At 36.6% G+C, this 144,179-nt stretch overlaps 3 protein-coding genes across 30 annotated transcripts in view; 1 reads left to right on the forward strand and 2 right to left on the reverse strand.

The window, feature by feature from the left end:
- Window positions 1-4,868: 4,868 nt before the first annotated feature.
- col18a1a (collagen type XVIII alpha 1 chain a) lies at window positions 4,869-84,646 on the reverse strand. Of its 7 annotated transcripts, none has more exons than XM_026218951.1 (43): window positions 84,462-84,646; window positions 84,290-84,363; window positions 33,498-34,036; window positions 31,529-31,612; window positions 28,698-28,751; window positions 23,783-23,858; window positions 22,214-22,360; window positions 20,978-21,093; window positions 20,378-20,404; window positions 19,499-19,696; window positions 19,149-19,175; window positions 18,856-18,918; window positions 18,649-18,735; window positions 18,502-18,549; window positions 17,578-17,715; window positions 17,314-17,376; window positions 16,690-16,734; window positions 15,651-15,782; window positions 15,499-15,567; window positions 15,390-15,416; window positions 15,193-15,291; window positions 15,055-15,090; window positions 14,862-14,951; window positions 14,752-14,781; window positions 14,585-14,620; window positions 12,528-12,587; window positions 12,363-12,440; window positions 12,045-12,080; window positions 11,874-11,927; window positions 11,703-11,774; window positions 11,556-11,621; window positions 11,388-11,418; window positions 10,347-10,400; window positions 10,127-10,161; window positions 9,913-10,035; window positions 9,674-9,827; window positions 9,510-9,574; window positions 9,294-9,422; window positions 8,557-8,589; window positions 8,154-8,462; window positions 7,870-8,067; window positions 7,295-7,410; window positions 6,771-6,984 (listed from the first exon to the last, which is right to left on the reverse strand). In XM_026218951.1, exons 1-43 carry the CDS (start codon window positions 84,470-84,472, stop codon window positions 6,771-6,773), a joined length of 4,143 nt encoding a protein of 1,380 aa, XP_026074736.1. In that variant the 5' UTR covers window positions 84,473-84,646. The 7 variants fall into 7 exon arrangements, with proteins under 7 accessions (XP_026074731.1, XP_026074736.1, XP_026074735.1 ...); XM_026218950.1 differs by having other exon boundaries at window positions 33,498-34,039; window positions 84,462-84,645; XM_026218946.1 differs by lacking the exons at window positions 84,290-84,363; window positions 84,462-84,646 and adding an exon at window positions 44,556-45,727 and having other exon boundaries at window positions 4,869-6,984; window positions 33,498-34,039.
- A 13,110-nt stretch (window positions 84,647-97,756) lies between these two features.
- Window positions 97,757-130,476, forward strand: obsl1b (obscurin like cytoskeletal adaptor 1b). Of its 20 annotated transcripts, none has more exons than XM_026218925.1 (35): window positions 97,757-98,223; window positions 102,904-104,019; window positions 105,312-105,581; window positions 105,738-105,998; window positions 106,088-106,393; window positions 106,467-106,733; window positions 106,836-107,111; window positions 107,325-107,600; window positions 107,758-108,033; window positions 108,330-108,605; window positions 108,897-108,977; window positions 111,327-111,584; window positions 111,735-111,980; window positions 112,369-112,644; window positions 113,463-113,738; window positions 115,014-115,259; window positions 115,538-115,813; window positions 117,475-117,750; window positions 117,842-118,114; window positions 118,351-118,626; window positions 118,735-119,010; window positions 119,085-119,360; window positions 120,248-120,523; window positions 120,606-120,875; window positions 120,978-121,244; window positions 121,355-121,624; window positions 122,055-122,321; window positions 123,652-123,918; window positions 125,930-126,042; window positions 126,181-126,334; window positions 126,587-126,748; window positions 126,857-126,961; window positions 127,247-127,513; window positions 129,279-129,548; window positions 129,813-130,476. In XM_026218925.1, the coding sequence occupies exons 2-35, from the start codon at window positions 103,005-103,007 to the stop codon at window positions 129,821-129,823; spliced, it is 8,958 nt and encodes a 2,985-aa protein (XP_026074710.1). In that variant the 5' UTR covers window positions 97,757-98,223; window positions 102,904-103,004; the 3' UTR covers window positions 129,824-130,476. The 20 variants fall into 20 exon arrangements, with proteins under 20 accessions (XP_026074710.1, XP_026074711.1, XP_026074712.1 ...); XM_026218926.1 differs by having other exon boundaries at window positions 97,758-98,223; window positions 115,077-115,259; XM_026218927.1 differs by lacking the exon at window positions 108,897-108,977 and having other exon boundaries at window positions 97,758-98,223.
- Window positions 130,477-132,689: 2,213 nt separating this feature from the next.
- The window catches only part of LOC113053699 (carboxy-terminal domain RNA polymerase II polypeptide A small phosphatase 1-like), a 28,453-nt gene continuing 16,963 nt past the window's right edge, over window positions 132,690-144,179 (reverse strand). For 2 of the 3 annotated variants that reach the window (XM_026218958.1, XM_026218959.1), the window contains 5 exons: window positions 140,498-140,599; window positions 138,261-138,317; window positions 136,494-136,586; window positions 134,927-135,112; window positions 132,690-134,747 (listed from right to left, as the gene is read on the reverse strand). In XM_026218958.1, the coding sequence (XP_026074743.1) occupies window positions 134,619-134,747; window positions 134,927-135,112; window positions 136,494-136,586; window positions 138,261-138,317; window positions 140,498-140,599 (567 nt within the window). In that variant the 3' untranslated portion in view covers window positions 132,690-134,618. Of the gene's footprint in view, window positions 134,748-134,926; window positions 135,113-136,493; window positions 136,587-138,260; window positions 138,318-140,497; window positions 140,600-142,221 lie in introns of all 3 variants that reach the window. The other variant, XM_026218957.1, reaches the window with a different exon arrangement.

Consider the following 144,179-nt stretch of genomic DNA (forward strand, 5'->3'; position numbering starts at 1 on the left):
TGGATAGTCGAGGCTATCAACGCCACCTATGAGTCCTCTGGTCTTCACCCACTGTTGGGAGCCAAGGCTCAGTCTACATGGGGTATGTGGCCTCCAAGGCCTTCTTAGCAGGTGCGTCCATGCTGGACATCAGCGACGCTGTGGAGTGGTCCATGCCCTCCATATTTGCAAGGTTTTATGGCCTAGATATGCCAGTTTCTCCAGACGCTTCTGTTTTCTTGTCCTAAGCTGTGCTCTTCGGATACACACTAGAGGAAGAGGAACATCTCTAGGTTACACATGTAACCATGGTTCCTCAAGGGAACAAGACGTTGCATCTCGATGGCATACCCCCGGAACCCCTGCCGGCACTTGCTGGTACTCGCAGCTGATGCCAGCTGTGCGGCATGTGCTTTTTTAGCTTGCTGGTCGCTTACGTCACCCCGTCCATGACGTCAAACTCTTCCATGAGACAGATTACACATGATATTCAGAGTCGCTTAAGCTAAACGCATTCTCCATAGCTTTTTCCACGTAGCGTCTCGTTCCCTCGAGGAACCATGGTTAAATGCGTAACCTAGAGATGTTTTGACAAAAGCAAACATTAGATAAACGCACATATGTTACAGTATGTTTCTACTCTTATCTCAAAAGATGATTCCTACAAATGTCATTCCTAATGATATGACTACTTTAATGCTTTATCTAAAATAAATTTTCATGGTCAGTAAAATATTTATGGATCGTAAATTGTCTCAATTAACACCCACTGGTGCATGAGTGAGGCATATTTTGGACCTTGCTCATAGGTTTAGTAACTTGAAAGTCAGTAGATTGCAATGAATGGGATTTCATTGTTAGTGTAACAAATAAGGCAATATTTTACTCAATACAATTTTGAGTAATAAGGGCTATCATATTTCCAGAGCCATTCTTGTGACGTCTCATTTAAGCTGCATCTCATTGACAGTTTTGGCAAAAATGCAAAGACGAGAGTGCAAGATAGTAAATGAAGCACCAGCATAAACCACCTCCATAAAACCAACAGCGCTCAGCGGCACAGCATCTTCATTTCAGTGACTCACAAAGACAGCATAAACACAGCACGTCTAACAGACATGGCTTTGCCTCCGCTACCAATGTAATTAAAGCCAGCATCTTGTCCCGCTCTCGTATCATTACCGTCTGTACACCATTTGGATGCGCTTTGTTATTACTTACTTGCTGCTAAATATAGACTTCCTGTGCCAGTGCTAGAGATTGCAGTCAGCTGCAGATTGTTCCCCTTGTTTGCAGTCACAAAGGCTTATGTGGATACTATATCACTCGACAGGGGTGCAACAAGCTTTTTTGGATCTGTCACCCCTTTTTGGGGGGGTCAGTATAAAAAGCTGATTACAAAAAATGAAGGCATACATTTAGGAGTACTGTATTGACAGTACTATAAGTAAAAGAATGAGCATTTTTATAGGCTATTATTATTTTATTTGCTAAGAAATTTTACACATTTTAGAACAATAGTAGAGTCAATTAATTTAGTTATTTGTTTGTTTGTTTTTGTTTTGATTTTTGAACTGTGGAAACTAGTTTTCACTTTCTAATCAAGTATTTACCTTTCACTTTTCTGTATAGTTCTATACCTTAGGAAAGGATACTGGAGAAAATGCAATTACACAATGCCCGTACTTATGCATACATACATACAAGTTTGGATTTACGTATTTGAAAACAACACACTTGGACATTTCAATCTTAAAGATACTGAAATTTAACCAACCTGACAATAGAGAGAGGAACCAGCTGCTTCATCACTTATGATCAGGTAACCATATATGTGACCCTGGACCACAAAACCATAAGTCTTAAGTCACTGGGGTATATTTTTAGCAATAGCCAAAATTATCGCAATATCGTAATTTTTAGCAATAGCCAAAATTATTGATTTTTCTTTTATGCCAAAAATCATTAGGATATTAAGTATAAATCAGGTTCCATGAAGATATTTTTTACATTTCCTACCGTAAATATATCACACTTCATTTTTGATTGGTAATTTGCATTGAAGAATTCATTTGGACAACTTCAAACTCAATTTTATTTAGATCTTTTTTGCACCCAGATTCCAGATTTTCAAATGGTTGTATCTTGGCCAAAAATTCATACGATGTATAAATCTCAGTTTCAAATTGACACTTAAGACCGGTTTTGAGGTTCAGGGTTACATATTAATTAATACAAATAATACCAAAACTGACTAACACATAATAATAGATAATACATTAATAGAATAGATTAATAGGGGGGAAAAAAAACTATTCTAAAAAAAATATATTGTTAATGTATATTAAAAGCAATGTAAAGACTGAAGGGAGCGAGAAAAAGTAAAACAATATCCATCATCAACATCGTATTTAACCACCGACAGTTTTATTGTTATTTAATTATTCGTTTACTTTTCTAAATTAATCTGTCCAAATGGTTCTCGAGTCAACATCAATAAATCACACTTACAGACAGTGTTGGGTATAGTTACTTTGGAAAGTAGTTAGTTAGGTTACAACGTTACCATCAATTAAAAGTAATCAGTTATGATACAGCGTTACCTATTCATAAAAGTAACGCGTTAGAGTACTCATGCGTTACCAAAAATTAAAAGCAGTTCGCAGCTGCTCACACATGACAGACACAGCCCCCGGCCCCTTTAAATGCACCTAGAAAACGTGACTCCCGACAATGAATAACGTCAGTCATCCGACTAAATTAACACTGCAGGATAACAATAACAGGAAAGACAGTCAGCAATAGGCTATTCCACATGGCGTTTTATTTATTTATTATCACAGAACATATTATTAATCAAAATTCGCACCTACCCAGCCCGGGTAGCCTAGGCTACTGTATATTATGAGCACCACAAGATAACTCCTGATTTTTCTTTAACTTTAAATAATGCAGTTATCAAAGTACAAGTATGCTTACTTGTAAACACAACCTTAAACAGGCTTGCAGATTTAAATCCATTTAGAAATGATGAACAACCAGCCAGCCAATGATCTAACAGAAATTAACAGCTGCCTGTCAAACAAAAATGATAACAAACCGAATTAAATCCTTCACTGCCACACAGGCAAATGACAAATCGCTTAATAGCCGAACTAATTATTATTAAAGTGTCACTCACAGTCACAAGCCTAAATTCGCTTTAACACAGTCCTCTTACATTTACTCTTCAAAGTAGTGACTAAAACGTAGCGTTAAATTTGAGGTAGAATTTTTGGCGGTCGACAGAAGCTTTTCACCAAAGAAGAGTGTGCATTTTACCGTTATGTTCTTTTCTTTTTCGTTGACAAATTGAAAATTATGTGCGTACTTCCATAAACCAAACGCTGTCCTCTCTGCTATCTTGCCGGGAGTTCGAAAAAAAAAAAAAAAAAAACACACACACACAGGGTCAGGCGCAGGGCACAGACGCATCACAGCCATTGACTTTACGATCACAGAGCTTCGGCTCCGCTGATACATCCGCAGGTGGCACTGTAGACCTAGGACTACTGTCTGACAAAAAGCAGGCTGCAGTCGGGATTTTCCTTTCCTTAAAATAACGGATTACTTTTTTTAAAAAATAACGAAGTTACTGATTACTTACGCACGAAACTAACGCGTTAAGTTACACATTTCAGGAAAAAAGTAATTAGAGTACTCTAACGCGTTACACAACACTGCTTACAGAGAAGTGTATTTTTTTATTTTATTTTTTTTTTACATTGAAATGTGTGTTAAACCGAGGATTATAAAGGTCTCCTGAAGCGAATCTATACATTTTGTAAGAAAAATGTCAAGATTTTAAACTTTATAAACCTTAATCTCTAGCTTCTTACACATGTACACGAGAGAGTCATGTTCCAGCAGATGACGTAGGACAAATGGATATTTTTCTTACAAAACGCATTGATTGTCTTCAGGAGGCCTTTATTAGGCTATTTTCATTTTTGGGCGAACTATCCCAAAGTAAGGAATTTTACTTAAGAATAAAAACTTTGTTGTCTTTTGTTTCAGTGCAGATCACAACAAAAACAACAACAGTTAATCATAAAGACAGTCATCTCGCTGAACTCCTGCAGAGTTCCTGCTGTCATCCTGCACTGTGATGATCCATACTCCGTCTGAACAGCCATAGCATTTTATTCATTTTTTGGCACACCATTTTGCTTAATTTCAATTAATCAACTTTCTAAAATGCCCATGGGTTATATTACAGGCTTGGTCCACCTGCATTGAAATGCTTGCAGAGGACCTTTAAGTCCTGAGATACAGAAGGGCTGCTTCACCAGCTCGCTGTCAGCAGTCTCTGATTTGTGCCTTGAGGCCCTCTCAAGGCCACATCGCTAAATCCTATTGAACAGGCCGTAAAACCCTTCAGGCGGACAGAGAATCAGTGCAGTAGGCACTGAGGAGGGATTGCAATGTCATCAAAGGGGCATACTGTGCAATTTAGAGACATGCATGAATCAGGACTTTGGGGCCCTTTGCCATACAGTAGGTGCACAGAAGACATTTGCCTGAGAGTATGTCAGTGCTTAAACAGCATTTAGCAGAATCGCATAGTTTACACTTCCAACCATTGAGAAGGAAGGGCAATTATGCTGATCAAAGGTGGCTTTTATGTGAACTAGAAGTAAGGATTTCTGTATACCAAAAGTCACTTAATCTCAACCTGACAATGAGTTCTTCGAAATATATTTTTTATGTATATATCACGTCAGTAAATAATGACAAATAACAATTACGGGGTTTTAAAAATCAAATTAGGGAGTAGAAAAATTATTCTTACAAATGAAAACAATGGGTTACAGCCTTTATGAATTTAAAGTCAAAAATACATATTGTACTTGTGGAAGGAAAAATGTATCTTTATTTATTTTTTAAGTAATCAGGCAGTGAACAGTAAACACATTCATGATATGAAATGGCTTGTGCATGGTATCTGATATGTTAATATTGTGCATTAATGGACAACAGAGTATAGACAGATCAGGTTTTAAGGAAATAGATTTTGATACACAAGAACTATTGCCTGAATTATTGTGGCAAACAAAAACTAAATTTATTCAGAGCCTCTAAGACAAGGTACAGCACATACTGCTTTAAAAAAAAAAAAGACAAAAAAAAAAGACAAAAAGCTCACAGGGTTGTACTGAATTCATCAGTAGCACTACAGTGGATTAAGTGTCTGAAATTCTGGATGGATATAAGATCAAAAGATCAAATCAAAACACATCGGTCTCTCCCAAACAACACTGTCAGCAGCTGTTTCATCAGTGAAAAGCACCAAATGCAACCAAAGCCTCTGAAATGTCCAATGAATAAAAGGACATGTAACTACTATTTTTGCATAAAATATTTTTTTACATTAATATTTGTTGCAAAAATCTTGCAGCTTCTTCTCTTGACTTAAAGCTGCGGTAGGGAACTTTTGACGCTCTAGCGGTTAATAAACAGAACTGCTTGCGTCTTGCGGAAGAACATCGTAGCCGGAACTACTCCTCTCTGTTTATGTCTATGAAGAATCACAAAGGTACTGGGTTACTCCGCCGCGGTACCCCCGAAGCAATCTAAAATAGTCTGAATATAAACACTTATTATAGATGCACCCTAGTGATTCAGGACAAGCTAAAAACACGGTTTGGAAAATGGATTCATAGTGTACTCACTTATTATATACATTTTTCTACATTTTGAACACAAACAAAGTTACGGACCGCAGCTCTGATTGGTTGTTTTTTACCGGGAGCGCATGACTTTCTGCAAATGGCAATAGGACCACTGGGAGGAGCCAGAGGAGCTTGATTGTTTCACAGATTATCTGTCTCATATTCTACTGTCAGGACATAATGAAAGGTTTAACAAATATGTAAAAAATATATTTTTACAAAAGTTACCTACTGCAGCTTTAAATCAGTCACTTTGCTTTATCAAAACTTCTGGAATCAACCAGAAGTGTAAAACAATGACACGAAGAAGAATGGCCATATGAAATTTCACATCAATCACAATAGAAACACACAGTGATCCCATAGATGCAACAAAAGTATTTAAAATATATATATATATATATTTTTATGAAAAGTCTTTCAAGGGATAAGCATTTAATTATTCAAATCATATTTTTGCCAACTGTTGAGTTTTTTGAGAACATGACCATTTTTAGCACTTGCACTTTTAACTGTGGAAGTATGTAAAAGTGCTCACTAAAATAGAAAAGTATGGTTTGCAGTTTCAAATCATATTTTAGCTTTCTTTATTGCTAAATAAATATTTTCTCTTTTCGAATCCGAAAACTAAGATGTCAGGTTATTTAACAAACCTTGAATGAAAATGGAAACGGTACAGACAAATAAGTGGAAAAAAATAGCTAAAATTGGTTAAATATACCAATTAACACATCTTCAAAAAAAAACAAAAAAAAAACAGACAACAAACAATTCATATACAAAATTCTATATGGATAAATTTTGAAACACTGCCTTGGTAGGCCTCACTTTTCTGGTTTAACCACCTGAAAAATATGTGCCAATGCCCTGAGAGAGAGCAAACACCTCCACATTCAACCTGCCTCTTTGGCGTTACAGTGAGGGAACAGATGACTCGCAACTTCTCCTTAAGGCAGACTCAGTTCTTTTTTAATATTTTTATAATTTTCGATTTTTTCGTTAGATACAGGATTCTGCTGAAGTGATACTGGGCCTGTATAAACGGTTGTGTTGAGTGTTCAAAGGCTCTTTAGCATGGCTTTATTTCTTGGATTGTGTCATGTAGCTGTTCTCGATACACAGCACGATGTAGGAACTGGAGCAGCTGCTGGAGGTCTGCTGGAGGAGTTGGCCAGCCTGCAGAGACGAGGCCAAGCCTGTCACCGCACGGTCTCCGGCCCTCCACGTCTCACAGTAGTTATCCGTCTGCCTGTGACCCCTGCCATCGGAACCATGCCAGATCATCTTCTCTGGCCTAAAGGATAGAGGGAAAAAAATGAATTTTAGATGGTTTAAGATCAGACTCAAACTGCATTCAAAACCTGGAAGACTTTCCAAAATTGCAAAGTCAAATTGCATTGCCTGACTGTGGGATCAGGATGCACAGCTTTTTAATCCATTCACTGGTAAACTACATTTTGTTTACAAGGTACTATACAGCTACAATTACATAGATTCATCTCTAGCTCAAGTACTCTGAGTACTTATTTTTAATAAGAAAAATGAAAAGTGACAGGACGCTGTTTGAAGGGTTCACAGGATCAGCCAAAGCCACTGGCACTCACCAGGCACTGTCCCGCAGGACATCTCTGCCATCAAATGAGTAGATAGGAGCACTGTCCTTCATCCTGCTCTCTGAGTCGCTGAAGAGAGACTCCCAGCTTCTGAAAAGGACTTGATCCTGCAGAGGAGAATATTAATGCCATGAAAAGACAAGAAACAACCAAGATCACTAAGTGAGTTCACTGGGTAAGTTTAGTCTTGAGGAGAAAATGTTGAGGAATTGACAAAATGATCCAAAAGATCAAATGAATACTCATCTACCAACATAGATCATTTGGCAAGAGTAAATGAATATGAAAAAAGAAAAGAAAAAATAAATAATAATAATAATAATAAAATAAATAAATGGGATGGGAAGTTCCCCAGAAATATATATATATATTTAAATAAAATGATTGATGAAATAAAATAAATGGTAACTGAAATAAAATGAAATATATAAAAAAACATACACTTATTTCAGGGGGTTTCCAAGGCAATATTTCTTATTTTGATTCAGTTTCAATTTATTTTTTTTAAATTAAAAATAGCTACAATAGTATCTAAAAAAAAACAAAAAAAAAACACTGCTACACACCTTGAAGTTAACAATCGGTAACGTCTCTCTGTCAGATCTGCGGACGATACTATAGAGATCTTGAAGTTTGGAAGACAGGAAGGCTCTGAACGTTCCCTTCAGGCCCACGGCCCGAGCCTGCTGGAAGCACAGGAAGTCTGCCCCACGAATGCCTCTCATGTTGCCCACTTGTGGAGAATTCAGGGCGATAAGATGCAACTGTACAGAAAATTAAAATGGTGTCAAAAAAGTAAATTAACACAGGGGTTCTTTGCAAATGTTGTAATGAAGTTGACTGAACTAACCCCTGGTCCAGAAGTGTGGATGTGGCCCTCTGGTTGATTGACAGGAGGGCTAGGGCGGCGGGCTGGAGTGCTGGGGTTCCTCTCAGGTTGAACGGGGTGTCTGTGTGGTTGTATGGGTTCGGTGTAGGGTGGGTATCGTGGATCTGGGTAACGGGAGTCTGGTGGATTGGGGTTTCTATTCTCTGGCTCCCTCCTCGGAAACTCGATCGGCTGGTGCGGTGGAGAAATCTGTTTTGCTCCATTGTCAGCTGTGTGGTCTTGGGAATAGTGAACAACAGGGGGCGGCTGGACCGCTGCCACTTCATTGTCCTGGAGGAAGAGCCAACGAGCTAGTCATACCTTCAGGAATTGATATGCATCCACTATTTAAAGCATAAAAAAGAGCTTTATTCACACTGCTTACCAGCTCTCCGTAGAAGGGGTTATAATCTCCAAGCTGCAAACAAAAGGAAAATAAATAAATAAATAAACCCTTATATTGTAATGTTTTCCTTAAAATGAGTCGATGACAAATAAAAATTCATAAAAATAAAAATCTAGTTTAAATCGCATCCACCATGTTCCTAGAAATATGCATTCATGTTGATTTTCTATGTCTGGAAAAACCTATATATTAACATGGCCATCATTTTGATTTAACCGCTCTAACTATGGCAAGTGGTGTGACCAAAAAAAAAAAAAAAAAGGTGACATTTTATTACACCTGGAGTACTTTTGAGTGTGCTAAAATAACTATTTTCTAAATAAAAAATAAAATAATAATAATAATATTACTTTTCGAAATGTTGTCAAACACATTTTTCATTGATTTTATTTATTTATTTATTATTTTTATAATTATTATAATTATTTTTTTTTTTTTTTTGGTCATATCATGACAAACAGAACAAATCCTACCATGCCATGCCATATTTATGATAATCATTACAATTGCAATACCATTTCCTGTTTTAATGGTTTACTTGTCACATGACAAAAACCTGTTTGTTGGTTATACAACACTAACTTTGATTTGGCAGACTTTTTTATGTAAACATTGTAAAAATTGTTATTAAAGTAATTTTATGTATGAAATGCATTTTTATACTATTTTACAACAAATGAAAAGGTTTAAACAAAATGAGTGTTTAAGCACCATACCATCACTTGTCTGACACCATCCCGAACTCTGAGGTAGAGATCGTTTCTGTCCAAAATGTAAATCAAAGCACCTTCAGACTGTCTGCGTGCCGTAGCCATCATTATGTCATAAGACCTCAGGAAAGTCACCTGCTTAAACATTTAAAAATATGGGCATGATTAAAGTAGAAAGTGTCAGGTATGTAATCATGTACACGCCATGAACGTCCCACTCACTCCAGATCCAGTGCCAGGAACTCCAGGAGGCCCCGGGGGACCTGGAGGTCCGGGAATACTGAGTTCTGAAACAAACACAAATCATACAACGCTGTCTGTTATAGAAGTTCCTCAAAAATATTCTAAAGTAAGTGTGTTAATAATTGTACTTATTTTTTTCTTACGTGGCCTGTAGGCTCCTGGCAATGATGGTGACCCTGGAGGTCCAGGGGGTCCAGGAGGTCCTTGGTTTCCTGGACGACCATCATAACCAACACCAGGTGATCCTGGTGGACCCTGTGGTCCAGGGGGACCTCTGATTGAGTCTCCTTTAGGTCCCTAGAAAATATATCTTATATAAGACCATCTATATATAGTCAACAACTCAATTGGGTTATGTCCAGAAACTGCCAATAATTCTTACAGGAGGTCCAGGGTTTCCTGGTGGTCCCTGTACAGCTCCAAAATGAGGGTCATAAAATCCTCCTCCTGGCTCTCCTTTCTCTCCTTTAAGACCGGGCTCCCCCTGCTCCCCCTTCATCTCATTCTAAGGAAATGGGTGCCATGTTTTGTGTTCTTGAAATCATAATCAAATTGTTTCATCAAAGACTAATTTACATATTTAGTGAATCACATACCTTGAGGGCATAGATATCAATGTTAGAGGAAAAACCTGTGGAAAAAATACTGCATTAATACATTAAATACCACAATACCCTTTACAATGATTTAATAATTATGTCAAGCTACTAAGTCAGGGTACTTCAGCAACTAAATTTACAGAGGCTGGGACAGCCCAGTTATTGCCTCCTGCTATCAGCCCGAGTGTCTAGAAACAGCAACGGTGGTAAATTTTACCTGGCGACCCTGGAACTCCAGGAGAACCCTGGTCTCCTTTCTCTCCTTTCATAGCTTAAGAAAACAATACAACGCATTGTTTAAAGATGTAAAAATTTGCTGAACACATTCTACATATTAAAATCCACACGAAATGCAGTTTTTGATCCATTTCTGTAATGTTAATTGTTTTGAGCAAAACAAGTTATGTACAGGGAAAAAATATAGGTTGGGACTTAATTTTTTCCATTGGGAAGTAGTTGGACCAAGTTTGTTAAATCAGCACTAAAGAAAAACTGTTTAAAGGGGACACTGGATGCCCATTTTCCACAAGTTGGTATGATTCTTTAGGGTATTCATGAAATGTCTGCAACACACTTTGGTTAAAATTTCTCAGTGGTCACAAAAAACACCCCCTTTTTACCTTGTCAAAAACAGCTCTGTTCACAGCGACCCGTTTCGGTCAATGTCTTTTTAAACGATAATTAGCTTACATCAAAAACAAAACTATTCCACTGTGTCCCTCAGTGGCTCTGATGTCAGGAGAAAATAAAGACTCATGTTCACTTTTACATCCAAGTATAAAACACCTGCAGTGCTTTCAAGACATGTCACTACAGCTGCTCGAGCATGGAGAAAATGGCAGACAGCATACAACTGGCTGAGGGCGGGAAAATGCTGATATAGTCCGGTTGTGGGTGGGGCCAAAACTAAACAGCTTGATAATTGAGACTGTTTAGGTTTTTTGAGGATCAAAAAATATTTTTTTTTATCATTGCAGGGCAGTTGTGACCACACACTTCTAAGACACATTTATATGCAAACACCATGTTAAAGTGAATTTTGCACCCGATTTACCCTTTAAGAGGCAGAAGGTTTTTTTTGTCTTTTATTTATTTGTCTTTTTTTATTTTTTTGCACTGTTAAATCATGTACAGTAAGATCACGAAAGTACTTTAACATGTAAACGGAGCACATTTTGATTTCACGTTGACTTTAAGGACCTTGTGACACAATATCTTTTAATTATCTGCTGTGACAGGAATTACTTCAATAACCTACCTGGATACTGTCTCGAATAATCTTCATATCTCTGAAATGGAAAAAGGAGATTGCAAATTATTGCTGTTGCAATCATGATCACTTCAGTTTAACATAGCTAACACACGGAGCTCATTCCGCAATGATTCATGCATAGATTATAGGTTATCTGACTCAAAAAGCACTTACACCAAATCTGTCCAAGGGCACAGCAGGTCCAGGGGGACCAGGGGGTCCTGGGGGACCAGGGGGACCCTTGAAAAGACACAAAAATAAGCAATCCATATCTGAATGAACAAACTTATTTTCAAATTCAAGAGCTTGTGGTGTACTTACTGGGTAGCCATATCCAGAGCCTGACCCTGACTCTCCCTTCTCTCCTTTGTATCCATTTATACCTGGCCGACCCTATAGGCATATAGTGAAATGAAAGTCACAATCAGTAAAATATGCTGTTGTCTGTCAAGGAATATTGTTTGTTGATGAAAGTTTAATTTTCATACTTACGGGTCTGCCTGGCATTCCAAATTCACCTTTCAAACCAGGAGGTCCAGCTGGACCCTGAATAAAATGAGATATGACTTAGATGTTGCTGAGAATGTTCCAAATAGAGGCATGACACTTTTTGTTCCCTTTAACTTTTAACTTAAAAATTGAATTTAAGTAATAAAAACATACAGGAGGTCCGACTGGTCCAGGAAACCCACTCTCACCCTACAGAGAGAAACATTTTTTTTTTTAATTTTGATATATGGTACTAAAAAAATTGTACATCTATTTAATCTTTAGTATTTTCCTCATTTATGAATGTTAGTTAATTCATTAAAAATATGAAGAAACACAAAATATGGGAATTATTTACTGATAGTGTCCAAAAGTCATATTGAACGAAACTGTTTTTCCTGAACACTTCAATATCCAATTAACATTCCATCCAAAAATTAAATTAAATAAAATGCATAAAAATGTATTATATAAAACAAAATAACACAATACCTTTTGGCCTATCACTCCACCAAGGTAAAATGGGTTTCCATCAGGTCCAAGAATAAGTCCAGGTTCTCCTTTCTCACCCTGCAAATGAAATGATGCTACAGCAGTGAATTTCAGGTTTTTAAACACTTCATATCAAGCTTTGTCTGTTGGTTTTGGCTTACAAACCTTAATGCCGTAGCCTGGTGATCCAGGATCTCCTTGGTCACCCTTTGGTCCTACTGGGCCCTGATTGGAAAAGTAGATGGAGTTTAAGATGGATTATAAAACATAATTCCAACTATAAAGTTTAGATTAATTAATTTATAATTGTAAATATATATGTATATGTAATGGATAATTATTTTAATTTCAAATGTAACTATTAACCGAACATTACATGGTTAAAGGGTTAGTTCACCCAAAAATTTAAATTATGTCATTAATGACTCGCCCTCATGTTGTTGCGAACCCGTAAGACCTCCGTCCATCTTCAGAACAGTTGAAGTATACTGTCCATGTCCAGAAAGGTAATAAAAACATCATCAAAGTAGTCCATGTGACATCAGAGGGTCAGTTAGAATCTGTTGAAGCATCGAAAATACATTTTGGACCAAAAATAAAAAAAATTATGACTTTATTCAGCATTGTCTTCTCTTCCGCGTCTGTTGTGAGCAGTGTAGTGATGTCCGGTTCGCGAACGAATCATTTCATTTAACCGGTTCTTCTTAGCGAACCGGTTTAACCAATTCACCAAATCGAACTGAATCGTTTGAAATGGTTCACGTCTCCAATAAGCATAAATCCACAAATGACTTAAGCTGTTAACATTTTTTTACATGGCCGACACTCCCTCTGAGTCAAAATAAACCAATATCCCGGAGTAATTCATTTACTCAAACAGTACACAGACTGAAGCGTCACTGCGGAATCATGAAAGCGGATATAAACAGACCCGGAAGAGAATACAATGCTGAATAAAGTCATAGTTTTTGTTATTGTTGGACCAAAATGTATTTTCAATGCTTCAACAAATTCTAACTGACCCTCTGATGTCACATGGACTACTTTAAAGAGCCACACAGATGGGAAAAATTACCTGTATTACAGTGTATGATGTAGCTGTCCATCAGTGTAAACAATGTGCAAAGTAATTAAACCAAAAAGTACATGATTTATAAAGTTATTGGCTTCTAAAGTAAGGAGTCGACTCTGAATCACTGAAACGAGTCGTTATAGATTTCAAATATTTTGCCCATCTCTATGTACGTCACTAGAACACTTTGCATAATAATCTCCGCCTACTGTCTTGGGAGAAACGGAACTCTGACCTGCCCCACCCCCACTCCGTGAATACTCAACGAAGAGACATGAGAGAGATATCTATAGAAAGCTTGACATGTCTTCTTTAAAACTAAATAAGTGCTGCTAACAGATATTCTGTGATAAAGTAATCCATATGAAAACAACGCAATGTCCGTTTTCACGTCTCCCTTCATTATATCTAATGTGACCACGCCCACGCGCTGAACGCGCTATTCAGATTCAAACTGAAGTGCGCGGCTTGAATACACCCACACAGAAGAAAAAACAGCGAGACTGCCCCAAAAAGATGCTAACGCATTGTTTACCGTGAAGTTGTGTGGGGAACAACCAATCAAAACTGACTATGTCAGTTGACCAATCAGAACACAGTATGCTACCGAAAGGTGGGGTTTAAGGAAACCGTTTGGGGATCTCTGAGAATTGAGGTAATTTTAAAATGATATTTTGACAAAATGAAAATGTTTTTTAACCTTGGATGGATTTAAACCTATCGTACATGACTTATAAACAGTGATAGGAAGCTTAGAATTTTCATCTTACTGGCTCTTTAAACATGTTTTTATTACCTTTCTGGACATGGACAATATACTGTACGTTTTTAATGGAGGGACAGAAAGCTCTCGGAATAAATCTAAAATATCTTAAACTGTGTTCCGAAGATGAACGGAGGTCTTACGGGTTTGGAACGACATGAGGGTGAGCCATTAATGACATCATTTTCATTTTTGGGTGAACTAACCCTTTAAGGGACTTCTGTGATTGGCATCAGGCTTAAGAAACTATTTACCCATGTTAAAAATCACAGTCTCTCCTGCCTTGTGGCATTATTAATTACTTCTAGAATACACAGTATAAATATCTAAGGTTGTTTTAATCAAAAAAGTTGGTTGGGCTAACAAATTAAGTTATGCAGTACTAACTGGGAATCCTGCTTGACCAGGAAGACCAGCCCCACCCTGAAAATCACACAAACGATATATTACTTTTACAAAAAAAACAACAAAAAACAACAAGGTCTGTATTTCAGTCTGTATTAATGCCCTCTGCCATACTAAAAAAAAGACTATCAGAAGTAGAATTTTCATACCTGAGGCCTTGCTCCTCCAGTTTCATCATTCTGTACAGAAAAATGACAAACAACTTAATAAGAATATGGACTATTATAAGCAAAAAATCAATATAAATATGAAGAATTACATTTTCATAATAACGATAAATAATTTGTCCAGGTGGTCCAGGGGGGCCGGGAGGACCTAGAAGTCCAGCTCCATCTCGACCAGGTTCACCCTAAAAAAGATGATCACATTTAACAATGATTAAATAGGTCATTAGTGATTTCACAAGTCCCAGGTATTCCACAAAACCACTTCAAAACCAAAAGTCAACTCACCCGGTCACCTCTGTCTCCCTTGTTGCCCTTTGGTCCCTGTGGGAAAATGCAAAACGCTGATCTCAGACTGAAGTACTTCACATCGGAGGGGCTGTTTAGTAAATTTGCACCTAAGAGTTTTATTAAAATGAAACGCACCTGCGGTCCAGGAAATCCATCCAAACCAGGTTGGCCATCATTTCCCTGAGGTCCCTCACTGCCTTTCTCACCAGGAATTCCTGGGACACCAGGTGTACCCTGAGAAACAAGATATAAATAAAATAGAAAAAGGGTTTGATACGAACATTTTATATTTGGTATAGAAATCTCATTTGAACAAATAAATGAAGTCTTACTTGTGGTCCTGGGACACCAGGAGGTCCCTGAAATTAAATAGGATTGCAGCCAATTAACTTCTAAAGATAAACAAGAGAAAATGAAAGCAGAGCATAAAAACAAACAAACCTGGATTCCTACTGGTCCTCTTACTCCAGGGACTGAACTGAAGTGAACACCAGAACCCTCCATATCATCCTGAACACATACAAAGAACTCAATACTTTTGCATTTTTCCCTACAAGACAGTGAAATATTAAGTATAATTGATTAATACTTACAAAACCAACATGATATCTTGGGCCAGGAGGACCAGGTGGCCCTGGTGGCCCAACAGGTCCCATTGGTCCTGGAAGCCCAGCAAGTCCACCCTCTCCAGGAAGGCCGGGGGAACCAGAAGAACCTTTGGCACCCTTTAAAGTCAAGGAGAAAGATAAATAATTGAACAAGGTTTTCAAGATACCAAGAGCAAAACATTAGTTTGCCATTCAGACAATGAATCTACAAAGCAATGTCACAAAGAGTCCAAACTACCATCAGTAAAATAATATAATGTTACATTTCAGGTATTAGAACTATAGAGTAGAAGGCTGAAATGTCTGTGAAGAAAATCGATTGCAACACTCAAGACCTGCTACCTGCCACCCTGCAGCTTTAGAGGAGAAGGATGAGGCAGAGTAGGAGAGAAGATCATAAAGATAGCTGGGAAAGTAGGAGTTTTGCTACAGAGACAGAAACATAAAAGAACCCTGAGTGGGTTTGACTGTTTCAGAAAAAGCTGTTTTCTGAAGCAGAATTCCACACTGTGTCCTAACTAGATGTGACACAATACATCAACATGATTCTTCCTTTTTTCTTCAACAATGGGCCCTTTTAATAATGAACAACTGTCATTTCCACTACATCTCAAAGTGTGAAATGTGTTTGTAAGCATTCTGTGCTGGAAATGACAGTGATGGAAATTACATTTTAAAGAGACTTGGATTGAAATGACTCCTTTTTATGTATATTTTACAGCATTTTTTTTGTATCATTTGAAAAAAAAAAGAGCTTTATTGGAAAATAAAAGTCTATTATCAAAACATATATCTTATCTTATATATGCTTTATAAACAAGTACACTAACTTTCAATAAAACCTTATTATGGAAAGACTAGTTGGAAGAGTATATCTCTAAATAATTTTCATTAAAAATGGTTTATTGATTCAATCATATATAATTTTCATTTTAATGATAGTTTTTCAAGTCTAGGTAACGTGCAAACTATGCACAAGTGTTTCAGAGGTTTCTCATAAGGTGCACACATTACACAAACTGACCTTCTCTCCCACAGGTCCAGGTAGGCCCAGCTCACCGGCATCACCCTGTGGAGCACAAAATCAGTCTAGTGTCTAAAGATAGCTACTATTACAAGAATTTCAACAGAGCTGAATTATGCAAGTCCATAGCCATTAAAGGACCAGCATAGCTATCTACTGTATGTATGGACCGTGCTCCTACACTTTTTTTGCCAATGGATTGCCATGACTTTTCCATGACCTTTTCAGTCGTTTGTGATTACAGCATAAGAATGTTTTAGAAATCATTTTATAGAGACTGCCAGACTGGATTTATATTTGTATGCCAGACTGTGACGAGAGGTTCCCACCAATGTCCTCTACCGTATGCTATTGCCCACTCACTGAGGCCAGCAATAAATATTTTATCCCTGGAACTTATATTAATACAGGAAGCCCTGATGTCAAGTGAAATATTGGATTTCAAATGTATGCTTAATTTTCAAAGACAAAATAAAGTCATCACACTGGCTTGAAAGCATGTTTACTCTCTACGAGCATTCACAAAAAGCTAAATTTAGATAATTAAATGTAGAGTAACTTTTAAAGGTTTTTCCAGGTTTATAAATCACAACAGGTTTTATTAGAAGAGACTGGACTTCTTACCTTCTCTCCTTTAGGGCCTGCTAAGCCTGGTTTTCCATCAGCCCCTGGTAAACCTGGAAGTCCCTATTAAAAAATAACATCCTTTTATACACGTATTTATTTATTTTTTAATTTTTATGACTTTAACAAGACACAAAATGACAGGGAGAAATAGTGCACACACACATTACCCACATGGCCACGTTTCTGATTAATAACGCTTTATTCCAACACAACATTACCAAACAAATTTTATACACATGGACCATGTCTCCTTAGACATACCGGTTGACCTGGAGCTCCATTTTGCCCAGGAGGACCTGGAGGCCCAAAACCACCAGAGCCTGAAGACCCAGGGCCAGGGGGACCAGGGAGGCCAGGGGGACCAGCAGGACCAGGTAGGCCAGGCAAACCAGGCATTGCCTAAAAACAAATAAAAAGTTACCATATTTCCAGACTATAAGTCACACTTTTTTTCATAGTTTGGCTGGTCCTGCAACTTATAGTCAGGTGCGACTTTTGACATGAACCAGGAGAAATGAACCAAGAGAAAACATTACCGTATACTGCCGCCAGAGGGCACTCTATGCTGCCAGAGATGCTGCTAATTGCTCCTGTAGTCTACACTGAGCAATATAGAGCGCCCTCTCACGGCTGTAGACGGTAATGTTTTCTCTTGGTTCCTGGTTCTTAATAAATGAGACTTATAGCCCGATGCGACTTATATACACATTTTTTTTTCCTAGTCATGACATATTTTTGGACTGATGCGACTTATACTCAGGTGTGACTTATAGTCCGAAAAATACGGTACTAAGAACCGCAAGCTTTTATAAACAGGAAATTTAAGAATTACAAACAAAACTACAAAATTTTGCTTCATTCAGTGTCTGCTACAAGTAATTATAGGAATTTTTAAAATAGATTCAACTTTGGAAACAATTATTTTAATTTGTAATATTTCACAATATTTCAGTTTTTACCGTATTTTTAATCAAATAAATGCAGCCTTGGTGAGCAAAAGAGACTTGTTTCATAGACACAAAAAAACCTTACCAATCCCAAACTTTTAAACATTAGTGTATATGAAGTAAATTGAAGATTATCAGCAATGAATGCCATGTATCATTCCAAAAATGGAGATTTCTAGCTGTTGAGCACTAGATCCGAATGAATCCTATTAGTTAATATAGTGCACATAGGACATACCCGCACACTGTCCAGATCAAATCCAGAACCCTCCATGTCCACAAATGTCTATAAAATGAATACAGAGGAAAGATTATGAAACATTATTTTTTTTTTTTTTTTAAAGGAAAGCAGTCACAAAAACCGTTGATTAATAAATGAACTCACAGGCCTATCAGAGCGAGATGGGGGTCCCGGTGGGCCTGGAAGCCCTGGAGGACCTCGAGGTCCTGGCTGACTTTCACCTCGCTCTCCCTAAAATTAAAACATGAGTACAAAAAGTTGAACTGGCATACTGTAAAAGGCATTCACAATGCATTTCTAAATGGTGCACAGTCATAATAAGCTACGATAATGGACATCAACAATACTTACTTTCTCTCCTTTGGGTCCAGGACTCCCAGGAGTTCCTGGAAAACCTGGAGGTCCAACTTGGCCCTGTTACAAAAACAGACTCTTACGCATTTGCACATGAAACATATGCATGCAAACACAAACGCACGACATTACAACTATATCCAGACTTTTCTTCCCATTTTGTTTAGCATAATCAAACGGTTCCCACCAAATACACAAGCAGGTAGAATTTCAGATTGAAAAAGGAAAAATACGGAAAATGTACTTGACCCAGGTCTATTTTATACAGTTTTATGAAATGCATTACTTACAGCTTTTCCATCTTCACCAGGGTCACCCTATAAAGGAGAGGATAAATTATTAGCTCTGTTCAGATATGACCAATGCATTATGCATAGTCTCAAGGGCAGGAACACAATGTTCCTTTGGGTTTGCAAGGATGCATATCTAACACATAATCCTGTATTAACACCATACTCTCTGCTTGTGATGGGGAACACCATAGGGATCTATTACTGTTCTAACATGTCAGCTGCAAATGCAAGACCACTTATGACACATACAGTTATGGTGAGATGCTGTTTCTTTTAAATGGAAATGCATTGGCTAACAGAAAATAGAGCCAGTAACTGAACCATTCCTTTCAATGTGATCTACTCACCGGCTCCCCTTCAGCTCCAGCAGGGCCAGGCGGTCCTGGTGGTCCAGGTGGTCCTCTTGGTCCTGTCACCTTCTGCATAACGGACCCATCTCCCCTCACTTCTACCTCTGCACTGGGCCCTGGGGGTCCAGGAGGCCCTGGAGGACCAGGAGGGCCACGGTCACCCTTTGATCCAGGATAACCAAAACCAGAACTACCCTGAAACCAAAACGCAGGAAAGATATGAGCATGAGTAAAGACGTTTTAAACCAAGGATGATAACTATAATGATAACAGTACAGTTTTAAAAATCGTTCAAAATGTAAAAGAATAGAGTGCACACTACTAAACGGCAGAGACGAACAATATCAGTGGAATCACTTTCACAATGATTTTTTCCCCCACTTGATTAATGATAAAAACATTGAAAGTCAGTCATAATCCACCCTGCTAAAGACCTCAAGCAATTTAAAGTGGCAGATGACAAAACTTCAGCATGTGTTTATTATAAACCGAATGTTGTCTTGTTTTAATGTGGACACTAATATAGTCATCGTTCTAGTTATTGTTCTTGTTGCGAACAGGCCTGAGAAAAAGCTTCATTAATGTCAATAAACCAATATGCTTAAAAAGAGGAAAATAATATTTACTTCCAAAGGGAGAGTTCACCAAAAATGATGAAACACTAAAAGAGACATTAGGGAGATCATCAGCTGCCTACGCATAATAATTTAAGAACACAATATAATTTGCATTTTACAAGAAAATAAATAATGATATGAGGGTAAATGATAACGGCATTTTAATTTTGGCATGAACTATTCCTTTAATTCACATTTAACTGGTGCAAAATACTGTATGTTGTCACAGTTATGGCAAGGTAGAAGCATCAGAACAAACCTTCAATCCTTTCTCTCCTGCGTCCCCCTGTGAAAACAGACAAAAATGATTGACCTGTCTGCCACTCTCCGCACTCTAACAGATGGCTGAACATTCAAGCTCCCCATCATTGACTTCACACATTACTCTGTATTTGAAGGACATAAAACTTCAATGTAACAATATGACAAAAGAGAAGGGCCCAAAAGAGAATCTCCTATTGTAGCTGAACAATAATTTTATATAAATGAAAGTCATCTTCTAGCAATTAACACTATTGTTTTTGTTAATGTTGTTATATAGCTTAAATGTAGCTGCTCCTATAAAAAAATAGCTCTTAATTCTGCTTGGATGAGCCAACATTCAAAACCATTTACCAAAATACACACACACCTAAGACTGCATATTAATTTAACTGTAGATTAATGTTGCTTCACAACATAAAAAGCCTATAGTTAAATGAGCTATATTATTTTTGGTGTACTTTATAACAAATGACAATAACATCACGTACCATAGATAAATTATTGTAATGGACAGGTTCTCATGGCTTATTACTTTTGCAACCGAGCTGTAGAGATGTAGAGAAACACTCAGAGATGTTCACAGTACTCAACACACCTTCTCTCCTTTAGCACTGCCACCAGATCCAGATCCTGAATCACCCTTCGGCCCCGCAAGACCCCTCTCACCTTTGTCACCCTTCTCTCCTCTGTCTCCTTTCTCTCCTTTTACACCTGTAAATTTGAAAATGTCTGATTAATTTAAAAAATAACCTTTCCTCTTTTATGCTTTACATTTTCGAAAACATATTTAGCTCATATTTCACCCCAAAATCAAAAGAACAAAATAAGAAATTAGATTTTGCATGGGAAGTCTATTTAGCTAGAATTTTTTTTAAAGAGGATTTTTTTTTTTTTACACAGTGACATACTTTTCATTTAAAATATTTTTCAAAATACTGAAATGCAAAATAATTTTGATTAAAGTTACTGTACTGCAAAAAAGGGGCGTTGTAATCAAACTAGCATTCGGTGAACAGCATTCATTTTATGTTGGTGTTAAAAAATGACTATGGTATACAAGAATCCAGTAGAGAATTCTTGGAATAATAAAAAATATGTATATACACTGTAAAAATAAATGGAATCTAACACATTATGAAACTTAGAATTCTACTGCAAAATGTGCTTATTTTTTATGAAAGTAATGACAGAATACAGAAGATCTAAATGGCCCTAAAAATGCTTATAATGTCTTTTTGTGGTGAAATGTGACCTGGATGTTTTTGTGACATTCAGCATACAATACAATAAAACTATATAAATAAATAAAAATACCAAGACAATATCAAGGAAGGTGGGCAGCACTCCACATATTCATGTAAGAATATGCCTACCAGCAGAAGCTTCTATAAGCAGGTCAAGAAGCATTGTTTTAACAAAACAATACAAATACAATATAACAATTATAGCGATTAATGCCATACGTATGCAGCAACACTACTGCATCCTCACAGTCTGCCGCAATCCCTCTTGGGCATCTCTACACATCCTAAAAAGCGTTTTGCCAGCTTTTCATGCAAAGCATGATGTAGAAATTCTGCTGAGAATTTCTATGCAAGAATTCCATGTCCATTTGAGAGATTTTCTCTCACTAGCGACCCACCTGGCCCTGCAGAACCGAGCCTGGACTCCACAGAATACAGTATGCCATCACCAGCTGAGCCTGACGCACTTAGAGAGATTGAAGCTTGTCTAGAATCATCATACAACCCTGAAGTTTGCCTGCTAACATCAATTACGCCAAGCGTTTGTGGAAAGTGACCATATGAGCCAGAAGTTCGTTCAGAATCACCATATGAGCCAGATGTTTGCCAGGAATCACCGTAGGAGATAGAGGTTTTTCGGGAATCCCCATAAGGACCAGATGTTTTTTGAGAACCGCCATATGAGCCAGATGTTTGTCGAGAATCACCGTAGGACCGAGAGGAATCGACTGAGCCTAATGTTTAACAAAACTTACCAATTCAGCTTATTCTGAAGAAAGATCACATTTCAGTAAACCATTGACAAACATATGTAGATGAATGTTTTGATGTGAGGTAGTAAAAATAATAAGTAGCAACTGCTTGTGTCAATAGATTTCAATTACAATACATATTTTTAAAGGCCGTTTTGTCAAAATGAGTTTTTTCTTCAACACTGACCCATAAATCTCCACTTCAGTAGCACTTACACACACCAAACTTGACATTTTTATTCCTGTCTATATTCTGAAGATTTTTACAGAGGGATTTGTTCATATATATTTTCCTTGATTATATACAACATTTTATTCCCTCCAAAATTGTGAAAATATATTGTTTTCTGGCTGTTCAAAGTATTTTCTGAATTATGGAGTGACAAAAAAAAACATAACCAGAATTCCCCCTGTAAAAACATTTGACTCTAATATGTCAAAAAAAGTAAAACAAATTTTTTGAAACTGACTTCATCTAGAGTTCAAATTTTTGTACTAGATATTTATGCAAATTAGCACATATTTCATTAAATAATGCCTCATTTGCATATTTAAACATAACATTTTTGAAAACTTGTAATACAATTTTTTTGCAATAATCAATGTAATCAATAAACTGGGTAAGTAAGGGGATAACTATTATTATTTTTTTATATTTTTTTTTGCCCTATTCACCTGCAGCGTCTACAAATTACATTCAAATAATTTAATTATAATACACTCCATCATAATTACATAAAAAAAAGGCAATGTTGATTTGTATACGTTAAAATTGCAATTATGCCTCAGGCAATGGCAAGAACTGGCATGCACTACAATCCATCTATCAATAACAAAATCTAAATAAATCAACATTTTTTTTTTTTAGAGTACTAATGCAAGTGTAAAAAGACACTGTTCAGTTTGCTTTAAACCAGTAGAGGGCGCCAAATACCACAGTGGCTGCTTCTATAAACACACTGTTTTTATAAAATCAGTCTAGTCTATCACGTCAAAAATGTTTGCAATCTTCTAAATTATTCCAGAATTTATATCTACGTTAGTAAACCTCAGATTACATTTTAAATCTCTCTGTCTAAAACACTAGATTAGACCTGCATCAACTGTTTGATCAGTACAGCTGTGTATGTAGTTCAACAGCAAAACATAGTTGAAAGTGGTCAAGCCGCATTAGTACACTTTTTGAGTAAGGTGGTTGAATAACGAACACATGCTGGTGACCATTCATGCTGTTCTTTGCAGAAGTGTAATCTAGGCATGCAACTCATTTTCTTTCATGAACAAAGGAGAAAAAGAGCCACTTAAGTGAGTAATAAATACTATTGATTGGATGTGCTGTCAGACTAGCTGATGTTTTGCAGTCAGATCAGTACAGACGTGACACTGATCAGAGAGAAAGCTCACCTGTCAGCTGCTTGTCAACATGAGGTCTGCTGGTGACCGGCGGCTGCTGGATCGGCCGAGAGGAGGGAGGTGTCGGCTGCAGATGATAGATATCATTAATATACAAATCAGCATTGTAGTATAATGTACATAGCAGCATGTACACTGATAAAAAATAATTTTTAATGTAAAGTAAAGCAGTAAAAATATCTAAGCATCCTTAAACAAGACAAATTTACAAAACTGTTTAAACATTATTAGATATAATGCCTTGTTTTCAGATCATTTAGTTTGAAAAAGTGTATTTTTCCATGAATATATATAATTTAATATATCTATTTTATAATAATAATAATAATAATTTATTCCTGCGATGTTAAACCTGAATTTTTTTAATTAAAATTCATCTGAATATGCTAAATTAGCGCTCAAGAATAATTTATTTTTTGTAGAAACCATGATACACTTTTTATGGATTGTTTCATGAATAAAAAAAAGTAAAAAAAAAAAAAAAAAAAAAGAACAGCATTTTTTTATATGAAACAAATATTTTTTAACAATGTATTTACAATTTACTTTCAATTCTGTACAATTTAATGCATCTTTGCTGAATAGAAAGGAGTAATTGCTTTCAAAAAGACCCCCAAAGTCTTGATATGTCTTGCAATTTTACTTCTAAAGTAATTTTATCTTGTTATAACATTTTAAAATGTATACTTTTCAAAGTTCAGTACTCTGGGAAATTATGCTTAAAAGCGAAACGTGTGCTCCAAGCAGTGCCGCTGCTAGCCATTTTGGTGCCCTAAGCATAATTCCTTTATGATGCCCCCCACCCCCCCAAAAAAAAAAAAAAAAAACTTTTTATTACCAAACATAACTCAATACCAATAGCAGCATCACAGTATAAAACTTAAGAACACTAAAAAGAGAAAGTAAAATCTTCACAGCTTTGCTGACTTTGTAAACAGTAAACAGAATAGCAAAATAAAATAAAAAAAAATGTGTACAAATTATTTTTTTGTGTGTGCAAATTCAATGTCACTTTGAATAAATTAAATTAAATAATCATCAATAAGTACAAACAAGAATAGTAAGTCTTCTTAAATAAAACAAAGATTTAGAGGACTAAAAGTCACAACTTTACTTACTTTGTAAACACTGTAGGCTATGTAGAACAGCTAAAAACACATTCAAGTAAAGTGCAAAGTCTTCTTAGACCAAATGTTGTCAAAATGAACCAAAGACATACATTTTGAGGAAGCCATAATGCTTATAACCGCGCTATTCGGCATGGGGTTGGGGGGGGGGGGGGGTTCTAGACTAGACTAGAGCAATTATTAAATATCTTTCTTGTTCCCCCTTTTTTGTTACATATACATGGCTAAAATGTGCCTAATATGTCTATAGGCTAATGAAATAATACCGGCATTTAAAAAAAATCATTAGGCTATTTGTGGTGCCCTTCAGCACTTGGTGCCCTACGCACAGTGCGTGATGCCCGTGGTGGTAGCGGCGGCGTTGGCTACAAGTCAGAAAAAGATACAATATGTCCATTTTATTTTTTGTAGCATAGCTTAAAAAACAAACAAAGCACTGTGTATCACTTCTTATGCCTTTCGTAGTTGTTTTTCCGACACAGTTTAAATTAATTTCACTGCTTGTGTGCAAACAATTTAGACCTTTCTGACCTCAAATATTACCATGACCATCTTAAACACTAAACAACATATGATATGGGAAATCAAAGAAGCGTGATGCTGATTGCACAGATATTTGTATACTCACACACCCAATACAGCCAACTGGAAGAGAGATTCAGACATAAATAACAGTTAACAAAGCTCCTTGAAGAAAAGCTGCCAGGGCAGGATGATTGAAGCACACACACACACACAAAGAGGGCCTGACCTTGCACTTTACAAAACATGCACTGCTGAAATACCAGAACACTCTGATCCTCAGATTTCATGCCGGGATTGAGAAAAAGGATTCTTCGGTGAGAGGACATGAAGTGCTCTGATGGCCAGTGTGAGAGGATACTGACAGCATGTATTTTCATATCAAGAGAACGATTGTCTTGGGGACGATCCAGGCCACGGGTCCCAGGGTCTAAAGATAGAGGTCAGGGGTGGCTGTCCGGGTAGACAAGGAGTGACTGCTAAACATCTGCCATCACGGTCACTTCTGCAGAGATGGAAGAATCTCTGCAACTACTTTGACCTTGAAAACATTACACTAGCATATGCAAGAGGAGTTTAGGACATGGAGGAGATAAAAAGGGGCCATTCATAGCCAGCACATGTTGAGCAAATTGGATCTTCACTTGGAAAATACTCGCTCCTTTAGATACGTTTTAGGGCTGGTACAGATCCAGAGGTACTGTGCAAAATGTTGTAAATGTGTAATAGCAAGAAATAATTTCATTTTATTTCGGTGTAAAAATTACTAGATTTGTATTTGTTTTAAATATTATTTCATATATATGTATATGTATGAGAATGTAAAAGAATACAGAATACAATAATACAATTTAAATGCAATTTGCAGGATAAATCCCACATATACAATCATCTCTACGTATGCTTAATGACTGTAAGTGTAGAGAGAAATAAAAAAAATACTAATAATGCTGGAGCACTGAAGACACACTAAAATTATTTTTTTCCACAGATAATTGTAACTTGTGTTTTGTCACAAGACTACTTTTCTCCCTCGAGATATAATCATGAAATCTCATAAAATTAGATTAAAATTAGATACACAAAGAAGGCTCCACATGAGGCAGTCATGCAACCCAGTTTGCAAAACATCATGCCCACCAGGTGCCCTCTCCTCACATGCACTTTCCAACATCCAAGGAGAGCTGGATCGACTGTGAAACAAGCATGGAAAATGTCCCGGGGGGAATGTAACATCCATCAAAATGGATTCCATGGTAAGACAAAAGAAAGTTTACTTTACAGCACTTCAGAATGCCATTTCTCTCTCTGTCAAAGCGTGTTAAAACAAGTGTACTGCAAAAGCAAAAAAAAAAAAAAAAAAACTGTGTAATTTAAAATTACTAGGTTAGAATTAAATTAATAGCTGCATGCTTGGCAGCAGCTGTTTAAAGATGTTAAAACAAATATAATGGCAAAAAATACTTCCAAGTGAAAGTAAAGATGCTTCTAAGAAGCAGCAACCATCACACAAGTACAACTCAGAAAATTAAAATAAAAAAAACAAACTAAAAAAGTAGCTGAAATATTCTTAAAATTACACTTAACTTCAGCAGTGATAAATAAACTTGTCAAAAAAGTAGACACTTATGGAAGATCCTTGGAGTCAACAGAAAACAGCCACCTGGTTTCCTTCTATTGTAATTAGCTCTGACAAGCTCAGACACGGGCCTCGCAAATCCCAGTGATGGGAATAACGGCGTTATAAATAACGGCGTTACTAACGGCATTACTTTTTCCAGTAACGAGTAATCTAATTGATTACTCTTCTCATCTTAATAACGCCGTTACCGTTACTGCCAAAAAATGCGGCGCGTTACTATAACTGATGATGAAGCTGTTTTTTTTTTTTTCATCAGACCAACTAGATCTCTGAGCGAGAGGCAAATACTTTTTTTACTGTTCTTCCTTGGTTAGTGGGCAGAGCACGAGACAAGCGCATAAATGCTGACGATTGGCTGAGGTAGAGTAAAATTTCATTGTAAGCCAATCAGAGGTAGAGTTGGGCGGGTGTTCGAAAGCACGCATAGTAGTGATGGGAATTCGGCTCTTTTGACTCAGCTCACTGAAAAGAGCCGGCTCTTTGGCTCACAAACGGCTCTTTAAATGACTTTGACTATAATATTTCAATTTTTATTACATAATTATTTAATTTATATAGGCTAAATTTGAAAAAATAGAGTTGGCTCTTCAGATATGCGAGCCAGCTCCCGAAGTTCAACTAAAAAAGCCGGCTCCTAGAGTCGGCTCATTCGCGAATCGCGAACGACTCATCAAAAGCTCATTCGCGAACGAGTCGATCCATCATCACTAACGCTCATTCGCGAACGACCCATCATCGGACAGGACAGGACACACAACGAACAACACAAGCCAGTCAGTCAACCAGAGACAGGTATGGCGACGAGCCCAGATAATCCAAAAGTAGCCTTCTCTAAATAGAAGTATATACATTACTTTTTCCTTCAAGAAATTAAAGAAACAATAAAAGGAAATATCAAAAGTTCCCAAAAATCTATCGTGTTATTTGCATTGATCCACTATATAAACATAATATCTACATACATGCCATTTGATTGGAGGCTAGTCTCACTTTGTCCCACAGCAACTTTTTTTTTTAGATGTGTGTACAATGTTTCATGTTTCTGTTAATAATGTATTGTATTAAGTGTCCATTTCATTATAATATTCAGATTTATCATAAATAATTGAACATGCACATGTATTTTAAGTTCCTTTAAAGAGGGGTAGAGGTGGGGTCACGTTTGAGCATTTAAAATGTAATTTTACTTGAAAGTAACGCAATAGTTACTTTCTTAAGTAACTAGTTACTTTAAAAATTTGTAACTGAGTTACTAATTTAGTTACTTTTTGGAAGAAGTAACTAGTAACTGTAACTAATTACTTTTTAAAAGTAACTTGCCCAACACTGGTAGCAAAGGGTTCATTTCAATTTCCACATGGACTATTTCTGGATTAGCAACACAACAGATGGGAAGATGGGCTTTAACATCTGGGATCGATCTGGAGATAATAGCGCTCATCCGGGACTTTCTCCCAGAAGATGAACGAGTGTACAGCGACAGACCTGCCAGAAATCACACGCTGCTGTTCTGGAAACAGCTGGGAATCTCGGGATCATCATGTTTGTTTTGAATGTGGACACTACATGAATCACAACAACTTTGCACATTTTCTGAGGAAAATGATGGTAATACCTGGATTGATGGTCGTCCTTCTCCATCTCCACTTGCTCCGTAATCACCTGATCCCTGTAGATTTTGAAGGAGAACGGAAAAACTACATAAATTTCATCACACTGTTATCTAGTTGGCTGGAGGGCATGTAATACATCATGTGACATACTGGTGGGCATTAAAGCTTTATTCTGTGGAAAACCTAACTGGAGGCGACACATTCTTTTCTAGAAATGAATGGAAGTAAATTCCAAGCACTATCAGCCATAGATGGATAACAATCAGTCGACAGATACTCCAGTTACTCCCTAAAAGTAAAGGTTACTCATCCTTATGTCGTTCCAAACTGATGTTATTTTCATTCTGACATGAAATACAAGTCACATTTATCTATATAGTGCTATACACAATGCAGTTTATTTCAAGGCTGCTTCACTTTTAATAATACAGGAAAATAACATTGTTAATGTTTTAAAATTCATCAACCAACTCCATCTAAGTTTTAACACAGTCTTTATTCAGCTCAGTTTAGTTCAGTGTTTTTTCAATTTAATTCAGTATCTGTGTAAAGATCAACAATTATGCAACTGTTCAATTCAATATTTGATGCTTTTATGCTATTTGTTGTCCTTTTTGGAACTTTAAATACACTTCAGTTGTGTGGAAAAGATCTCAGACATTCAGTCTGCACACATTTCGTGTTTCAAGCAAACACATTGGATGAGTAAATGATGACAACAATTTAATTTTGGGGGGGAAATATTGCTTTGAGGTTCAGATTTCATGTAAATGTAGCTCATTTGGTAGGGCTTTGGTAGGACATTGGTTCAGTTCCCAGGAAACAAAGAACTGCTAAAATATATACCTTAAAATGCACTGTGAGTTGCTTTAGATACCAGCTTCTGCCAAATACGTAAATACAAACGTAAAGTAATGCAGACTGAGATGAGTCACCTGGGGAAGACAGTCTAAATCTGAACACTTGCACAAGGCAAGCTATCCCTTTCACACTGGTCTCATTTCTAAAAGACTACATGACAACTGGCTAAAAATGCACCTTAGTTCAATGCTTTCCTTTTTACAAAGGAAAGCATTGAAGACTTGTTTGAGAATGCAGCTGGATCTTGTTTCATGCAGTGGATCTCCCAGAGCATAATTTCACGATTTTTCACCTCGCTGCATTAGCCAATATTTGGATTAATCACCCATTTTAGAACTGCTTAACTTTTAATAGTGTGTGTAGCTGTAAAACGGACCATTTATGTGCCGATTTCTCATCTCCCACAAAGCTGAGGCATAATAAAGGCATATGTTTTTAGTCCCGTAGATAGAATAAGGGACTTACACTGTTACAATGTTGCATTTTCCTCTTGGTTCGGTTTGAGCATTTCAAATTATATAGGTAAGCAATATCACAAAAGGAAGAGTGCAGTTTTTCCTGAATATCATCACAAATGTCATATTGTTTATTGAACAAATCAAGTTTTTTTTCTGTTTTTTCTTTTTCTTTGTCAATGAACATTTCTAAATTAATACACAGAAGAACTGTATAGACTCACTGAGTAACACTTAGGGCCCTATCATACACCCGGCGCAATGCAATGCAAGGCGCAGCGCAAATGTGCTTGCTAGTTTCAATCCATTAACATTTTCCCGTCCAGCGTCACGTCTTTAATTAGCAAATGCATTTGGCCCATTTGTGCGTCCATGGATGTGCTGGTCTAAAATAGAGGTGTGTTCAGGCGCATTGCTGGCGCATTCCTATTTTAAGGAGCTGAAAACATGTTGGAAAATTTTTTTGCCTGTGGGCGGGTCCACAGTGCACGTTGACTTTGCTTATTACACACAGGGATGCACATCACACAAACATGCCGAATATTACAAACAAAAGGATTACAGTGTAAAATAATATTAGGCCACATAAATATAAAAATTTAATGATGGATAATCATTGGGTGTATTAGAATTAGGCTACCTATTTGCAATTCAGCCTATTACTAGTACTTATAATGTTGAATGTAATGGCTATTGAACAATCGTGCCAATACACACACATATATATTAACTGACTCATCGCGCAGAGCTTTGGTGGATGCCTGCTTGTCCCATAGATGATCGGTTTCTTTGCTTGAGAAGCATTCAGCTTTTCCACCAACAAATTCCACCATGTAAATTGCGATCCGCCCTGACGCGAGCGCATCTCGCTCTTAAAGGGAATGGGAGATGACACTCTGATTGGTTTATTGAACGTTACGCCCATTACTCATTAAGAGAATAGAGACAACCCATTCCAAAAATGCGCCCCGGCGCACAAACCGCTTTTCCGTGGTTAAAATAGCAAAAGTGGATTTGGACACGCACTGAGTGTACCTGCGCTGTGCGCTTTACACTTTGCATTTAGATCGTTAAAATAGCGCCCATAGTATTGTTTCGCTACTGAATCAGTTTAATGAACTGATGATTAATCTACCATTTAAATTAATCATTTAAATGAATGAAATCATTAAGACTTGCCACCACCTAGGCTGATTTTAGTTTCCTATTTAAATGATTAAAAAATAAAATTAATCCAGTTTAAGGGGCCATATATATTACCTCATAGTGAAAGCGTTAATTTCTGTCACTGCTGAGAACCACTGCACAGAATATTAAAAAATATGAAAAGTTCAGGAGGCCTAAACCAGCCAATGTACCAGCATAAAAACAAACTCAGTAAAATATCTAATTATCATTATCAACAAACTCTAAGGCCCAACAATGATTGCAGGGTCCAAATTGAACCAAAAGGCCCCCAACGCTCAAAATGGCCCTTAGATACTCTAATTTGAAAGCTTATGTGCTTTAAGTCTTACCGCATCGAAGTCATCCTCATCTTCTTCACAGTGCCGTTCAGCCGCCCCAGGGTCTTTCAACACTCTTACATCGCCGATAACACCCTAGAACAATCACACACACACACACAGGTCAGTGAGCTTATTTTGATGGCCATAAGAGGTGTGGTGATATACAGTCCATGCTGTAGAGCAGCTGCTCATTACAATCTGAATCCACTGTGCATTATCATGCCATTGCCTTTCACGGCAAAAATGCTGGCAGATAACAATGTGTGCCTGATATCTTACTTTTCAAACACATGGCTATCTGACTCCATGTGAGATTTCCCTTTCATGGTTTGCAGCACAGACGGTGATAACATTCAATACGATCCACCAAGCAACACATTCAGCCAATCACTTAATTAATCTCATGTTGTTCCAAAGCTGTGACTTATTTTCTTCTGTGTAACACAAAAGGAGATGTTTAGCATAACGTTGATGTTGCTCTTTTCCACACAATAAAAATTAATGAGGCCCAAGAGACATCAAGCTCCAGAAGGATAAAAGCACAATAAAAGTAGTCCTACGACTATTTCTGCTCTATAATGACTGTTTCTCACACAAAGCTATTAATGTGTGCAATATACTGTATGGACTACTGCTAGGTTCATGACAACTGATAACCAATCTTTATTATTAGGAACAGCATGAACATCCAAATAGCTCCTTTTGTGGCCTACAAAGAAGCAAAAGAAAATCAAACCCTTTTTGAGCAACATGAGGTTGAGTCACTGATTATAGAAATGTAGGTAAGTTGCTGGTAAGATCTGACATGACTTCCCTTCTCATGTCTCAAGGGCTAAGGTCAAAGGTTTAGGAACAGAATGTAGTGAAGGAAGCTTTATGATGACTTAATTGCCCTTATATTTCACGCTGTGACCTGCTGAGACCCTCTTACATTTCTAACAAGGGGTCAGATTTACAGACCTGATTGCCCCACAGTTATGCACATGGTCTTAATGAGAGGGATGAATTAACAATCATATCTTGCTTAATCAGGTCTGTAATTATGATGGCCATCTCCTCATGATGGAGTTCCCACAGGAAATGGAAGCCACATGAAACAAGGAGCCATACTGAACTGAACAAGATCCATCTGCTTCTGAGTGGCCATTATGAGCTGTGGGAAATGTGAGGCATTTCTGCTGCCTCAGTTGCCTCACTATGGGTATATGACAACATGCTTGAAAGCACTAGCATAACTAGGACACAAGGCAGTGCATTCAATCACATCACTTCACAGACCAGTTAGGCGGCTTTAGTAGCACAGCAGCTGGTGAAAAATCTATTGGCCTATAAAGGCTGTTCTTATTTTATTTTTGTGTGTGTGTGTGTGTGTGTGTGTGTGTGTGTATATAAATTGAATTGCATTTAAGAAATATAAAAGTTATAAGATTTATATATAAAAAAGAAAATAATATAATTATTTAGTGATATATAAATGATATTAAATGTGTGTGTATGCATGTGTGTGTGAGCGCTATTCAATAAATGAAATTTAACAAAATAAATGATGCTAAAATAAACAAACATGCATGGTACATCAAATATATGAATCCATATATGTATTAATATATCATAAAATAAAATAAAATAAAATAAAATAAGATAAAACATGCTGTTCGATCTCATCTGACTGAATTCAGGGGAAGAACAGGGCAGCGGCCGGTTTTCACTGATCTCAGATGGGGGGTCCACTGCTCCCTAGTGGTTTTTTAAAACAATTAACTACTCTGCTCCAACAAGGAAAATACGTGTAGACTATTTTACAACAACAAAATGTTTGTTGTGTTTTATACAGGCCAATTTGAGCAATTAAATCATGCAAGAGTCACTCAACCACAGATCATTTTATTGCACCTTCCCTTTTCTGGGCTAAGCTAGCCTTGGTTTTACTTGTTTTCATTGGAATATCATGATTTGAAATAATGGACTGTGTACATACCAAAAACTTATCAGGGTCTGCTCCACTTGCATGACCAACAAACACTCCAGCCGCGGCATCCAGGTCCATATCATCTGGAGACCGCTCAAAACTCATGACCTGAGGATCTGAGTCACAGTTGAAGTAGAGGGAAACACGCTCATTCAAAACACTGATGGAAAAGCGGGTCCAGGTGTTCACCATGGAAGGCACGGAAAATCTGGCCGCCTCATATGAGCTCTCCGAGTCTGGCTCAGTGTAGTAGAAGATGATATACTGCTTGCCCTTCTCCACCGCTGACAGCTTCACACCAACATACATATAGTTCTGGGTTGGGTCAGTGATTGAGAAGATGACACCAGGCTTGGAGGACGTGGGTTTAATGTTGAAGATAAGGGAGAAGTCACGGAAGAAAGGGTTGGGCAGGTGGGCCGCGGCTGACTGACCCACATTGGAGCTTTGGTCAAACACATAGCCAGGGCTGTTATCATGGTCAAAGACTTTGGAGACGCCATCAGGTGGAGGATCACCAATTAACTGCAACAACGACACTCCACTTTCTTCTGTGGAAAGAAAGAAAAGAATATGAATGGACTTTACAAAGCGCTATACAAAAGTGAATGGTCAGGAATGGGCAGCAGGCTGGGACTAGCACATTATTAGTCTGCTCAAACATGTATTGTAGAGGAAGTGCTCAACACTGACAGCTGTGATGGGAAATCAAGGGGTGAATCTTGACTTTAGGTGTGAAATATTATGAGAAAGCACCACTTTGGCTGTATCTTTAGTGAGCTAAAAGTAATTTCATCCTTTTCAGGAGGAAAATTTGCGAATAAAAAAAAGACAGATTTCTAGAGAATTTCATGTAAATCATGTTTGGGACTTTTTGATATCCTGAAACAATGTTCAGGTACAACACTTTTGATTTAACAAGAACGTTAACATTCATCAACCCTCTTGGTTATTTGTTCCCACCCTTGTCAAAAAATCCTAAAGGATTCCAATAAGAAAACTGTACAGGATTCTAATTGGATTTTCTATCATATTTTGGAACCGTTCCTATAGGATTCTGATAGGAATAGTCTTGTAGGACAAGACATAAATATCCTGTAGGATCATTCCTATAGGATTTTAATGGGATCCAGTTGGGTGACTGTTTATATGGGATTTTTTTTTTTTTATTCTAAAGGTACACTTTTCCATTGTATTTGTTTTATGAACAAATAGTACTTGCAGTTTGCCTAAACTCACCCTGATGTAGACATTGTTCATTGTACGTTGCACGACCTTCAGTAACATTGTAAAAAACATAAGAGGTGATTTGTGCAGCAATACAGCATTAGTGCAAAAATTTCTAAGGGACTGGTAATGAATTGATCACACGCACACACAATATGTAGAACTTGTGCTTCCAATGTAAATTATTCACACTAAACCAGTTCTATACCCAAAGGGAGGAACATATCTATAGTGAGGAGGAACATATAAAGTGTATACAGGAGACCAGAAGTTGAATATAAAAATAACACTTTACTGTAACAACAACAATAATAATAATAATAATAGCAAATACAGTCACATCACAACACAGAACAATAAAACATCAAACAATATGTAGAATATGATATTGTAACTCAGTATAATACACCTCAAAGGGAACTTAAACTGTTCATTTCATTTAATACAGTATTTGTGTGTAATGTAAAAACAGAGAAAAAAAAAACTGAAAAATATTGTATCAAATATATTTCAAAGCAATAATGCTCTGTCACATGAACATATGCACGATTACTTCCTGGTTTTAGATAAGCCAGCTCAGTCATTTCGAGTCGTACTGTGCTTTAAGGGGAGAGCACTTTTCTCAGCTTCTCTACAAAATCTATTCACAATTTGAAAAAAATCTTTGTTAATCTAAGAGGACCAAACGTCCACATTTACCATTTCAGAAATGACAAACGCGAGTGTTAAATATTACGCCGGTAAATCTGCTAAATTTTTCTGGACTCATTGCTTCGATTGACAGTAATAACGGAAGACGCCATCTATTCGCCATCTATTCTCTTGTCATGCGTGTCTTCATGTACACACAAATATCACGGGAGAACTGTATCATGTCAAACTTTTTAACTGGAACATAAAACCTAACCTGCACAGCAGAACATATTAATCCATCAATACAAATAAAGCGGTACACAAAACCGTAAAGCACAATTCAAAACGCTCAAAATGTTGGCAGAACAGGCATTTTGTACTCGATTTTATTATAAATGGCATACATTATTATTTCATTAATAACAGTTGTTAAATTAGCTTTTGCTATGTAAAGTTATAGGCAAACAGCAGATACAGTAACTAGATCAACAACTCAGCAACAGATATACTTTCTTCACCCAAAATGGTTCGTTTGGGATGCAGCTCAGATAAGTATCATTATTTCTTCCTTTTTAGAGTCTTTCAATACATTTTTAACAAGTTTAACAACGTTAATCACTCGATTTCTCAGCTTCCTCACCTGACCGTTACCGTTCAAATTATGCACGCTACAGTGTCACGCGCACTACTACGTTCGGATTTCTTAAAGGGGAAGCGTCACGACAAAACCATTATAGATGTTTGTGTTTCTATGAATTCTTAGTCACATGTAATACATTTTAACTTATTCGGATATTATATCAATTAAAATATTTTCCTTACTGTATTTTGATTTATATATATATATATATATATATATATATATATATATATATATATATATATATATATATATATATATATATATATATATATATATATATATATATATTTGTGTATATGTAGGCTGCATTTTTATGGGTTACAAATACACACACACACACACACACACACACACATACACAGTGCTACTCTAAAAAAGTTAAGTTACTCTTAAAAAGTAATTAACAGAATCAAATAAGATCCTACAGGACAAAGTGAATTTCCATTTAAAAATCACAATGTCCAATACAAATCAATAAAAGATCACATGAAAAAATTAAATCCCATTAAATTAAACACAATATCCAATAAGATTCTAAACATCAAATAAAATCCTACAGGACAAAGTGAAATTCCATTAAAATGAATCAGAATGTCCAATAGGATTCTAAGAATCCAGTACGATCCAATAGAACAAAGTGAAATTCCATTAAAATCAATCAGAATGTCCAATAGGATTTTAAGAATCCAGTAGGATCCAATAGGACAAAGTGAAATTCCATTAAAATCAATCAGAATGTCCAATAGGATTTTAAGAATCCAGTAGGATCCAATAGGACAAAGTGAAATTCCATTAAAATCAATCAGAATGTCCAATAGGATTTTAAGAATCCAGTAGGATCCAATAGGACAAAGTGAAATTCCATTAAAATCAATCAGAATGTCCAATAGGATTTTAAGAATCCAGTAGGATCCAATAGGACAAAGTGAAATTCCAATAGGATTTTTTGACAAGGGCAGTTGATCATCTTGAGAATGAAATGTACTATGCATGTAATACAATGACATCTTTTAAATGTTATAAATAATATGAGAACAATATAAAATATATTGTAGAAGACTCACGAGACAGCAAGTAAAAAAATATTAAAAAAGACTTACTACTTGACTAGAGGGGATATCAAACTGATTTTGGCCTGATACAAGTGAATGCCTGCCAACCTTTACAAATTTAGGCTCCAAAATAAAAGAAAGTTATCCAAATTTGAAGAAACTGATATACAAAATTTATTTCAACTACCTAACTACTAAGTCAATAAAATAAAAACATTACAGGGGACTACATAATGGTGTATATATATATATATATATACACACACATCTCAAACGTAGACTGCTGGGTGAGATCAGGAGACTCACATGTTCAACATCACCAAGCATAGACATATTTAGATAGTTTTGAAAATAAGCTAGACATGGAAACATCACGGGCTCCATGTGCTGACATGTCATGAGGAGGGAAAGGTGTGAGGTTACAGCTGTACAGCTTAAGACCCTTCCTGCATACACAAACACACACACACAGGCACACAGGCACACACACACACACACACACACAAACACCGATTCTGCTTTTATAAATATAGAAAAGTAAGAATATGCCCCAAAAAGTCCCTCCTTTTCTATCATATTGAAGATCATTTTGGTTTGTTAGATAAAACAGCATGAAACGAAAGCCAGAACAAATAAAAAAAAACACACAAAACACTAAATAACATAACAAGTGTTCATTAAACTCACATATAAATGTGTGTTTTCAAAATGTTAATAGAAAGATTAAAGGGTCTTTTGGAAACTTAAAAAGACTACCAAGTACAGCTCATGAGCACATGGTCTTATTTATCAAACAAAGATCAAAGTCCTTAAGGGGCTTGCATATTCAGCATTCAGATGGTGCTTTTGTTAGGAGTTGAAACAAAACTCTTCTTGCCTTTGTTGCACATGAAAGGATTAGAAAAGAAAACACACCTTACTTATGGTTTTAGTGTGATGTGAATTTTCAGCTTGTGAACCTAATCTTAGGTTTGATTTACCTAGACAGAGGAGAACCACTCTTCTGAGTTTCACTATTCAAAGCGTAAACGGTCTTTAGATAATGACAAACTTGCATTCCTGCACATGTTCAGGTGCTGTTGTGTAAACAGTGGGCATGCTTAACCAGTGTTTAATGGCTATTGGCCACTTCAATGAGAAACTAAAGTTTTCAGAGACATGTTGGGCTTGTGAAAATTATTCCAGGGAAACTAGGATCCCTGACTTTTGTTTTTTCAGACAGCAGGCAATAAATTCTAATTCCAGAATCCAGATGTGTCCGGATAGAATGAGACTTACAGAAGCCCCTGAGGCCGTGTGTGTCTGCTCTTGTACATGAATACAACAACCGAGACAATTGACACTAATGACTATCATAAGACTTTCAGATTTTTGCAACTGAAAAGTGCTTCTTTTTCTGACAGCATCATCATTACTTAGTCAAGCCAGATCAAGACTAGGTAGTGCCAGGAAAGACAGAATCAATAGCAGAATTAAGTCAATGGATACAACTGGAATAAAACAGTGTATACAAGGAGAAGGTAAGTATCTGCATTTGATTTTATTTATTGGGATTTCATTGGATTGTTAAAAATGTTTATTTTAATATAAATTTAACAAAAATATACAAATATTAAAGATTAAACCAACACACACTACATTGCAGCTATAGATGCATAAATTGGTCTTATTTACTGAAAAGAAAATATTTGGGGCAAAAACATTTAGCATTCAATGTCAGTTAGTTGATCGGATCTTGTACAAGACAATCTTCAACAATGCATCTTCAATAAACAAGCTACAGGTAGTCCAAAATGCAGTGGCTAGAGTCCTTACCAGGTCAAGAAAATATGATCATATTACCCCAATTTTACAGTCTCTGCACTGGCTACCTCATCATTACTTACCTATAAGGCCCTAAATGGTTTAGCTCCTGCGTACCTAACTAGCCTTATACCACGTTACAATCCATCACGCTCACTAAGGTCACAAAACTTTTGGTAGTTCCTAGGATAGCAAAGTCCACTAAAGGAGGTATAGAGCTTTTTCACATTTTGGCTTCCAAACTCTGGAATAGCCTTCCTGATAATGTTCGGGGTTCAAACACACTCTCTCTGTTTAAATCTAGATTAAAAACGCATCTTTTTTGCCAAGCATACGAATAATGCATCTCTTAAATTGTGAGTGTACTTGTATCTGATCAAATGCACATTCTCATTCTTTAGCTTGGGTTAAACTAATTAATTTTACTTTGTTGGAACAGTAGCTATGCTAATTATGTCTCTGTTTGTCTCTCTCTTTTACCACGGGATGTAGGATACACACAAGCTCCAGTCTGGATCCAGAACACCTGAGAAGAGATGATGCTGACCCCTCAGAGGACCCCAGATAATGCTAACCCTGAATCAGCAAACAGAACTAACAAATACTGCTAAAAGTGCGACTGCATCATATAATAATTGTTGTTAATAATGTTCATCGTCTGGTTGACTACGTCTTGTATAATTTTTTCTGAAAAATCCTGTCATATGCAGTCAAACTGACAGTCACCACTTATAAGCTACTACTAAAAATTGTAGAAACATAATTTTCTGTAAAGTTGCTTTGTAATGATTTTTAGCGTAAAAAGTGCTATACAAATTAACTTGAATTGAACAATAAAAAGACTATAGTTTTAAATGTCTGCTGAGGTTTGTCCATTAACTTCTTTCCATGTCACACTGCTGATGACCTGTAGCCTCTATATGTTCACCAAACAAGTCAACCCTGACATCAATATGCATCAATGTTTTACTACCTCATTGTAATCTGGTAAAGATCTCAAAGGGCCACCAAGTTAGAGTTAAAAAAATAATTTCAATTAAAGTGCCAAACACAAAAACTACTGTAGGTGAAATAATATTTATTACTTAAAACTTTACACATTTAAAGTCACACATCAAAATATGACTTCAGGGGCTAATGAAAAAGGCTTGGGCCCAGATTATAGCTGACAAGAGAGTATACAGGGCATATTTAAATTACGAATGGGCTTATAAAACAGTAAAAAAGATAAATAAAAAAGAATGAAAATTGCCACATGAATCAAACTGAACTTCAACTGAAGTAAGTGTTAAGCCTCTGTTTTAAGGCCATGAATACAAAAAAAGCTCCCTAATTTTCAGATTTCCTTGTTATGAGTTTTGGCTTGATTTTCATAAGTTTGGCACTTCAATCTGTTGCTGCCACAGAGTGCAATTTCTAATCAAGCACTTTAAATAAGTTGTGAGCTGTAATCAGTTTATCCTTAAGCTTTATGAGCCACTTACTGGGCATCCCCTCTAAATCCTGAGAGAAAAAAAAAATAAATAATCAACATAATTCACCAATTTTGCACTTTGAAGCTTGAACATGAAACTTGCGGTTCAACATTTCAAGTCAAACGTCTGCAATCAAATGTTTCAGATGACCTTATTCTACCAAACAGGGCTGCATTAGAGGTCTGCCGACTTGCACCTTTTATGGGACACTAAAGAGTAGTAAGAGATTGGACAGTAATACATGTTAGTGCAATAGGAACACTTAATTTCTTTTGCCAATACAATGGAAGACAGAAATGCTGTATGATTCAATATGACATCAACACTGCCAATTTACCCCAGCAAACCAGTTTAACCTTGGAGGTGCCATAAAGACACAAAGAACATCTCTGCTAAGATTCTCAACACAACAATTCCACATTTTAATTTTTTTCTGAGAGTCAAGTCATCTTGGCAATTGCAGGAATTGCCCTCTCAGTTGATCCATTAAAGAATGAATTGAGCACACTGTCTATTGGCACTCAGAGACTCCACTGTTGTGGAAAAGGTTCATAAAGGGTCTCTGATCCAATGAGAAATCTAGCACAATAACTTCAATTTTCCCAATGAAGCCATTTTTCCCCAAATCTAATAGCTCCATCTACAAGCTTCAGTGGAGTCCAGACACTACATAACCCCATTATGATCTGTGACACTATTTGAAAAGCTTCCAGAACAGTCATGGGAGGATGGGAGTCGAGACTGTACAGGAGATGAATGTGTGTGCGCAGCAGTGAAAGGAAGTAACTTACTAAAAGTAGTGAAATTATTAAAAGTATTAATTTTTTGTACTGTCACAGTAACTCGACTGCTTTAAAAATAATGTTACAGTGGTCCAAGCTAAACTACTGTTAAGAACTTTAGGGTGATTATGATGTTTTTTTTTTTTATTTTGAAATTAGTAATTTTCTTCTTTTATTCATTTATTTCCATAAAATGTATCGGGAATGTATCAGTGACAGGACATGCATTTAATATCTTAAAAAAGATTTTTGTTCCAAACAAAATGCGTCTTTTAAACTTTCTATTCATTAAAGAATCCTAAATAAAATGTGTCATGGTTTCCACCAAAATATGAAGCAATAAAACTGTTGCCAATATTTATTCTAATAAGAAATGTTTAATTAACACAAAATCAGCATATTAGAAGGATGTTCAAATGGTTGTGTGACTAAAGGCTACAGTAATGCCTGCTTAAACTTCAGCTTTGTTATCACAGGAATAAAATGCTATTTAAACTATATTAAAATACAAAACGATCTTACTTTTGAACAGCAATGTACATGAACGCAGTACATCTCTGCTCTTTAATAAGTCGAATTCATTTCAGTGAATCAACTGATGATGTCCCCCCAAAAAAAGAAGAAAAAAAAAAACTTCACTTCGAATCACTTGGCCATAATCCTTGCAAGGTAATATTCTGCAAATTTCAATTTAATATGTTCATGCTAATTTAGACTGCTTTTGTATTTTGCTGCCCCCTAAGAAGCTTTTAATGTAGTTAAAGAGTTTCAAAAGCTTCCCCCAGCAGAAAGGAATTCTGATGAGGAATGCAAATACCTTAAAATAACAGACTAATTAACGAGAAGAACAATCAATTGTAGTTAAAGGAGACTACGGTCTGTTACATATTAGTCCGTCCTTTATACAAGCCCCCAGAGCCTCACAAAAACTAACAATGGCAAGACGCTGATACACTTAATGATCTATTGCACCTGACAATTTCACTTTCCAACACAAGCAGCACACCTGGAATTCACTTTTTAACCTGTGATGAAACAAATGTTGAATCCCTCACATGTACTGGAGCTAACATGAGAACCATGATGCTGATGTTGACCGCTTGTGACTACATCCCCCTACAGTCACAAAACATGGGTAAAGTTGTTACAATAGCATAAATAAATATTGATAAGATTTGTACTACTTGTGCTGGGAGTTAGCCTAACTGTTAACTTAACCTGCAAAGATTATCAGCACATACGTCATTCGGACAAACTGAGTATCATTAGAAAGATTAAAAACTCCAGCTTCGATATATGACCAATGTTTTGATAAAACTTGATTGCAGTGACTCAAATTTCTTAATTTATGTTAGCAGTGCCAAATCATCAATCGTTAATGTATGACATTTTTAACAGAACCACAACCAGTGTTCATATTCAGTCACGTCTGCTGTGGTTTATTTGTGTTCACTTAAATTGTACTGAACAGCATCCATTGGGGCTATAGTACAAAAGTGTGCATACTTGGATAAATATTGATATATTTACATGTTTACTTCATGTTTTTAATAATTGCCATTCATTTTCCATGATTTTATGAGATCTAAAAAACTGTGAAAACCAATCCTGAAAAAAAAAAAAAAGTGATGCAGATTTTTGGTCAAACCGCCCAGCACTATTTTGTACCAAAATTGCATTTATTTGTATATTTGTATTATTCTAATAATAATACAAAAAGTTTGATTTTATTCCACTGTGTCCTTGGATGGTCTCCTAAAACATGATGTCCACTCAAAGATGTCAATATAACAAGCTGTCTGAGAGATGATGCCTTTTTTAGACACTTAAGATAAAGGGCACTTGGCTTTTTTAAATCATACAAAACCATCTGCAGTTCTAGCTATTCATCATGACTCTATTTGCTCATTGTTTATTTCTATATATGTTCATTTGCTTCACAATTCACATGACAGTTTATTCTGTAACCATGTTTGTAGATTTATCACAAAACTACACAAATACCAACGGTATGCTCTCAGGATTTACATGGCAGAGGTTTGCAATCATAAATTCAGCCTGAACATTTGGACTAACAATTCTGTGTTAAATCACTCCTACCAAAAATGTTAACATGAAAGCTGCATTTACTGTGTCTCAGCACAAAGACATGCTAATTAGAAGATAGATGGTTCTGTCCTCCAGCCACTGAGACGATGAACATTTATCTGTCTTCCACAGTCAAGAACAAACTCTGGAATGAGGGGGGAGAGTCATATGAACGGGATTCACTATCAAAAACAACTCAAGATCAAAGTGTTTGCCTCCCAAGCCTATATTCAATGAAAATAGCTCATGTTTCAATACGAAAAACACTTACTGTAGTTGAGGGCAAAGTACAGAAGACTCATTTTGGACCATCTTTATTTAATAAAACCAGATTCCCTCATAAGCAAAACTATTTATGGGATTTTCAGCGTGCCTACTTAAAGCACCAGAATTAATTCTGTTTAACCTGCATTAGTATTTATTTTTAATTCAGAGAAAGGGACTTTCCTCTCTTATAACATACAGTACATGCATGCATGGATAAGTGTAACACATTAACTGTACAGATTAACAATTTGACTGCAATAACTGCATACTCTGGCAAGAAACAGTATGCAATAGAGAAGATCAAATGTGATTCCCTGTATTTATCTATACTTGACAAATACAGTTCAAAGATACCCCACTTCAGTGTAGGTTAAGAAATTACGTGTGGCATTTTTATGGTTAATTGTTTGACAGTCTTACAGATTTATTCTTTTATGTCTCTCACCAAGTCAAACCACATTTATGAAAAGATGACTATCCATGCAACTACACTCCAATCATTAACACCAAGAGGAGTCCCAGTTTAAATCATAACTCCCCCATTCCTCCAACTGCGAAATAAAGTTAAGCTACTTTGTACAAAATAAATTAACAGGACATTTCCAGCCGATTCTTGAATTATTAGATAATAATTTAATCTCATTTCACTCAACAGATCACCTTCACAAAGACAAAGATTTTAGCCAACAAAAAAACTAGGTAATTTACCCAGCTATAAATTAATTTATATTTATCTTCTATTTATCTTAAATTATCTTATATTTAAAATAATTGATTATATAATTGATTATAACATAATAAACCACAACATTACAAGACAATGATTTGAAACACATAAACATGCAAAGACTTGATTTAGTAGTGCCATGCAGTCATCCTTCACTATTCCATGCGGTTTTGAAAAGCGTGCAAAGTGAATGTATTAAAACACATCTCCCCAGAGACTCTGTGTCCTTATAAATATTGAAGACCACACAACATTTACAGACAAACAAAAACCCTTATGAGGACTGGTGAACGACAAACAGACAGACAGGTGGTACAATGCATTTCTCTTTTTTAATAGCAAAAGAGATGGCATTCTAACCGGGCGTTACCTTTCTGGTTACTAACTGACAAGCACCGATACCCATCATGCTTCTCTTCAGGCAGAGAGTGGCACTCCACGGGGAGGCGGCCCTCATCCAGGAGTGTCCAACAACTGTCACGCAGGACCTCGCAGAAACTGTGACAGGGCAGCAGGGGCGGTAGTCCAGGCGGGCCACACCGCGGGGTCAACAGCAGGCAGAAAAACCATTCCAAGCTATGATGGCAGTTTGACCGCAAAAGCCATGCCCACTGGGTCATAATTGCCTGAACTTCCTCCACACTGCTTTGATTGAGAAAATTTGGCACTGCGAAACTCTCCACTCCCATTTTAGTGCAAAACGGCAAACCAGAATCGACTGGCAAGCAGCGTGGGGATTCAATGACTTTTGGCATGCTAGCTACTAAAAACTCACTTTCAATGGTTAGTACATTTTCTGAGACACTGTATTCAGAGGAATACAATGACATGTTATCATAATCATGCTCTGTAGAATTATTCCCATTTGTATCATTATAAGTGCTAACATTTTTATAAGGAACATTCATGCTTTTATTAAATCGACTGTCTGTTGTGTCGTTGATGCTCTGAAGTCCATCCAACTGGTCCTCTTTGGTCTCCAATGTGAGATTTCTTATGTGCAAACTTGCATTTTCAGTAGCAATTCCCAAAACGTTGGTTGTTGTAACATAGCCATCCTGTCTTTCAAATTGCGAAGATCCGGATCCGGATCCAGAAGCAAATTCAGACCATGACCCAGTTATAGATTCTGACTCAATCCCCAACCTAGACCTAGACTCTGATTTCCCCTCGAAATGATCTCCATCATAACTGACCTTTTTCGGGACCTCAGTTACGGAAGCACCTGTACCTGTTGTTCTGGGCGGTTCTGTCCTCGGTGGTGATGTGGGCCTTATGGTTGTCAGGTAGGCCGGTGTCTGTGTGCCCTTCACATTTTCTTTCGAGTCATCAAACCAGAACCAGCCGTGTGTGTGGCATATCCTCAAGCACACCAGAATAAAGAGGCAAAGCCAAAACCTGAGCTTAGACATCACGTTCACTTTCAATCATTCAGCAATTCAAACAGGATCCTGACATGCCCTCAATAGTAATCCACACACAAACTCGTCCCTGGCTCACCGTAAAGTCACCACATTCAGCCCACAAGCCAGGCAGGAAAAGTTTAGAGGAGGAGTAACATATTTAAAAGAGAGCGGGAGGCTGGTCCGTCATTGGCCAAGCTTGGGACCTTTTCCTCCCCCGTAGCTCCATCTCCCTTTGTCCTTGTGAAAGAGTGTCTCTGATGATAGATATTCTTACCAAAAATGGCTGCAAGGCGTCCTTTTGTGTACGCTTCTAAATGCCCTCACTGATGGAATTAAGAGTCGTTTCAACTTACTTTAACAGCTTTTAAAGGGGGAGAGAAATTCCACAGACCCCGTTACACAGAAACAAGCTGCTTAAATAGTCAAAAACACCTCTTAAATGCAGAAATGCATGCTTTAAATTGGTTTGCCATTTGCTGAAGCTCTGATTTAAATACTAGTTGATAAAATAATACTAGATTTGCATTTTCTGAGGGAAATACCATTGCTTGCAAGCTTTGATAAAATAGCATTGAGTTGCTGCATCAGAAACATTTCTCCAGTATTACTGTAACAGTAACAATCAATACCACACACATGCCCATTTAAAAGTTTGAGGTTTGTAAATATTAATAATCAGAAAGTCTGAGCAAAGTCAGTCCATTATGCAAATCACTGTAATTATTATTCTAGAGTTCCTACAAAACCCAAACAGTGCTACCTAGTTAGAACAACTTCCTTAAGATCCTTCTGATGATAAAGTACAAAATGTATTCCTTGTTTAGGAGACACAGGTGTCATAAATCACTTCATAACTATGTCAGTGTAGTCTCCAGCTTTGAACTGGAACAAGCTGTCTAAAAACTCGCTCACCTCCAGTATAGGCTGAAACTAAACCCTATCCATTCAATATAAATCTTGCTCTCTGGCTTAAACTCACCATTAGTTTTACCTGAGCCCACCCCCTTGCTCTACACTTCAACCAGGACACAGTTACAGAGTCATCTAGAGCTTGTGCACTTGTTCAGACAAGCATACGAGAGCTGGTGACAGAGACCCACTAGATGCTAACGGAAATTCTATGAGGACTGTCAAACTATTAATATTTCTTCTGAAGACATTTTAAAAATACAAATTTAGAAAACATGCACACGTGTCATTGCACATTACCATTACTTAGAATTAGAATCTTCTTAAAATGACCATGTGCTTACAATTTCAGGACACACAACAAAGACAGTTTTCAATTGCTGCATTTTGGATGTGTACGATTATGATATATAATATTTAATATCTCTGATATGTTTAAATTAATAAATGCAATAATTTCAAGTACAATTAAGTGCCACTTTTAAAAAATTTACTACAATTTTACATTATATTTACATAATTTAAAACCGTTGTTCCGAACCACGTTCCTGGAGGACCCCCAACACGGCAGGTTTTCCATGTCTCCTTAATCAAACATTCAATCATCAGCTCATTAGTAGAGACTCCAAGACCTGAAATGGGTGTCTCAGACAAAAGGAGAGAGAGATGCAAAATGTGCAGTGTTGGGGGGCCTCCAGGAACGAGGTTGGGAACCACTGATTTAAAAGACCTACTTTTAATAGTGCAAATTACATTTGTTAAAAGTTCAGAAAAGTTATTAAAAACAAACTCAAAATGTCTAAAATCTTAAGTTTTTCTCAACATTTTGATAGTGCACACACCTCACTTTAGAGCTACAGTATGAGTCAAAAGATACAATGAAGCCTTGTGTGATGTTGTGGACAGAACAGACTGAGCACTGGATTTAAGATGAGTTGAGAACAGATTATTACTCTTTAGGGGTTTTGATGTAAACTGGATAAAAAGCTGAAGCAGAGGATTTGTTTCAATGAAGACTCTAGAGCTCTCCTCTAAAAGAGTGAAAGGACACAATGAGCCATGCAGATATTCCAGAATCCTACAACGTCTGCCAAAACCCTTAAGGAACAATGGAGAAGTCAACCCCTCAGAACAATTCATCAGAAGACACAAAATGACTGGGGCTGCCCACAGTGAATGTGGGAATGACATTAACAAATGATGAGCAGCAGTAGGGTGGACAGCTCTTAAAACCCAGCGAACAACACAGTGAATCTCCTGGCATGGACTCAACATAGCATTGAGATTTCAAATGGACACTGCTGGAAGAATTCCCAGTGGCTCTGTGCCAAGACCTAGTGGGAGCTGCCTTGTTGTCTGTTGCCCATGTAGACAACTTTTAAAGGTTACATTAATGAAATTTCCATTTTCCAAAAATGTCCATTATCCACAGTCAATAGTGTTAGCGATGCATGTAGTGCAGCCCATATTTAAGTCACTTTTAAACCATGCAGCTTTCTGTTGAATCTGATCCTAAATTAATGTGTGGGAAAGTTGAAAATCGCGTGAATATCCTAATCATGCTGAATCCTGATTCCCAATGAATTGTCATTCACAAAAAAAATAGCAGAATAATGGTAATGTGTCTGCAAATGGGCCCTCATGCTTGAATTGCAAATAAAATTAAAAAGTATGTTCTATATATACTATAAATGTGTGTAGTATGAATGAGGTCACGTGACCTACAACATCAGTTGGTACCCCTTTCACTGTCACTCACAATTCCACCCCATGGCCTCATGGGATAGTAAATTGTCCATCAGATGCACACTTCAGAATCTCGCCAGAAGTACCAAGTCATCCAGGTACTTATCCGCCAACTGTTTTATGAACGTCCGCCTACTTTTAAAAGTTTTTAGTGCAGATCTCATGATTGGTGAAGGAAATGTTCCAATGAACAAAAAAAACATTACATATTAATTAGCCAAATTCTTTCATTATCCAACTGTTCAGCCAATAAACAAAAAAAGAAAAGAAAAAAGACCTACATGCAGGAAACAAATACAGTAAGGAGGATTGGACTCCATTACTCAAAGCAGGTTTAAAGGAAGTATGTCTTTTTTTTCTCCTGTCTCTTTACACAGGAAGTAAAGGTTAATGAACTGCAAACACAGCTTTTCCTTTACCCACAAGGACACTGAAACACGAGCATCTATGAGAACATGACATCGACACATGCTTCTTATTACCCCGAGTCAAAACATCACGTATATCACCAAAGCAGCTAACAATTCAATAACTGTCTGAAGTCCTGCGGTTAGCGTTTACATAAGGGTTAATGTTAAACCTCATCATTCAGGTCCTACATGGGTGGGAATCTTAGTTTACAATTCTCTGCAGCGACTCCCTCACAGTCGTGACCTTTCTCAGCGCCGTTCAGGGCCAATGTGCTCTCTGCCATCAGCAAAACAGATTTGTTTTTATTTGGTTGATGAAAGCTGCCCTTATCAGGATGTTATTTAACATTAATTGTAAAAGATGTGGCAGCTTTTACTCTTTGCCAGTAAAGAAATAAAAAGGTGCTTGTGCTGTTTTTCTTTTGGGGCATCCCTGATTTTTAATGACTGAACTGAGATATTCTTGGGTGCCAAGTGACCATAATGATTTGGAAAGTTTGCCATCTGAGCTTTGTTTTGAGCAAAAAATTATCAATCATTCACCAATACCACCAAAATAGGTGTCGCATGTTAGTCTGAGGAGTTTGAGGTGCTTGGGATTCACTAGTTCACGCTTACATATAATTAGCTGAGGTATGGTATGCGTATTTGGCGTGCTGTCCGGGGAAGGGCTCCGAGCTCGGGAATTGCCCGAACCTAGAGTACCCCCCCCTTCCCCGTATATTGTAAAGTGAACTTGAAGTGAGGAGATGGGGTGGAGGAGGGATGCTGATAAACCGTCAATGGATAGAGGTAAGTCAGCGATATTTATACTGTGGGATTGATTACTTGATTGTGGTCCACCTGTGATGATTAGGCTAAGTATCTGACGCGCTCCTCCCGAATCTTCATTGATAATTACATTATGCGAGATGAGCGGCCAGAAAGGATGGGTGGCCAAAAACAACACCCAGACCGGTATGCTTTCAGTCACACTCCTCTGCAAACTCCTCCGAGGAAACTGAGCTTTCCTGACATTTCCTGCATTACACTGATGAGAAATCCTGAACATGTAGTATCCTTGGGTGTGTATGAATAAAAATATTAGGGTTTTCTTTTTTTTTGGACGGTTTTCATCAAAATTAAATGGTCTAATAATTTGAAATGAAATCAATAGTAGAAATAGAAGAAAATGACATATTGTACACTACCATTTCGGGTCAGTCCGATTTTTTGTGTTGTTTTGTTTTTTTATATTTTTATTCACCAAGGTCACATCAAATGTAGCAAATAGCAATAAAGGCATATATAATTTGACAAAGCCTTTCATTTTATTACTTTTGAACTTAATATTCACCCAAGAATCATAAAAATATACATCAAAGTTTCCACAAAAAAATATTAAGATTATGTTTTCTACATTAAAAGAAATGTTTATTGAGCACCAAATCAGCATATCAGAATGATTTCTGAAGGATCATGTACACTGAAGACTGGAGTAATGATGCTGAAAATTCAGATTTGCATAACAGGAATAAATTTCACACATTAAAAATATATATTCAAATAGAAAACAGTTATCTTAAGTTGTCATTTTTCACAATATTACTATTTTTACTTTAAAAAAATATATGTAAAAAATAGTGATTTTTTTCTATATGCAATTTCTATGTATTTGTCAAACTATAATAAAAAAAATTACAAAACCATTAAAATATATATATATATATATATATATATATATATATATATATATGACATTATATATATGACATAAGGTTGAAAAATACAGCATAAGGATCTTGTGAATTTGAGCAAAGCTTTCTGTATTTACAGGTGACAGGGAATTTGCTGAGTGCTTGTAATTAACTTGAGCACAGGGATAATAACTGCATCTCATCCTGTTTCCACTGTTCACAGGATTTCTTTTTAAATGCAGTCTGAACCTCTAACTCAGGCTGACATGCCAAAAGCAGAAGTTATGAGATGTGTGCAAACAAGTTGTCCTTGATCCATAATAACACACAAACAGATGTGCCACAGGTTTAATGCATCAGTAAACAAGAGTAGACAGAATAACAAAACCTGATTAAATATATTCATCGGGATTTGGCATTACCTTAGTCAAACAGCACTGATGCAGACTTCCCTACAGGCTTTTTAAGGTCAACTTAAGGCCATTCAAAAACTGTTTGTTCTAAAAGGTTTTATCCAAAAACATGACTAAGAAAGGTCCTAATGAATACCGTTCCACACAGTTGAATGTTTAAAAAGTTTAATGGAAAGGAACCTACAAAGTAAACACTCTCAGTATGATCTTATTTTAGTGTGTTTGACTGATAAGGAACATCAGCTAGTTCTTAATAACGGAAACCATGTAATATAGAAAAATAAAAGGCTTAGATCAGATAAAAAATGAAAGACAAAATACAGATTAGATTAATTTGAGCTTTTAACACCATCTAAAGGGGAAAACCTTTTTATTACATACTGCTGTTTAGAGAAATGTCACTTCCACTTTCTTAAATCATTTCACTCTCAGACTGAATCCATGTGGTCTAGAAGCCCAACTGAGCTCATGTGACCGACTACTTCTAATCGCGAGGCCAGTCCTAAACGGACACCATATTAGACTGTTCACTGGGGAATTTTAAAAGGGTCATATCAGCTGCTAGTCCAACATTTGATGAAATGTCACTTTATAGGTCCATTAAATCCTACACAGGTTCAGATACACTACCTTAAAAATTAATTACACAAAATGTTCACACCAATACATATGTCTCCTTCAGAAAAGATGTATTTTTGTTTTTAAAGTAGTATCTTCTGCTCGTATTAAAAACCACTGAATATAATTTTTCAGGTTTCTTTGATGAATAGAAAGTTCAGAAGATCAGCATTTATCTGAAATATAAATATTTTGTTCCATTATAAATGTCTTTGTCAATTTAAAGCATCCTTGCTAAATAGAAGTACTAATTTCTACAATAATCCACCCCACCCCAATAAAAATTACAAATAAAAAATGATATTGACTCCAAGCTTTTGAATGGTATTGCGTTTGATGTTGCAAAAGCTTTTTATTTCAGAAAAATTCTGATCTCCAAATCTTTATATTCAAAGAATCCTGAAAACGAAATGTACTCAACTGTTTTAAATATTTAAAAAAATATTGATAATAACAATAAAAATAATAATAAATGTTTTTTTTGAGAAGCAATTGAGCATATTAGAATGATTTCTGAAGGATCATGTGACACTGAAGACTGGAGAAAATTCAGCTTTGATCACAAGAATAAATGACATTTTAAAATATATTCAAATAGAAAGCAGTTATTTTAAATCATAAAAATATTGCACAATATTACTCATTTTGCTGTATTTTTGATCAAATAAATGCAGGCTTGGTGAGCAGAAGAGACTTCTTCAAAAAAAAACAAAAAAAAAACAACAACATTAAAAACCCGTTACCATTCAAAAACTTTTGACTGGTAATCTCTCTTAAAATACCTTACTGGGTTAAGATAATCAAAACAGTCCTGAGCTAGATTAAGCTTTGATCGCTGCAAACCAAACTATCATTTTAATCAAATATTTAATAATAATGTTTAATACTGTAAAGCTGCTTAATTTAAGGTATTGCATAAAATGCTAAAGACGTAATGTGAATGCTTTACTGAGCTCGTGCAAACATCCACATCAGTGTAATAAGATTTTTATCTGCTGCTTTCACACTGCTGTGATTTTTGTTGTTGTTGTTGTTGTTGTCGTTGTTTATTTCATTATTGAGAGGAAAGCGCGTGTCATATATTTTCATATCCAAACGCCATTCGGTTTGGCTCGGGAGCGTTTCTCTAAAGCAGCGCTGACAATTTTTTTATTGTCGACATTGTCAATAATGTCGACTAATCGTTTCAGCCCTAAATCAGACCCCTAAAAAAAGTCATAAGTCAAACAACCCTCAAAATGTCCAGTGAACTTTGTATGAATTGTCACTTCTTCTGATCTCTCAGTTCTCCCATATATACATTGTTTCAGAGAACCATATATCTAATGTTATACAGATAAATTATTATTATCTGATATGTACTTATAGGCTCACAAAAGCAGTCGACATTTCAACAAGTCCTTTGTGAAAGAGTTTGACTTGACAGACCAAATTTACATTTTTTTTTTCTTTTGAGTATGACTATGTTAAGAAAAACTTTAAAAAGATAACTCTTTATCCTATCATTCCAAACATGCATGGCTTCTTTCTTGGAACACAGTAAATAGTTTGAAATGCATTTAAAATCAGATTTTTTTTTATTATTATTTATTATGCATATTTTTGGTAATTTTTTGTGTAAAGCACTCTGTATTACCATTGTGTATCAAATGTGCTCTATCATTAATCTTACCTTCATAGAATTTTCACGCTGCTTTTGTCCATTCAAAGAAAAGGAATGGTGACCATGGCTGTGTCAGGTCATATGGGTATAATAAAAAAAAAAAAAAAAACATAAAGTGAAACACACAGGGTGAGAAAATGAGAATATTTTCAGTTTTGGTTGAACTATCCAGGTAAACATACAAAGGAAATGCAAACGCTACCCATTATCTACACACGCTGAAAGATCTTCGATGACCTGCGAGCTCTCTAAGGAGCATATGGCAGAACCATATGATTTGTTTTTACAGCTACAATGGGTTGTCACCCCTTGCACTGGTCTCCATACAGTGAGGTCATGGTGAAAAAACAAACCTATAACCCCCTGATGATATTAAAGCAGCTTGCACAATAAAAACACTTTCAGCCTCAATAAACTAGTTTAGTCCAACAACATGTACCTTGATGCACCTTTCATGCTTCGTGTTTTGTGTGCATGTACTGTACATAAACATTATCTTAGTAGGACAAAAAAAAGACATTCATTTGGGGGATACAGAAGGATACCCCATCTAAGAATTCAAAGACTCCGTGACAATGATCTGGAATGCATGGCATGCCTTCATGACACCAGTAGGCCTTTGTCTGGACCTCTCTGGCTCTCTGTGAGAAGAGAAGTCAGCAGGCGAGCGACAGGAGGGCATTTACATGCTAAACACTGCTTCCTCAGGGAGGGAGCACTAGACTGAGTTTAACTATGGGGGGGGGGAGCTGTTTCAAAAAGTAATGAGTTTAGTTAAAGAGGAATCTCCTGAGAGGAGGGTGGTCCTGACTTCAACTGATCTCCAGTGGCTCCAAGAGTCACTCCTAATCACTCCTAAGCCCCTTTCACACAGCATATTGGACCCGGAAAATTGCCAGAACATTACCTTCTGTGTGAACGCAAAAATGTCCCAGGATTGATCCCGGGTTGGGGAACAAGTAACATTGCCTGGTTCAGTCCTTGAACCAGCTTTTTGTGAACAAAAGCCAGAACTAATGCCTTAAAGGTTGTATTGAACAAAGAATGAAGCATATTTGAAGAGCCTGTTAAAAGTTGTGCGACTGAGTTAATGTTTTTTTTTTTTCATTTTTATTGTGTTTTTTCTTCTTTTGTAATGGCATATTTTTGATAGTTTCTGATTCAGATTACAGATTTTCAAATAGTTGTAACAAGGCCAAATATCGCCCGATCCTAATAAGCATAAATTAATGGAAAGGTTATTTATTCAGCTTTAGGATAATGTATAAATTTCAAACAATTTACAAATATTACAATGGTCACATATTACAATACCGGCTGTTCTGACTCACAGCCTGTAAGTACATTTTCATATTTAAAGGATTTGCCAATGATGATCCAAACACGAGTTTTAAGCTATGTAGAGTAGCTCTTGTTGTTTGTTGTTTCTCCGATCACAAATGCAGACATGGTTTTATGTTTATGCAGCGTGATGCAACGCAACATGTAAAAAGACAGTATAAGTCATTATAATCCATAATTATGTCCCCACTGGATACAACAAATGCCTTGTTTATAATGGGTTTTATTGGTGTTGTCTTGACACGCCATTGTTCTGACTGGGACATGCACGTAACATTTCCATCACACGCTTGAGGCACTCGGCCAATCACGACGCACTGGAAAGCTGGCCAATCAGAGCACACCTTGCTTTTCAGAACAGTGAGCTATGCGTTTCAGAAAGGCGGGGCATAGAGGAGAAACAATAATGTACAGTATGTGGAAAATTGTGTTTTTTTAACCTTAAACCGCATAAACACATTTCATTTCATTAAATACACAAAATAATGTTCATTTTAGCACTATCATATGACCCCTTTAATATATAAAATATATAGTAAAAAATATATATTTAAAAATATGTTTAAATATATTTTAGCAATTAAAGGCAAATTTCTTCTGTGAAATTTGTTGCTTGAAAACTTTGCTTTTTAATATGGCTTGAGGGTCTAAATGCTTCAACACTATATGATAAAACATATTTAGCAACACTATTTTTATGACGACATTTATACCAACAAAGATGATTAGATAGACAGACAGACAGACAGACAGACAGACAGATAGATAAGAACCAATGAATGAATTTCATTAGTAGTTTCAAACTCATTTAGCACAAAATGTGTTGTTTGTTATTTAATGGACAGCATTGACTGCTTTCTTGTAAATCTTTGGAGGTGACAGAGAAAGGGGCCCAGCGAGGTGATACGAGATCAGAAAAAGAAAATAAAAAAAACTGCTTGGAGAGCTGGACAATTCCCTTAACTTTTATAACATTATCTATGGACTTGCTGAAACCAAACCCTTACAGCTCCACCATGGGAAATAAAGGAGTATAATTACAACACTGAACTCTAGGCCAGAAGTTCATGCAAAAAATAACAAGTGTCAGGGATTCCATGAGAGCAGACTTCCTATATAGGTGCTTAAAGGTTTGTAGAATGAGCTCAGCCCATCAACAGTCTATTCCGTCCTGCAGGAGACTGCAGGAGCGTGTCTGGGCAGAAACAAGCGTGAGAGACAGTTGTTTCTCGGTTCTGAGCGGCAGAGAAGTCTAGCAGTGAGAAACTGGACAGGAAGGAGTGGGTTAGGTTTGATGTCTGAAACGGAAAATATCTCTCTGTCAGAGACGTGTCACAGCTCAGCACTGCAGATAAGGAGGGCCTCCACTTGACAAGTATCTTTCAGATTTCATTCAAGACCTGCGCTCTGGATAAACAGATGCAACAGAGACAAGCGCATGAAGGGAGCAGCCCAGAGGGTCTTTATCCTGCTCAGACATGCGCTGCAGTCATTCTCATTCATAAACAAATTATCAAAACGTAGCATCCCCTGGTGATCCTTCATAACACATACTGCAGTCTACATAAGAACAGACCAAATCTGGATGCAACATAAAGCCTAATTAGGGAAAGAATTTCAACTTTTCTAGATATCACAAACTGATACAAATCAGAGCGTCATTACTTAAATGATCGCATTGCTACGTATGGGCCTTGTAAACATAATAGCATACACTTTTTATAGTTGCATAATAATAACATTTGAAAGATGTCTGAGAATGCTTTCCAACTGCCTTAAGGACAAACTTCAATGAACCTTACGCAGTTTTAGCATGAGTGGCTCCCCCTGCTGTAAAACGAGAGCTTTACACAGCATAAGCTGTTGTATAAATGAGATATTTACTTAATTTATAAATATACTACTTTTCATTGTTTCATCATGTTATTTGATAACAGACTGTTTAGCCTGAACATGTTAAAATGAACATACAGTAAATACAAACGTTTTGTTGCTGGTTTATGATTCTAAATGTATACAAGATGATCATATTATAAATGACGACAATACTCATATCATATAAATCACTTTCTCATTGACTTACATTAAAGATGGGGTCCAAACCAAATCTTTTAATCCTGTAAAGAGTGACATACTAATAGTCAGAAAAAATATCAATGTAACATTTTATCAAATCTTATAATAAAATATGCTCTTTGTTGCTTATTATTTTGATGCATCAAGCTTTATGGCTCATACAATATAATATACAAGAATAAGGTGCTAATGCTCAAACAGAAAAAAACACCTCAGTTAAATTTTATTCAGAGGTTTATACTGAGAAAACTGTGTGCAAAAAGTAAGACGAATTTCTTAAAATATTAATAACAACAAAAGTCATTCTCGTCCTTTATAAAAACACTTAAACATTTCAGAGCAAAAAGATATGTTTACCAAGAATTAAAGGTAGATATATTTACAATTAAATATGTTTTCTAAAAAGTATAAAATATCAATCTGTGCTCAACACAATTTTTTTTAGCAAAATTTTAAACGTTGTTAATTTAGAGATCTTAGAAATGTTGGTAACACTTTATTTTTTAAGGTGTCTGTTACATGTACTTATTAATGATTAAATGACATGCAAGTACCCCTAAGGCAAACCCAAATCCTAACCATATAATAAGTACATGTTGTTAATGTTACTCAGTACATATAAGTATAATTACAATGTAACAAAGAAACCTTAAAATAAAGTGTAACCAAAATGATGCAGTAAGCATCCATAGCCAACTACTTTCCAGAACACCTTAGCAACTGAATAGCAAATATGATATATCAAATCCTTCCAGTGCACTAAAACGTTCACTCCTTGAAAAATCCCACAATGCACTGCAAAAACTAGGGAGCATCGATGCTCACTATACTCCCTTACAAGATATTATGTCACATTTCTGATATGCAAAATAAATTACATGAGCAAACTCGCATTTAAGCAAACACACATCGCTAGACATGTAGTGAACACATATTTTTTACATTTATAATTAATATTCGTCTGAAATATGGTAAGGACATGTGACAACAATGTATATAAAGCGCAAACAGCGATTATCAGGGTTCAAGTGCTTTAAGGCATTTAAGCACATCACATATTATTTAGCAAGCCCATAACCACATAAATTAATGATTTAAAAAAAGCATTTTTCGGTAACACTTTAGAATAAGGTTCCATTAGTTAATGTTAGTTAATGCACTGTGAATTACCATGAACTAACAATGAATAACTGTATTTTCATTAACTAACATTAACGAAGATGAATAAATACAGTAATAAATGTATTATTCATTGTTTGTTCATGTTAATTAATACATTAACTAACATTAACTAATGGAACCTTATTCTAAAGTGTTACCCATTTTTCTAACATTTATAAAAGTTATAGCACCACCTGTGGCTCGACCTCCATAAAACATTTGCACGCTTTAGAATCACCTAACGCATATTCTCAAATAGTTTTGTGAAGTTTTTTGTTTAGGCTTTATAGCAGGGGTCGGCAACCTTTTCGGCATGACGTGCCATTTTTTTTTTTTTTTTCTGGTTAACCACTGTGCCACATTTCTGGATATAGCTGTCGGTCATTTAACATTTCTATCTTAAAACAAATTATTAAAAGTTGACTAATATTAAATGATTTGCAGCTTCATCTTACCTCACTCTCTTTAACGGTAAACTGATGCTTCGAGCTCTGCTTCTGTGAACAGTAAACCCCGCCTACTTTGATTTGATTGGCCATCTCAGTCATTTTGAAATTGACGAGCGTTGCTAGACCATTCCCGCGCACATCTGTAGACTAGCACAAGTTAATTCTCAAACTTTAATAGTATTTATAGATCCTAACAGGCTGTGGGACTATGAGAAGTTATTACCTAAAAATGTACGTCAGTATGCAGTTTTCCCTATTGCTTGTGTGCCAGCGATTATCTCTCTGACACGCATGCTGTAGGTTGCCGACACCTGCTTTATAGGCTTTTGGGTATATTTGGAAAGGCCCCTTTTCTAAACCACTTCATTATAGCTTTTTTTTTTATAATTACTGACCTAGGGTCCAGAAAATTGTACAGCAGTGTTTTTTGTTTTTTTTGGAGACTGAGCAAAAAATGCACCTAGGACTGGTTTTCTTACATATTCTCAATTATTTAACAAATTATTTGATTGACAGGAGTGTGTGAAAACCGCGCAATATAAAACCTTTTACGCCCTTGAAAAATGTGACATCGCCTCCAGTGGCTGATTTCTGTCATTTCTCACAGACCTTTAGGGCATTTGTGAATTTGCATTTGCAAAGAAGAAATGTGGCACTTTGGACCAAGACGCTGCATAACAATTTTCATGTTGACTGGACAAATGGTCATGAGTTTATAGCCATTTTTATGGGGGGGGGGGGGGTTTCTCTCTCTCCTATACAGTAGTTCTACCAAGTGGCAAAGCTCCGTGTTGAAACTGTACATAGTCATTTGTCTGGAAATTGAGCAATAACAGTCCTAATGTGGAGTGAGCTACTTACCAGTCACTGGATTCGTGTGCACGATTTACGGATTCATGAGCTCGGGAGCTAGGGAGCAGATTGGGACACACCCTTACTTTAATTCATAATTTTTGGATTTAATAAATTATTATTAAAAAATATTTCTCTACAAGAGGGAACAAACACTCACTGTATGTAAAGCCAAAGTTTTAAATACTGTATGTGGAATGAATAATATTTAAAATAAGAAAGGCAAAAAAAGTAATAAAAACGCCATTTAAAAAAAATACTTTATGCAAACAATTGTTTCATTAAAAAAAAATCGGTTACATGCACCTTTACTGTGAAGTGGAAAATCCTCTTGTTTGACAGATTATAACTGTTTTACGCATTTACATTGTGACAACATACACTCAATGCACTAACACAGCCTGATAAAGCTTTATTGGGTTTTATCTTATGCTGATCAAGCTTGAGGAGAGATCGAGCATGTGTAGCAAAAGCATAAAAACACCCCCTACAGCCAAAACGCACCTGTTCAAACACGCAGGCATACACACACGCTTGGCTGTTAATAAGACTTGTCAGCATCTGATGCTGTGCTTTCATAACACACTGCAGTTCACACAGTTCATACACAAGGGAGAGGACCGAAAAAAAAGGCAAACACAGAGGGGAGTCCCGCATCCACTACTTAAAGTGAAGGAGTGTTGACATTAATGCCTTTTAACTTGTGTATATCAACACACATGGGACCCATATAACATAAGCTTACAATATTGTGCTGATTGCACACACTTCACTTTACTGACTGTATCAGGTTTGTTAGTCTCACGTAGGTAGACTTTACATTTTTAGCATGTTTGGCCCATACTAGCTGTTTAGAGGCGTGCGTACCACTAAAATATCATAAATATCATATATAGTAAATATTTTATAACATTGAGATATTTAAAAATATACATATATAAAATCAGCGAGGATGCATTAAATTGATAAAAGATTTCTATTGAATTCATCATTATATTCAAAGAAAACTAAAAACAGAATAAGAACAAGAAATGTTTCTTGAGCACCAAATCAAGCAATTAATATTAATTACAATATTAACTACAATTATTAATAACATTATTTCATAAAATTATGTTTGTTTGTTTGTTTTTTCAAACTTAAGTTATCATCAAAAAAGTTAATGTTGGACACCCACAAACTTTCAAAAACTACTTTTCTTTTCACATAGACTGATACAAACTTTTGTGTTCTTACTCACAGCAGACAATCAGATTTCATCCAGCAATATTCATCAGATAGTCATAAATACTGGGTGGGCAGGTGAAGCAGAGGCAACAATTTCACTGTTTTTACCCTAGATAAGTAACAGCAACTATCGTATTTTCCACTTTAAATGTTCATGCATCTGGGTGATGTTTTGCTAGATCTCAAAATCACCATGAAGAGCTTTATCTCAAGAAAACAGCTCATGAAAACACAAAGCTGAGATCAAATCTCACGCTCAGGCATTTTCACGATGTAGACCTGAAACTCAGAATCATCAAAATGCAATCACATGTTCTCTATTACAGTTATTGGATGTGTTAGGTTTGCAATCTTTAAAGGAGTTTTGCCATTTTAATTAGCAAAGCAACAATAAACCTCATTTCCCAGAACAGTATTGGCTGAAATGCGAAAAACAAACAGTTTTCTAAAGCGCCATTAGGGTGCGCTGTGGAGTCTAGTGCCGGGGTCCTTTTGGGGGTGCTGAGTGCAGCCTTTCCCACATTGACCTCATTACAGAGGACACCTCAATCAAAGCACTATCATTAGCATGGCTTAAGCTCAGTGCCGTGTGTGTGCATGAGTGACGTGGCTTGTGCAGAGAGTGCAGACGGCCCGCATTGCTGGACATGGGACCCGTCTGGCAGGAACAAGCCTCGTCTCGGTCTTGTCGACAGCCGGGTTGGGCTAATTATTTACCTGTGCTGAGATTTCAGACCTCTGACACGGCTAAGTCAAGGACGAGGTGTGGCCATCCCCGTCCGATGGGTCATATTAACTCAGAGCAAAGGGTGAGGCTCAGATAAAGCAAACATGCCTGAGGAAAGGCTTTGTTGAAGCTGAAACTCACAGATGACTACTCATCCTTCCTAAGTGAGCTCAAGCCAGCACTTGCCTACACAAGTGAACAACAGTGGCACAGATTTGGATCAGGATATTCAAAACTACATATTTTCAAATGCACCCCTAAGAAAGCCAAGCATTAAGTTGGTTCTGGGTTCACCTGATCCTGACCCTGATCAGATTTTGGGGGCGTTTACATAAAACACATTCTTGCACTGAAAATCAGCTGTACAGAGTGCAACAAAATGCAGAATGCTTTTTTTAAAGTCTGACTCTTATTAACCTAGCACAGAAAAACTATACCATGAGTATGCTAGCCCTACCTTTAAAAATATCAAAATTGTTCACAGATGCATTAACGTTAATATTATTATACACTGAACAAAATTCTAATTGCAAAACTTTTGTTTTTCCCTCATTTTTCATGAGCTGAACTCAAAGATCTAAGACTTTTTCTATGCACACAAAAGGCCAATTTCTCTCAAATATTGTTCACAAATCTGTCTAAATCTGTGTTCGTGAGCACTTCTCCTTTGCTAAAATAATCCATCCTCACAGGTGTGGTATATCAAGATGTTGATTAGACAGCATGATTATTGAATACAGTAAAAGGCCACTTGAATTGAATTACGAAATTTTGACGCAGAAAGACTGAATTACTTTTTTTTTGTCAAATGCATTCTAATATATCTTTACTTGCAACTTTGAAAAATAATTCCTTACAGTGTACAATGTAGATAATCTCAAAATGGCCAAATTCTGTCTGACTAATGTCTAAATCTGCCTGTCCAATATAAGAGTTTATTAATATCACAAAAGAAAAGAAATGTTATGAGGTGAAACCCAAACTATTCTTGTGACCAAGCAGTGGCCTCTGTCCTGCCCCGCTTCATTTACAACAATGGCTTCACTGACCTCCACACAGAAACCTGCAACTCTCAGTCTTTAAAATGCCCATCAATCTGTTTCCTGAAAAGAGAGCCCTCTCCTGTCCTAAAGCTCTATAGAAAGGCACCGGGGGATGGGGATGCTTCTTTGATGTTTGTTGGGCAAGGTTTTTAAAATTTTGGATTTTTGAGGCAGAAGACTGCAAAACAGAATTTGTGAAGCTAACAGAAGTAGACAGGCACTAGTATGTAACTTCCTACAAAGCTTATGAGTAATGGCCACTAACTAAAACAATACCCTTACATAATGGAAAAAAGAGAATTGTAAACAAATAAAAAAAGTTTTTGGAACAAACAAGTTATATAACTAACCATATTTCAGCAGTCTGCTGGGGTAACAGGATCATTCATGCAGCGAGAACTATGACAAAACCACTAAAAGGACATAAACAGTCAGTGTGATTCTTATCAGAAGGAAGAAAAAGAACCAGAACAATATTTTCTCACTGTAGAATGTACCGTGGCAGCAGCTGCCATCATCACATCATGGGCAGTGAGGGAAAAAAAAAGTGTTAACTGCAAAAAAAATAATAGTAAATAAATTTATTAAATAAAATTTGAAAAATGCCAACATAGACGGTTGCATGACATGCCATGTTATGAAAGCCATGAAAAAATTGTCTAAATAAAATGTTTTTTACATTTGAATAAATTAAAATAAAGGTAATGTGCAACAAGAATAAACATGGACTTAATTTAAATAGTAACAAAAAAATAGGAGTGAGTAAATTCTTTTAAAGAAATTAATACTTTTATTCAGCAAGGATGGACCAAATTGCTCAAAAGTGACAGCACAAGTATTACAAAAATTGCTACAATTGTTAAAAAAAAAAAGTTTCAAATAAATGCTGAGATTTTGAACTTAACATGTAAAAAAAAGAACCTTAAAAAAAAGAATTAGAATATTAGAATCATCTCTGAAGAATAATGTGACATTAAAGTTAAAAAAGCTAAATAACATTGTTGCAATATTTCACAATATTATACTGTTTTCACTATACATTTTTAATAAATGCATTTTAAGTAGCATTAGAAACATTTAAAACGGTTTTAAAATAAAATTGCATTGGGTTGCTACTTGTTGGCTAATGTACAGTTTTGATCTTGAAGTAAAACCTGTCAAGAAGCACTACTGTAATGGAGGTCCCGGCACACAGTCCCATGCATACTGGTACTGTCAACCCTCTGTCATGCTCACCTCCTCCATGAGGTGGATCACAGGTGAAAGGAAAGGATTAACATCTGGAGAAGAGGCCATAATGGGACACGAGCCACCCAACAACATCTGCACACACGCTTCAGCAGAAGGAAACCTACACAAGCATTCTAATCTGAACACTACTCTTTTCTTTGACGGAAAACACTACATCCGCTGCGTTTATTGGATGCCTCATAATACTGACAGGATGTGTTGTTCTTCTGGGAATTTCATGGAATGGATGTGTTTAACTAAAAATCATCTGTTGACTTTGCATTGACTTCCAGATAAGTAAAGGCTTTAAGAATTAAAGGGTATTTATCTTCGAAAAGCAACTCCGGAGAAGGGCAAGGACCGTCCCAGCATTCTCCAGACATCCCTGGGGTTCGGGAACAAAGCTTCTTCAAAGGACAGCCATCAGGGTGACGGAAAGGTGGAAAATGCTGTCTGCCAGAGGGAGAATAGGTGGGCCCTCCCTGCCCTCCCACCAAACCACTAGAGTGGCTCGCAGTGGCAGATCTTTTCACAGTTGGACAGAACATGTAGAAACCGTGGGGTGTTGTGTCCCTTCCCCCTTCTCACTAAAGCTTAATTCATTTTAACTTAAACATGCCACTGAAATGTATTGCCATGGTATTAGTTTATGGTCATACTGTAACACTAAGAGCAAAAATATTCAATTTGCCAGGCATTTACATTATCCTCAGATATTTAAAACTTGATTTGCAGATGAAGCTTATCAGTGAGATTTTTAAAATCTTGCAAATGGAAATTATTAGGTAAAGGTTTTTTTTTTTTTTTAAGAAAAAGACCCCAATAGTCCTACAACCACCACAAGAGCAGTATCATTTACATATTTAGAAAATAATTATAAAAAACAAGTTTGGATCTGATAAGACATTAAGACTGAATTGTAGAGGCAATTACTACTTCAGTGTCACATGATCCCTCACAAATTATTTTAACATGAAATATTTAGTGCTGTAAAAACATTTCATATCAACGTTAAAACAAAAAACAACAGCAGTTATTTCATTAACAAAACCTGCATTTATTTGAAATTGAAATCTTTTGTAACATCAGAAATGTCTTTACTGTCACTTTTGATCAATTTAATGAATGCTTGCTGAATAAATATATTAATTTCTTTCAAAAACATTCTGACTGACCCCAAATTTTTGAGCAGTAGTGTACATTAAAAAGGATGACAGATGCATTTAGACCTCCCTGACAGTTCACAATACCTTTGATCAAGAGCCAAATGGTAAAATGTAGGATGTTTCCCTTCAATACCAGTATTTCCTTTACCTTAAAACTATCAGTTCCTTTTATAGCAGTGAGTACAAGAAGCTTTTAATCTAGTGGAAAGGAGGCGGCCCAGCAGCAAGCACTTTGTCAATATTTCTCCATCTCCTGTGCTGGTCCCACAGGACCCACATTCCTGCACAAGAGTACAGAATGTAACCTTTTTTATCCAGAGCCTCACTTTAAAACTTAACAGCATGAAGTAAGGACATTGTGTCTGTCTTCTCTTCCATGTCAAACCATTTCCTTTGTGTCACTCAACAAACCCTTATTTAAATGCATCTAAATTTGGTTTAATAGCATCTCGTTTGACATGACCTTGTCATTTTGTTGTACGTCTACCCTCATAATTTGTCTCATTTAACAGTTCTGCTAAAAAATAATTGTGTCCTTGATTTTCTTACTACTTAAAATTCCACATGAAAGAAATGGTAAAAACCTTAAAACTGAAGACAGGAAGAATGTTTTTTTGCACATGAGGAATTAAGGGAGAAGCTACTGATGTGTTAAGACATGACTTTACAAAAGCTGACACTGCCAGAATTGGCCAGAGTTAAAGTTTGGCTCATCAGTTTGTAAGATTTATTTTTCCCCGTTTGATTAATAACAAATCAAGTCCATGTATTTTAGCCAGCTTAGTTTTTGTCTGAATGAAAACAACAAGAAGCAACATATGTTTACACCTACAAATACAGACTGGCAGAGGTAGAAATCTACACGTTTATAAAACTATGACAAACTCTCAAATACTTTGCATGTAAGGTCCACCGTGTTTATATTCTTGAGTACAGCTTTCTATGCACTTTCACTTTAATATTTCTTAACTTCCCATTGAAAGGTCTAAGAAAGAATCATGCTTGGTCATTCCCACTGTAACAGTAGATCCAGCTGTGCATATCTAAAAGAACAAAAAAAACTAACAGGATGTCCTTTAAAAAAAAATAAAAGAAAGAAAAATAAAAGATGGATTAGCCAAACTCACTGCCCTGCCCTGTGGTCACATGACCCTGAACCTCAGCGCTCTATAAGCTCACAATGGCCTGGGGAAATGGCCTGGGTAAACCAACCTTCCCTCAGGACGCAAGAAATGCTTTTCCTCCTCCATACTTCCCTGTATCCGATGTGTGCTGAAGGCATTTCAGAACTTTTTCCCAGATCAAAGGGTTAATGTGTTTACTCATTAGAGCAAGAGTAGGGGGAAAAAGTTTGAAGAACACCCATTATTTTAACCATTTACACACAACATGAGGCTTGAGGTGTCTAAAAGGGAAAGAGCTCATGAGAATAAAATTAACGAGCATGATCAGACAGCCACCAGCTCCGCTCTCCTAAAGAGTCAAAGAGCTGAAAAAACAGAGACAAAGAGGAAATCTGGAGGGTCCACATATAGTCCGCTAACCTGATGTGACAGATACCCATCTATAACCACTTAAAGAGGCTAGACAAAACAAACTAAGCCTATAGTGATGAAAAAAGAAACAAAATTTTGGCAAAGGAGATCCACAAACATCCAATGCCTCTGCCCTTCCTCTATTCCAACTCTGAAGACCCCCGAAGAGAATACTTTCCAACTTAATTATCCCATTGGAGCAAAAGAGCCATGCCAAAAAATAAAAATAAAAAAAAGAGAAAGAAAGTGCAAGAAAAGAGTTCAAATCATATTGAACCTGGGCATTATTTACAGACCAAAGAGACAAAAAAGAAAGGAAAGGGCCAACACACAAAAAGAAAAAGAAACTTTAGATTGATGATCTCAGAAAGGGGAAAAAAACCTTGCATGGCTTTCTAGTTCCTTAGTTTTACTATGGCTCTAAAACTAAAACAATACCATCTGCTAGATTGCTGCCGGCAGACAGATAAAAAGCTATTCCTGTTCGTAGGTTTAGAAAAACTGATTTCCCAGGCTGTTTACCTTGGCATTCACCAGCAGGCCACTCCTACAGTTGAGCGGTCCTATAAAAACTTTGTGTTCAAATTCTTCATTGTGTGGGCCTTAGGCTAAGCTGTTCAAGATTTGGTGGTGTTCTCTTAAGATGAAAAACACACCTTAAAAATAAGTGCTTGAAATGTAATTACCTACACTTTTCAGTAATCAAAATCTTAAGAACAATTACTTCATTAAGTTTTATTGTTGGAATTTGCTAGGTGTTGCTAAGTGGTTTCTATGGTGTTTGCTAGGGATATCGCAGGTGGTTGAGAGAATGTCTGAAATCCCTGTGGTTGCAAGATGATTGCTAGGTGTTCTGAGTGGTTGCTAGGGTGTTGTCAAGCAATCTTTAGGTGTTCCAAGTTGCTAGACAGTTGCTAGGATATTGTGGGTGGTTGCTAGGGAATTGTTAAACTATTGCTAAAATGTTTTCCTAGTAGTTTCCAATCAGCGAACAGGTGGTAACTAGGTAATTGCTAAAGTTTTCAAAGATTTTATTAAGAAGTTGATAGGGTGTTGCTAAGTTGTTTCAATGGTGTTCAAAGAAGTTTCTAGGAGGTCGCAAGTGATTGAGAGAATATTTGAAAGCCAGGTGGTTGCTAGATTATTGCTAGATGTTCTGAGTGGTTGTTAGGGTGTTGCTAAGGTGGTTCAAGTTGCAAGACGGTTGCTAGGGTGTTGTGGGTGGTTGCTTGGGCACTGTTAAACTGTTGCTAAAGTAGTTGCTTGGGAGTTGCTAAGGTTTTCAAAATGCTATTTTCAGAGTTGATAGGATGTTGCTAGGTTGTTTCTATTGTGTTTTAAAAAGTTGCGAGTTGCAAGTGGTTGAGAGAAAGTTTGAAAACCAGGTTGTTGCTTGGGTACTGCTAGGTGTTCTGAGTGATTTCTAATGTGTTGCTAGGTGCACTGGGTGGTTGCTGTTGCTAAGTGGTTTCGAAGTTTTTTTTTTTGTGAAGTTGCTAAAAATTGTAAGGGGTTGGAGTAGACAGAGATAATGATAGGTAGAAATAGATACAACATTTAAAGACAAAAAGAACAACATTAGGACAGGTTAAAGCAGAGTGCCAAGCTTGGTGGATGAAGCAGGTTTTCTCATTTTAAAGCTCACAAAAGTGACTTCATGGGATTCAACCTGATTTCGCATCCTGACTGTGAGCATGCTTTAGAGAGTCAGTCTGGTGCTGAGGTAAGAGAGGGACTCATTGTCCAATGCCACATTCCTGACGATGTGTGCACTTTACTAAGGAGACCCTGTGGGGTGGGCAGTGGCCTCTCATGCTGATCTTTGCTGGAGCTTCAGCCCCTTTACACACCAGCATTTCAGAGCAGTGGTGGGGAGCAGAGATGAATCAGCAGGAATATAAAGCTACTTGTTCAACACCAGAATGGACAGAAATCAGGCCCCTGTATGACAGGCCCCCCACAGAATAGGAGATTTATCAAAGGTAATGGGTATTTTGCTCTCTCGCTCTCTCTCTTTAACCTCTTTGTGTCCTTTTCAAACAATGCATCTTTCATAAAAGGAATAAATAAAACAAAAGAAACAACCGCAGGGTACACAAGAGACAATTTTTAACAGGGACTTTAGAAGCCATAATTTAATTAGAGCACAAAGAAACAGGAAAATGCTTAAACACTCTCACTGCAGTTCAGGCAGGACAGTCGTTTAGATATTTACAGCAACAAAATATTTCTGAAAAGGTTGTTTTGTACACATAATGACAGACACACCACTGTACGAATGTAAATGTGAAATGTATAGGCGTGTAAGTGATTTGAAGATTTTTAATCTCTCAGTATGTTTTATATTTTCTCTGAAATGGCTTAAAAAAAAATTCCAGTCAAAGAATAGCCACTATTGCTAAGTAGAAATTCAAAATGCAAAAAATTGTTTATATGAATCATTTATCAAACAATAAAGAACAGAAAACCTACTTTAAATAACTGCTAAATAGCTAATATGTGAAATGCAAATTGCCAACACTGTTCAATCAGTTTTGAAATGACTCACTGAAATTATTCCAATGTCGTTGTTAGTTTACTGAAGCAGAAACACAAATAAAACATCTAAAATTCTTGCAGGTCTAGACTTACAAATACGCAGCATATTAAAATGCTCAAGTGGATTTTCAAAGAATTTTGGTTATTATACATGCAGCCAATGGAAAATGATATAAAAACTGTTTAACAGTAGCGTGAAATGCAATGTGATCTAAGGTCACAGAATTCAGACACACTGAGATTTGTGTAATCTAGAAATATACAAAGCTGTTTTCTACCCAAGCATGTTTCCCACACAAATTGCATTTGCTCAAGTTTGTTTCTGCTTTGGAGGGTAATTTCAGGTTAAATTATTAACCTGAAAACTTTGGAAAAATATAAACCCAGTCTGAAAAGCATCCCAAAAAAACAGAGCACTGCTCACTTTGAAGTTCTATCCTGCGACAGAAACATGAAAAGCTGTTAGCTCCAAATCCAATTAGATTTATTTCCATCACAAGATAACAGTCTTGGTGATGAGATATACAACACAAGCCAGTGGAGAAAGTTGCCTCTATGTAGTGTAACCATGACCATTGATACATTCTGACTGCTGGCATGTGGTTGAGAATTCGGCTAAATAAGTTCCTCAGTAACTGTCCAAAATTCTGTTTAGCAAAGATCAGATGTATTGGATGATGCTGTGTAACAGAATAGTGCTTTAAGAGAGGGCAGACTGGCGAACAGAATGCATGGCAGGAATGTGGGCAGATACCGCTGTTGGGCTGAGAGGAGCTAAACCTGACAGGATAACAGTTTAGGAGTCTCGCGTTTCCCTTCACTGTCAGGTCAACACGTATCTCCCTCTGGCCCCTAGAGAAAGTTCCACCACAATTTAAAAAAAATTGCCAAATTTTTTTTAAACACTTAATTTTTTTTATTTGATATAAAAATACATGAAATCAGACCTGGAGCAATCTAGAAAAGTAATGGGTTGAAAGTCACATGTCTCATGAGTTTCTATTTCAAATCTGAATAAGATATCATGAAAAATGAGACTCCTGCAAATATTTTTATGAGACTATGTCTAGTTCACAATTCACATCCATTGTGATTTTCATACTGTAGACACATTTTAAGAAGTGAAGTGTATTCCCTAACATTTGCCATCTAATAAAAGATCCCGACAATACTCTGGTAACCAAACAAATATGTGAACAATGTTTTTTTTATGCCAATCGCAGCAAACTGACACTTAAAATGTCTCTAGCAGCTTTCTTTGTTCATTCAAATTATTTGCCTTCTCTTGACCAGAGGTTTCACATAACCATGAATTAATGTCAAACTTAATTCAGTCTGAGGGTCAGGACTTGCATTAATCCTTTACATAATGTCCTAGAAACAGGTACTCACGCCATGGATTTTCAGTGAGGTTACGGAGTTCACAACTATTCCACCATACTTAAAGCGTCTTAAAGGCTCCCAAGCTTATGCTTTCATAATGATGAGAAGTCATATGCCACAGCATATGCAGTTTTAGAAGTATTTGATACTGATTTAACACTGCAAGGCATCCTTTAGCAAATATGTCTTGATTTAATGTATTTCTTAACCCCACTGGCAAGCTGTATTTTCCAAATTGTAGTGTATATTGGAAAAAAATTCCTGTGAATTTATACTTAAAAAAATTGTAAACTATTTGCTAATGGAGTTAGATCAATTAACTATGGTTGGTCCGAATACCATTTTTTGAGCTTCGAAGCTTTGGTAGTAATCAACACCGAATATTCGACGCTTTGGAGGGAGGGGGCTGAACATATTCTTCTCTCTAATAAAGGCAGGAATCTCTGTTTGCATTTATATTATGTCGAGAACCCATTCATCCAATGACTTCACGTGTGGTGGGTGTGTTGCGGCAGACCCAAAGAAGTGCAGTGTCACATTTTGGTGCAATATGGACACATGACAGGTTCAGAATTTATAAACTTTTAATAAACTACAGAACAAAAGTCCTCCCACACAAGTTGAGGTCTTCTGCATTTTTGTCTTCTTTTCCAGATGAACTGAATCATGACATTCATGATGTTCACTCAAGGGCAATTCATAAGCTGCTTTTCCACTATCGGGCCGAATGGTTCTCATTGCTTAACCGTTCCATTCCGTGCCAATCCAGGGTAGTCAGCACGGATACGGTTTCATTTTCCACTGTCATGCTTATAACGGAAGTCTTTGGAATGCAATACAAATGCGTCGGTCATTGCCTTGGTAATATAGGTGTATAAACAGCAATATGGATGATGATCAGATATATCTGTTTTTTTGTAACTCCTTTTTTATCTGATATTTACTTTGTTCAATAATAGAAACAAAAGACAACTCTTGACATGAAAAATGAAAAAAAAAAAAAAAGTGATGAAGGGTATAATATCAATAAGCACAAATGTTTCCTCCACAGACCAAACGGTCTCGGACATTTTTTTCTTTTTTATATTGAACGTAGCATAGTGGTTTACTTGGCTGTTTGATCAAATAGAGTGCTTCCTCTTAGCCAGGCTACAGAGCGGCGACGTCATGCACATGCACTCTAACAGCAAAGCTAAGCACGATTGTCTAACCATGCTGAGAATTCTGGGCCGAGAACGGTTTGTAATTGTGCCGCGCAGTACCAGACTCACGTGGAAATGCAACTGTAACTGTACCTGACAGTCCTTGTAACCATTCAGCTCGATAGTAAAAAAACGGCTATATTCAAGCTCGCATAAAGACCATTTCGCGGGGGATGACAGGTGTTCAAAAAAAACAAAACAAAAAAGGAAGATTATTTGAATCTCAAAATTTTTAATCGAATGCCAACCCACCGAACAAATATTCGAATAAACCAAGATTTTGATCCAGCCCTACAGTTTTAATTTAGAAGTATAAATTTACATGCATCCTTCAAGAACAAAAAATAATTAATGCCTTCTGTGTGTGTGAGCACCATGATCAGAGAATGCTTAACATAAAAATGCAGTTGATGGTACAAATGATACAAAATTTCAAGACTGAGCAAAGGCTGTCGATCAAAACTTTAAGCATGTGATGACATGCTTTTCCCCCGCTGCTCTATGAATATATTGACTCTTATTATATAAAATCCAAGGAAGAGAGGTAACATCAGATTCACGACATGAATAGAGGATATTAGAGCTTTCTTTCAGAAAATAGTAAACTGCCTTGCAAACCTCGATCTACAAAGACAGCTTAAATTGAACCTATTGCAATGCATTGTGTGAATGCATTCTACAGGAAGGATACATTAAAAGCCATCTTTGATTTTTCCCATTAATGGTATTTTAGAAGGCACCATAAACATCTAACAGTACAACACCCATTAACAAACATTATCCACAGCAATGTTCATTCTTCAAGAAACTGTAAAAGGAAATGCATATTTGTTATATGCGAATGAAAAATGTGTGTTTGGTGTGGAACAGATTATAGATAAGTGGAGCTCAGCTGATCCTCTAAGGAGATGCAAACAAACCTGCTATTGTCACTTTCAGAGGACTGTACTTAATACACCTAATCCCTGGCACCTGACAAGGTAAGGCCACACAGCAATGCTCCACAGAATTCTACTGATAAGAACAGGACCGGTTTTAAGCTTTGGCTTCAATGGTGAATTCAACTGAACTGGGCTTAAGTCTTTAACATGAATGTACCTGAACACAAAACCAGTGTCTTCTCTAGAAGCACATGGTCTGTGATTGCAAATTTATGACTTATGACTTATGAAATGATTCTCTCTTTTTTTTTTTTTTCCCAGTAACTATATTGGTTTAGGTTTATAAGACATCACTTTAGCATTTTTTGGGGGGGCACAAAACTGTCATTAGCAAAAATCGCAAAACTAAAATGGTCTTCTAAACCAAGTGTCCATGTAAAACATCTGATTGTTGCTTCTTGGTGATGCTTCATTTTAAGATCTCTAAAGTATGTTAGTGCCTGTTCAAATTCCTGTAAGTAGTCATTTCTAATGAAATAGGGGCCCACAGCTTCACTTTTCTGTAGGCATCCACTGATACATGAACCAGACATCCAGCATTCTTGGCATTCCCCTGTCAATCAGCGAGTAAAACTGATTTGACTTATCACACACAGCATTGTAACGATAGGGACATACATTAACGTCCCATTTTTCCATATGGTGATGTTAACATAACTTGTGATATAGGATAAATAACAAATCGTTTAATCCATCTACAGGTGATCTACATAATGTGGTCTGGAAAAGTCAATAGGTTTAGTCAATAGCATTACCACAGATTTGGGACACAGACAAATGTGTCAAATGTCAAATCCTCCCTTTTGATTTATGATCAAAACAGGAATAAAAATAAGCTATATATATATATATATATATATATATATATATATATATATATATATATATATATATATATATATATATATATATATTTTTTTTTTTTTTTTTTTTTTTTTTTTGGAAGATGAAGAAGTTTAGTCTTTAAATGATTCACTGTCTGTAATTTTTACTTCCAATAATAATCAGGCCGACATGTTAATGCCTTTTAACCTCATTAAAGGTCAAGCCTATTTATTAACAACTTAGAGAAGCTCCCACAGTTTAGATACTGATTTCTTTTGAAAACCGACTTTGGCCCTGTGATCCCTTTACAAGTGGTCAGACAGTCACTGGATGCTTGATTACCAATATCACATACTATGTCAATGTCACTTTCATGTTAATATAGTACAAATTATTTGTCTATTCCAGATTTCAAACTCCATGGTGTGATGGACCACCTAATATGATGTGATGGACCAACATTCATATATTCATATATAAATCAGCATAGAATGATTTCTGAAGGATCATGTAACACTGAAGACTGGAGTAATGACTGCTGAAAATTCAGCTTTGCTAACACATGATGAAATTACATTTTAAAGATTTTACTCTTTTTTACTGTATTTTTGGACAAATTAATGCAGCCTTGGTGAGCATAAAAGACTTATTTCAAAACATGAAATAACTTTTGAATAATGTGTGTACATGCAACATGTGAAGTCATCTTTATTTATATAACACTTTATACAATAGAGATTGTTTCAAAGCAGCTTCACATGTCGAAGCAGGCATTTGTATGAATTATGTATAATGGTGAAATAAAAACACTCCAACATTCGGTTGTGGTCAGAGCATTGCATTCTGATTCTGCTGTCTGTTCATTGCCAGGCTCATGAATCACCAGCAGAGATGTAGATAGCGTTTTGTAATAGGGAGCTGTTTAAACAATACTATGTGGGCCTGGTATACACATGCTTTAATGAAAATAACTTTATGATCTTAGGATCAAAACAGCTTCACTCACTGATACAAAACAAGAGTGAACTAAAAGAGTAGTGCTATGAAATAGAAACACACAAAACAGATTCCCAGTCATGTCAAAACACACACTGACATAATGCCACCTATGCTTTATGGAAAACCCCAGATATTATGCACACCGTACAACTTCAAACAAATTCTTTGAAAGTATGACTCAAAGCTGGCATGAAATTCCACGGCATGGGGAACAAAATTAATCCCATTTGTTCTGTGACTGAGTGTTAAAGAAAGCCAATACTTAAGGATTAGCAGACTGACTGTGACCTTTTTGCTTGTTTGTAAGAATGATTAAGATAAGTCTAAGTCACTGATAAAACAGAACTCCGAAGCGAACATATCTCTAGATGCTCATATGTAACCATAACCTAACCTTCTTAAATTGGCATGGTAATCCTGTGAAATGAAGTTATCAAAGGGGTGACGTGTTGCCTCAAGCAACATCAGAAGCAATTAGCGGCAGGCAGACTGAAAAGAGACCGCCGGTCATTTTTTTTTTTCATGAGACGATTCCAAAGAGGGTCTAAGATTTCTAGCCACCCGACTCAAGATACAAAAGGACAAAGGAATGATAATCGGAGGAAAAATCTCTCTGAGAATTGGAGTGACACTTGCCTCAGGGGAGCATGCAATAACTCTGTAAATAAATTGACATCCTTAAGATCTTAAGATCAGTCAGCACCAGGTACTAACATGGACCTGACCCAGCTCTCTATTCTTACAGGCCTAAACTCAGACTGACCTCATTACTCCAGTCTTCAGTGTCACATGATCCTTCAGAAATCATTTGGTGCCTAAGAAACGTGTTTTGCGGATTAATTTTTTTTGGAAATAGTGAAGAATTTTTTTTTTTTGATTTTTTGATGAATAGAATGTTAGAATGTTAAAAATACAGAGTTTATTTGAAATAGAAACCTTTTATAATATTATAAATGCCTTTACTGACACTTTTGATCAACCGAATGCATTCCTGCTGAATAAAAGTATTAATGAAAAAAATAAAAAATAATAATAATAGTGTATTTCACTTTACAGCCTACAAAATTTTGTTGATATATATTTTGACAAAAACTGCCTGTATATTAGGAATTCATTTTTAAGTTCCATTTTTTATGAACCAGTAACACACAAACCTTAAACATATCACAGTACCGTCATGTTCTGATTATTTCAAGTCGCATATGAAAAACATACAACTTTTAGTTTAGAGAGTAAATGAGACGACAATTTAATATCTACTGGAATTCTCAGAAGTCATGAAATTAGCAAACTGAGCTACAAAAGACAAAACAGACATCAGTTGCATAAAATTCCAGAACACAGGGAAAAGCAGTGCAAAAGATTGTTATAACTACAAGGGACGTAGAAAAAAAATATCTAACACTCCAAATTTGGAGGCTTTGGCTTAAAACCACTGTATTTGGGGTAATGGAAAACTTCAAATATCATGCAACCTGTTATCTAAACTGTAATTTTCAAGCATGCAGAAATGTAGCCAGGGTAACTGGTGCATAAAGGCATTATAAACCTGAAGCACTTCAATGAACTTCAAGTTACTGTACAGCAAAGCAGCTTGGGAAATTTCAGAAAAAAAAAGAAATAAAAAACTAACAAGTGAGTCAATTGTTGACTCGTCCAAAATTATGGCTGCTTGTGTGGATAACTCCATAGATTTCTAAAGGAATGGACCGCCAAATCTTTCACTACTCTAATGTTCTAACTACTCCACAATTGGCTTAATTCCCCTCCTTTTTTGTGAATGTCTCAAAGCATGGCAATGTGCCATCTGGCCTACATTACAGAGAAGAATATGAGGACTTCCTACACTGTTTCAGATCCAGCTCAGTGACAGGACAGTTGCGGTCTCCAAGCATGCGGAGCAAAGTGATGCTTTGGCGTTTGTGCTGATCCAAGCCCATGCAATCAACAAAGTGAAAACTACTACTTGCTTCCAGCCACTGCAGTCTGTTTGGATTTAACAAATTAGATGCATCCTTATGCATCTCAATAAATAGATTCGGCATCTATGGACATGCTTAAAGGGACCGTTATTTTTTTGTTCTGCAGGACACAATTGAAAACATGAATACTATTTTCCATACTCTTCTCTTTTTATTTACAATGAGTACAGAAACTTTCATGAAATAACAATATGAAAGCAATCCAAATGACTCATGTACTATATTTCAAGGCTTGTGAGGTCAAATAATATATACACTACCATTTTTTACAAATAATATATATATAACACATAATATATATATAACACACTTCCTTTAACACATCCCTCCAGTCGTCATATAAATCAACTTCCTTTCAAACTAAACATACATCCAAGCAAATCCCACACACCCCTGACTCACCACTCCTGAAATCAGAGAAGGGGAGAAAATGCTCACAGCACAATATTGGTTCAATATTTGTACATGCCTTAACACGCCTCTAGCTATCAACTTAAAGAAGAGAGCCACACTAGCAGTGAGAACTGAGAGGATCCTTTAATGCCACTTCATGTGAGCTCCTATAGAAAAAGGTGTTGCTATAGAAAACAGGGTTTTGCACCTGCCTCGAGAGGGCCTTTTTCGAGAGTGTCAAGTCTCATTGCATTCTTCCTCTGACAACTAAAGAACATGAATGATACGGTCCCCATATCTGACCTCAACCCCCACTCCCAGAACTCTCAGGAGAGACAGAATTGGGTAAAGGACCTCCTCAAATCTGTGTTTTGTTCTCAAGTCCACTGCTCTCGATGGTAATAACCCCTGCCCAGGGGACAGATGTCTTTCACACCATTGGGGAGAAAGATGTATGTGGGGTGAAACCAGAGAACTGTTCGTGGACTGCAGTTGGTGAAAGAATTAATGAAAGGAGGGAATTCCACACATCATCTTTCAAAAGCTACATCAAGGAAGACTTGACAGTGACCAGCATTAAAAACCTATTTTATAAACAGAAAATCTACAAAAAAAACCCATACCAAGAAAATTCACAAGCATATATGGAGCAGCAATAGATGTTTAAATACTCGGAGCAACTAAAGGTATCAGTTCACTGGCCTTTGCCCTAATAGTCTTGTGTGGTGTACAGTGGTGGTCATTCAAATCCTACTTTCATTCATGAGAATAAAGGCAGTGGTATGGATTTCGTGGGACATCGTATTGGATTTCATGCAGCCCTGCGTTCAGCAGACTGTTACTTGGGACATGTAAACACTTCTTAAGCTGGTGGGAGGATAAAGTGCCAGGTAAGGGGATCGTACTTCTCACACAAGGGCCAAACAATGCTTTTTGTCTGACAACGCTTTTTTTTTATATTTTATTCAACATTTTAAATGTCCTTTGCGACAATGGCTCTTTGATCAAAAGGCTGAAAAAATGTAGAATTGTTTATAAAGCTATAATCCCACAGTCCTGGTGTCCTGGAAAACACACAATCACGTCAGCATGCCATGAAATTCTCACTGAATCACTATCAAAATGATCATCTTGAAAGTTTATTCAATTCATATAACAACTGTTATAGAGAACAATTATTCAAAACAGTATTCATGTGCCAGCTGTCATTTAGAAGACAGAAAATGAACTGTAGACAGAAAAATACAAGACGACTTATTCTTTTCAATTGGCCCTAGGCTTCATTAATTACTAGAGATGTTCCGATACCCTTTTTCTCTTCCCGATACCGATTCCGATACCTGGGCTCAGGGTATCGGCCGATACCGAGTACTGATCCGATACCTGGGTGTATATCTGTATATACAGCTGTATATACTACTAGCCCTGTGTAAATTGCTAGAATTTTTTTATGGTGTGCTTCAGACAGATCCCTCAATAAAACATGAACAAATACATGGTGAACTACTGTATTTATTACAGTATTTTTATTATCTAACATGAATTTGACAGTATTATTTATTTTCTTATGCAAAAAAGAACTTCAAATGCAGCCAAAAATCTAACACCGCAAACTAAAAAAGGTATTTAAGTTTTACAATATAACTGTATAAAAAAACTGCAACAAATAAGTCTAGGAATATAAAAAAAGATCTATTAATCAGATAATCTCTAACAAGTAAAAAACAAGTAAAAAACAAGCAACCATCTAGGCATAATTATTATTATTATAGTGATGTATTATTATTACTGTAGGCTACAACAGTAGCTTTATATATTGTCAATTTACTCATGTAAACCAAACATTTATTTTAATGGGCTGCCATGAAGATCTTTGAGTGTCTGTGTTTATGATATGACAGTATTCTCAAATGAAACGGTAAATTCTCATGAAGTGACAGTTTATGCGTTCGTGTCCTCATGACACACAGCAGAGACTACAAAACAGCGAGCTCTCGCGCATCTGTGCCAGTCACCCACAGAGATGTAGATTTTGCGGGAGTAATATTTAAATAGTATTTTGCAGTTTAATATTCACAGACACTAGTATATATTCGGCTACTGTCTGGAGCCCTGCGTTTTGACTTACACGGAAGCGACTGAACGCAGTTGCCGGTACTGAATATACTCGAGAGTCTGTAACTACCGGTACTACAGAGACATACTGCTAACCACTGATCTATAATATAGTAGCGGCTTCACTGTCTTTTGGCAGTTTAGAATGTGATGAGTGATCCAGTCATATATAGATAAGGGCTGCTAACGCGTTTTCATTTCTTCTTCGCTGCTCTAAACAGGGGTTGCTTGTGGCAACACAGCACAACTTCCTGTGTTTTCAATGCATTTTGAGCAGCGAAGAAGAACCGTGCAGCGGTTAGGCAAAGCTTGCGGTCATAACTAGGTCTTTTTTAAGAAAATGGTATCGGATCGGTATATGGGTTCATGTACTCGCCGATGCCGATGCCAGAATTTGTTGTGGTATCGGAGATATTTCCGATACTAGTATCGGAATCGGAACAACTCTATTAATTACCAGTAATAAATACAATTATAATAATAATATTTTGCATTAATATTTTTGTGGACACCATTTTTCTAGGATACTCTTATGCATAGAAAGTTCAAAAGAATATTGAACAATTTTACAATATAAAACATTTTTTTTAAAATCTAACAATTAATTAAATCCATACTGAATAACAGTACCAATTTAAAAAAAATAAATAAATAAAATAAAAACACTAAACCGTTACATTTTACAAAAGCTACATTAAATAAAGGACATGACATCTCCCAAGCATCATTCCTCCTGGCTTACATGCGACAGGCCAGAAATCTTTCCAACCAGCTTTAGATCCACTTCCTCATCAACACAAACTTCTTCCACAACTGCAAAAGCAAGAAACTGTCAGTAAAACCCAAATAGGAAGTCAATCCATCATCTATTACACAGTATGTGCAATTTATATTAATATTTATAATAATGCAGTTTCACCAAAAGCCAACTTTTCCTATTTGCCTTTAACGCCTTTAAACCACAGGTTCATTTTCGGTGGAATTTGAGAAGTGTACAGAACCCTTTGGCCTGTCATTTGTCAAATAATGCTATAGAGGTAAACTTTTGCCACAATTACAGGTGAAGGAAGTGAAAAAAGTAAGGGTTTCAACCTGGGCAGGAAGGACTTCAGGAGCACTCAGGGGCCTCTCAGTGGTCTATTAGCCATGACGATAGTAGGGTGCAGTCTATAAAGAGCATTACAAATCGTCCTTTCATGACCCAAGAGCTGTAATTATGGTTTTCCTATTGGTTTTTGGCACTAAATTGCTGAAGCTCAGTGTGAGAGCAAGAGGTTCAGAGACCAAGGACAGATGCTACACACAAAAAAATTACAAACAACAGCTGCTAGCGCTTACAGCCTCACCCTGAAAAGAAAGAAGACATGCTACATGATCAAAGCAAAATATCTAGTAGTACGAGCCAGTAGTACATGTCTGCAAATATATTCTAGAATTAAATTGTGGTTTAAAGCTCACTAAATCACCACTTAGAATAGACCTAATTGTCTCAGGAAGATATTATTTAGACAGAGCTGCATTTGTGGCACTGGACAAAAATGAAAGACCTTTCAGCTTTGACCTCATGAATGGCCACAGCGCACACCTGCTTTTATTGAGAGGACACAAATGCACTTGTGGAACAGATGATAGTTCATTGTGCCAAACAAACAAAGAGCAATTCAACTTTGTAGCCCAATAAAGTTAAAGAAACTAGCTTAAATGGTGACCCAGCAAAAAAAAAAACAAAAAAAAAACAACAAGTTGCTAAAAGTAATAGTTCACCAATAGTTAACCACTCACCCTCAGGCCATCCTAGATGTATTTAAGTTTGTTTCTTCATCGTGAGAAATTATGATGTTATTATCAGCTGTCCAAACTCTCATTCTGACGGCACCCATTTACTGCAGAGGATCCATTGGTGAGCAAGTGATGTAATGCGAAAAATCTTCAAATCTGTTCCAACGAAGATACAAACTCATCTACATCTTGGATGGCATGATGGTGAGTAAACACTTATCAAATTTTCATTTTTAGGAGGACTATTCCTTTAAGGTTGTGATTATTTTCTAGGAATGATGTGCATAATAAACAAATTAGGTTCTAAATTAAATACATCAAACAAAACACTAACTTGCATACCTGCTACAAATACTAAACTCCTGATCTCATCTGCCCTAGATCTCGGACATTAATCATGCTATTATAATACACACCCTTTTAACCCCTCTAAACTATTGTGTGGTAATGTAAAAAATGCCAAGCATTAAGGAGAAACATATGTTCTCATTCCTGTCACTGAATGTTAGCAGTACCCTCTGTTCTTGCAGGATTACTGTAAATAGATTACAACACTGTGCTGTAAAACACAGATGTGTCGCAGTCCGTTCCTATTCATCAGTGTGGTCCCCACCCTTTTAGCTGGCATACTAGAGTATCACATCTCCAAAACATGCATCTAGTTAAAGCAAATCTGCAAGAATATTGATAAGACATTGTTTGGCAATTTTTGAGTTCATTGGTCGATAACTGCTTGTCTAATTAACAAACAAAGAGTCATTTTGACCTATACCTTACCTAAACCCTAGATCACCACAATGTTAGATAACTTTGCTGGACTCTGCCAAACAATAAAGTCCCAGTCTGTGTTGCATATGTAGCCCACATAGGTTTCAAATTTAGTGAGACAAAAAGCCACAGGCAGCACAGCAGGCAAACCTTCTACATGAACTTTCAATCTTTGGTATATATTTTGTCATGTGGAGGTTCGTGATATGCCTCATTGCATATAATGTAGGTCACTGCATGGGTCAATTTGTCTAGCTAAACACATTATTATGAAAAATAGCAAATAATTTGCTAGATGATGTGGGAGAGGAAGTATATTCTCTGTGCATTCCAAATATCTGAACATTTTTTGTTTTCTTTTGGATGATAAACAATTTTGTGTTGGGTCACTGCTTGATGTTATAAAATTTGGTCCTGAAGGAAAACCATTTAAGAACCACCGATCTTAAGAGTTTTCCTCTCATAAAATTTTAGATCCTTAATTTGTATTCAAGAAAACCTGAATTCAAATAAATTGCTACTAATAATATCTACCATGAAACCAATTAACTATTAATTTATTATTAATGTTTTGAGAACATAACAAATGCAAAAACACATGCAATGGCTAAAGATAGACAAGTTTGGAATGCCTCATTTCCTTTTTAACAGTGGGGAAAAATTAATTAAGAGCTATTAATCTATTTGGCAACTTTGTAAATCTGTTACCAGATCACAATGCTTCCAGTTTAATGACAAATCCAGACTCTTTGTACTGATGAGGTACATGAAAAGTGCACTAATACACATTCTCACACACATTTTGGCCATCTCTTGATCCCAAGGGCTTCCATTCTCACAAAGTGGGTTAAATACAGCCCATTCAGCTCACAGGATAATGCCGTCTCCACTGTTCCCCTTGAAAAGAAGAGGTGGGTTAAAGAAAAATCCAATTCACATCACTGCATCAACACTTCTCAACCAGAGAAATGGGCCCCCACTAGAGTCTGAGTGGGTTGAAAGACTCAGCTTTAAGTGAATCTATTTATCAACTGGAAAAACTGGATTTCTGAAACCATAGGAGATTGCTGAACCAGGACAGAATCAAGAACATCCCTCTGCACTTTTAGTTTCTTCTAAAAGAATGGTAATGCAAAAGGAAAGTTGCAGTCCACACAAAAAAAAGTCTGTTGATTTTAACTGCCAAGTTTCAGAAAAGAAAAACAAGCACCATTAAAAGCATGCAAATCTGAAAATAATGACGAAACACTTTATTTTAAGGTGTCCTTGTTACATGTACTTACGATTATAATAAAAACGTATTATGCATAATCACATGCAAATAACCCTAAGCCAAACCCTAATTCTAACCATATAGTAGGTGCATGTAGTTAATTATTATTATACTACTAATATATATATATATATATATACTACTTAAATGTATAATTACACTGTAACAAGGACATCTTAAAATAAAGTGTAACCTAATTAATTTCTGGTTGAACTTTTCCTTTAAAAAAGCACTGCCATTCACCTTCAGGAATTCTGGCCACATTTCACACATGGATCACACCCTTTCATCAAACATACCACAAATCATATGTATAAAAAATAAATAAACTCAGGGACTTTTAAGTTGTACTGTGTAGGGTTGCAAAAAGGTGTAACATTTCCAGTCAATTTTGGACATATTCCAGAAATTTTGGACATTTTCAAATTTTTTTTTTTTTTTTTTTTTTTTTTTTTAGTTTTATGTGTGTCATAAAAATGGCACTGCATTCATTTTAAAATATGATTAAACACATATGTTAATGCATGTGGGGTGTACAAAGGACTCAGTAAAACATGTTTAGGTAGTTAACATAAATCTAGCATCAGAATTTTATTTAAAGTCATCATGCCATATCATGTTTAATTCACCCTTTTTAGCCTCATCAACAAATTTCCAACAATAAATTATTCCGTAATGGAAATGCGAAACAAAGATGATGCTATTTTCTGAAGCTAATGTGGAGGGAATGTAAATGCTATGAGATCATCAATCCAACAGATGAGAGATTTATGTAATAAATTAACAAGTTGCGAAGAATCGGCAATCAAAGAGGAATTACCAAAGTCCAAATAAATAATAATAACACACAAAAACAATACAAACTAAAATTCCATCACCTATTGCCAGATTAAAATAAGATAGTAAATATTAATGTTTATAGAGCTATTGTGTAAAATTATTCCATTTTCAAATATTACATCAGGTTTGTAACTTTAAAAAGTTGGTCTAATTAAAGCACTGCACAGAGAACAGGTCATGGAGGTTATTTGATCTCCAAGTATCACAGCACGGAGAAAGCTTTGTTTTGGGTAAAAGTGTATTGTTATATGCAACCACAGAGCTCTCAACAGGACGTTCCTGCCTCCTATTGCTTAGGCATTCATATACAGCAGGTGGGAACCCTTGTTTGCTGTGATTTTTAATGCATAATTTCACTCAGCGATTAAATATCCCAGTTGGGTGTCCTTTTACAGCTGTTCTCCCCCAGCCTGCTGTGCAGCCTCAGGCCACGATCAGTCAAAGAGCGACATAACGATGGTGCAACAAAAGAAAAGTCCACTATGAGGCAAGAAAGAAGTTTGGAGGAAGGTATCTATTTTTTGAGATGAAAAACACAAACATTTTACTGCATCAGTCAAAAATGCAGATGGCACACCCACAAACCTTGATGCAAGTCTGTATATTATCCTTCTTTAATGTAACGACAGCAACAGTGATCTCTGTCAATCAAATATTTATAAAGAGGTTCTCAGTTTCTTAGTTCTCTCGGTTTCAGGCCTGCCACACATGACAGCTGTACTGACCTTTTCTTAATTAAATGGTCTGCAACTTAAGTCATGGCAGAACGGTACACATCAGAAGACACTCCATCACTTCCAGAACCACTGTATGGTTTAGGCAGATCCCACAAATCACTAGGCTAATTCTCACAAAATCACTGAGAAAGACACCGGATGGAGGAAAGCAATATGTAAGCAAACTTTGCCCTAAGGTCTTTGTCTAATAACATAGCACAGAGGAAAATTAAACAGACCTAATTTAAATAAAAAAAACCTGAACCTGTCAAAATATTTTAATAAGGTCAGGAAAAAAACTAGATAGATAGATAGATAGATAGATAGATAGATAGATAGATAATAGTATGTATAGTATGGGTTTAATGAAATAATATTTTAAGTAGCATTTAATTTAATAGAATATATATTTAAATATATTATTTATTTGGGGTGGGATGGCTTCTTCTGGCCCAAGTGTGCAAGCAAAAAAACAATTCCTTACTGTATCAAAAGATGACAGATGGATAGATAGACTCAAAAGCCTCATTAATGCCCAACAGGTAAACTGAACAGAAAAAATACAAATTGGTCCTTCACGCGATATGCTGTTCATTCTGCTATATTTGATCAGTTGCTGTAGCAGATAATAAAGTCTGTATCTCTCGACTTTCCAAAAAGTGCCAGTGGTCCAGCTCGCATCCCGTGTGGGTCTGTACTCACCTCTCCTCTGCGATGCAGCCGGTGACGGAGAGATCAACACGCAGCAGAGGAGCAGCTCAAGAAACGCGACCCACCTGCAACCATGAACCACACATGTTTTTGTTTCTTCCCCTTCCTAAACATATATACTCTCCAAAAAACTTTTTCTCTAAAGTGCCTTTCGCAGTTATACCTTCTTGCCATTTCAGTTTGTAAAACTGATCCTCTCCGATAGCTACATGGGATCCTGGTTGGAAGGTGGCTGAAAGTTCCCCGCTTTAGAGTGAGAAGAGTCCTCGCGCCGGTGCCACAGCTGATGAGAGTGAGCCGGGAGCCGCACTGATGAAGCAGACGCAGCGGGGGGGACGGGAGAAATCCTCCGGGTCCTAAAGCCTATCTGGTCTGAGTGGACAACCCACCTACCTGCACTCGAAGCCCCTGTGACGCCACACGCTCTCTGTGTCAAGTACGGAAGCCCTAAGAGATCATGCAATTTTTCTTTTTTTCTTGTTTAGCATTTATTAATATTAGTCAGTGTTAATTTAAACCTTTACATTATTGAAATATGTATTTGTAAAAAAAATAATAATAATAGTTTATGCACTGTGAACTAACAAGTTCCATAACAGATTAATAAATGCTTTAAGATATTGCTCATTGCTAGTTAATATTAGCTAATGCATTTACTTATGTTAACAAATTGGACTTTATTGTAAAATGTCATTAGCCTAGTTCAACCAATAAGTTTGTTTGCATTATTTGCATTATTTTCCTGTTTTCTTGTGACTTCAACAACTTGTTTTCTTAAGAACTTGACACCTAATTATTATTATTTTGATAAAAAAAAATTCTTGAGGTATCAAAATGCTTTAGTTCCTGATGTAGAAGTACAAAACCTATTTATAATATGGATGACCAAATTGATTAAAATAATGTTTTGTCTTCTTGCTTCCCATAGAACCTTAAAAGGGTTAACCCTAACCCTAACCCATCGGATGAGACATGCACTTTTACAAGTTGTTTGAACTGAAATGTGCGTTGGCAGTGTGTGTACACAACTACCCTATAATGCTAAAAATCCCAAAAATTTTTTTTACATCTATTAAAATCAATACCTTTTTCTCAAATCGAGCCAATTTCAGATGCCTGTCTTTGTGATATCAAAAAACAGGCCCCTCCCACAATAGTTTGATTGACAGTAGCGTTTCAGTACAGACTGGACTGGTGCCTTACCTTAGACCCGCCCTGAGTGAGCTGTCATCAGTCCCCCATTTTTATACCACTGGAGCAGATGTAGAAAAGAATGTCTCCTAAGTGATTGAGGTGTTTTGTTGTTGGATGTAATAATGAACATGGCAGTCATCATTTACTCCATTTACATCTGAGCTGCTGAATACGCAGTGGATTAATTAATAAAACAAGATTCTGAAGGGAATGGGTCCCCCTACTACCTAAATACGTCTATATTCGTGAGAATCATTCATGATCCAGTTTAACCTGCAGAAAAAGTGAGTATATGTTTTTTTAATGAATCTTTGCAAATCGGCCTTTCCTAATAATGTGCTAATTAACAAGTTTCATGATGAATGTGGCTGAAGTAAACAGTCCCTCAGAGAGCGGGCTTGGAAGAGAGGGGCGGGGTCAGCAGAGCTCATTAACATTTAAAGGAAAACGCTACAAAACTTCTTGCTCTAAAAAGAGCTGTTTTTGACAGGGTACAAAAGGTGTTGTTTTACGCTACCATTGAGAAATTTTAAAGAATCATATCATCTTGTGGAAAATGGGCATCCAATGGCCCCTTTAAGTCATGATCTCAAGAAAACAAGACTCAAAAAAGAGATAAACAGAAAAAAAATAGATTCTTCTTCAAAAAAATATATTTTTGCCATTAGAATAGGCAAGTAAATAATGTACAAAATTCAAATTTTGGGGTGAACTAGATTAATAACACTTTATAATAAGGTCCCATTGGTAACATTAATAAATGCATTAGCTTGTATGAACCAACAATGAACAATATATATTTTAAATCATCATTATAAATGTTAGTTAATATAAATATTATTTTTATTGTTTGTTCATGTTAGTTCATGGCGCATTAACTAACGTTAACAAATACCATTTTTGAAATACTTTTTGGAATTAAATTGTTGCAAATTTTGTGTAAATAGATTAAGTAGTAACAAATTTAATTGCTGATCAAATGGCTTAATCTGCACGACTGCGGAAACCTGTGTAAGGAGAAAAATATTTTTTTAATGAAGCTGGATGAGTGTTGTTTTGCCATTTTTATTAGATAGCACTGCTAACCCATTGGCAGACAGATTATTAACAGTAAACCACTGGCATCACTGTTATTAAATGTTAAGAGTGCAATATCTGTGCCACTGCGGCACCAAACAAAAATATTTTTTTTACATACAATTCTCACTCTCATCCGCTGAATAGAATTGTGAATTGTGTTTGCTGACACTAGTGGTGCAAAAGTGAATCGGCACCACCAAACTGATTCACAAAAATAATGGCAACAAATTCAAACAGGTTTCCTAAACATTTCCCTGTCAACCATTGGTCAAGTGGATAGACCTGATGTAAACTCAGACCACTGGTTGAGTTAATGTCACAGGTTGGCTGAAACAGAGCAATGTTTTGATAAACAATAAAACCGTCTCTGCCTGATAAACTAGAATAGCATATTGTATTTTAACATGGAAATAATGACAATCCTACACTACTTTTTTTGTACTGAGAAAGTTTTGAACTGCCATTAAAAAAAGGGGTCAACAAAAAAAGTAACAAATCTGATCCTGCTCTGAATAGGAACAATTTTGAATGTGTACAGAGTTACTTCTATGCTTCCAGCCCTAATTTGTCTTCCAGATGAACTTGTGACCGGCGCTCTTGACAGAAGCATAACCTAGAGTGCAGTGCAACTTGGGGTTACGTGGTGTGCTTGTGCAATGCAAAGGATAAGGTGAAGTCCATTGTGAGCAGAGTGCTTCTCACACATAAAAGTTAATCACTTCTCAAATATGTCTGTCACTCTCTGGTATGCTGTCAGTTAGAATGGACTCATAAAATCAGAATCCAGATAAGATGCATCAAATGAGCACAAGACATGATAATTCCTTGAATTTTTACCGATTGACCACTTTGGGTAAACAAACGTCTAGACACATGTATGAGATTAAACAAAGTCCCTTTTAAGAGTTATCACAAAATATTTCCGGTTTCTTTCAAGTTGAACCCAAACTGCACATTCTTTACAACAACTGCAAGGTAAAACAACCTGTCGCCCAAGCAGATTTATACACTAGTGTGAACTCAATAAGAGTGCATCTTTTGTTTTCCCAATCAGGTCAGCGTTACTGGGAACAGTAGGTCATCCAGAGAGGAAGAGGAACAGACACACACACACACACTCCCACTGATACATGCATTCATACAGCAGTAACATCACCTCATCAAAGCATCTCCAGCATGTTGTCATTACGAGTACTCTGGGAGGATCGCTGATGAGTCTGATGCTAGTTGAGTTCAGTCACTGCCTCTGGAGCTAAAGATGTGATCAGCAGCATGTGTGCTGCTGTTGAAACATGTTCGCAGCCCTGATGAGCTTTGCATTCCTATAAAAGCAAAGAATACATTAAGAACATGGTAGATAAATATATAAAAAGGAAAAATGCTAAATATTTAGTGTTCTATCACCTTAATCATCTCTTTTTTTTCTTCACCAGAACCTAACTTTCTTTTCTTTCGTAAAGGGTAACTCCATCCCAAAATGAAAAAATGTTGTCATTGATCACTTACTCCCATGTCGTTCCAAACACGTAAAAGCTTTGTCCATCTACGGAACATAATTTAAAGCAAAGTAAAATACACTGTCAAGATCCAGAAAAGTATGAAAAGCATTGTCAAAATAGTCCATCTGCCATCAGTGGTTCAACCGCGACATTATTAAGTGATGAGAATACTTATTGTACGCAAATAAAACAAAAATAATGGCTTTATTCAACAATTGTCTCCTCTCTGTCTCAACGCATCACCGTAGCGCTATTTTGGAGAATATCTGGTTACACAATTCTGTATCAGCCACGCCACAAGGATACGTTTTCTATTATTTTATATTTCTATTATTTATCACAAATGTTTTTATTTGAAAGAATACAGCACATCCTGTTTGCCGCTGACATGTGATACATAAACTAGCATTTTTTTAAAAAGAAAAGCCAGAATTGTAAGATAAAATGTTGCAATTACCTTTTTTTTTCTGTAAGAAAATGAAATTATGAATTCTGAGGAAAAACTGAATTAAGAGATGTAAACTTAGAATTGCAAGTAAGAAAGTTTATATCTCGAAATTTGAAAAAAGTCAGAATTGAAACAGGCTTCAATATTTTCATGTGATAACACTTATCAATTGATTTCCTCTGTGGAACATGTGCTTTTATATAATGGAAGTGAAAAGGGGTGGTTGCTGTCAAATTCCAAAGAGATGAGAAGAGAGCCCATATGACTACATTAGCCATAGATTTGTGTGACAAATAGACCAAAATGTATGTCATCATTAACTGAAACCAATGACTTACACTGTAGCTCATATCATATCAAATCATATCATGTTGCCCTAAAGATGCTGGTAAAAGAGCAGCCTTTGAGTTCCACGGTCTTAGACTTTTTCTTTTGATAAAGGCAAGACCATCTGGATCACACAGTGTGTATTCTATAAACTAGAAAGATGCTTACGATCTCAGGAACGTATTAGTAGACTAATTTTATTTCAGGAAGGACTTTAGACCTAGAAAAAAAATATGAATATGTACCAGATTCTTGGCAACCAACAAGGTAAACAGTGCTCAAAGAATGAAGGCCTGTGTTTGAAAAAGGCTGGTAATCTAATCAACAGAGCTAGTAACTTCAGAATTAGACAAATAAACAACTAGATTAGCCTCCACCAGACACAACACATAATGATCCTAGAGCCAAGACATTTTTTCACAATTATCAGTTGTTTCACAGTTCACTAGTTGAGAAGAAAAGTAGTTATTTCCCAGCCTGGGCATTAATGAAAATTTTCATGGGAAACTCTAACAAAAAATGTTTAGTTTACCATAGGTTAGGTGACATAAATGTCAAACACTCTCAACCCTACCATAAACAGAAAAAAAGAACACGTTCTAAACTTCTTGGTTATACACCTGGAGTTGATAAAAGCATGTCTTAGGAAATCAAGTTAAGTTGGTAAATCCCCTGACATAAACATTCTCTCAATTCAATTATAAGTGTTTTTTTTTTTACATTTAACCTTTATTCGTCCTTTTTTATGTTTGTCAAAATCAGACCAAACTACAAACTACTTTCATATGGTTATTGCTGAAGAAACTGGTATACAGAGATGAGAAAAACAAAAATGCAAGACACACAGGCCCACATATGTTTAAAGCTATTTTTTTCTTTATTCAAATAGGACATAAATGTGTTCTAATATTGTGTGTCAAAGAACAAACAAAAAAAATTGTTCATTAACATTCATCTGGTATAGTTATGGAATTTTTTTCTGTCAAGAGTGGATTTCTTACAATTTCACACTATTACTGTATTTTTATAAAAAGAATTCAGAAATGCAGCCATGTTGAGCATAAGAGACTTATTTCAAAAACATAAAAAATTAACTGCCAAGAGAACAATGTACTGTATATAGTCCTTTTTTAAAAAATATTTATTTTTGCCTGTACTATGATATGACAGTAGATAGACAGGAAGCGAAGTTGGAGGGGGGGGGGGGTGCAGAAAAGTTCCCAGGATTTGAACTTAGGATGCCCTAAGATCGACAGCGTTATACGTCAGCCCTCTACCCCATCAGACTATCGGCGCCGACTACAGCCAGCATATTTGATATTTCATATACATTGGGATATTTAAACAAATCAAATAAAAATTTGCTCTAAGTCATGAACCACAAACATTGCCTGATTACAATTTTTCTCAGTCACTTTGGTACAATTCTCAAATCAGAAATGAAATTCTCTGAAAACTACTTGTACCACCTCCACCTCATCTTGTCATTTATACACATCATAAAACCAGTTTGTCTTTCTTTTGAACAAGTTGCGATTGCTCTTGTACATTCATGCAATTGATTACGCACATCTATCTGCGGTTTCCTACATTATCAGTTGCTAACGTCATGTCGCTCAAAATGTATTATATAGTTTTCTGTGAAATAGACTTAGCGGTCAAAACATCTAGTCTTTAGTTCATCGTATAAGTCATTAAATATAAAATGGTTAATCTAGTTGTTATAAACTGCCAAGCACACTTTTTATTTGTATTTTTGCACATTATTATTAGACTTTTTGTCAATTTGGCATGAATTGTGAAAGTGAATATTTACTAATGAAGAGAATGTAGATGATAAACCAATGGTAAACCATTTCTCTGAAATAGCTCAAAGGTTCATCTCATGAGTCTTCAGTTGGAAAGCTTACAGTATACTCTATAGACAGCGGACAACACAAGAGTTACAAATTCTGAAAATGGACTTATTTTCATCTTTGTGCCCATATTTCTTTTTCCTTTTCTATATCACATTCACATTGTAAAGGTTTTTTTTATTGTTATTTTTTGGGTCAGACCCTTAGTAAAAGTGTAACTGGGAATTATATCCAGTCTCTTTCAATAAATATCCTACATCCAGTAATGTGTAAATGTGTACGTTTGAAATGGATATATGGAGATATAAGCATATGGCATACTGTTCAATACAGTAACTGTCATCCAATATGTTGCCATGGTTTACATCAGAACATCCCTCCAGAGTACATACTTCTACTGATAACATGACTAAGCAATTTGACTGTCTTATCCATAAACTATGACACAAGGACTTGTCATTCTGATGGCCCTGACATGTTACAGTTTTTCTCAGTCGCTTTGGTGCATTTTTCAAAACAGAAATGAAACTCTCAAAACTACTTGTACAACCTCCACATCATTTAGTCATTTATACACATCATAAAACCAGTTTCTAATTCTTTTGAACAAGTTGCCAATGCTTTTGTACATTCATGCAATTGATTATGCACATTTATCTCCGGTTTCCTACATTATCAGTTGCTAATGTCATGTTGCTCAAAATGTATTATATAGTTTTCTGTGCATCAGTCTTACCCCACAAAACATCTAGTCTTTAGTTCATCGTATAAGTCATTAAATGCAAAATGGTTAATCTAGTTGTCATAAACTGTCAAGCACACTTTTTATTTTTATTTTTACACATTATTATTAGACTTTTGTCCATTTGGCTTGAATTGTGCAAGTGAATCTTGACTAATGAAGAAAATGTAGATGATAAACCAATGATAAACCATTTCTCTGAAATAGCTCAAAGGTTCATCTCATGAATCTTCAGTAGGAAAGCTTACTGTAGACAGAGGACAACACAAAAGTTACAAATTCTGACAATTTACTTATTTTCATCTTTGTGTCCATATTTCTTTTTCCTTTTCTATATCACAATGACATTGTAAAGGTTGTTGTTGTTGTTTTTTTTGTTTTTGTTTTTTGGTCAGACTATGTAAAAGTGTAACTGGGAATTCTATCCAGTCTCTTTCAGTCAATATCCCACATACAGTAATGTGTAAATGTGTACGTTTGAAATGGATATGGCATACATAAGCATATGGCATATTGTTCAATACAGAGGTTTACATCAGAACATCCCTCCAGAGTAAACTGTTATATTGACAATATGACTAAGCAATTTGACTGTCTTATCCATAAACTATGACACAAGGACTTGTCATTCTGATGGCACTGATATGTTCATTGACACAGATATTTATTTTTGAGAGATGAACTAAGGATTTTGAGCAAGCGACTGGCTTTTGCAGGTAATCCATGGTGTTTTGCTATTTGTACGAGTTGTTTTGAGAATTGCACTTACTGTTTTGCAAATCTCAAGAATGATTCGAGAAATGTACCAAAGCGACTGAGAAAAACTGTAATTGACACAGATATTTATTTTTGAAAGACGAACTAAGGATTTTGAGCAAGAGACTGGCTTTTGCAGGTATTCCATTATGTTTTGCTATTTGTACGAGTTGTTTTGAGAAATGCACTTACTGTTTTGCAAATCTCAAGGATGATTCGAGAAATGTACCAAAGCAACTGAGAAAAACTGTAATTTTCTGAGTAAGGACAAAAGGTCATGAACACTCAATGGAATCTTCCTCATTTGGTTCCAGGTGTTCCTGCTGACTGCCTTGTTCACACATGTAGACCGGCATACCTTCAGCTACCACCCTACACCTCAACTTCTGTGCCTGGAGGCAGGTCCTTAGTGCTGTCCAGGTCAAGGCTGTCAGAATTCCTGACCCCTTCCATTCAGATCATCTTCCATCTGTAAGCGTGGAAGGCATTGGCACGAAGCCTGTGGAAACAAATGGACAAATTAACTATTAAATATACAATCTGCAACAAACAATTTATAGGGAATTCATTTTGCTGTTTTTATCAGACAGACAGCAGACAGACAGACAGACAGACAGACAGATAGACAGATAGATAGATAGATAGATAGATAGATAGATAGATAGATAGATAGATAGATAGATAGATAGATAGATATATAGATAGATAGATAGATAGATAGATAGATAGATAGATAGGGAAAAATAAGTTGATTTTAAATTTCATGGCATCAACACATCTCAAAAATGTTGGGATAAGGCAATGTTTTCCCATTCTTGTCTAATGCAGGCTTCTAGTTGCTCAGCTATCTTAGGCCTTTTATTCGCATCTTCCTCTTTATGATGAGCCAAATGTTTTCTATGGGTGAAAGATCTGGACTGCAGGCTGGCCATTTTATTACTCGGATCCTTCTTAGAGTAGCATTGTATGTGGTGCAGTGCCGTCTAAGTGCCCGAAGATCACGGCATCCAGTATGGTTTTCCGGCCTTGACCCTTATGCACAGAGATTGTTCCAGATTATCTGAATCTTTGGATGATATTATGTACTGTAGATGATGATAACTTCAAACTCTTTGCAATTGTTATCTGAGAAACTCCTTTCCGATATTGCTCCACTATTTTTCGCCGCAGCAGTGGGGGAATTGGTGATCCTCTGCCCATCTTGACTTCTGAGAGACACTGCCACTCTGAGAGGCTCTTTATACCAAATCATGTTGCCAATTGACCTAATAAGTTGCAAATTGGACCTCCAGCTGTTCCTTATATGTACATTTAACTTCTTGGGCCTCTTATTGCTACCTGTCCCAACTTTTTTGGAATGTGCAGCTCTCATGAAATCTAAAATGAGCCAATATTTGGCGTGACATTTCAAAATGTCTCACTTTCAACATTTCATATGTTATCTATATTCTATTGTGAATAAAATATAAGTTTATGAGGTTTGTAAATTCCATTCCTTTTTATTCACAATGTGTACAGTGTCCCAACTTTTTTGAAATCTGGTTTGTAGATGCATATTGAAAAAAAAAGAATAGAAGCAAGACCATTAAAAGACTGACCAAAGGAAGGACTGGCTGATTCTGTCAACTAATGCATAGCTACTGATTCTTTGTCACCACACAGTAATTGCCAAATTGACTGCAAGGCTATCAATTCATTTGCAAACAATCTGGCCTACTTAACCTACAGTACTGTGCATTACAGTTTTTCTCAGTCACTTTGGTGCATTTTTCAAAACAGAAATGAAATTTTCAAAACTACTTGTACAACCTCCACATCATCTAGTCATTAATACACATCATAAAACCAGTTTCTCATTCTTTTGAACAAGTTGCGATTGCTATTGTACATTCATGCAATTGATTACGCACATTTATCTGCGGTTTCCTACATTATCAGTTGCTAATGTCATGTTGCTCAAAATGTATTATACAGTTTTCTGTGCAATAGTCTTACCCCTCAAAACATCTAGTCTTTAGTTCATCGTATAAGTCATTAAATGCAAAATGGTTAATCTAGTTGTCATAAACTGCCAAGCACACTTTTTATTTGTATTTTTACACACTATTATTAGATGTTTTGTCAATTTGGCATGAATTGTGCAAGTGAATCTTGACTTATGAAGAGAATGTAGATGATAAACCAATGATAAACCATTTCTCTGAAATAGCTCAAAGGTTCATCTCATGAATCTTCAGTAGGAAAGCTTATACTGTATAGACAAAGGACAACACAAGAGTTACAAATTCTGAAAATGGAATTATTTTCATCTTTGTTCCCATATTTCCTTTTCTATATCACAATGGCATTGTAAAAGTATTTTTTATTTTTTTATTTTTTTGGTCAGACCACTAGTAAAAGTGTAACTGGGAATTCTATCCAGTCTCTTTCAATCAACATCCCACAAACAGTAATGTGTAAATGTGTAGTTTTGAAATGGATATATGGCATACATAAGCATATGGCATACTGTTCAATACAGTAGTTTACATCAGAACATCCCTCCACTGTTAAATTGACAACATGACTAAGCAATTTGACTGTCTTATCCGTAAACTATGACACAAGGACTTGTCATTCTGATGGCACTGACATGTTCATTGACACAGATATTTATTTTTGAGAGATGAACTAAGGATTTTGAGCAAGAGACTGGCTTTTGCAGGTCATCCATTGTGTTTTGATATTTGTACGAGTTGTTTTGAGAAATGCACTTACTGTTTTGCAAATCTCAAGAATGATTAGAGAAATGTACCAAAGCGACTGAGAAAAACTGTAAAACATTCATCTTTATTCAGACTAAAAGAGACTTAAATGTGAACATGTTTAAACAAATGAATAAATAAGCAGACGCTTCGTAATGACTTGGCTCAGTCAGACACCTTCCAGTCTAAATGTTTCCTGGCAAAAAAAAAAAAATCTAAAACAAGTAGAGACAGGGCACTACAGCCCTTTAGTATCCAGGCAGCATTCTAGACCTTGTGCGAACTTATTCGTATTGCCAGGACAATGCAATTGTCTGATATGTATGCATCAACTGCCTGTTAAGAGGATTCATTTTTGTGATCTTGTGATTTGCAGACATAGTAATATTAAATGACACCTTGGCTCTGCTGTAGATCAGCGATGTCATAAATGAATAGTCCTGCCAGTGAAGTAGATGTAGGAAAACAAATAGTGTAAATGGATGGCTTTGCACCTATGGAAACTAAAAGGTCATGCCAGATATATGTCACTCTGACTTAGTGATACAGAGGTACTCTCCAGTGTCTGAAATGCATGAACCTATTGAAGTGACAGTAAGAGAAACAATAACACCAATAGATCTGCAAAAACAAAATGAGCAAATTTTTTCAATTGCCTGAAAATATCTAAATTTCAGCACGTGCCAAGAACATTCTTTCACACGGTGCTTTGAACGATGTCAAGTCAAACGTGCTCACCTGCGACAGAATGCAGTGAATGGGATTCTTTTTGCTAAATAAGTGCTGCTGTACACATTCATCATTCATGTCCGTTCATGTTTCAGGAGGCAATCTGAGAAAGTATTTGGAGCCTGGGGAAACTACATGTGCTTTAAGTTGGGTAGCTTATCAGCTTATACTATCCAATGAAATGTCAAAAGAGTCTTTAATCTGATAATTTACACCCATGAAAACCTTGCCATTGCATATTAAATTGGGTCATTAGATACATGGCCAAACAATAAGTTGTTTCTTTGGTACATTTAGAAAAGAAACCCAATAACATTTCCAGCACATACAAAATTATTTATTGATTTATTGCTTGCAATAAAATGGCTTTCTAAGGCTAATTTATTTACTCTTATCATAAATAATAATTTCACATGTTATGCATAATGACAGAAAATGAACAGCATCCATTTCTGGACTGTAGTGAAATTAGATCTGCTCCGTGTTTCACTGTATCTGCAGATAATTTTGTGGGGAGCTCAGAAATAAACCATTTGAAAAATATTGTGAGTAGAGGCATTTAACACTTTTTGACTTCATAACATATCTCCATGTCTGTGCCTCTATCTTTCATATGCTTGGTTTCCATAGATAAACCATGTTTTCTAAGAAAAGGAGTTATCACTTGTCGGACCAGCGACCACCTTTGTAAACAAATAGCTAGAGATACGTTTGGATAGCTCTAGACAACATGTCTGTGCCAGACAGAAGGAAGTCACTTATACAACAACGATGACACATTTTAAAATTATAGTACTTCTACCTGGATACAAAAGAACATTGTAACAATTTCAGCTCCTGAGACACATTTGTGGGTGTACTTCAAGTTTCAAACTCCAGTTTGATATTTAGGCCTAAATAGAAAAGAAATGAAAGATTATTTGTGTGTGTATGTGGGTGGGGGGGGGGGGGGGGGTATGTGGATGGGGGCCATGAGTCATCTATTTAAAATAATATAACTGGGTATTGACAGCTGTAGCAGTAATCCTGCCACCAGAGGGAAGGAGAGAGCTGTTTAGAGATGCACTTTTTTATCATCAAAACGCTATTAAAAAAAAATGTTTTATTATAATAAATTAAAATTAATTTCAGAAATGTCTTTGTTTTTTAATTCCATTCTTTTTCTACAAAAAGCAGATACACTGTACAGTATACATATACATATATATTGTTGATCCTTCATACAGCTGTATCTAAAGTAGTATCAAGAAGCAAATTTATATTTCACGTTTATATCCACATAATGAAAGCATTTACCAAACTTCCAGTTTTAACAGAAAATATGTCAACACGGAAGACAACTCTTCTTTGGATTTCACCGGGTCTTTATCAGCAAAGCATAGCTATTAACAGACTCTAAATGTTAGTTTAACAATTATTCCTTTTGCACAGTCCATATTGCAACAACTCATCAGGGTTCAGGGTAAGATCAGATTACTTCCAATGGCTGAAATCAGAGGAGGCAGCGTTGAGCCTGTGAGACGTGAGCCTCTAAACAGCTGAGGGGTCACTGCTCTCTGTGTTCACCCTCACACATTCATAAGCCAAATAAAACGTGCATGCAGCTCCCCTCTGGATCTGTTCTTTGAACCCTTTGTTTTTAGACATTTCCACAAAGGCATTTCACAGTTGCCCAGTTTATTTAAGGACAGTTCACTGTACCTTCCCTGAAAATGAAATGCATGATGCATTTCGAAAAATAACACCATCAACTATTTCACACCAGCTGACAGCAGACACATTACACCATTTGCATCAAATGTTGTTGTCGTTGATTTTAATCGGCCCAGAGTATGTGTGATCAGCATTCTTGTCTTAGTAATTTGTAGGGCTACACCTTTACTAATGCTGATGACAGATCCTATAAAATTATGGCCATTACCAGGAATCCTCTGCATTCTCTGAAAGCCTTTGGATGGCCACACAGATGCTGATGCCACGAACAAAAGGTTCTGAATATTTAACTAAATCCTGAACTTTTTCAGGAGGCCAGAAGGCTACTGTCCTTCTCCTTAAGTTTTATTGTCAGGTCTCAAGTAAATCAAGCAATCTGCTCAGGACCAAGCCATCCAACCTATCTTTAGCCTCTGTGAGCAAGTGAATGGAGATCCTGACTTATCCTCACGTCTGTCATCAATGCTGCCAGTATTTTTAGGGGACAGCAGCAGCTGCAAAAGCATTTAACGGTCTTCTACGAACAATGACACTAGGGGTGTCTCAAGACTAAACGCCACAGAGATTGAGGGACTGCTGGAGTATTCAAAGAAAAGCTTTCTGATGAAGCTAAAATCATCTTAAAAGGGGCATGTAACGCTTTGGCAAAATGTGCAGGTGACACTGACTAGATGTTAATGAGAAGGACATACCGAAACAAACTTACCGAAGTGGAAAAGGAATATTTTGTTTATTTTTATTTTTTAAACCTACAACTGGAAGTGAGAGCCAGTGAAGCAGGAGAAGCTGGTTGGCCTGGAATCTATATTGACAGTTGTCTCTAAGGACTGAAGAGAGGTAGGATATGTTTGTTAGCAAAGAGCAGTTTCCCTGAGGTCAAAGGTCAGTCTAATTAAATGAGGAGCACAAACAGGAGGTTAATCTCCTTTTAAAGTCCTAAGGGGAATTCCTTATCTGTTGATGTTGATGTTATAGATTTAAACCTTTAACATTGATCCCAACTGGTGATATAATAAGAGTATCATCCATGTGTGTTTCTTTTGGATTTGAGTTCTTCAATGTTGATTTTATTGTTGAAAATTTGTACACAATGCAGTGGATATATAGAGTATACAGTAATATAATTAGTGTGCTTAAAGCTCTTCTAGTGAGGTTTTTATAAGATAGTTTATGTGTTACATATATCATGTGTTTGTGTCTTGTTTGTAGCATAGCACAAACCTCAATGTGTAGCATGATGAATCAGAATCAGAATCAGAATCAGAATGAGCTTTATTGCCAGGTATGTTTACACATACGAGGAATTTGTTTTCGTGACAGAAGCTCTGCAGTACAACAGAATGACAGCGACAGAACATAAAACACATAATAAAAGAATAAAAAATACAAATAAGTAGATAGTGAATGAATAGCCAGCTAATATGATATATATATATATATGTATATATATATATATATATATATATATATATATATATATATATATATATATATATCATATTAGGGCACATTAAATTAACATGGTCTGGATTGTTTTATATGCAACAGAGAATATTTTCAGAGGAAAATATCAATTAAATATACAGAGTGTTTCTTTTTTAAAATTAATTGCAAACAAACTAATTTTACACATAAATGTGTCACTTCATTTGGTAAAAGGAGTGTGAGAGAGGCAGGATATTTTGACTGAGAGGTCCCTATGGGGTGCGTATTCCGTTAGTGTATGAGACCTGTGTTGTATGTGCATGCATGCTCTGTAGTGTGTTTTGTGATACCTGACACATGCCCTCTCACAGATCTTTATTTAGGGCATACTATATAAAGCATTTGTGGATGTTGCAGTATGGCTAAAAGACCGTTCACCTCTAGACAGTTGGCTTGAGCTCTTCTCACACAAGGCATAACATATAAGAAAATTCTGGGATACTCCACCCCAAAATAAAATGTTTTCATTAATCACTTACCTCCATGTCGTTCCAAAACTGTAAAAGCTTAGTTCATCTTTGCTATTTTGGATATTTTGGATGATATTTTGGATGAAAACCGGGAGTCTTGTGACTGTCCCATAGACTGCCAAGTAACTTACATTGTCAAGGTCCAGAAAAGTATGGAAGACATCATCAGACTGGATCAGCCATAACGTTATGAAGCAATGAGAATGCTTTTTGTATGCAAAGAAAACAAACAAAAAAAGACTTTATTCAACAATTCGTCTCCTCTGTGTCTCTCCGCATCACCGTAGCAGCATTTGGGAGAACATCTGCTGAACACAAGCAGCGTATGCTCTTCTGTGTCAGCCACACTGCACGGATGCACTGTTTTCATTCAAATCAAAACGTAAATAGACGTTAGAAAAATTACAGTTTGCATTCAGCAGATATTCTCCAAATTTGTGCTATGGTGATGTGGTTCATAACATTAGGGTTGAACCACTGATGGCAAATGGACTATTCTGATGATGTCTTTCATACTTTTCTGGAACTTGACAGTGTATGTTACTCGGCAGTCAATGGGACAGTCCCAAGCCTCCCGGTTTTTATCCAAAATATCTTACATTGTGTTCTGAAGACGATATAAGCTTGTATGTGTTTGGAACGACAAGGGGGTAAGATAATCCTGTTAATACACATACAAAAAACTCAGCAACTAGTTTTTAATGAGCCTGTATGATTTTAGAAATAGCTGAAGCAGTTTCTTTTTAATTATTGGGACATGAAAAGTTTAGTAATTAAATTTTTCATTTTCTGAGAAGACAAATTTAGTTAATGGACAATTAATGCTATGAACAGGTCAAGTCATTGCTGAAAGACTGAACCAACACTATATTACTCATGTAAATGACAGCAAAAAGTTAATTGTCAGATCCAGTGCCAAGCCTAATTCTGTCAAAATGTAAGAATTATGATTTACTTTTTATATACAGTGGGTATAGAAAAAAATCCCCCCTTAAAAATAATCACATTTTGTTGCTTTGCAGCCTGAAATGAAGACAAAGTTTTTGTTTTATCCAGCTGTATATAACATCCAAGTGAAGTTAAACACCAATATGTCTTTTATATTTAATTTAATTTAAAAAACTGAATCACTGAGTTCTCTTTTTGAACCGTCTTTTGCTTTAATTATGGCATTTAGTCCTTTGGGATATGTCTCTCTTCTTTGCAGAACTGCTCAAAGTCATTCCACAGACTTTCAATGGGGTTTAAGTCTGGGCTGTGACTAGGCCATGCAAGGACGTTCACCTTTTCTCCTTTAACCACTGTGTGCTCAGTTTTGCTGTGTGCTTTGGGTCATTTTCATGTTGGAAGGTAAACCGTGATTGGGAGTGAGTGTGAAATGACATACAGCCAAGTATGGCTTTAACCCATCCAACCTGCACACACACATAGAGCAGTGTGGGCAGCCATTTATGCTGCAGCATCCGGAGCAGTTGGGGGTTTGGTGCCTTGCTCAAGGGCACCTAAGTCGTGGTATTGCCAGCCTGAGACTCAAACCCACAACCTTAGGGTTAGGAGTCAAACTCTTTAACAACTAGGACACGACTTCCCCTTACTGTAGCCATGCTTTACTGTAGTAATAGTGATATTTACATTGTGAGCTGTATTGGATGTCTGCTAGACATATAATTTGGTGTTGAGGCCAAATAATTAAATTTTAGTCTCATCTGCCTCAGAATCTTTCATGTGGTCTTTCTTGAGGATTGGCTTTTTTCTTGCAACACTCCCATTTAAGCCAAATTTGTGGTGAATTTTTGATAATGTTGTAACATGCACACAATGACCACTCTATGTCATAAATTCCTGCAACTGCTTCATCGTTGCTGGTCCCCTCTCTGACCAGTTTCCTCCCGGCTCTTTCATCCAGTTTGGAGAAAAGTCCTGATCCAAGGAGTGGCTGTGTTGTACCAAATACCTTCCACTTCTTAATAATAGACTTCACTGTGCTTCTAAGAATTCATTAAAATTTTTTGTAAACATTAGTGATGTTCAGTTCTTGAAGGAATCATTCTTTTGAGCCGGTTCTCAGGAAGCAACTGGTTGAACCGGTTCACAAATCGAGCTGAATCAAACTTTAGTTCCAGGTTGATGATGTAGGATGCACAGCCTAAGTAGCACGTCAAACTCAAAAAGAACCGACTGAGCTGGATCAACCAACTGTCGCAGTTTGCTAATGATTTCAAGGACTCAACAAGAACCAAGTGAGCCATGGTGAAATTTGCAGAGAATTACCGAGGATTTTGATGAGTGAGTTGACGATTTTGTGCAAGCCTGATGCGCATACTGGAAATTTGCTTATTTTGACTGTTATTCATTTACATTTTATTAAATCCTACAAAAACCTTTCTGTCGAGTGTACACAAATTTTACAATAGTTTGTGCATGCATATTATATTTAAAGATGTTTAAGCAAAACCAAGGAGTTTATAAGACTGGTTTATTCATTCTTTATACTGTAAACATTTAGAAAATGTCGCATTTGTGCATCAATGTCTGTAATGTGTGCAGTAGCTGTGAAACTTTTAGAAATCTTATCCAAGTTGTATGCTAGTCAATACTGGTCAGTCAGTCGTACTTGACATAAAGAATCCATGAATGAAACTGTGACCACAAACACCATTAACTTAAGTGAATTACATGGTAATAATCATCAATATGCTTTCACACAAATAACTTTATTTTTTGAATGTTTCAATATGTGTTGACACAAATTACTTGAACTTTTCATTGATACATTGCACTGAATTATTATTGCTTGAGGATGTCAGGAACCGATGAATCGCTTTTTTAACTGGTTCATTGAGATCTGTCCAAAAAGAACCAGTTCGCAGAAATGAATAAGACTTTGCATCACTCTCCTGACTTGTGCCTGTTCAAAACTTTATCCCAGAACTTTATTACAGTGCATTGCCGCCAATAGTTGATTGTTTGCTTCAGCTGCACTTCCAAGGTCTGAAGTGCTCCAGAAAAGCTCTTTTCATATTAAGCCAAAAAAAATGACCCAAGCTGATCACAGTTGAAAGTCAAATGGCTTTGTGTGCCATTAAAGGTGATTAGATATACCTGACTGAGTTTACAATTACAATAATTTTTATGAGGTGGTGATCCTTTTTCCAACTCAGTGATTCTGTTTTTTTTTTTTTTTTTTTTTTTTTTTTTTGCAAAGCAACAAAATGTGAATATTTTAAAGGAAGGCAATTATTTCTATACCCAATGTAAATGACCAAGCAAAGACCTTATTATCTCTCCAAAATATCAAACAAGCCAACATTTCCTTAAAATATCCTTCTAGTTAAAATAAGTCATATGTATTTCTTTAAATGTATAGCTAGACTTCTTTTAAATTCAAATCACAATTCTGTGTCCTGTTTGCTACCTCAGCTTAAACTCAGGATTTAAAAGGCATTCAATATTCAATTTCAACTTGGTATTTCTAGCACATACTGTATTATAAACATAATGTATGAAACTGCTGGTTATTATGAAAGCATAAATTAAATGTATTTTTTATGTTTCGAATCAGTGCCTTGATAAAGAGCTGGACAACAAAATTCTTCCAGAGTAATAAAGAGACTGAATGCCTGTAGCCTGTCAGCCTGAGTGGAGGTTGGCAAGTGAGCAGGGATGGATGTGTTTGGTGGAGCGCCACGGTTCCTGGCCTACCCTCGTCCTGTGGTAGTACAAAGTGGCACAGATGCAGTTCTAAAATGCCAGATTGGCGGGGATCCCAGACCAGCAGTTATATGGGAGAGAAACAATGAGAAAATTCACCCAGAGGACAGATACCGGGTGTTTGAGGATGGAAATGTCTACAACCTTATCATAACCTCTGTGACAGTGGAGGACAGTGGACAATACATCTGTAAGGCCAAGAACTGCATTGGAGAGACTTACGCCGCAGCCACTTTGAAAGTAGAAGGTGAAGCACAGGAGATGGAGTTTCGGGAGGAAAACAAGCCACGCTTCCTCATCAAGCCCCTCTCAACTAGAGTTGGACGAGGAGAGGATGCTGTGTTCTCCTGTAAGCTGTGGGGAAACCCCAGACCAGAAGTGATGTGGGAGAAGGATGGCAAGAAGTTAAATGAGATCTTTGAAAGCACACATTTCACCATCAGCTATCAGGATGGAGGATGGTTCCAACTAAAGATTTTCAAGACAAGAGCACCAGATGGAGGGGTGTACACTTGTAAGGCCAGGAATGAATTTGGAGAGAGTCTGGCAGGGGCTGTGCTATTGGTGGATGCTGGACCAGGACATGAGGATGAAGGGAACCGTAACGGTTACACTAACGGCCACTGGAAAGCACATCAGGGAAAACAGAGAAGTAGTAGGCAAGTTGCAACACGGCTGAAAGATGATCCACTGCCAAACTCAGCCAAAGTAAAAATGTTTGCAGTGACAGAAGGGAAACATGCAAAGTTTCGATGCTATGTAACAGGGAAGCCAAAACCTGAAATATTATGGAGAAAAGATGGGAGACTTATCTTATCTGGCAGACGGTATCTTTTGTATGAAGACAGAGAGGGTTACTTCACACTTAAAGTTCTCTACTGCAAACAACAGGACAATGGAGTTTATGTCTGTTCTGCCTCAAACACTGCAGGACAAACCCTGAGTGTGGTACACCTTATAGTCAAAGGTAAGAGTCATTTGAATAATATATGATAAATTCAGTACAATACAAGTGCAATATAATAATATGGTTTACCATCTGATAACATATATATTGATCTGGCATACATTTAATAAGCCTGTTTAATGAAGGTCCAAGTTGCCATTTGTTGTGTTAAGTATTTGGTACCGTAATCAACAGTAACTTTCATGATGATTCAGTTTTAGGATATGCATCAAGGGACCTTTAAAATTACCTGACCTGGGCAATCTTATTAACATTAAATAGATTCCATTCAGTCCTATATCTGCAAAGTCATTTAGCCTTTGAAAGGCCAGAGGCCCACACATGTGATAGAAATCTCTAGAGGCAAGCTCATATTTCTCACATGGACCATCAAACAGTCAAAACTGATTGCTTTGCATAACTATGTTGTATCAGAGCCAGGAAACTCCATAAAGCTCAAAAAAGTTTTAAGTCACCAGGTCTTATGTCTTCTTAGCTATGTTTTCTAAAACGAACAAGACAAATAATAATAATAATAATAATAATAATAATAATAATAATAAACTTACTATCAGGAAGTGGTATACTCTTTAAGACATAATTCTTAAAAGCTATAATTCTTTATAAGCTATAAAAAAGATAAAAAGATGAGAAAAGATCATGAAAAGCAACATTTCTGAAATATTACATTATATTATATTGTAGGCCTAACTGCACTGGCATATTTTTGAAATTTTTCTCCACTTTTTTAAAACTAGTATATAACTATGAAAACTGGTATAAACATCTTATGCAGGTTTGCTTCTTAAGTAAAGTTACAGTGTTTACAAGAACTGTAAACAGGAATAATACTAATTCCAGTTAGGGTTAGGGTTAGGTGTATCAATAGTATGATTACCTTTTCTAAAATAAAATAGTATAACGATATGAAAATAATACCATTAACTGATTACGGATTACCTCTTTACCACATTAGGAAATATCCACCAGATTATTTTAAATGTCCATGCATGAATATCCATTCTGGTCAAGGCTAGTGAATGCTAGCGCTGATCTAAAAGGTTAACAAGCATAGTCATGCAGTTAACTAGCAAAAGGTGTGCTTATTGACAAAAAAAGAATGGCCTTTCTGGTTGGAGCTGGTCCATCAAAGCAGTCTTGCTTCACCCAAAGCACAATATACTGTATGCTGGTCATTGCCAGCAGGGTAGGTATTTGATATAAATTGTATCTCCACAGAGATAATGCAGATCTATCATTACTGACATTAAAAAAACTTTCCTTTTTGGGTTCTTTCCTTCTTGTAACAACAGAGCCACCTATCCGATTTAAGCAACCACTGAATGACTTGCAAGTATGGGAGAGAGACTTAGCTGTTCTTGAGTGTGAAGTTCCTGAGGACTCTGTTCCAATCACATGGTACTTAGAAGACAGGCGACTACAACCTGGAGCCAAATATGGGATGGAGGAGTGGGGGACAATGCGGCGACTCACAATTCGTGATATTGGGGTTGATGATGATGGGATATATCTATGTGAAATGGCTGATGGGGGCAGAAGCATTGCTGAGGTAGCAGTCAAAGGTAAAAAATAAAATAAAAATTAACCCAAAAAAAAAAACAGTTACATTATCTTGCTTGCATCCGCCTAGAAAAAACTAATTCTGAGCATTTGTAACTCTATAACTTAATTGTCGTCAATTAAATGTAAACTTACTTAATCTAAACGTACTCTTGAAGGAACCATTGTAAGAAAGCTGCCACGAAAAGTTGATGTTCTGGAAGGGGAAAATGCAGCCTTCTGTGTGGAAGTGGAGGAGGGAGAAATGGACATTCATTGGTACAAAGATGGAACAGAGCTAAGGGAGACCCATCAGACCATTGTCAAATCCTTTGGAAGGACACACATCTTGGTCTTTGTCAACACCACACCACAAGACTCTGGTTTGGTCATGTTCTATGTGGGTAGATCGAAGACGTCATCTCAGCTAAGGGTGAAAGGTAAAAAAACATTTGTTTGGAATTCATATTTCATATTCCAGAAGGTATTAATTTTCAATCAACATCTTCTTCTCTTGTGAAAATTTAAGCTGCAAGGCACTGTCCACCAAGTTGTCCTATTGGGGTACAGATAAACACAGAGCGAGCGAATGCAGCTCTCCTGTCCTGGTTTCCTGCACAAGACTCTCGAAAGAATCCACCTTCAGGGTATATTATTGAAAGACAAGAAGTTGGCTCACAGGAGTGGCTGCAATGTTTAACCACAGACTCTGTAACCTCAGTGGAGATTCTTGGCGACAGCGTTCCATGCGAGGCAGACTACAGATTTCGGATATGCAGTGTCAACAAGTATGGAAGGAGTGGAAATGTAGAGTTCCCTCGAGCAGTTCATCTTGGTAAGCTCCTAATTAAGACTATCCACTGCATTCACATCAAAATAGCACTAACAAATGTAATTCCCAATTCCAGTTCCAGTTGCCAGAATCCAAGCCCCTCTACAAGATGCTTTAGTGCCAGAGGGCCAAGATGCCTGCTTTACCATTGAGCTGTCTGCCTCAGTTATAGGCACTTGGTTCTTAAACGGAAATCAGCTTCAAGACGATGAACGTTTCTCCATAAGGCGTTCGCGTACACACCAGTCCCTACGCATTCGTGGGGTACGGGACACAGAAAATGGAGCAGAGATCACCTTCATTGCCTATGGAATTCGAGATTCTGCTGCTTTGTACATACAAGGTAAACACTTAATTCTGATTTCCTTGCACTAAGATATATTTATAAGGATATTAACTGTTGTATTTGTGTTGATGAACTTGCTTATATATTCCCATCAATCAGCTCCACTGGTAAAATTCACTCCACTTTCTGAAATGGATCGAAACAAATTTGTGGAGGTTGGCAACCCTATAGTGCTCTACTGTGAGCTCTCAGACCCTGAGACTCCAGTTCGTTGGTATAAGAATGGTGTTGAACTTCATACAATGGAAGGTCTGCACATCCAATCAGAAGGAACAATGAGGAGGATTGTCATCCAATCAGCTGATTTCTCCCACTCAGGAGTTTATAGTTGTGATGCTATTGATGACGTCATCAGGTTTAACGTGGAGGTTGAGGGTGAGTCATTGTTGTTATTATTATTCCTTTCTTCATAGTTGTTAATCAGCTTCATTATGTTGACATGTTGGAAATCTAAGAATGAAGGCATTTATTAATAACATTAATTTGCATTCCTATGAATCAAAATCAAATGAGTATGTTCAACAATGGAATCTTGCACTTCCAAGTCTCTAAAGTTTACCAAATAATGCTGATCTAAAACACATGTAGCCCCACCAGTGAGGTTCTTAGTCCTTCCGGAGGATGATAGGAACAAGTCCATTGAAGCAGGCTCACCGATAGCACTGCAATGTGAGCTCTCAGATCCACTCGCCCAGGTCTCCTGGTATAAAGATGGTGTGAAACTTTTACCACAAAGTGGACTAGACTTCAAATCCAAGGGCACAAAGAGGCAACTGATTGTCCAGGCAGCTGAATTTTACCATTCAGGGGGGTACAGCTGCAAGACAAGGGGTAATGCTGTCCACTTCAATGTGGAAGTTAAAGGTGATAAAAATTTTAACAAGTGAATTAAATTACTATTTTATTTTGCCAGATAAAAAATGGGAAGACAATGGTAAAGTTGATTAAGACTGTATAGAGTTAAATTAATAAAAATGACTATTAAAATCATAAAGACTTAAAGACTCTAAAATATCCATAGCCCCACCTGTGAGGTTCTCTGCTGTCCCTGAGGTTAAGAGGAGAAAGTGCATTGAAGCAGGCTGCCCCATTGTTCTGCAGTGTGAGGTTTCAGACTCTACTGCACAGGTCCAGTGGTACAAAGATGGAGATCAGCTCCTTGTAGAATCTGGAGTAGACTTCAACTCAGATGACTGTATGAGAACACTCAGTATTCAATCAGCACACCCGTCTCATGCCGGTGTGTACAGCTGCACAACAAAGGATGATGTCATCAAGTTTCATGTGGAGATAAGAGGTGACTTTGGCCAAATTTATTACTGACTTACAAATTAACTGTATGTCTTCTTGCAATTATGCTACTAACAATCACTGCTTTCTTTATTGCTCTTTTGTCAGTTTTTTGCTTCACAATACCTCTGTCACCATTTCATTTTTCTGATTTTGTTTTAAAATTTTAAAAGATTGTCTTTTCATTATGTCATGTTGTTCTCGTACATTCAGTTGTTACGTGTTATCTTAAAGCAATAGGTCTTTTAATCTAGATCATTTCTTGTGATTCTTGATAATTATGATATAAACCATCATCTTTAGCTGTACCGGTGAGGTTCTCAGCTGTTCCTGAAGCTGAGAAGAATAAATGCATGGAAGCTGGTGGACACTTTGAACTCCTCTGTAAGGTCTCAGACTCTACATCCCAAGTCAGCTGGTTCCACAACAATATGCAGCTTCAGCTAGAGAGTGGTTTGGACATTCAGTCAGAGGGAGATGTAAGGACTCTGGTAGTCAATCCAGCTGAACCCACTCATTCTGGATTGTGCCACTGTGAATCATCTGATGACTCTGTCCCGTTCCCTGTGGATATCAAAGGTGATTTATGACTTTTTGAGAATCTTGTACATCCAGTAACACATTTGCAAAACTAGATGCAATCTAACAATCAAGCTTTTTGTTGTCTGCGTCTCTTAGCATTGCTGTTATGGACATGCCTCTCACCATTGCATCCAACTTGTTGGCAGTGATTTGATACAGATGTTACGTTTTGCATTATTTAACTTGCTTCTTGGCAGATGGCCTGAGAAATCACAGATAGGCAGGTTACTATTTAATAAAATATTTTAATTATGTTTATTCTTTAATAACGCATCGGATCACCTTTAGACCCACCAGTGATGTTCTCAGCATTACAAGACAGCGTGAAGGACCAGCTGGTTGAAGCAGACTACTCCACTGATTTGCAAGGTGAGATCTCAGATCCAAATGCCAATGTGTGTTGCTACGAGGATGGTGTAGAGCTTGTCTCAAAAAGTCAGCCTCATATCAAATCGGAGAGCACCAGGAGGACATTAGCTGTCAAGACAGCACAGCCCTCTTTCTCTGGATGGTACGACTATGTGAGAACGGGTGATCCCATCCAGTTTAATGTACAAGACCAAGGTGATTTTCAAAGATTTGCTTCGAATCTACTTAACGTGTTTATGTGACGACTAACAATTGTGTGCTCTACGTAGCTTTTTAAATTATCTTTAAATGTATTCTGACAATGTTTCTTATATGTCCTTGGCTTCAGTGGCCATAATTGGTTCTGTCTTTCTGAGTTTAGAAAAAAAAGTCCCCTTACATTGAATAAAGCATTCCTCTGTCAATGGTCATCTGTAGGGCCACCACCAACATTTTTGGCTGATCCTGAAGATGAGAAGACCAAATGCACTGAGGAAATGGAACCTGTTGCATTACATTATGAAATTTCAGATTCGACTCCATATGTCAGCGTGACAAAAGATGAGAAGGTCATGCTTTCTCAATCTAAGCCTGGACCTGAAGTTCACTCAGACATATCCAGAAGAACTGTAATCATCCATGCACCTGAGACATCTCTTTTTGAAGTAAACAGCCAAAAGACACCAGATGATCCCACCCCGTTTGAAATGGATCAAGGTGGTTTGACATTTATTTGTCGCCATTCTGAATTAGGAACATGGCTGAAGCAAGTCAGTTATTGTTTTCTTTGTGGCTTTTCTAACAGCAGAACTGTCTCACTATGAGGTGTTCAGTGGTGAGACCTATGATGACTCTGTCCAGTGCACTGTGGATATAAAAGGTGATATAATGCTACCTCAACCCAAGCATTTAACCCAGTGCCTCTATGCCACTAACAAGGGTGGTTTTAACTATCCAATGGCTCTTCCTGGAGATGCTGGTCCCCTGCATCTTGGTTACCTACCCAAAACAGCTCCCAAAACTAATCCATGTCTTCATCCAACATCCTGTTGGTCTGCAAACCCTTCTTCCAAACTAACACTCATTCAATAGACTTACCCATTTAAATTCTTCATTGAAGCACATTTCATTTAAACTTAAACTTTTCATATCAAAAGATATGAAAACACAGTTTGAGTCATCTTGTTCATGTGTCATTCAGGATCATCATCAGTATTGTCTTGACTGAATTATGTTACAGAGATCTGAAATACAGAATTAATAGTTGAGTGAATGAAAGTTGTTGATGTGACTTTTTGTGTAATCATGTTCGGTTTTTAATACTGTATGTGTTTTAACCACTGTTTGTCTTGTTTTAGACCACTATGTGTTATGGTCATCTCTCTTATATTTTTACAATCTTGAAATACTCCTAAAACTACATCTTTAAAAGCTTTTCTGACTGTAAAGGCTGAAAAGAACTCCACCTTTTCTTTGTGTAAACAATTAAACTATAGAAGAGTCCCTGAAAATATCAGGACCTGAGGCTGAGATCAGATCTGAAAAAGAGAACAACAATCTCACAGCAGAAAGATCTGGAGAAGGAATTCAGTGGGGTACCCCACTGTCTATATCTAAAACTTTCAGATTGATTGAAGAGGAAAAACAGCAACAACCAATGCTACAACCACAGCTTCAACCAATTCTAGAACCACAACTACAAACAATGCTACAGCCACAGCTACAACCAACGCTACAACCACAGTTTCAACCAATGCTACAACCACAGCTTCAACCAACAAACCAGACAAATATTTCAGTTTCCGAAGATGAAGGCTCAGATCACATCAGAAAACAAGAGAGTGGCATGGATCAAGATGTCTTAGCTTTAAAAGGTGGATGTTGAAGGTGATTTAAATAGTTAGCTCCATCATTCTGCAAATATGATGGGAGCAAAATATATATGCCATTGACATTTACCACCTAACAACCACTTAACGCCATTCTTCTCTATTCGGATCCATTTACCGAATCTGAATAACTCAGAAAACTTCAACTTACTTACAAACAAAAACAGCTCTTTTCTACAATGTGGCTACATTTTAAAATTATTCACTTGTAGAATTCCATCACACAATATATACTGTATATATAACAAAAATAATCTCACTAAAAACAAATGCTATTGTATCATCTTGAATCTATATTGTAGACAAAATAGTGTAATTTTGATATTGGCTAAGTAAAAGAAATACGAGTCTATAATAAGATGATTGATAGTAAAGCTATAAATAAGTGCAGTTTATTAAGCTTATTTAATGTGAAATATACAATCTAATGTGTCATAATTGTAATACATGTCTCTTTTCATATAACTTGAAATATCCCTAGCTTCAAGGACAAATTCCACACCAGTTTGTGGAATGGATGAGAGCATTGATGCAGACTGTTCCAGTGTACCGCTAACTGAGAACTCTGACAACACAATCCAAGAAAACCCTATATCCTACCAAGAAGATGAGACAACTGTAATATTCAGTAAACCTACAACACAGAAACAGCTCATTCACTCATCAGAGACGTGTCTGCAAGAAGCATATGAGACTGTTACAAAGGGTGAATTTGTTGTACATCAGGAGGAAGTGAAAGGTGACTCAAGATTGTTTTCAACACAGCATTAATGAACAAAAGCAACTAACAATGTCTGGCTTTTTGCTTAAATGTTCTGTACCCTAGTCAATCAAATTGATTCACACTTATACTCTTAATCTGCATTGCTTTGTCCCCTCAAAATTGAAGAACCTGGTCATGAAGCAGAATTCTTTATACGTCCACCAGAAGATAAAGCTGTCAGACCCATTGAAGATGATTCACCGGTTTACTGTTACAAGGATGGAATACAGTTCTACTCTGAAAATGGATATATGCTTGAATCAGAGGAAAGTGTGCGAAGACTGAATGTTCCAGCAATAGGCTCGGGTCATTCAGACGTATACCACTACAGGACAAAGGATGATGACATAATATTTAAGGTGGATGTCAAAGGTGATTTTAAACTAGTTTAAATCCACTCTGCTACCTAATCAATTCCAGTCATTTAATTGTTATTTGCAAATAATACATGCAAATATGAAATGAAATGACTAGATGTAAAAAATAATAATTGTATAAACATTTAAAAACAATTACGATATCAAAGTAAATGATACTCAGAACAAAACTTTAATGCAGTATAGCCTTAATTTTTCTGTTTGCTATAAAGCAAAGAAACAAATACTTGTCACATTAAAAAAAAAAAAAAAATATATATATATATATATATATATATATATATATATATATATATATATATATATATATATATATATTAAATAGTACTTGTTTAGGTAAAAATATCTGCTTACGTTAAAACATATTAAATTAAACCCCTTAGCTACATCTTTGCAAACATCAACTATCCATGAGACTGATGGGAGCGAGTCAAATGAAGAAGCAGAAATTGCAAATTTTCCACAACCTGAGGTATCGAACACAATGCAAGAGGTGTGCTGGTACAAGGAAAGTGAGGAACTCCAAGAATGTGATGGTAGCACCCAATCTAAGGAGACTCTCAGAGCTCTTGTTGTCAAAACAGCTGAGCCGTCTCACTCTGGAGAACATGCTTATGAGACAGATGATGTCACCGTCCAGTTTCCCCAGGACCTACCAGGTGAATCATGAGTCATCTACGCCAGCTCAATCCATTCGATTATCAAACTAACCACTTCAATCATGCAGTGGTCACTAACTCTGTTGAATCTGTTGTTCAGATAAAAGCCAGACTAATAGGTTGTTGTAAGATGTTGTCACTGCCGATGCACATTTCAGTAGATACATTACTTAATATTCTTTTTATATTATTATTTATTTACATTTCCCTTTCATAGCAGCATCCTGGAAATTTCAATTTAAGTAAAATCTTTTTCAAAACAGTAATCAGAAAACTGGCAATAACAAGTTCTCAAGCATGTTTAAAGAAACTTCATTAAAGTAATTCAGATATCTATTTAATAATTATCGTGGTTATATATTACTACTACTACAACTAATAATAATAATAATAAAAATGCATTCTTCTTAGGGATACTACAGTCACATTACAAACTGATATATGCACAAGTAACAAAACTAAATTCATTTTCAGTATGTTTGTCTTTCATGTTTGTTGCCCATGTTTTGTATTTGTTGTAAAATATCTGTGACTTTGAATGTTGTCCATTACTCTTGCGCTTCTAATATTTCATATTATATTCTGAAATGTATGTCTGTTTTCGGTTTTGTTTTCCCATTTTGGGAATCAATTGTCAATATATTCTTAAAGTAATTTTCATGCCAAACAGAGTCTTTCTTAAAAATACTGAATGATACTCAATATTTTGACCCGTTCTTGAGAATCAAGTTTCGAGAAAAACTATAAATGCATGTATGTTTTATAAAAAAGTAACAAACTATATAAAAGTAAATGTGTCTGTACAAAATTGTCTGTAGCTCCGCCAGTGACGTTCTCCAGTGTCCCTGAGGCTCAACGGACCATATGCATTGAGTCAGGAAGACCCTTTAAACTGCAATGCGAAATCTCAGACCCTGATGCACAAGTCTGGTGGTACAAAGATGGGAATGCGGTGCTTCTTCAAGATGGCATTGTTACTATGTATGAGGAAGCAATGAGAACACTCTCTGTGCAAAGTGCTGAATTATGTCACAGCGGAACATACAGCTGCCAGACAAACAATGACACCATCTCATTCCATGTGGAAATCAAAGGTGATTTGATGTTTTCTTTCACGAAGACACCACATGAGATGTGTGTAAACTGAGCAAGTCAAGCAATCTCCTAAAAAACTATGTATTGTGGTTATTCAGAAGTAGAAGGCAAATAATTTGGCCTCCATCCCTCAAAAGTAGTATTTACTGATTGTCACTCAAGCACATGTATTCATGAATAGGAAACAAAAAAACACCACCACTTACTAGCCAGTTATTTTCCACTAAATCATCCAACTCTTCCTCTATGCTAGGGGTGGGCGATATGACCAAAATCTTATTTCACAATACAAAATTTCCCGATAACAATATGTCTCTATATAGTTATTTTTGTTATTTTATAATTTTATCTTATTAAAAATAAGAAGAAAGAAGCTAATTACAAACAACAGGAAAAATATAATATAACAAATTCAGTTTTTTAGGTACAATAGGAGGTACGTTGAATAGGACTTCTTGTAATGTCATGTAATAAATACTACAGAAACTGTATAATCAAGTGTATAAAATAAAAAAATGCATAGTCTTCACTCTGTGAATTAAATATAAATGTATTCTTATTAAAGCTAAAAACGTTATTACAGCAATATCAGTAAGATTTTTTTTCAGACATGAATGTATTTATATTAGGCTGCTGTCACTTTAAGACCGAATATGGCACCAAAATAATGACACATCCAGTTTCCTCTCACTTAAGACAAAAGGAACAACTGTGTTTACATGAATACTCCAGTCCACACAATGGACATTTTGACATAATTGTGTGTGCATTTGATTCAAGTGCAATAAGACGCAAAAGAGAGCTGGATTTGTGTTAGCATGCCGTCTGAGAGGCGGTTTTCTGTGCACATGCTTCAGAGGTGTGTCAGTCAGTGCGTGACCAATGCAATGAGTTCTGTTTCACAGCTTATTGCACTTAATAACTTTACTTAATGTCATGCACATTGCATGGCACATGCTTTCTGAGAGATGGCTTTCTGTGCGCGTACTTCACAGGTGTGTCAGTCAGCGCAAACATAATTGAGTGGACTTGCCACTCTTTATTTTCTCATTCATGCATGTTCCTTTATCACTATAAAGAGTCAACAACTTTTAGTAATACTGTTTTACCCAGATATATTTACATACCGTGCATAATATACTTTAGTAAAGTATCTATAAAATAGACACTTTATACTGTACCATCGCGACAATATATAATGTCATAACGCCCAGCCCTACTCTATGCCATTCACAATTTTGTAGCTCCATCACTGAAGTTCATTCCAATTTCAGAAGTGGAGAAGAACAAGTCCACTGAAGTACACTCACCAAATGTTCTGAAATGTGATATAACAGACTCTGCCACTGAGATGCTCTGGTGCAAAGATGATATAGATCTGGCCCCAAAACCTGGGCTCAATTTCCAAAAAGATGGAAATATGAAGAAACTAACTGTCCAATCAGCAGAAATGTCTGATACTGGAAACAACACCTGTCATGATCCAGGTGATACCATATCATTCAAGGTGGATGTTCAAGGTGACTTTCACAATTCTATTAAAATGATAATCTGCTGTGCACTGTTTTATGGCACTTTAGATAGTTCTTCCACTTCTAATCACTCCCTGTTGAAAACATACTTTGCCATCCATTTAAACGCTGCTTATCTTACTTCTTGATAACTTGATAGCAAACCCTGAACAAATTTGTACAGTAGGTTTAGACTGTCTACTTGTCTTTTAAAAGATTTGTACTTTTTTAAACAAATTAATTTATTGATAATGTACTTTTTCTTTTAATTGTTCAAATTTTCATAGCACACCTTGTTAGGTTCTCAGCACTCCCAGAAATTGCGAGGAACAAGTTTATCGAAGCAGGCTGTCCCATTATACTTCAGTGTGAAATCTCAGACCGTACTGCCCAAGTTTCCTGGCTCAAAGATGGAGTTGAACTCCAACAAGACAGTGGATTTGACATCCAATCAGAGGGCACTATGAGGAAAATGATCATCCAATCAGCTGAGCTCAAACACTCAGGCGTGTACAGCTGTGAGGCTGTGGATGATTGCATAGCATTCAAGGTGGATGTTGCAGGTGATTTTGAGTCTACATACTTTCTCAAAACCACTAACAATGTTTCAAATAATGCTTCATCCACTGCTGTTTGCCCCTATCAGAATTTAACAAAGTAAACATTCATAACCAAATAATCAAAGCCCCATTTATTAAACACTAAAATGAACTCCTCACCACTTTGGCTGACACAAACAAACTGTAAAAAAGGATTCAAAAGATTTTTGAACATCTTCGAATCACTTATTGCAGTATTAATATATTGCATAGATAGTCACATAATTTAGTAGGGTTACCATATGTCCTCTTTTTCCTGGAAATGTCCTGGACAGTATTTCTTTATTGCCCAATATATCCAGGTTTTGGCTTTGTTTTCATGTTTTCATACTCTCTGATGGTAATGATCGAAAAGTAGTTTGACCAATAACATGCAGGCATTGTACATAATCGACCAATCATGGCACGGAGAAGGTGGGATCTACATATTAGCAATTTAAAAGCACAAGTTCTCTATAGCTCACAAGGTATTTTGATGCCATAACACTGATTGGTCTGCACAGTGCAAATGAAGCCGAAACCTGGATATTTTAGGCAATATAGAAATTCTGGCCACGATGTGTCCAGGAAAAAGGGCATTTATGGTCACCCTAAATTTAGTCATGCTCATTAACTTATATGCTTAGAAGAATATGCTTCTTCTACAGTAGCACATAACATGAGATAAGAACTCATGATATACATTAGGAATCTGCAAAGTGTCTCATTTGTTAGCCATTAGTTTTAATCTTTCTCATCATTTCATTTCCTTAGTTTTCATATCTTAGAAAGGTTTTTTTTTTATTCTTCTTTTTTTTTCGTAATTCAATTAATTTGACTGAACAACAATCCTCTTAGCTCCACCAGCGAAGTTCTCATCTGTTCCTGAGATTGAGAAGAATAAGTCCGTTGAAGCAGGCTGGCCAGTCATTCTCCAGTGTGAGATATCTGATCCTACAGCCCTGGTCCAATGGTACAAGGATGGATTACAGCTCCTACCTCAATTTGGGGTTTACATCCAATCACACCACACCAGGAGGACACTGGTTATTCAATCAGCAAATGTATCCCACTCTGGGTTTTACAGTTGTAATACTGATGATGATATCAGCGAATTTTTTGTGGATGTTAAAGGTGACATACAATATCCAAAGTATTCTGTTATATAACTAACAAATACAATGTATCATCAAATCATTTTCAGTTGGGGAAAGCATTCTTCTCTACCTTTCGACAGATCCATTCTTGCTGCTTTATGGGCTCTTTAACCATTTCCCTAATGCAGGAATATATCTGAAGCTTCACAAGTTTGTTCGCAATATTTCCACCAACTATTACTATCCTTAGATGCTATTTAACTGGTATCTTGTTTCTCTGTATTTAAAAAAAAAAAAAAAACATTTACGCTGGTCAAGCATGTAATCTTTATTATCTATGCTTAACAGCACTTCATTCTTGCAAAGCTTTCATTAACTGTATTCTCTTTTTCTTTGTAATTCCTTTGGCTTTTAAAGTGGAGAAAGTTCTACAGGGCTGCCCATGCAATCATCATCAGTGCTTGAATTGCATGCTTTATGTAATACTTATGCGGCAAAAAGTAAAAGCAGTGCAACATAAAACTAATGTCCATTTCTTTTTTATTGCAGCACCTCCTGTAACATTTGGCTACATACCAGAAGATGATCTGCACAAAAATATTTTGGAACAAGACAATCTACTCCTTTGCTGTCAAGTGTCCAGGTCAGATGCTATTGCACAATGGTACAAGGACGGAGTAGAATTAAAGCCTTGTGACAACATCCTCATAGAAGCAGAAAACACTATACGAAGACTGATCATCCCTTCAGCTCAACTCTCAGATTCTGGGACATATACCTGTCGGGCTGGAAATAGTGCATTAACATTTCAAGTTTATGTAAGAGGTGAGTAAATATGTTTACATTCATACAAACAAGTCAAATCTGATCAAATTATATTTACAAGGCTGTGTAGCAATTCTCTTTTGCTTTACAGAACCCCCAGTGATGATTGTATATCCCAAGGAAGATGTCCACCTTGACCGTTATGTTCCTGAAGAAATTGTTCTTAGCTGTGAACTTTCACGGCCAAATGGAAAGGTGACATGGTTCAAGGATGGACAGAAACTACAGGAGAGTGAAAACATAAAGCTAAAGACAGAGGGTCCATATAGACGGCTAAAAATTCTACGCAGTGGTGTTGAGGACTCTGGAGAATATGTCTGTGATGCAGCTGATGATTCAATATTCTTCAATCTAAACATAAAAGGTATCAAATTTAGGTTTAATATGTATTACCAGTTAGAGATTTGTGATGTCAGCCAGTAGAAAAGCTGTTGCAGTAATCAGATCAAGTTAATCAAATGGTTACTAGATAACAAAAACATTTTTTTTATTTTCTTAGAATACCATGCATCAATGAATTGCATGAAATGAGAGATTAGGAACCTGCATTAAGAAAGTAAATAAGGCCCATTTTGATGTCATGTTGACTTTTCCCTACAGAACCCCCAGTGCGCATAGTTTCTCCAAGCCAGTCCCAAATGGAACTTTGCCAGCAGACTTCTGAAAGGATGGTCCTGAGCTGTGAAATCTCTAGACCAAACGCCACTGTACGTTGGTATCGAGATGGACTTGAAGTAGAGGAGAGTGACAGCCTAATTCTGGAGGTTGATGGTGTCTATAGGAGACTTATTATCCCAAAACCTACCATCAAAGACTCTGCAGAATATGTCTGTGACACAGCTGATGACTCAGTGACCTTCTTTGTAAACATTGCAGGTGTGTAAAAGACCCTCTATTTAATAATTCATAATAATAATAAAATAATAAATAAAAAATAAAACCTTCAGTTCTAAATGTCCATAATGGTTTTATTTCCTTATCCAGAGCCACCAGTTAGATTTATTCGGCCAAGGAAAATGGCCCATGGAGTAGAGAAACTTGTGGGAGACACTGTGGTTCTGGAGTGTGAAGTGTCTCGACCAAATGCTGAAGTCACCTGGAAGAAGGATGGAGACGAGATAGAGGAGAACAGCAACATAACTATCACAGAGGATGGCACAAGTCGACATTTAACCATTCACTCTGCAGCTTTTGAAGACACAGGGCAATATGTCTGTGATGCTAGAGATGATGTGATGGATTTCCTAGTGAAAATCAAAGGTACATTTACGCAAGAAGTAGATTAATTAATTTGATTCCTGCAACTAACTAAAGTTATATCCTCTTCCTTCCAGATACACCACTAAAAATTCTGCGAAAAGCTGAACTAGAAACAAAGTGCAGATTTGTAGCATCTGATGCTATTGTGTTAAAATGTGAGATCTCAAGAGCAAATGGAGTGGTCAGTTGGCTTAAAGACAATGAGAAAATTGATGGAAATGAGCATTTCATCTGTGAAGAGGAAGGGACATTCAGATCTCTGATTGTCCCCAGTGCTGAATTGAAGGACTCAGGGGAGTACATCTGTGATGCACAAGATGATAAAGTTGTCTTCAGTGTTACTGTAGAAGGTACTACTTGTTAAAAGGCAATGTACACAATGAAAAACATGCATGTACATGCTCAGATAAAATACACAAAACTTGTATCTTTAGCTTGTCATTGGGGAAGTACCCTCAAAAAAGGTGTAACTTATTCTCACTGTAGTATTGTTGTTGTCGACGCCACCATGTTGTGGAGACGCTGTGCGTTTCATTGTGAAAGCGAAACTACTTTGTTTGGCCTTCCAAAAGAGGACGATATCCTCTACATCATGCCTAGAGCTGATTTGTGTTGGTCACTGTGGAAATACATCAACTTCGCGCTGTAGATCTCCGGATTGGCTTTCACCATAGACGACACGGAGTCCAGCCCCGGGTTGTCACATGTGGTTGCCACAAGCCCGCTAGCCACTCCTTCGTCAAATCCACCACCCATTCCTTACTCAAGCCTGCCAGCTGCCACTCACTCAAATGCCTAGTTTATAATGGGTTTTTATTGTTTTTGTCTCATCACGCCGGGAGACGGCATCACAGTATGTTAAGGGGCAAAACATTTCCCTTACACGCTTGGTATTCAGGCAGTCACAACTCAATCAGAGCACACCTCGCTTTTCAGAACGATGAGCTTTATAAAGATTGATGCGTTTCAAAAAGGCGGGGCCTAGAGGAGCAACAATAATGTGCATTGTTTTTGAACCATAAACTGCATAAACACATTGAATTACACCAAATACACCAAATAATGTTCTTTTTAGCAACGTCATATGATCCCTTTAAGGTACCATTAGGTGTAGATAAGGTACATAGCTGTAGCTTTGAGGGTACTACCTTAGTGACAAGCTGTTGTCCCGCAAAATAGTTTTGCAAATTTTTTTCTGACAGTGTATTTTTCAAAATAACCTATTCTTTTTGCTCAGACGCTCCAGTGTCCATTATTGGGAATTCAGAGAAGCCAGAACACCACATTTTAATGACAGGAGATGATCTTATCCTGGAATGTGAGGTATCTCGAGAAAATGCTATAGTCCAGTGGTACTGCAATGGATGTTTGCTACAAGAGGATGTACGCACACATATTGAAAGCAGAGAAACAACGAGGAAGCTTGTGCTATCAGGACTTCAGACATCCGACTCTGGAGAGTATCTCTGTGATGCCATTGATGACAAAATGATAACTAGGCTAACAGTTCAAGGTAAATAGCAAAGAAAACAATTTAATATGTATCAGGTTAAACATTATGTATAAAAATCACTTAATAACATGTTTTTTTATAGAACCACCATTTAAATTCATTAAAAAAGATGAAAGAACAAATATTTCAGCCTATGAAGAAGACAGTGTGACACTGCGTGCCACTGTTAATAGGGTCAGTGCCCCAGTGAAATGGCAGAGAGGCCATGATCCAATCAGAAGTGATCGTTTCCACACAACAAGTGATGGTAACACCCACTACCTCACTATTAACCCACTTAAGAGATGTGATACTGGAGAGTATACATGTCATGTGGGATCTGACGAGATGCATTTCATTGTCCATGTTAAAGGTACGACCAGGGAATGGTTTGTGAAGTTTTACAACAAAAGTTGATTGTCTATAAAAAAAAAATGTCTCTAGTAAAATGTTATTTCTACTGTTTCCAAATCAGCAATGAAGGTAAAATTCTCCAAAGCACTAGAAAATGTAGTGGGACTCAAAGGTAGTGATGTGGTTTTAAAATGTGAACTGTACAAGTCCAAAGGAGATGTTCAGTGGCTCAAAGGCAGCCAAGAGATTACCCCAAACAGACACTTTACAATCAGAGCTGGGGGTCGAGTGAGAAGCCTGACAATACATGATGTAACAGAAGATGATGCAGGAGAGTATGCTTGTGAATCCAAAGATGAAAGGACATCAGCTACTGTGGTGGTCAATAGTAAGTTCATTTCTACCAAAGGACTTGTGTTAAATGCATAAAGCTTAACCTGAAATCAGGAACGAATCACATGTTAATTAATGCCAATTTCCTTCTCTTCTTATCCCAAGTTCCTCGCATTGTGGAGTTTATCGCAGAGCTACACAACATAACTGTCATGGAAGGAGAAGATGCAACATTTAAGTGTATGGTATCTCCAGAGGATGCAAAGCTAGCCTGGTTTAGGAATGCCCAGCCAATTTCATCAAATGAGAAGTTCAGCATCTCAAGTAATGGATTATGCCATGTGCTGCATATCACCAACTGCCAAGTCTCAGATAGCTGCAAGTTGACAGCCGAGGCTGAAGGTGTGATTTCCAGAGCTACCCTTCAGGTCCAAGGTAGAATACCATCCATTTTTATTTCACTGCTCAAACGTGACTTATGAACATTTATTCTTAGTTTCAACCTATGAAGTAACAAATTCACTTTCAACAAAATATTATTTGGAGTGTGGAGTGTGTTATATTTTTAAAAGCCTGTACAGGTCTTTAATACCATGTCAGCATGTTTGTGTTTAATAATGACCCTTTCAGACATGCCCGAATTGTTGAAAAGGTGCTTATGATGGCTTGTGCTTAACAGCTTCTCCAGTTAGATTTCCAATCTTAACTGACAGAGACAAGTGTTAGAATGAGAAGCTGTACTTCAAGCACATTAAATAATGTCATTCTCATTGGCTTTGCTCATTGGCTTTCAAATAAAAAGAGTTTTCCAAAGTGTTCAAATAAATGGGGAAAGATCTCAACATTTAACCTTATCTGTATTCAGAGGCACAGGTGCTTTTCACAAAGAGCTTGTGCCCGGTAGTTGCAGAGGAGTTTGGTGAAGCAACACTTGAGGTGGAGGTCAGCCATGAAACTGCAGAGGTACAGTGGATGAGACAAGGAGTGGTAATACATCCAGGGTCCAAATTCATCCTGAAGCAGAATGGCAAAACACGTTCTCTCACAATCCATAAACTGACACTTTCAGACCAGGGCACCTACAGCTGTGAAACGCTCCATGACCGTACACAAGCCAAGCTCGCTGTGGAACGTGAGTCTGCACAAGCTGCTTTCTTCCTCACTGTGTGCTGTTATTAGCATGTCTTTACGGTGATAGTCCCTCATAACTGCCCGTTGCGATGTTGTTGTCTTAAACAAACTGAATCAAGTGACCAAGAGTAATCTGAGTAAGAGGCATCTACTTTAGTGACACGTGTTCCATGGTGTGACAGCAGTAAACAGGTGTCTGGCAAACTACTTACTGAGTCCTGGGGAAGAGCTTTCTGTATTGACATTAGATCAGAAGAGTTATGATAATTTAATTAAGCATGCCAAATGAGAACTGGATCAAGAGCTGGTAGAAGGTCCTGTCTAAGTAAAGGTTAATTCCTCTTAGTTGCCTGTGAAACATATTATGAGAGGAGGATAAAAGTTTCATGAGGCTATCTACTCACAACTGATTTCCATTTCCAGTCTAATTTCAAACTTACCAATCTCTTAACATAGCTTTTCAAGTTAAAATTAGCTTACAATTTGGAAAACAAGCAATTATTTACTAGTCATATGGATAGGTCAAGACGATGAAGCTGTGTTGTACAAATGAGCAAGTGATGAGAGAAAGTCTGGAACTTTGGCAGTTCCTGGCACCAACTATGAATCTTGATCTGTTTTCATTGCATCTAAATTGGTGCACTGGCCTTCAAAATCTAGGGTGGTGTTACCAACTCTCTAAAATAAACCCCTCTTTTCCACGTGGAATGCTGTTTTGGAAAATTAAAAAAAAATGTTGGCATAGCCCTGATCCCGGGGCGGACTGGCCATCTGTGTTATCTGGAGAATCACAGAACGGCCAGTACTCCAGGACAGCCGGTGGGCCGGCCCACCACCCGCCAAGCATGCAGTCATCACCGTTTTATTGAGCCGTCAGGTTGAGCTTAGACCAAGAGCAGAGAAAGACGCCGACTCCAGCTCAACATCTAGTCAACATCAGTGCTATTGCTATAATTTGGATGGTATACTATCATGAGCCACAATTAAAGTCTCGTGACACTCATGCTAGGCATTATTTTTTGTTGTTGTCGAGTTTAAGTGCGCCGATTGTTTTGGGCCGGGCCTAGTCAAAGTCCAGGCCCGTTTTTTAGTCCTAGTCCATCCCTGCCCTGATCGAAAGCAGGATTTAGTGTATTGCTGCTAACACCAAGCAGGCAAAACAAAGCCAACTAATTCAACAACTGTTGTTCTATTTTTTCTCTTTATTACCTTTAGCTTTCACCTTAATCTCTTTTTCTTTTCAAAAAAAAATAAATCACATATTTCTAATTGCATCACCATTGAACTATACCTTTTTTTTTGCCTTTAACAACCGGTGCTTTCTCCCACAGCACGAAAAATCAAGATTTGGAAAGGTCTAACTCAGATCCAGACTTATGAAAGAGAGACGGCTTCGTTTGAGGTGGAGCTGTCACATAGCAATGTGGAGGGTGTATGGCAGAAGGATGGGCACATTCTCAAAAACAACAACCGTTTGCGTATGACTGCGAAAGGACGAGTACACAGCCTAACCATCTCTAACCTGACCTTGGATGACACTGGATCCTACATATTCTCTGTTGACACCATCAGATCATTAGCAAGATTGGACGTTAAAGGTAAAGTGCAAACCAAAATTATTTTTATAAATTAAACTTAAACGGTTAGTTCACACCAAAAGGAAAATTATGTCATTATTTACATAATTACCTTTTCTTTTTGGGATTTACAAAACAAGAAATGTTTTAAAATGTCCTCATCCATATATCGTAATGGCAGTGAAAAGCAAGCTTAACCAACAAGTAGGGCTGGGCGATAAATGGCAAAAAAAGTATCACCGTTCATTTTTTTCATATCAGTGAATATAGATAATTATCACCAAAAAATTCACATCATTTTTTATTTTAAGGGATATAGTAAATCTGTATCTGTAAGATAGATAAGACGCTAAAATCGTTATTTATTCAGTGATACTGTCATACAGTGTAATGGATGACACTGGTGTAACAGAGAATTTGCATTACACCAGATGACAAAAACATTACCCTGAATGAAGAAACTTCTATTTATTATCAGTTTATACTAAAGGCAATCAACTGGCCACCTATTTCAAAGACTTGACAGCAAATTTAGCTTTCACTATTAATTAAACTTGTAATCCAGTTAAAAAGAAAGAAAAAAGAAAAGAAAAATGTACAAAAAAAGCAACACAGTATAAGAGTGCCAGTGCAGTAAGACAAAATACACTTGTTTTAGACATTTTCTGAAAACAAGTCTTAAAGGGGTCATTAATTGAGAAATCATATTGTCCTTGATCTTTTGACATATAAGAGTTCATTGTACTATGAAACCATCCTGTAAGTTTCAGAACTCAAAACCAAGCTGCTAAAACAACTCGTTTCGGATTTTATCTCAGTATGACATTGGAACAGTGCGTTGAAAGATTGCTGAAGATCACAGCCTACTTCTACATTATTGCTTCTTTGGCCCCGCCCACCAATTCCAGCATGTAATACAAGGCAAAGATGAGAAGGATTACTGAGGAGTAGGATTAGATTCCAAGTTGTGGAAAAACAGTCATTGCCTTCCCTGTGTGTCTACACTTTGTCTGCACTGATGTGTGATTCTGTCTACAATAGACACGGTGCAGTGTGGCAAATCCCAGACAGCAAACTGGTGCTTTTACTGGCTCATCCAATGAAAATGAGTTTGGGGCAGCACTACTCTTATTTTGAAGGGTTATTTACTGTTAGTTTAGAAAACCTAGTGGTGCAGAGTTCCCACAAATCACCTGTAAGTGATTTAACCATTCTGTAAGATTTAGCCACTGATTTCATCCACCCACATCCCTTTAACCACACACCTTCTCTTCAACACTGTATAAAACAAAATGCATACAAAGTCCGAAATCCCTAAATAAACTATGAATGTCGTGCATATACTCATATTTACTTATAGCTCCAAGCTATTCAGGCTTGCAATAATCTGTATCTTGTTTCTTAATTGCTTTGGCAACAATTAACATATAAGGGGTGGAATCTGGCCATGATAAACAAGTCACAGGACGTAAGAGGGTCCAGGGCAATGATGTAAGTCTACAAACTGGTTCAATTTCAGATGCTGATGACACTACAATGGCATGGACAGACAGCTTTGCTACTGCTCTTACCATGTGTCAGGTTGCACACATAAAAAGATATGGATCACATGATCAGACTAACAGTCACAAGTATAAAGTGCCAGTGTAAGGTAATATCTTCTATGCCAAGTCACTCAATAGAGCTTATCCTTTGGAGTCACGGAGCTGTCACTAAGGATGACAATAACAGGTAAATGCCACAACAACAAAGTACTCTTCTCAAAGCACTCTAAGCACAAAAGCTGAGGTATGGTTAAATGATAAGCTCCTGTTGTACTAGACAGATAGATATATTCACAGTTGACTCAAGGGATCTCAAAAGTCAAACAGAGGCAATCAGGGGTAAATTGTTAAAAACTTATCTGAATAAATAGTGACTTGCTTTGAAGATCACAGCCTTTCAATTGTGATCAATAAGCTGATCAATATGTTAAATCAAGTCCACCAACAGTGTTTTCACATAGGCTGACAAGACTCCTTTGCTTCCTCAGAAATTCCTGTATCAATTCTGAAAAAGCTTGAGGATATCAGGCAACCAGAGGGATCTGGTATAACCCTTGAATGTGAGCTCTCACGGCACAACGTGGACATAAAGTGGACAAAGGTAAAATTACATGACATCCTCAGAAAACCCTCTTGTTGCAGTACATTAAAAACCGCTCATATAAAAGTCCTAAACTGGTGCTAATAATAATGTGAAGAAAAAAAACAATCTACAGATACAAATGTCTTCTACTTTCAGAATGATGTTCATCTTAAACCAGGAAAAAATCATCGTATTTATTCGATGGGAAGAAAGTGTTTTCTACAGATACTGAAGTGTGAACTGGGAGACTCTGGTTTATATGTGTGTGATGCTGGAGATGCCACAACATCCTGTACAGTGGATATCTATGGTAACTTGAGAAAGTCTGTTAGATTATCACCAGATTTTTCTGCAGATTATATATATTCCTGGAGGTACTGATTAGTTTAAATCGTTATCCTGCTGCTGAAGTAGGCTAAATCAATCTAAGTACTACATTGCCACCTACTGGTACAGAGGTGAATTTAACTAAATGGGAAGCATTTACCCCTTGCTTTGTTTTAAATGAATACATGTTCTAAAATTAAACAGTGCCTTTTTGTGTGTATTAACATTTCAACAGAGAGGGAGCTTGAGATACTACAAAGCTTAGAGGATCTGGATATTCAAGAAGGTCAGAATGCAGTGTTCGTGTGTGAAGTTTCCCTGGATGATGTGCCCGGAGAGTGGTTTAAGAATGGCGAGAAGATAAAACCAACCAGCACCATTAAGATCCGTCAGGAAGGTTATTCTAGCACCTGTTGCTTAACTTTGCCCTCTTCCAAAAACTGATCAGAGAATATTTCAATCAGTATCTGATCGTGAATTTTCTGTATCATGTTTTCCTACTTAGGGACAAAGCACTTCCTCCTCATATGCAATGTCAAAGAAGACGATTCTGGACAAATGAAGTTCGTTGCCAAGAATCTTGAGACAACAGCTTACCTCGAAGTGGAGGGTCTGTATTTAGTTTAAGTCAAGCATTCACTACAAATCAAAAAATTGATTACAAGTTGCAGATGCCATGACATTTTTTAAACTGGTTTAAAACTAGAATGTGGTCAACCAGATGGGTATTTACTCTGTTCTGACAAATGAGAAAGCAGCAATGACCTATGGTCAAAAATAGTAATAAAAAAACTTTTCCAAGCCTCTGTATTTTTGGTTCTTCTTACCATTCTGTACAAATTATTTAATTGTCAAGAAGGACATCAATTAAAACTACAACTTTCCATCTCTACAGCACTACCAGCAAACATTGTGAAACCACTTCAGGAGATAACTGCTCTGGAAAACACCCGTGTCATACTGGACTGCACTTTGACAAACCCCCGTTGTAGCATTCGCTGGTATAAGGGCCCAAATGTCATCCTGCCCTCAGAACACTTTGAGATCTGCAGTGAAGGATGTTATCGAAAACTTGTGATTCAGCAGGTGTTGCTGGAAGATGAGGGCACCTACAGTGTTCAAGTTGGAAACTACACATCTTCAGCAAAACTAACCGTTGAAGGTAAGGCAAATTCAGTCCTTTCAAAACAGTTATAGCATTATAAGTTATAATTAATAATTTAGTTCAGTTCATGGATCTCCCTCCTAACAATGTTGATCTGAATCAGGTGCGAAATATGCAGAGCAGCTTCAATTAATACATTTTCTTTTAGGTGGGAAAACCAAACATGTTTCTTGGCATGAATGCCTCTCACACCACACCTTATCTCTCATTTTTGGCTGCTTTTTCTAAGCCAATTGAATGACACCACCGTTTTATGGCAAAACTACTTAGGAAATAAGTATTTTGGATGAATGAATTAACTGCTTTGTGCATCCAATTTACCCTCAGCCAGCTGGCACTCAAATGTAAGGCCTGGTTCACACGGGACGATTTTAAAATTGTCGGCCGATTTTCCAAATATGAGAGACCCCACACACAGCGATAAAAAATCACGGGTTTAACAGTTTTGGTCGTTCCGTGTGTGGTGTGCAGCCACACGGCAATATCAACACATCACACACGAACCGATTTGACTCCCGAGCATTCCCAGGTCAGACGGGAAATCTCGCAAAATCCCTCGAGATCAAACGTGACTTCAGAGTAAACAATCATGGCGGACGAAGAGGATGCAGTGGCCATAGTTTGTGCTTTGTTTTTTAACGAAAAAAAAAACATAAGAAAAACAAGAAAAGGCGATGGTCAAAGAGGTGGAGACAACGCGAGCATGGACTATACTTGCTATATCATAATATGGAGATAAGTTGTTGTTTTCTCTCATAGAAATGTTGTTACGTACTACACAGATTAATAACCGTTGAAATAAACGTTCATATATTCGTTTCCATGTACTCTGGTGGACTGCAGTTGTGGATGTAGTTATGCTCATCGACTTTATTTGTATTTGTTATATTATATACGCCGGCTGTTTTGATTTTGTTTCCCGGTACTATCACTGCCTCGTAACCTCACTTTCTGATTGGCTACACGCCACAGTCCACAGGCTGCGTGATTGTTTGTCCTCGGGGGACACCACACACGAGACGAAATCGGGCCAAATAAATCCAACATGTTGGATATCCCCGATTTGAGATCGGAGCGGTCCCGACATTCTTCCGAGCAGAGGAGAGCAGTCTTAACACACCACACACGGCAGGAATATTTGATCAGATTATTTTACGATAATCGGAGCATCCTAAGATTGTCGGAAGGGGTGAATCGGGGCTAAAATCGGCCTAATTATCCTGCCGTGTGAACCAGCCTTAAGGGGCCAAAATTTATTGGTGGTTACTACGATTGACCGCCAGAAGGCGATGTTTTTATTTTACATTTACAGTAGGTTCTGATTACTGGTGCACTTGACATTTACGCATTTAGCAGATGCTTTTATCCAAAGTGACTTACCATGCATTCAGGCTATATAATTATTTCTACCAGTCTGTGTGATTCCTGGGAATTGAACCCACAACCTTTTGCGCTGCTAACACAATGCTCTACCACTGAGCCACAGGAACTAAATATTATCAATTTTACAGTTTTAAGGTTTTCCTGTGTCATGTCAATAAAATGGCTACTTGCAAGCTAGTTACTCATTCTTTTGCACAAGTTTTTCAAAAATTAAGTGTTTTCTTTTAAATCCTACTTCATTGTTTGTTTGTTTTTTAAATAAATTATAAAACAGTATGGCAAATTTTACTTAGTATATATATAATGAGAACGTATTGCATTTACATAACTGGCAGTTAAATGTGACAACATGTATTGCACTTGTCCTCTGATGAAATAGCTCAATCGGTCCTGATGGTGCGAGAGCTGCAGGATGTGGATGTAATAGCTCCTGCAGACGCATGCTTTGAATGTGAAGTTTCTGCGCCAGTGGCCAAGGCACCTACCTGGACGCTGAATGGGGAGACACTGCATCCTGGTCCTAAAGTTGTGGTAGAGAAAATGGGAACCGTTCATAAGCTCATTCTCAAACAAACATCTGAAGACATGGGCGGCACTGTGTGCTTTATTACTGGGAGAGCTAAAAGCACTGCACATCTGCAGGTCAAAGGTATGCCTATATACTGTTATAGAAGGAATGCATGTTTATATATTGTAAAAGTTTGTGGTCAAATTTTGTATATACTGTATATCATTATACTTTACTCTGATATGAGACATTTCTGGTGCCTATTGTTAGACATTGACTCTGGGCTTGTTTTAATAAGAACCTGATACACACTAATAGCATGGGCCTTGTGATTTACAGCTGAGGGTAAGGGTTTATGAAGGGACTGCTGACTTAGTAATATTTCTCCTTTTCTTTTTTCTGCAGGTAACCAGTGAGAAACAACACATAAGCACTTACAGTGCATAATAATCACCTACGCCACTATTTAAATACAATAACACCAAATGAAATGATGAAACTATTAACTCTTTTGATGTGTCTGAAAGTGAGAGCGCTATCATTAATTTATTTGAAATCGAAATGTAAAATCTTTAGTGTCATGTTTTACACATTATATCCCACTTTACATGGTTTACCATCCATAAGATAATAATAGTTCAGTTTTTCTAAATTTATAATCAAATACATTTTGCTTTATAAAAAAAATACACAAAATGAATAACACCAGGCCAGATATCCTTATGACTTAAGTTTCTTGCACAGTAATTTGGTATTTAATTTTTGAAATTTGTGTATACTGTATATCCTTGTATAGATATTCTTTGTGTAGTTTATTTTTAATTATTATTATTATTTTGTGGGATGCAGATTAAAGTGAGGTTAAGGCATGTAATACAATTGTGCAGGGCCAAAGATGATCAAAAGAGCGTTTGGGACAGAAATGGACTTTTACAAAGGAAGGGAAACATTTACATATAAATGTAAATGGTTTTGAGAGTTTTAATTGTTTGCTTCTGTTGTAAGAAAAGGTGTTACAGTTCATGCCTTTTTACTTAAGTATCCAAATAAAGTGCCTCAGTTTCCTCTTGTTTATCAATATCTTTCAATAAAATGTCGTAATATTTTTCTTTTTCTTTTTTTTGTGAAGTCAATACAGTACTTAGAAAATGCCCCTCTTCGAGTTCAGCACTGCAATCCAGAAATGAAAGTTACATTCTGTCTCCAAATCTGTCTCTCTGACTTGATTTCTATCATTCACGCAAAATGTACCAGTGCACTCTCTAGTGTTTAACAGAAGAAACACAAGTATGATAATATGGAAGCATATGGGTAGCAATATTCAATTTGGGATCTAATATGCAAAATGACAATGCAATTGGTAAAATGACAATGCATTTCTGTATTTACATTTACATTTTCCAATACATTTGTGCAACGTTTGGTGCAAAATGAAAATGAAATTACATAATTTTCATTTGCCATTTCATACACCAGTTTTAATATGTAAAATGAATACTAATTTTAATGCTTTATCAGTTGCAAAATTAAAATTAAAAAGTATTACAGAAATGATTAGATATTCCAATTCCTGGTTCTCACTGTTGTTTTCGAATCTTTTCCAATTCTTTTTTCTTTCTTTCTTTCTTTTGATTAAAAGGAACCTAATCTTACCATGATTATTAAATGTGGAAATTAACATGAACAAAGATGATCAATTGCTGTATAAGTGCAGATCATTATTAGTTAATGTAGTTAACTAATGAACCTTATTTTAAAGTGTTAGCGATATATTACTGTTAAGATGTACAGTCATACACAAGCATTATTTTAATAAGAGATAAGATAGATCTATTTAACAATAGAAATATAGTGCCTAAGTGAAGCAAATAAACAACTTAACTAATTTAAATGATTGCTTTATTCAATAGGCTACTGTAGAATTAACGATAGACTATGTAAAATAGATTAACTTAACAATAAATAAATAAAATTGTGGGATTTACATGCATGAATTTAGAAATGTTTATAGATCGGTTATTTATTATGTGGTTTCACCGTTTGGATGTTACTTGCTGCAAACAATGACAAATATTTTATCCAAAATCTGTGTTCACGCCACCTTATAATTACTAAAGTTAATTAGCAATTAATATTTTTTATGAAAACATGTTATAAGTTGTGATTTACCACCACTGGCACGTCATCGGACCTGTGGTCATCTTTGCATGAAGTAAAGCGCTGTCCAGGCTGTCCTGTTTCAGGAAAAAAAGACAAAACTTCCATTTCAGAGGTACCTTAAGGTAATATATACACTTTTGTATTAATATGTACCTTTAAAGGAGTGAATCACTGTATCCAAAAATACTTAGTTTTGATGGCTCTTAATTAAGTGATATTTTAAAACTGACTTGAAATTAAATATTTTGTCTTGTTTAAATGTAACATTTGCTTAGATTATATTTTATAGCACATTTCATCTTGTAACAGTTGAAAAAATATTTCTATATGTAACTCTAGAGGGAGCCATTAGCCTTCAAATGAACCAACAACAAATGTTTTTCAGACAGCAAGTTCTAAATTCTAGTCTTCATTTATCTTAATAATGCCTAGAGTGCCTACAAAAAGGCTTGCTGTAGAGCACATTAAAATCGACTATGAGAACACTGATTAATTGCTTATGGCAGTAATAAAAGTGAAACAATTGACAAAACTACAAGCTCTGAAGCCTTACCACTATCACAGTTTTTGTTCAGGAGCAAAAAGATACATTGCACATTTCTTAAATTAACAATTACACATTAAGAGAAGTGCATTTGTGGCCTCTTTGAGAATATTGAAAAGGCGGCATACAAGCACTACCAGGACTATTGCATAACCTCAGAAAAACATGGGCCTAGGTTGGTCCTGTTGCGTAAGCAGACTAGTGCGAGGAGTCCTACTGAGATTGATGAACAGTCAGACCTCAGAGAATGTACCAAGTCAGACATGCAATTCAATAACATGTTTTCAACCGCAACATCAGTTAACAATGCTGAAAGACTTATGTGCTCATGTACCTATTAAATTTAGGCTTAAGTTCATTGAAGTTTCATAATTTCTTTTTTTCATGACACTTGTAACACACTTTGAATGACTGACATTGATCATTTTGAAATGTATACACAAATAACGTATATACAAACCATGTAACTGCACATCCAATACTACTGGAAATACTACTAGAATATAATACAGGGTTTGATTCAAGTACAAAATAGAAAAAATCAATTGTGCTTTTTAAGAATAAAATATCACTCAAGCTGCTCTTTACACTTTTATGAATAACAGAAAAAAATATTCTCCATGGCACAGCACTGTTTTCATTAATATCACAAATATAGAAAGATGGCAAATGTTTCGCCATCACCAAATCTATTTAAAAAGTCAAACACTGAAAAATGGACACAAAAAAAAAAAAACAGTATTAAAAAGCCATAACATCACCTTTCCACTCTCTCCCAGACACATGAATTGAAGACATGAACATCACCATTATTGTCGATATTGGCACTTGCAAAACAATCAACTCAGACAGTTCTGAGCAAGTATACAATCCCCATTAGGAAAACCGTCCATATTAAATGTCAACTAACAAGAAGGCATGTCAACTGCACATTAACAGGGCTCTCCAGTCCACAGTCTGGCATGCTTATGCCAATGCCCAAATCACTTTCTCAATGAACCATCCGAAAGCCTAGTGATCTAATGGAGAGTTAAGGCATTACAAGTCGAACATCTGTTTCCACTGACAAATCAAGGTTTGATTCCAGTATTCTTTACTTGCTTTGATTAATATAAAACACAAATTGCATATGGTTATGAATTTAAAACTATACAGTATTAGACAAACTGATTTGTAAATAAGACCAGTTTGATATTGTCTGAGGAATTTTTGCTACAGTAATTTTAAGGCCAAGGTGAATGACCCGGCATTACACTAAATAAAGCATACCGTATATGATTCAAAAGGTGCATTATCTTAACCTTCTGAATGAAAACGGGCCGTGTGACACAAGAAGTGCTGGGCCAGTTTCCCTTTCCTACAAGTGCGGGCTGATTGCATCATTAGTCTTTTTTTCAAATGTTATTGAGAAACTGGAGGAGAAGGGGGAAAAAAACATGATTTTTGAAAGAAAAAAAAGGGATAATGAAAGCTTGTTTTAGAGTCAAATAAAGTTGGTTAGATAAAAAAAAGAAGCATATTATTCCATGTGATTGGCATTCATGGTTTTGTCCTCACTAGAATTAAGATCTTGAAGTAAACTCAATAAACACAGGGAATGAGGGAAGTTTAACTCAAGATAGAAACCCAAGAAGAGGAAGTCATTTTCTTAAAAAACTGATCTTCTCAAATCACCAACCAAAGGACAATCAACTTGTTTCATTTTAACAGGGCTTCCCTCAACCATGAAAATGAAAGCGTTGCAAAGAGGGAATAACACGTTTTTTGGGTGAATCACACGAAAACATGCCCAGGCCACATTGCTCCCTAAAATCAAAAGTAAAATACATATAAAATTATATTTGCATATAGAAAACAAAGTTGTTGTTTTGTTTTGGCTTTGTGAAATTAATTTGATGACAATTAAACAATTTGTCCCTCATTATTACCATAATACATCTGGACATTTTGCTTTAGCTTTTTTTTATATTATTTATTGTTCACAATTAGATTACTGTAATACAGTGCGTTTCTTATAAACAAGCATAAATTAAAAGGCAGTACAACAAATGCAACCATAATATATAAATACAATTTAAATAATATATATTTTTACACATTACAGTATGTTAGAATTTTTGCATTATGAAAAAAATTGGAGGGAATGTGCTTAATTGTCAAAATAATGTCACAAAGGCAAAAAAAAAAAAAAAAAAAAGCAATTCTTTCATTTCCTTTAAAAAATAATTTATATTATTTGACTTCAGGGTGAAATATGGTCTTGGCCTGTTTTCCTGAGATTCAGGCAACCGAGTGTTAAAACAATCAGCTTCTTATTGAATGCATGCAATAGTCCTTCACAGTTCTGTCATTCGACTTCTTTTTCTCTATCAAACATCATATGAATGGAATTCTGGGTAGGTGATGAGGACTGAGCTAGTGGCTGGTCCTGTTAGGGGGAAGCAGTGTGGTGCTCCAAGCCCAGCAGCCTCCCTGGCCCCATACTGACAGCTGCCCTTAGTGTTGTGCTAGCTAGTAGTCCTCTGCTGCTTCAGCACAGTGTAGACATTATCCACTTTACTCAGTCTCTCAAAGAAAGGGATGAGATCCAGCAGCTCTGTGTCAGACATGTCATCAAACCAGGAGGCTACAGGTACCTAAACATAACAGAGGAGAGTGTCTGTTAAAACTAATATGAATACTGAGACAAAGCAACAAGCAGTCTGTGTGTTTCCTTGGGAATTGAACCCACAACCTTTTTCACTGCTAACACAATGCTCTACCACTGAGCCACAGGAAAACATGTGCAAAAGAACAAAGAATGGCAGTAACGTACAGCATTGTCTGGGTGGAAGATGTAGGAGGCTGGCGAGTTGTCCACAATGATGACTTTGTTAAGATCCCTGCCTAGACGGCTTAGGTCCTTGACATAATTTCCACGGTGGAACACACAAGATTCCCGGAAAAGACGGCTTCGGAAAGCTCCCCACTTGTCCAGCAGATCCGAGACGGGATCAGCATACTAGAAAAACAGAATGTGACAGGCACGGTTAGACAGAGAGGCAAAAAAAAGTGCCAGTATCAAGTACAAAACCTGTGAATAGCTTTCTAAAATATAGCACTCCCACACCCATGAAATTACACAAGTCTTAAGTTGTTTTTGATTAGTGGATAAAGAAAACATTTCTTTAAATAATCCTCAATTAAAGACTCTATAAATATATATATTTGATTGCCATGCACATCTCGTCAGTAAAGCCAGTTATGTGCTTTCAGATGCATTTCATACACAATGAGTTAAACATGGCAAAGATATAAAAAATAATAAAAAAAAGACACTATTTTTTATATATATATTAGGGCCGGGACTTTAACGCGTTAATTGAGATTAATTAATTACACAAAAAATAACGCGTTAACTAAGATTAATTAATTACAGAAAAAAAAATTCCCGCATTTTTTATAACTTATTTTTTCACCGCGGAACGTTTCTCACTGGATGAGTTTCGGCGGACCGATTATACTGGAGCACCAACTAGCGTTCGCATATCACTGCAGCAGCACATTGAGCCTCAAGTATCACCTCAACGCAAAACATATAGCAGCTAGTGTGGACTTTACACTTTATGTTGAACTATGTATTATTTTGTTGGTGCAACAGTTTATGTTGAACTCTTTATTGTTTTGGCCAAGGTTATTGAGAGTTGGACTTAGTATGTTATGGCATATGAAGCAACAGAGAGATGTGTTCTAATAGTCAGTGTTTCCAATGTTCTGAATGTCATTGACAGTATTGTGTTTTACTTAAAAAAAAAAAAAAAACACTTTACAGAAGGTTCCAGCACCTATAAGCTTCCTGATTTTCTGTAATGTAATATTTCTAAATTGTTTCTAAATATGCTATTGCTACACTTCATGGCAAAAATTGCACTGGTCTGCTAGACTTGGTTGAACAAAAATAAACAATATTTTGTTGCTTAAGCTTATGCATTCAGTCATTATTTAATGGTATACTATAAATCCATGTGAAAAAAATTACTTCTCACTGTTCTCAGGTCAAATATTTATATGCGATTAAAATGCGATTAATTTCGATTAATTAATTACGAAGCCTCTAATTAATTAGATTAATTTTTTTAATCGAGTCCCGGCCCTAATATATATATATATATATATATATATATATATATATATATATATATATATATATATATATATATATATATATATATATATATATATATAAATCCATTTTAAAATCATTTGTTTTCCACAGCTGTGGGAACCCTTTAACCATCTTTAAATCTCATACATAGCGTACAGTAAGTAATGTTAAATCCTATTTATTAATAAACATATTGCTTAATACCTCGCATAGTGGAAAATCCTTTTGCATTTCTTACCTTGGCTAAGCTTGCAGTGAACAACACGCACTCGAACAGTTCACCCATCCGTTTGAGAAACTCGTCAACATGAGGTCTCTTCAACACATACACCTACATTCAGAAGACAGACAGAGGAAAAACTGTTCAAATATGAGTCATTACTGCAATGGATTCAATTCAGTTACTATCTGTAGCGGGAAACCCAGCATATGAGAAAAACTGGTGCTAAAACAGGTCACATTCATGATGATATATTACTAAATAAATAAGATTTATATTAGCATGCATTTTGATATGAAGCTTCATATAACGATGAGTTTTATATGATCGTACAACGTTAAACCCTGTTTTAAGAGAAGCAATAAAACGGGTTGTTTTGCTAGAGCAACTAGGTCAGCCAAGCTCGTTTATGAAGCTGGTGGTCTCATTCCTGAACCAAGTCATCCCGAATAGGCTTTCCTGACATTACAAGCCTATCCTGGATTACTTGAAACAGGCCAAAGCCTTATCGGTCTTCAGTCTCATGGTGTAACTGGGACTGTTGGCCTTTAAAGGGCCAAAGCACCATACTCTCATAGCCTGAGAGAACAACAGACACACTCTGAGGAGAGATTGATGGCCAGTGACTTCTCAGAAGCCGGTCAGGGTTTCTCCATTTCGTCAGGACCTAGAAATAGCCACCTGCTGCTCTGACCCATCAGTGGAGATGGCAACGATACTGTCAGGTAGCACACACAACTTAAATGGCAATACGTAAACAAGAGATAAAGTTTGTGTTGTTCAACACTGCGCAACAGTAGACAGACAAATAGAGGTCACAGGTTAACCTGGACTGCATTAGTAAAGAAGCTTGAATGCTGATTTTTTATTTTTTTTATTTTATATATATTATATATATCACAATTGTTCTGTTCTAATGAACAAATGACATTAAAATAAATGCTTATTCTGTGTTGGACAACTGCACCCCATTTTTTATGTATGTAGGAAGCAAGTAAAAACATGACAAACCCTCACATTATAATCAACAAAGCTGTGACTGCAGATGATCACAGCCTCACACACTGAGAACAGAAGTGATACTTAAAACGTTCATCCAATTAGGATGAGTAATGACAGGCCTACAGACTTTAAAAACCTTATGAGTCACCACTGCATTCATGTGTATAATGGGCTATGATTGGCTGCAATTCTCATCCATTGCCAAAACATGTAAATACATTATTTTGATTGAACACTGTAATTCAGGACTTTCAACCTGGAGTCTGGGAAATAAAAAAAAAAAAAAAAAAAATTTTTTTATCAAAAGCGACTTACGACTTACTTCAGGCTAAAAAAATTTTTACCTATCATGTATTCCCGGGGAATCGAACCCTCAACCCTGCGTCGATAGCGCAGTGCTCTACCAATTGAGATAGATAAATAAATAAATAGTAACATTACCTCTACAAGTTGGTAGAAAATGTTTTATTTTCCTAATAATATTGTATTTTTTTTGGCTTCAGTACAGTAAGAATATAAGGCCAAATCATAAAAAAAAAAAAATTATATATATATATATATATATATATATATATATATACACACACACACACACACACTTTTACTTTCAAGAAAAGTTTCTTCAAGATGTCATATTTCTAGGATATTGGCATCAAAATGGGTATCTTTCATTTTAACAGCAGTTATAATCTTGATCTTGTTTTTCCCAGTTGTTTTTCCAGCCTGACTTTCAGCTCCTTAATTATTAATGAACACCCTTCTATGAGAACAGGTTATGCTCACCTGATGTACTGTTCCATCAATTTCCACTGGAATGATAAAGTCAGCATTGTTTACCGGCTGGGAAGAAAAAAAACAAACAAAACTGAACAGTTGCAGTCAAAAGCACATATGTTCAATCTATATTGCAGGTGACTGGATCAATGACTGACAAGATGTTAGTGAACATGAAAGCCCCAGCAGGTTCCAGTCATTAATTTAAAACACTGCCACAGACCCTGAGAGTGCTCTTTAGATAGGCCTCGTAACTCAATCTCAAATGTTAAGATAATCACGTTTATGTGTTATAGAGATGTCAGGACAGCGTGACCTACATTCACAGATGTGGCATGATGTAATATCAAGCTGTCTTGTGCTAAAAGATCACACTTGTTTTACTTCTAACTTTAAAAGGAAAAATTCATCACAAACATGAAAAAAGGCCATAAAATCTGCCATGTGACTTTGCAGTACATTCTCTGTCTTTTAAAACCTTGACGTTTTTGTGAAGAACAGACTGACATTGAAGTCATAAATAAATATCAGACTAATGTGTGCTGGTGTCAGGTTTTTTTCTTTTTTTTGGTCCTTTCGGAGTTAGTGGTTACTCTGAACTGTTGCTCGTTACAAAGTGTAATTCTCCTCTTGTGTTACACAGTAAGTAAAACAAGAGCAACGTATAGATTTAAAACATGAGTGGAAAATAATGACATTTCTAATAATGACATGTTCATTTTTGGATGACCTACTTTTAAACAAACAGCTTATATTTAATAAACTCAATATACTCAAAGTTCACTTTGAGTATATTAGAGTCATTAGAACAGTGTCGCTGCGAAAACATTCCCTCTCTTCCTGGCTTTCCCAAATTGTGGACATAGCACATTAATGATGTAATGCATTAGGAGAAAAACATTCTTCCATAAGGAGTCAAACCAGGGAATGCCACATTTCTCCAGATAAGTGCATGCGTGTGTGTAAAAACAAACATTAAAGGTGCCATTAGACCAAAAGAAGCATACTGCACGTTCTCTAGTCAACTTGATGGTTTCCTCCGGCTGAAATAAGCTTACTTGTATTTACACTGGCACAATCAGCAAAACATTCTGCACCACTGTCAATTTGTATTTAAAAAAAAACAAATTATTTTATTGTTTTTCTGAGAAACGTTTCCTGCACCCTCCCATCATCTGCCACTGGTTGGACAAACAGAAAGTCTGGTCTCAAACTAACGCCATTGGTTGAGTTTGCTGCTGGTCAGGCAGCTCAAACAAAAATGATAGCTTGATAGCATCAGAGAGCCACAGTTTATACCAAAGAATGTATAAAAGTATGGATGTAGTGTCCGTGATGTCACTGGCAGTTTTCTGAAGAGCATTTTTGAAACTAAAAGTGGGCGAAGCGGGCCACTCCATCTTGGCAGTGCGTCACTCCCGGATAATTGAAAATGGGCAAAAAGGTGGGATGCAGGTTGCTGAAGCCACGCCTACCTGTACACACTGACACCGACGGCTGTGTCCGCAGCGGCAATCAACGTGTCACTCAAGTGGCCACGCCCTTAATTATGCAGAACTTTAAGGCTTTATATAATTTAAAGGGATGCCTCGTTAAAAAATTCACCCCACTCACAGTTGTCATGAAAATATATGGCAAAATAGACCTATGGGATTGAATCCCTTTTGGAGCCAGCCTCTAGCGGCCAGTTGACGATTTACAGTTTATGTCACTTCCATGTTGGCTTCACGAGAGAAACCAGGAGATTGACGCTTGGTTTGTACACTTTTCAGAGTTGTCTATGCACATTAAAGGATAGTTAAATCAGAAATGTAATTTCTCTCATCATTCGGTGATACTTTGAACAAGGTTTTTGTCCATATAATCAAATGTTTTTGTCCATATAATCAAAGTCGGTGGTGCCCAGTGTTCAAGAAACACTGAAACATTCTTCTAAATATTTATTTTCAATACAGCAGAAGAAAGCAAGTCTTACAGGTCAATGACAGAATTTTCCTTTTTAGGTAAACTATCCCTTAAAACCATCAAACAGGAGAACATCAGATAAATGACACTTCAGCTTTAAAGTTTGTGATGTGAATGCATGCAATGGTGTTAAATATCTATCTATAACTTTTGAGTCAAGTGTATCCCATATCCATGATATGATTAGTTGGACTGCCAACAGCACATGTGACATACAGTTAATTCACACCCGCCGCCAGCAATAAAGTGATGGAAAAACAGGGCTCAACACATTGACTTACCTTGAATGAACTGTGGACTAGTGTTTCATCCAGATCAATGACTACACAGATCTTCCCTACATCTTTAGACTTTATCTGTGGAAGAAGTGGCTTGGCTGGGACCTGTAATAAACATTTAAAGGACACTGGTAAATAAGTAGCTAAGTTGTCATTTACAACAACAAGCTATTTAATATTATAGCTTCTTATGTCACAGACACTATCATGCAAATAAAGACTGAAATTGCATGTCAGCTATACAAAATTTATGTTTTGGATTTTTGCATCTTATATTATGTATTTTAGTCTGTTTGTAGACACGAAACCTAGTTGAATGGATAAAATGGGGTAGGGCTAGCTGGTGCGACGCATGTACTGCATGATGGGCAGTAAAATGTGTCAACTGGTAAAGATTTTATTTGAAATTCTATACGTTTGCCTGAGTATCTATTGAGAGAGAGGGTTCCTTCACGCAAAACACTAAGCATGATGTGTCCACAATTTCAAGAGAATTTAAAACAAATATACATTTTAACACTAATTTAACTGTTTGAGTTCTTTTGTTTTAACTCGGGTACCAGCCTATGTCACACTTTCATTTATTGTTCTGTGTAGAAAATGTAGAAAAATTAAATAGAAACAAATATTTTTAATATATTTCATTCATTGGAAGTCACCCTGTGGGTTAGGTTTTTCATTTGAGCACAGTAATTTCTGTTTTGTTGTTTTTTGGGATTCAAATGGTTTTTCACACACACACACACACACACACACATATATATATATATATATATATATATATATATACATATATATATATATATATATATATATATATATATATATATATATATATATATACACATACATACATACATACATATATATATACAAATACATATATATAAATACATATATATATATATATATATATATATATATATACATATACATACAAACATACATACATACATACATATATATATATACATACATATACATATATATATATATATATATATATATACACATTATATATATATATATATATAAAAACCATAATATAAACATACTACCCCTACTGGGGCTGGACTATTATTATTTTTTTTTTTTTAAGAAATCTCTTTTTTTAACTGTCTCCAAACTTTTGCACAGTAGTGCACAATTAACATTATGCAAATACACCATGATAAGACTTTGGTCGCAGAGCCTAACCAAACGGTGTATTAGTTATAGACATGAGTATCCATAAGGGGGCATAAGGTAGCTCTTTTAGCACTAGCATTCCATAAGCAGAGGAAGATCAAGTGACTTGCTGCAGCTTGGTTGGGATATCAAAGCTGCTGTCCAACCAATTTTTCATTGAAAAGTTCACCGTGCACACACAGTCTGAAACAGACTCTGCCCTACGTTTACAGAACGAACATCTCAAGACCTGCAGGCTCTTCTGGATTCATTACCAAGTCGAAGAGTGTACAGATGACTCTGATTTAAATAACAGAACATAAGACATGGAATCAGATCCCAGGATGGCATCTTGTTTTAGTTCTGTTGCTACGGACTACATAATAATTAGAATCCCAAGCAAAAACAGATATGGCAAAAAAAGTCTGGCAACTCATAACAGAATAGACTAATTGTGTTCTTTTGCAAACAAAATGTTTTGACTTTGAACGATCAAATTCATGCATAGACTTTTCAACTCCTTAATTCAATGAACAAGTGTCTCCCCTAAGAAAAGGTACCTGATCTCTGGGTGGAAGACAGAATTCACAATCACAGTCCTCTGGGTACTCTTCGTCTTCAGATACATCACTCTCCTCATAAGAATGACTCTGTTCACAGTTTTTTTGGTCGGACTTAAATAACGTGTCTTGTTCAGATGTTTCACTTCTTGCAACTTGATGCATAAGTTCCTCTAATTTGTCATTTTTCTGGTGCTGCTCAGACAGACCATCAGCTCCAGGAGGATCAAGAAGCCCACAGGGGTCTTTTGGCTCGGTGTTGGCCTCTTGCTGACCATCTGATACCCAAAGAGTGCCAGTCTCTGCTTTTGACTGCTCTCCAGAGGCAAATGAAACCAGCTGATCAGCAGTTGGGGTCTCTCTACCTTCGTCACGTTCCTCAGAACATCCCATAACATCCTCAAAGTCAAAAAGGTTTGTTTCATCATCTTCAGTAGTTTCAATCTCTCCACAACAAGGTCCATGAGCCCCCTCAGTTTCATCAAAGTCAGAGTTTATCTCCTTGAGTTCATTGATTTCAACCACAGAACTGAGATCTTGTATATTTTCTGTGTTCTCAGAAGTGTAATTTTCAGTTAAACCCTGACTGACCTCAGTTTCCAACAATGTACTTTCTTCAACAGGAGATTCTGAAGTTTCAGCTCCTTTAAATGTGTCCTTCACAGCACACAATCCTGTGGAATCATCAGATATACTGTCGAAAGCATTTTCAACCCCTTCTTTAAGTCCATAAGCTTGAACAGCAGCGACACAGGACCCTTGCACATCCATATCAACATGGGGTTCAATGACCTCTCCATTTTTGTGGCAAAGTTCATCAAACCTGCCCTCAGAATACAACAAGAAGCATTCATCCATAAAACCAGGCCCATAATCTTCAGTTTCATGGACCTCATCTGGTTTGGCACATTCATGGATCTGACCCAGGTCGAGTCCAACAGCTACAGCTTCAGCATAAGTTTTGCTGCTTTCTTTTCCTGTCACTTGTCGCTTGGAATCAATCTCACACACTTCTTCACAAGCACCTAACCTTTCCTGTGTATACATACTGTAGTTCTTCTCCTTACCTTCATCAAGGTACTCATCTGGCTGTAGAATTTGAATCAAGTACTCATCATCCTCCGTAAGATTTTCCTTATCACATGGTTGATCTGAGAAGATTTCAAACGATTCCGACTCAACAAAACTTTTGAATGATTCAGTTTCAGAGCTACCTTGACTTTTACCATCCACGCAGTCACCATACTCCTCCTCGCTTGATTCATCTGAAGAACCTGCTGCTGTGGTCGCTGTATCCAGGGAGATGACCACATTCGAGTGGTGTTCAAACTTAACCTCCTCATCATCAGCAAGTTGAAAAGATTGAGGAGTTTCATCATTACACAATTTCCCGGTCTCCATCTCATCACACTTTCTACATAGCTTCCTACATGTATCCAAAGCTTGAACTTCACGCTTGCAATCTACGACTTCAGGGATTTCTACCCCTCCATTTGACTCAAGGATTTCAGCAGCAAGACTTGAAGTCTCCTTATTATGCCTCAAAAGATCAGCAAGAAACCGAGAAAGCCAACGAGCTTCAAAGGTTTCCATTGATCCAGAAAACATGGCATCGGACTGAGATGGTTTCCTTACCTCAGTTCTGCTGCTATGATTAGCCAAATTTTCTTTGGTAACTTCAGGGATGTGAAAGACAGAGCTGTGTGTTCTTGAAGACTCTTCTGCAAGTCTGCTTTGATGTGGGCCCTCAGAATGGTCAGTGGGTACAGCGGGAGTGCATTGTTCACGCACATAACCTTTCTCAAAACTCATCCCACAGCTTGTGCATTGCTCTAAAACCTTAAAACATAGAGAGGATTCGCTGGGCTCAGAGAGTTCGTTACAGTCCTGATGCCCTTTAGTTGTGGAGTCAAAGGTCCAACTACAATCAAAGGTCTCATGTGAACAAGTCCAATCAT

This window comes from Carassius auratus, chromosome 34 (assembly GCF_003368295.1).
Source record: "Carassius auratus strain Wakin chromosome 34, ASM336829v1, whole genome shotgun sequence".
Classification (NCBI taxonomy): Eukaryota; Metazoa; Chordata; class Actinopteri; order Cypriniformes; family Cyprinidae; genus Carassius; species Carassius auratus.

Excerpts from the sequence above, each read along its gene's own strand:
- col18a1a (XM_026218946.1), bottom strand. The coding sequence starts at position 45,597 with ATGTCTAAGCTCAGGTTTTGGCTTTGCCTCTTTATTCTGGTGTGCTTG. Across the intron at positions 12,441-12,527 it reads CACCAGGCTACGGCATTAAG|GGTGAGAAAGGAGAACCTGG; the intron begins GTTTGTAAGCCA and ends TTTCATTTGCAG. Across the intron at positions 8,463-8,556 it reads ACCCCTTCTACGGAGAGCTG|GACAATGAAGTGGCAGCGGT; the intron begins GTAAGCAGTGTG and ends CTCTTCCTCCAG.
- obsl1b (XM_026218925.1), top strand. The coding sequence starts at position 103,005 with ATGGATGTGTTTGGTGGAGCGCCACGGTTCCTGGCCTACCCTCGTCCT. Across the intron at positions 106,394-106,466 it reads CCCTCGAGCAGTTCATCTTG|TTCCAGTTGCCAGAATCCAA; the intron begins GTAAGCTCCTAA and ends TCCCAATTCCAG. Across the intron at positions 108,606-108,896 it reads GTTCCCTGTGGATATCAAAG|ACCCACCAGTGATGTTCTCA; the intron begins GTGATTTATGAC and ends GATCACCTTTAG.